Consider the following 143598-nt stretch of genomic DNA (forward strand, 5'->3'; position numbering starts at 1 on the left):
AAGCGAAAGTTCCAGATCCTAAAAAAAGGGACAGCAGTGGAAAAAGGCAAGACAAGAAGAGTTAGACATTATTATTAATAATAATAATAATAATTCATTTTTTTAATTGCGCTTTTCTAAATACCCAAAGTCGCTTTACAAGTGTGAGGACAAGCAAAACAAGACAACAGTCAAATATAAAGACAAAGGATCGAACAAAACAGACAAATAGAACATTATAGAAAAAAAAGCTAACATATAAGTCTATTAGTGGAGGAGAGGGAGCAGGGGATGTTCAGGTGAAGGCGAGGTTGAAAAGGTGAGTTTTGAGGGATTATTTAAATAGTGCTATGTTGGGAGCCAGACGGATGGGGAGAGGGAGGTCATTCCAGAGGGAGGGTGCAGCAGCAGAAAAGGCCCTGTCACCCCAGGTCCGGCGCTTAGTCCTGATGGTTTTAAGAGTGTTTGCGCCGGCGGACCTGAGGCAACGGGTAGGGGCGTGGAGGGGGAGGAGGTCAGAAAGGTAGGAAGGCGCCAGCTTATTTAGGGCTTTGAAGGTGGTCAGTAGTATTTTGAAGTTAATCCTGTGTTTGACCGGGAGCCAGTGGAGGTTTCGGAGGACCGGGGTGATGTGTTCATAGCGGCGGGTGGAGGTGAGCAGACGAGCGGCAGAGTTTTGGACGTATTGGAGTTTGTTGAGGACAGTGTTTGGAGAGCCATATAGGATGCTGTTGCAGTAGTCCAGTCTGGAGGTTATGAGGGCATGAATTAGAGTTTGGGTGGTGGCAAAGGACAGAGAGGGCCGGAGGCGTGCAATGTTCTTGAGGTGGAAGAAGGCGGTTTTGGTGATGTGACTGGCGTGGGGTAAGAAAGAGAGGGCATTCATGAGAGTGACCAAAGAATGAATGGCTGGGGAACAGAGGAAGGCAGCAGAGCAGTTGCAGAAGATTAATATGAGAAGTTGTGATGGGGGAGAAAGCAAACCTCCGCCCTATGTTTCAACAACTATGCCTGTTAACAGGCGTGAACGATTATACCCACAGCTACCAGAGTCAGGGCAGTTTCCAGGAATAGAATTTACAGGGAGTTTTAAGGGAGAGGCTCAGACGACAGAAGGAGGAAGAGAGGGGTTGGAGCTGCGGGGATCAAACAAAGGAACACACACACATTCTTTCTGGCGCGCTCCTAACAGCGCAACCCCGAGCTCGCAAGCTCGCACACACACACACTCCCTCTCTATTACACATCCCCACACTCCTTCAATTCATTAGTTAGTTACATTTAGCCAGATTACATATTGTGTGTTATTTTCTTATCATTGTGTAAATAAATACTTTGATTATATATGCTGGTCTATTTAATGTTACACAAGAATGGACGTTGCCAACCTCTTCTATTCAGAACTCCAATGACCTTCAACCATACTATTAATAAGGTAACTTTGGTTGTAGTTATTAATTTCATTATTAATCAGAGTTCCAAATTGATAGTATAATATATTTTATGAGACTGATATATTTAATGAGACTGATTTGTGGATTATCTTTATTTTTGACCACCGTGGAGGACACTACACTTTGTGCCTTTGTGTTGAATGGGTTGATGCCTGTCCAATCGGGTGAGATCACCAACATATTGTTGCTGTTGCAAGGACAGCACCAGTGTGTCTTGGTGGCCCTCGCGAAGACGGTATCACAATTTAGACACAATTGCACCCACATTCACCCGGCGCCTGCTCACAGGGTAAGATACCTACATAGTCTGGTACTTCCATGTGAGGCTGGTACCAATTTCACCTACACCCCTAACCAACCCCCACCTACCTCAGGGTGAAGATTTTGCCCACGTGGTGAGGGGAGAACAGGCCAGGGAGGCTCCCCAGGGAGAAGTTGTGATTGTACTGCTCTGCCAGTGGCACATACTCATGAAGCAGGACAGACGTGGGCTTGGAGTACTGTATGGCTACTTGCCGGTCGAAGGCCATATCATGCTTCTATGACAGCACACACGCACACACCAACACACGCAAGCAGACAAACGGATAAGCAGGTGCACACAAGGTGTGCCACAAAAAAATATATACAAGAGTGATGCTGTTATGTAAGGCAGTGCAGGCTGAATTTCTCACCTGTGATGACTGGCCTTTTGTGTGTGTGTGTGTGTGTGTGTGTGTGTGTGTGTGTGTGTGTGTGTGTGTGTGTGTGTGTGTGTGTGTGTGTGTGTGTGTGTGTGTGTGTGTGTGTGTGTGTGTGTGTGTAAAAGAGAGAGGGAGATAGATGACAATCTGGATAAGTTTGTTGATGGAGATGATCCTGTATCTCAGGCTGCTGGGTTTAGTTGATTCCAGCTCGACAGCCATGAGGACCCCATGTGATCGCACAGCTGAAAGGCGTTGGAGATCAGGGTCTCATTCAACCAGGCAAACCTCTCCAGACCTGCAGGGGGCAGCAAAGTCATGCAAATCAAACTAACTCACCTGAAGGGGATCTGTGGCCATTGATGCCAATACTTGAAAGAATACCGAGGATATGTGTGATGCTTTGAGCCAGAAATAATCATACTAATAAAACTCTAATAATGAATAAACTCATAATGATGATGATTGATAGATAGACTGGTACAGACAGATTTAAATCATTGTTTTGTGCATGAGCTGTCACTCTAGAAATACAGAAATGCTGAAATGTTACTGCAGGAATGTGGCGGCATTGCAAAAGTATATGAGCCAAAGACTGTAGTAGCAGAGGAGGACATTTGGGTCACAACTCCAGAAACATGGCGCACGATACTGAAAGGAACTGGAGGAAATAAGTGTGGACAACAGCTCTGCTGCTTGAATCACATTGTTCCTTTTGTTAAATGTGTGTCTGTGTGTGTGTGTGTGTGTGTGTGTGTGTGTGTGTGAGGGTTTTAAGAAAGATGTGGGATGAGGTGTGCGATTGCATTGAAGAACAGAACAGAGCATAGGGGAAAAGACAGGACAAATAAACACACCAGTGCACTTCACCATAACAGGAGTAGCCATGAGGGGAGAGCTAAAAGGCATACCAGGAGAGTGCCGGTTGGAAAGTGAGGAGGATGAAGATGATGAAAGTGAAAGGGAGCTAGGTAATATCCAAGGCCCAGTGATCCCCTTAGCACTTAAAACTGTGATGGGGAGGGCATTGCATGGCTCATTGGGAGAAGCCATACAAAACAAGATGAAGCAGGTTTTACCACTTTGTAATGTGGCCATTCCTTTTCACACTTAAAGATGTTTAGGGACTGGAGACACCAAGTGATGAGTAGTTTCAGGTGTAACTTTGTCCCATTCTTCCTGCAAACAAGTCTTGAGGTGTGCAGCGGTACGGGGTCTTTGTTGTCGCATTTTGCGTTTCAAAATGCGCCACACATTCTCTATTGGGGACAAGTCAGGACTGCAGGCAGGCCAGTCCAGCACCGGCACCCTCTTTTTCCTCAGCCATGCCGCGCCCTCCTCTTCCTCAGCCATGCCTTTGTAATGCGTGCAGAATGTATTGCATTGTCTTGTTGAAATATGCATGGGCATCCCTGGAAAAGAAGTAATCTTGAAGATTGGATATGTTGCTCCAAAATCTCTATGTACTTTTCAGTATTAATGGTGCCATCACAGTAGTGTAAGTTACCTTTGCCAAGGGCACTGACACAACCCCATACAGACCCTGGCTTTTGGACTTGTTGCTGGTAACAGTCTAGATGGTCCTTTTCTTCTCTGGTCCGGAGCTCACGGCTTCGATTTCTTAAAAAAAAAGACCTGAAATACTGATTCGTCTGACCACAATACACGTTTCCACTGTGTGATGGTCCATCCCAGATAACTCCGAGCCCAGAGAAGTCGACGGCGCTTCTGGACACGGTTAACATAAGGCTTCCTTTTAGCACAGTAAAGTTTTAACTGGTATGTGTGGATGTAACTACGTTTTGTAGTGCTTGACAAAGGTCTGCCAGAGTAATCCTGAGCCCATGTGGTTATATCGCTTGTAGATGAATGACGGTTCTTGATGCAGTACCGTCTGACGGGTCGGAGATCACGGTTATTCAGCTTAGGCTTGCGCTAACGCACAGAAATTCCTCCAGATTCCTTGAATCTTTTAATTATGTCATGCACCGTAGAGCAGGGCCGGAGTGGGGCCACTTTTCAGCCCGGGAATTTCAGGCCCAAGACCGGCCCATTTTTTTCATGGTAGTGGAAATTGGATAAATGAAGCAACAGTTCAGCTCTTACTATCCTGTAGTTTTTTTTATTAATACCATAGTTCAACAAATAATGTAAAGGTTAAACAATAATCCACTTAAGATGAGAAATTAACAAAAAATATTCCACTATTCCACAAGGATTGGTTGATAAATTAACAAAAGCAGAAATAAATAAATAAAGCATTTGAAACGTATCCCACTCTTCAACAAAGAGGCATATTGAACTAATGTTTACAGTTCAACTCACAGTACAGTAGCCTATACAGTTACATTGCGAATAGCACCAACAGCATCTACAGCATCAGTAACCGCCTAAGCAGTGCACTGGTTTCAGCCACTTTATCTATAACTGTGTCGTTGCTTATAGACATGAGGATTTCCTTCTCTGTGCACATTAACATGAAAACCTCCAAGTTGTCCTGACTCAATGAGCTTCGTAGCCTATTCTTCACAAATTTTAAGGTTGAGAAGCTTCTCTCACATGCAACCTGTGTGATGGACAAAGTCAACAGAAACTTATATGCTAACCCAATGACATGATACGCATCTGTGAGGAGGTTGTACTGTGAGAGTATTAAATGGACACAAATGGCACAGTTTTTGCAGGAGGAACAGGTCCTGCTTTCAAGCTCCATCTCTGGTAATATTTTGCTTGCGAATAGGTTGACAACGCTACAACGATATTAACCAACGCTACAACGTTAGCCGAATAGTTACGTTGCTAATCATTAGGCCTATGTCTCTCTTTACCAGTTGTCACTTGTGTTTGTCCTCTTGAAAATAAATCGGTAAGCTTGGCACATTTGGCAGCATCCTCCTCCACAGGGATGGATTAACGAACGGGCCTACCGGGCCCAGGCCCAGGGGCCCATGAGCTCAGGGGGCCCCTAGGCCAGAGCCTCTGCGTGAAGTCGCTGTTATGTATCTCTTATTTGTGGTTGAAAAAGGTGTATTTTATTCATTTGCTAATCGCTTTAATTGAGTGTACCTGTGCTGTGTTAGAAAAAGCTAGATTAATGCGACAGTGATCAAGCATAACTTTTTGGGACTGCTCAGGATACCTTATGTTATATATCCCCTCAAAATGGCAAACCTGTCTCTGTCATGGTTTTCATCATTTTTAGGGGGAATCGTCAGTAGCAATCTATAACAAAATTATACTGTATGCTTATCTTACATACACTATAGAAACTATTAAAAAACGATTCAATTAAATTAATAATTTCTTATTTTCTTTGTTATTTTTGTCATATACAGATATGCAATGATGATTGCTGGGTAATATGTATCTTGTTGTCCAATGTCAAGTCTCTATTTGATCATGTGATGAGACGATACGATATAGCTAGTTTAGGCGCAGAATCTGAAAGTCAAGGCCTACAAGCAGGCACAGTAGGCTACACCTGCCGGACGACGCCTTTCAAACAAAGGCAAACAAAAGTGGTGATGCATGATTTGATTTTTCAATGGACAGGATAGCCAGCCCATTCAGCCTCTCCTGCCCCATGCTGCCCCTCAGGTAGGTCTTAATCCGTTTCAAGTTGGAAAAGAATCACTCGGCTGTTGCCCTGTCACATGTAATGTCAGAAACAATAGCAGGGCAGTGCACACATCACCGAAGGTGGATGTTACAGAGTAAACTTTGACCTGTTTACTTTCCCAATACAATAGCCAAAGTATCTAATTCGACCATAAAATCCAACACATTGGTTGTGTTTGTGTGTGCGTGTGCGTGCGTGCGTGTTTTGCGGGCGCACAATTTTTTTTTTCGCGGGGGGGGGGGGCCTTCAAAATATCCAGGCCCAGGGGCCCGTGGTTTCTTATTCCGTCCATGCTCCTCCAATGCCTTTCTTTTTTTTAACCTGGCTTTTTCAGCCCCTCTTCCTCCCATCCATCCTCCCTGACGCGTTTCGTTGGGGTAGGGCCGGCCCAGCTATCGGAAGTCTATCAGAAAACTTTTTGGAAAGGACGGGCTATAGACCCAACCAACTCTATTTAGGAGGGGAGAACTCCCTCGCATGGTACAACCCATGCAGAGGCTGCGGTGTCAGAATGCGGAACGTGTGTAGCCTACTTTAAGAGACGATGGACTAACGTGAGAAATGTCAAAAAATAAAATTATCGACCGGCCCAGAAGTGAAGCGGCCCACGGGGAACTCTCCCGATTCTCCCGATTACCCACCCCGGGCCTGCCGTAGAGGGTGAAATATCCAAATCCCTTCCTCTCTTTCTTTGAGAATTAATTTTTTAAACAAATCATGTTTACACATTTAATACTTTAATGTTATACTTTTAAGGTATTAATAATCTTAATCATTAATAATCTGGCTAACTCTTTCAAATACCACTGCAGTGAAGATGATTGATGACAGTTCTATAATGAAGTGGTAATGTATTTGTCTGGTAGGTGTAGGACCAGCTGATGTAACATGATCAACATGGTACAGAAAAGCTCTTGTGACTTAAAGGGGAATTTTTAGGAGAATATAATAAACATGGGCTCTATTTTCCCATCTTTTTGGGTAAATTTTTTTACGAGGAAACAAAAACGGTATTGAGTTAGAGCTCTATAACCTGCAACCACAAAACGGCTATACAATTTAATCCTGTTGGGCAAGCGTCCGTGTCAAAGTAAAACACTTGTTTTCACCACTGCCTTTAATAGGTATGGAAGCTCTCAACATTAGACTTTGAAAATAAGGAAGATTTCCCAGTGTTCTGCCCTGAAATAAGGGAGATTTCCCAGCATCCTTTATGAACTTTACGTTGCTGTAGGCATAAAAAAAAGTATTTTACTTCATATAACTTGCTGCGTAGGGTGTGTATTAGGCTACAAGCCTGAAGGTTCCTCAGTCCTTTTCTCCCAAAAGAAACAGATCTATAGTGTTCTGTTTGAACCTGTGGTTTCAGGAAACACAGGCGGTGAGACTGCAGCTTTTTTCACGGCATGATTGTATTTATTATTATCATTATGCACAAATTAACAATATTTTTGTACGAACAAACATTACTGCATGAATAATAATCTCCAGAACATTCAAATTCATAAGCTTAGAGTAGGAACCATGGCAACAAAGGAAGCTAAGGGTACATTTTTGTTTGCAAGCTTTAAAAAATAAATAGATAATGAATAGAATTCAAATAGATTCAAATTCAGCTTTGAAATGTTTCATGCTGTACACCTACTACCTACTTCTTCTGGATGCTAAAGGACACAGTATCGGCTGTTTGTTTACCATTTAGGCTGCTACACTGGGTGAAATGTTAGCTACTGGAATGAACAAAACCTTCATGGCCATTGTCCCCATATTTACATAGTATTTTTTATAAATGGGGAAACAATCATAGTGGCTCGGACCAAGCCATAAACATTCCCTGCCAATCAACACGGTGCTTCAGGAGCACTGAAGGGAAAGGTGAAATTTGATTGGCTGTTGACCTTTTGCGAAACCAAAACCAAATTGAGGTGCCAAAAAGAAAAGAAAGAACATCCACAAACTGTACAGCTTTCCGCTCACTATTTACAAAGTACCTGGTCTGCTTGCATACTAAAAATTAGGCTAAAAGTTCCTGAGAAGTCTGAAGATGACAAAACACCTCACAGCCACTTTTCTAAAATAGGCGGTAGATGTAGGCAACATTTTCACAGAAATACTTGAAAGTTTGAGATACAATTTTGTTTACAAAAATAAATTGGTCATTACTGAAATAATAATTAAATACATTTTAAGTGATGTGCAATTTAGTTACTTCTGCTGAAATGATGACTTTCAGTATTTAATGTACGACAGGCAGGATTAAACGTACTTGTGACGTTGGAGTCACAGAGTGGAGAGATGTCATGTGAAGTGGTTTCAAAACTGAAGCAGGCTGTACTTTTTCAGCTCAAATCCTCTAGAGGCCGGTGACCAGAACTCTAAGTGATTTTACTCTTCACACTGAGCATCTGTTTTCTCAGAGACGGGATTGTCAATGTAGTCATTCATTGGAGAGGAGCCATTTTCTTTGGAGTCTTCGCTCATAAGAGGCTTGGCCTCAGGCGGTGTTACCACAGTCCCCGGGGTTTCTGGATCCTCCTCCTCACCAAAGTCCTGGTCCCCTTCACCTTCCTCCCCAAATTTGTTACGCTTGAAAAATCCACACTTTACGGGAAACAGTGAAAAGAGAGAAAGAGGGAGAGAGAGGCAGGGAGAAAGAGAGAGAAAGAGAAGGAAAGGGGAAAGAGATGAAAAGACAGAGAGGTGAAAGAAGGGTCTACCACTAACATTTGATGACCTTAAAAAATACTAATACAGCATACACGCATATATACCAAACCCCACTGTACCTTGATCAGAACTACAATAATAAAGATGAGCAGTAACAGTCCTCCAGCACCTGCTAAACCTATGATCAGAGGTTTGTTGATTGGAACAATGAACTCAGCTCTGCTTACACCCTAAGTAACAGGAAACAAAGGGTCACACAGTTGTGAAAGGTTTTTAAACAGTGAATGTTACTGTCCATCAGAAACTACTATAAAATCCCTTTAAACATGCACTCCACCAATGAAACAGCATTTTTGTAGTGAGTGTGTGGATGGGTGGGTGCACCCTCGTCTTAAAGGCATGCCCTTCTTCATCCATTCAAACAAGTTAAATTGAGAATAAAACCTGAGTGTGGATTACCTGAGTCCGATGGAAGTCTGAAACTTGTCCAGGAACCTGCCGTGAAACAAGGATCACTGAGGATGACTGCAGACACACTAGCTGTATGTATACAACTCAGAACTATTTTAAATGGGAGCCAACTTACAGTTTGGTCGTTTCGAGTCTGGATGAAACGTGTTTTATTATAGTTGATTTCCACAAAACTTTTGTAGTCCTTATTAAACCTCATTTCAGTGAATATATATTTCTGAAGAGAGCCAGAGAGTGTCAGTTGATGGGTCACACATTTCATCTGAGTTTACATCATTTTGTGATTACAGCCATGTGAAGTATGAATCAGATATGGGGACTCACATTGGGATTGAGGTTGAAGGCTGCACTCACAGTCAGTGTGAACAGAACTGACTCAGACCTGTCTAATTTGGGAATGTGACACTCAACCATCTTGCAGCTTTCCACCTTAGAACAGTTCTGTGAAACAAATGAGCTCTTCGCTTTATTGAAAATATCAGCAACAGTTAATGATTAATGACAGTTTAAGGGGGAAAGGCCACCAAAAGCTACAATTCTCCTGAAATTGAAAATGTATGCCAAACTGTTGAAAGCATCTCTCATGTATAAGCTTTGGTTAAGTCAAAACAAATTGCCTCTTAAATAATAAAGGGTAGCAAAAGTAAAAGTAGTTGCAAAGTCTTTTTACCTGAGTAATTGTCTCCTGAGGGGGACTGCACTGTATGGTGTAATTGACCTTTAAAAATAGAAGTAAAATGTTATTTATCTTGTGTGACCTTCCTAATGAGCACATAGAACACAAAATGCAGATGGATCATTTTGTTGTGATATTATTGAGATGTAAGACCACCTTAAATTGTGAAATATTGTAGCTTTGAATTTCAACGTAGTTCCCAGGTTTTGTTGGGAAGGTAAATTTAACTGTGACCGGTAGAGGTACCATGCCTATGTTAGCTACCTGTAATGTAACAAAATGACAGATAGCATCAGATCGAAAGACATGATGGTCATTCAACAATGCTGTGCAGTTGTGAATTGTGAATGCAGCTGTAATACTTATGTTAACATTGCCCTAATAAAGGTAGACTGATTACCCGGTACATATGTGTAAGTGTTTTAGGCCCTCTGTCCTCCAGTGAGTAATCAACATATGTTGTCGAGGCACCAGGGGTGTCCATGCTTAAGAGATAAACACAAACACATACATGTATGTCAGATACATAATGACAAATACATAATGACAAACACAATTTTTCAAATACAATTTAGTTTGGTCTATGACTATGAATCTTGTCGTAACTGTTATCTGGATAGGGTTTAATTCATTTGGAAGAGACAACACAGGACTTACAATGTCACAGCTAGGTCGACAGCCAAAAGAACAGGAAGGGTTTTTGATAGAGGAATATCCTTGGGATCCCCATTGTCACTGTAAAAGAAAGTGTTCACCAAACCTTTCAGTAAGTGCTGGGGTTGTCCTTCAGCATTTTCAGCATTGTGGAGACTGAGTCACAGCAATAAACATTTCATAAGAATCAATCATTCCAAGAATTTTGTATAGACATTTTTTTTCTGAAGATCTATGTGCATGAAAACTATGTGCATCAAGACCTGAGACGCAGAGAAAGTAGTCTTTGCCCTGCAGGCGGATAGAGACAGTCGTGCATCATGAGCAAGCAGATAGAGACAGTTGTGCACAGCCTGATGGCAAAAGCTGAGGCTGTAGGAATGCATAGTTTGTTTGGGTATGTTTGCCACAAAAACTCTCACTGTGCTCCTGTTGTAAAGATATGGACTAGACAGGTGGAGGATGAATTAAAAAGTCATAAACAAAGATTACCTGTGCGCAGTGATGGTCATTGTAATGAAATCATTCCACTTTAGACTAGAGGTGATGTGAAATGACCCATTGAATACGGCCTGGAAAGGAAACAAGAACAAGAAACTGCTCATCCCCCATCATGAAATGCCTATTCATGAGGAATTCAAAACGTATGTAGGAATCTTAATTCCACTGAAATGACAGGACATGTGTAAGTGTGTGTGTGTGTGATGAATTGAAACACTTACCCAGTTCTGACTGCGAAAGACAGGAAGACTCACACTGCATATGGTGAGGTCGGTTTTATCTGGGTCTCCATCACAGCGAGTCAGAGTTCTCTTGTTTTGCTTTTAGAATTAAGAGATTCAAGTCAAATGAAATAAAGCCAATTCCATGTCAATTCAACCAGTTGTATTCCCCCCCTCATGCATGTACACATGCATACAAACCTACATATATACTGTATATATACATGGAGTTCTTTGGCTGGTGGATGAGCCAATATGGTGAAAAAAATCCAAGATATTAGAGACCATTTAACTTACTTTAAGTTTAGGAGCTTAATAAAGCTCCTTAGAAATGTTGTATACCCATCATGAGCTCTGATATCTGAGATGGCATTTCTTAACCACCAGAAAAAAATATATATTTGAGATTGGAACCTGTGGTTGATTTGACATGGACTGTCCAATAAACAACATGAGGGAAAGTATGAGAGAAATATATTATGATTATTTGCAGTTTTTGTTGCTTCTACCTTGATAACATCTAACTTGGAGTGAGACAGGCCTTTGGGATAGTGGAAATGGAGGCTGGTGTTATAGGAATCATCGCCCACATTAGACAATGCCACTCTCACATATAAGTAGTCCTGATCAGTGAACACCAGCAGTGCTGGGGAGCTGTTGAAAGAGAATAGTTCATTTTACCCACAACAGCTAAGTTCAAACTGTAGCACCAAGTTTTGTTAGATCTCTGGCTGTTAGTGCTGCATAATGTTGCTTTAAAGAGTGACTCACGTGAAGTTGAAATCCAGTTGTAGCTTTGCCACACATGTGGCATTGTGTCCACAACTTCTCTCAAAGGGCACCTGCCAAATATTAGTTACATTTGACGTTTTGCTTTTGATAAAAATGTCAAATGCATTAGTGTAGACGTGTATTTAAAAAAAGGTATAGGTATACTCCTATAATATCTTGGTGGTAAATATGGTTACAGTGACAACATAACTAGCCCTGAAAATAAACTAATGTAGTTTGACCTTAGACTTAAGGTGAACAAAATAAAGATGTATCATGCATAAATGTTAATCAAAGTTTACTTTAAAAATAATCTATAATACAAATAAAATTGTATTCTCATAAAATCCAAGAATCATTAATAACATTTAGTAATAAATGCCTACCTCCACTACGGCCTCCCTCTTACTGTCAACATTTAAAATTCCACGAGGCTGCTGGCTCTCAGCTTGAGAGAAGTTCACTTTGACTTTGACAGGGGACAGCGTGTCCATTACACAGCTCTGCAGCAGAGAGACTCAGTAAGTATCCAGTCAGAAAAGTCACAAAGTCACAAAACTTTACAGCACTGATATCAGCATCATAGAGCATTTCAAACACACGTTTTCATGCAGAGGAGCCGGTAGACATTCAGATTCAGAGAGTCTGAGTCCTGTAATGGTGTGACATTCACTCTTGACTTTCACGTCCTGACAGTGGATTTACACTGAATACCAAATCCGGAGGAATCACAGAAACTACAATTATTGAACTCTGATATTGAGGAAGAAGCTGGCAGTCAAAAAGTCAGCCAGCGCCCTGTTATCTTTACATTAGCTGTAGAGATGACACATTAGAGATGTGACCTACTGGCATATAGATGGTGTGATTTTGGCACATTTCGGTCTTGTTTAGATGAAGCCTTGGCTGAATACTTCTCAGAGTGATGTTTTTCGCTGCAAGAAAACCTCTGCTGTTTTTTCTCTGGGAGTCAAGCATCAGGTCATAGTCCAGCGTCAGCCCTGTGCTCAGTACATCTGGCAACACACAGATACATAAACAAACACATGATCTCAATAACTCATCATTACTGAGGGTTAGGGTAATACTCATCACTGAGGAAACAAACTGTTGTATTTATATTATGAATCATGTTCTGTTTAGGCACACACCTGAGGTAGCCCGTTTCAGCCACTTGAAAAAAAGAAAGTCACATAGTGTGTCATAAGTTTGACTTAGCTGCAACTTGAAACCTCTGGTCATTGTTTGACTGCAAGAGACTTCACGTCACGCTGGTTTACAAGACTTACAAAACGCATGGTGTTTGCTGATGTGGCTAGCGGTTAAAAAGGGGAAGGTCTCGCACCAAATGGACTGAAATTTGGAAGCATATTTCTTCTTCTCAGGAGCCGTTTCATGTTTTTTGTGTTTGTTCACCTCTGCCCCTGGTTTGGGTTGCTAGGTAACACCTGAGAATTTGATTTGTATCACTATGAAATTGGGAGATTAATGGGAGAGATTACCAATCGGAAGCACAGAGGGAGAAAGGGTTAAAAACTACCCCAGACCCCTTGGGTTTGTTACATGTCGCTAGCTCATGTCTTAAAGTTTAGGGGAAGGTTTTCTCACTGCAGAGTTCAGTATCTGCTGGCCACTTATTGACAGAGATACATACTAGTTGTTTTTAGCAAGTTTTAACATTGGCAATCCCAATGGCCTTTCAAATTTGGTGCGTTTGTATTTGGGCTACGCTCATCATACTAGCAGAGGCAGACACGCAATCGCCCAGTGAGGTAGGATCATGTAAAATCCCATCTATGTCCGCAGCACTTTTCAAACCAAACTGACCCCCATGCAGTAGGTCTGGATTGAGCTAAAACAAAGTTAGTGAAGACATAAGGTTCATATGGTCACACAAGATTTATCTTCATATGGTCTAAACCCAATATTGGCTGGTCAAAAACTACCTTTTGTGCTTTTTGTTTCCTCGCTCATCTTAAAGCAGATGGTCAGAGTGACTGTAGGGAAAGCCTCCTTGTGCTCATTACAGTCAAACTGCTGGGTGCTGATCTCTGGCGGGTTGAAGGAGAGGTGCGCTGACACATTGAAGACAGGCCTGGACCTGTGGAAGACGCCACATTAGCAGGGTCATATCGTTATGTTAAATCCAGATTAGTGTCCAACTATACATGTCTAGTGTTACATACCAGCAAGTCTGCGAAAAAAAAGGCCGTAACTAAGATTTGTGTGTGTGTGTAAGTACATAAGAAAAGAAAAGAAAAAAAATAATTCAAACTGGTCTGGCACCTGACGGAAATCCCCCAGAGAGATGAGACTTGCCTTCTTGCCTTCTCCAGCGTCCTCCGTCAGTCCTGCCATGTACAGAGAGCCTGTGTGGTTTCATTCCTTTCGGTTTTGTTCAGTTTTCTTTTTCAATTTGTATCTTTTCCATAAAATAGCCTACTGGCTGGTGCTTCCCGGTATCCCTGTGTTGTTATGTGAATGCGATGGCGTGTGAGTCCTTGTCTTCTCCCGGTGTGGCTACAGGTGGTTAGCTGTTTCGTCTTTGAGTGATTTAGCACCAGGTTCTTCACGAACATACGGTGTAGTGTCAGTGCAACCCAGTCACGAACGGCTCTGCTCACTGGGAACCTACTCCAGACTAACCGAAGCACTTAGGCGCATGGGTATTGCTACTTCTGGGAGGAATTCTGCTTCAGAGGCGTTCAGTAATAATCCCGCAGATGGTAGCTTTGCACCAGTGGCTCCTCAGCCAAGCGCACAAACCAAATGCCTGAACCTGCGGTTCCTCTCGTACTGAGCAGGATTACCATTGCAACACATCAGTATGGTAAAACGAACCTGTCTCACGACGGTCTAATCCCAGCTCACGTTTCCTATTAGTGGGTGAACAATCCAACGCTTGGTGAATTCTGCCTCACAATGATAGGAAGAGCCGTCATCGAAGAATCAAAAAGCGACGTCACTATGAACGCTTGGCCGCCACAAGCCAGTTATCCCTGTGGTAACTATTCTGACACCTCCTCCTTAAACCCCAAAAAGCCAGAAGGATTGTGTGGACCCGCTTTCACGGTCCATATTCATACAGAAAATCAAGATCAAGCAAGCTTTTTCCCTTCTATTCCATGGGAGGTTCCTGTCCTCCCCGAGCTCGCCTTAGCACACCTGTGTGACAGTTTGACAAGTGTACCGCCCAAGTCAAACTCCCCACCTGCCAATGTCCCCGGAGCAGGTCCTGGCCCGGGCTCACACCCGCTCCGCTTGACACCAGAGGAGAGAGCCTGCAGGGGGTTCGCCTCACTGGGGAAGTTTTTGATAAGGGTTGCCATGGAGCTAAACTAACCCACCTCTCTAGGCTGATCAAGCCTGAATCCTCCTTTCCGCAGAACCCCCAACACCGTACTTATTAAGCCATTCAAAACAACTTCTGCTGCAGCAACTCTATCGATACCTCACACACAGTTGGTGCATTGCCACTACAGGGTAAAACCCCGGTGTCTGCGGAAAAGCAGCTGCCACTACGGGGTGACGTCCTCAATGTGCGCCAGCTGTAAGCCAGAACTAGCAGTGCAGTGTAGGATGTTGATCATCTGTGCCGGCTGCCGGGCCCCCCTCGAACCAGAGGATGGCCACATGGAGTGTCCCGCCTGTCTGGGCATTGATCATCTAAGACAGGGGCTAACAGAATTTGCTTGTATGAGTTGTACCTGCCTAAGCCTGACGGCCCGGGCAGCTAGGCTAGTTCAGGTGGAAGCAGGCACTGCACAGGCCCATGAACGGGCAGACGAGAGAGCGCCAGTTCTACGGCCGACCAGGCGCCGGAGTACTACACGGCACACCGCCTCTAAATCAAAGAGGAAGAAGGGTGGCCTGGCGCAGAAAGTGGACTCAGTGACCACGGAGCTGGAGAGACTTAGGGGGCTCTGGGCCAATTTTCAGCCTCCGGCACAGGGGGTGCAGGGTGGTAGCGTCCACTCTGGAACCCCACCAGCCGGTCAGGCGGAGCTGCCACCACCGGCACTCCACCGGCACTGGAGACTCCATCCAGCGGTAGTACAGACTGTATGGGATCAATACGGCAGGGCAGAGGTGGACCTATTCGCCGAGACTTCAGCTGTACGCATTTCCTCCTCTGCCACTAATCTGGCCCACCCTGCACAGGCTGGCAACAGAGGAGCACGAGCTGCTACTGATTGCTCCCCGGTGGCCGGGGAGAGTATGGTTCCCCAGGTTGCTTCAGCTGTTGCACAGTGCCTCCCAGTGAGGAGGGATCTACTCTCGCAGCTGGGCGGCCAGATCTGGCATCAAGATCCGTCTCGGCTACAGCTCTGGGTCTGGCCTCTGAGGGGCCGAAACCACTGCTAGGACTTTGTGAGCAGGCGGTGGTCTTTGTCATTAACAGCTTGCAGGCCCTCCACCAACGCCCTCTATGCTAACAGATGGAAGATCTTCACAGAATAGTGCCAGGCGCAGGGACAGGAGCCAACATGCTGCTGGGATCTCCTCCTGGTGCTGCGAGCCCCGTTTGAGCCTTTGCAGACGACAGAGCTCAGCTGGCTTTCAATGAAGACCGCTTTTCTCCTAGCCATTACATCGGCAGGGCGAGTAGGGGAATTACACGCCTTATCGGTAGGCAAGGATTGCCTGTTGTGGCATCCTGAAGGCAGTGGGGTCACCCTATGGCCGAACCCCTCCTTCCTCCCAAAGACCCTTTCCTCCACATTTACCAACCAGCCCCTCAGCCTGGCAGCTTTAGAGTCCGCCCTGGAGGAGGGACAGGGCCTGAGCGCAGAACTGTTTTGTCCAGTGCGCGCCCTCAGAACTTACATCACAAGAACGACAGTATGCCGTCAGTCAGACACATTGTTTGTCTGCCACACGGGTCCAAGAAGGGTCATGCACTCTCCAGGCAGAGACTGTCTAAGTGGATTGCAGAGTCAGGCTGCACGTTTACAAGGTTTTACAGGGTGAATGTGGTGTCCCATAACCCGGTCGCCGCAGCAATACTCCCTACTCCGTCACGGCATCTCTAGAAGCGGGTAGGCACTCCTCATGACTTTGTTGGTATTAGTCATCCAGTGCTGAAAGCACCGCCTCTGGCGGTAACCACGGTTCTATGAGTTTCGGATGACCGCCAGACCTTGGCAGTCACTCTGAGTTTGCACGAGAAGATTGCCAAGAGGTCGCTTCCTGGGTGGACTGGCCTTTTGTGCTGGCGCACATTGAGGACGTCACCCAGGTCACAGGGGACTTTGTTGGTATTAACACTCGACCTGCACGTAAGTGCAATGGATATTCAGTGCTGAAAGCCCCGTCTCTGGCGGTCCTCCAAAACTCATAGAACCGTGGTTACATACGTAACCCTCGTTTTGTTTAGTCTGAGCTGAGGTATGGCAAGTCAAAGCAGCCATTTTTTGTCACTTTACTTATGCGTTTTTGTTAAAAGAAATGACGTAAAAGGTGGCACTCAAACTGCCAGGACACCGCTGCAAAACGATTGCCAAATCTCTACGCTGTCGCCAATCTCCCTCAAATACCTCTATTAATTAAAGGGTTAGCCCCACCCCTACTGAGGGACCGTCAGCTGCCCACGGGAGGGCACAGCTAGTGCCAGTAATTAATTAACTAAACCAAATAAAAATTCATGTAAGAGTACTTAAATTACTTAAGAGTGTATATACTTGTATGTAACACTAGCCAATAAATGCTCTTTTTCGGTATGTCTGATTTCTAATCATATTTAATCATTTGGACTTGATAATGGATCAATGAAATCAATTTGGATTTGGATGATGTTTTTGAAGCAGGGAAACCTTGATCTTACCTTAGCAGAACCACCTGTCCACGAGCGCCCACTGCAATTTCTGTCAGTCCATCCATATCAGACTTCCCATCAATGGTCACCCCAAACTGCTGCAAACCTTCTGACAGCATCTTCGCTCTGATGCGCTACACAGTTGGGAAGGATATTTCATAGGAAAACATAATTTCACAAAGCATAACATTAGTTGAAAAGTCTAGAGGGCAAAATGTGATGCCAAAACGGTAATATACCTGAAAATAGCTTAGAATACACACACTTCTGTTACCAGTGCAATCAATCTGTTTTCATTGTATTTTAATGAATTTACATGAATGTCAGGTATTTGTCATTGATCACCTGGCTGTATTTTTGGCGAATTCCCATAGTTTTGTCTCCCAGGTATATATACACCGCTCCTCTGTGCTCATCCTCCAGTGGGGCTCCCACTGCCAGGTCCTGGAGCTCATCGCCGTTCAGGTCCCGGAGTGAGGCAATGGAGGACGCAAACCTGCCCTTAGAAGACTCTGAAATGTTCTGCATCTTCACCAGCTTATTCTGTTGGGGGTAATATGCAGGAGAGTATAGTGTCTTGACATTGTTCTCGTTAGTTTTGAATGTTCCGACTGTTAAAAGGTTGTATAGTAGACAGATTTGCTATATATTTGTCCTCATCACTGGTCCCACAGAGAAGGATTTTCTTTTTTTTTGTGGCTAGAACAGACATATTTAAGAAACTTAAAGCCCCATTCCGGGAGAATTGGTATTTTTTGCTACTGAGCTCCCACTAAAGTTGCGGAGTGTAGCTAACTTTTACACCACTGGCGTAAATCCAAATTGTGCTTCAAGACCCCCAAATGGACAGTGTACATGTGTATTTGTTAGGATATGGAACCGCCAAAGACAGCAGCAGAAGCCAAAGACGCACGTAGACTGACAGGGTAGAGTAATATCACAAGATTTTACCATTTTCAATTTAGCTGAAATACTGCTCACGTTTTAAGCCCATATACATTGTTTTCTAAGTGTTTAAATGTGGAGTATGTGTAATCTAATACAACGCTGTAGGCTACATGCTTGATATACATTGAAAAAGTGTAATTTATTGCAAGCTAGCTGCTAGCTAGCTAGTTATCAAAGTTGCAAATTTCCAAAGCTTATTGGTGTGAGATTGATGTAGACCAATACATTTTTTTTCACAGGAGATGAATTTATTTGGATGCTAGCCTGAGACAGGACAGGTGGATGACTTTGGGCATCTGGAAAAACTACAAATCTTCGTGAGACAGCGAGGACACCAATACGGGGACAGCCTATGTTGAATTCTTTCATACATTGGCAGGGATGAAAACTAGCGAGTCGATAACTTTCCTAACACAGCCAAGCATCAAGCAAGCACAACACAAGACATAGCAAGACAGCTAAGAAGTTATTACTACAAAAAAAGGCCAACTTGGCATCTGATTTGCTAGGTTGCTTGTTTGGTCTCTTGTTTGGTTACTCTCTCTTTTTCTCTTCCCATCCTCCAACAACGTCTTCCTTGGGTTCTTCGTCGCCTCTGCCATGATGGCTTCCTCTTATAGCTATGCTAGCTTCCTGTTATAGCTAGTGCATGGGTCTAGTTGCTGTTGCATGAGGTGGTGCCATAAAGCATTACGTAGTTCTTGTGAGAGGTCTCGCGCCCTGTACTCCAAAGTTACATAGTGTAATACCAGGCACACCAGGCGTGCTGTGGCAGTGGCACAGAAGCAATTCTCCATATTACAAGTCAGTGTACCAGCAAAATGATTTTGAAGGTGTTATTTCAAGGTAAAATTGTTGCATAATGTTACTTTAAAGGGTTCTCAATCGCACAGATAACAATTGTATTCAATCACTTTACTGGATAGAGTAGAGGCAACCCTGTTCTATAAACCTACACTTGCTATAGACCTACATAATATATGCCATGAGCTACAAACAATGTACATTTTGTATTTTTACTGAAAGAAAATGCTCATAGTTACCTCTCTTGTAAGGGCAAACACATACATCTGGCCCTCTCTCTGAGGGTGATAATGTAGGGGAGCCCCGACCATGAGGAAGTCAGTGGTGCCATCAGAATCAATGTCAACAGCACACAGCTCTGCCCCAAAATAAGATCCAATCTAAAAAGACAAGGATAATCCCACCGTAATTACCAATACTCATACAGGCAATGTATCAATTATATGTAAGTGTTGTAATCAGATCTTACAAAACAGCCAAGGATAGCCAGTTATCCTTTGGCATAAAATGAAATGCTTTCACAAAGGTGATAATTTTCAACAGGAATTGCCCATAGTATAGTCATACTATTGCCGACTCTCCACTAACCTGTTCATTGTCAAGTCTTTGTATGACAGTCCAGTTACCGGTAGTTCTGCTGAAAACAATGACCTGTCCTCTGTGCTTGTATCTTGGAGCACCCGTAAAGTACAAAGGAATGCCATTCTTCTTTCCAACAGCAACAGAGTAGCCTTATTCAAACCAAGCAGTCCATTAAATGAAAAAACACTTATTACATAATTACAAAATATGTAGTCGGCAGATATAGTTAAATAGAATATAGTGCAACACCAAAACATCAGATTGGTAGATATATTCTGTAATCACATGAACTTACCCATGTAAGAGTCATCCTGCATTTCTGGGTCTTGAATTTCCTTCTCAGGTGATCCCTTACCCTCAATCTGATAAAGGGATCCTTTTGAGTTGTGGGATCCGACTGATCCCAGAATCAGTGTATCCTATTGTGAAAAATAGAGAAAAACAAATTAAACTTGAACTGTCACTATTTCGCAATGTATACATTTTTTTGTTTAGTTTCTGATAGTGAATCTGACCTCAATATACTCAGCACTCATTCCACTCTGTGAAAGTTCTTTTTCCCAGGTCTGACCCATGGTGTGTTTAGAACCTTAAACAAATCACATCACCACAAATGAACTAAACACATGGATGCCACACTGAAGACATAACAATCTTAACAAACTGTGTAAAAAGAGTCATTTGAGAATTACTGGTTCTCATGAGCAGCTGTTGGTCTGACAGATTTGTGGGATTGCATGTGCTTACCCTCTATGTTGAAAATCTTTGTTTGCAAGTTGTCCAGAAGACCAGCTAGCCCAGAATAATCATCAATGTAGAAGCTATTATTAAATTTGGGCTCTGATGCCAACAGTCGGAGTTTGTCCATTTTGACTTCAGCTCCAACCTTTAAAAAAAGAAAACTGGCATCAATTAAAATGTCAGTGCCCATGCCCATGAAAGCATAGAGAATATTTCATAGAGATTCTGGACATTCTGTTGGTAGAAGTTGGAAGAACAAAAATGCATCTTTCAGAACTCCTTACAGTAAGAAAGTAAACCATTATGATTTTCAAATGTTTAAAATAACATGTATTTATACATAATTTAGCTGTTAATGAGCAATTGTGTCCCATGAAGGATAATATCTTTTTACCTTTAAATAAAATAGGAACAGAACTTAACATAATTAATGTGATTGCAAAAAAAGGCAAATTACTTCTCGTTCAAAATCCACAGAAACACCAGTTTATTATACTCTTTCAAGCAACCTCACTGTGTGACCCAAACAGATAGCCAGAACAAGTATTAAATACACACCGCAATGACAAAGCGCATGATGTGTCGGTCTTCATAGACTTCTACAATCAACTTTGAGATGCCATTCACTTTGACTTTAGCAGGATCTGATGGATTGCCATCAGTAATGATGACCACCACCTTTGTTGCATCTGGGTGTCGACCACTCTCTGATTCGTCGAAAAGATTGGTCCTGGATTGAACAAAATATTAAAATAAACAATATGTACAAACAAATCTAATCACATAATATTATATGGCAAAATGTTGTTGATATTCAACAGCCAATCAAAGTTACACCGCCTTGTATGCGGATTGACTGGAATAGTGTATGGCTTGGTCTGAGTCACTTTGTTTGTTCTCCATTTACAGAACCAGGACTGTTTACAAGTTTTTGAGCACACACAGAACAGACAGCTAGAGGATTGCAAGAAGCAATTTTCTTAATTTCAAAAAGTGTATCGGATTAGAATTGCGGACTACGCCTCTAAAGGTCTAAAAAGGTCTTTATCGTACTCACAGAGCGTAGTGCATGGCTCCATGTGTGTTTGTCAGAGATTTCATATGTTCTTCATCATCCAGTTTTTTAAAGGCTTTGTTGTCCTGGTAGTCTTTAAATGTGAAAACTGTTCGGGATACTTTGGAAAACTGAACCGCTGCAAACTAATAGAACAAACAAACAATAAAACAAACTAGATTTGCATCTCATGAAGGAAATATCAGTGCATGGCAAGCAAGAAATTTCAAATAGATATGAAATAAATGAAAGAGGAGAAATTTCAGTTTATTAAAGAGACTGAGACAGTATAGTGTCTTTGATGAAGACAAACACAGGGAGAGAGAAATACAAAAAAAGAGATAAAGAGATAGAGAGAGAAGCAATTTATTTGTGTCCGACAAACTCTGTCACTATGGCAGACACAGGACTAAACAACACCATTCCCTAACCCCAATATATGCACCCTTACACCCCTTTCATACCAAGGTTATACAAGGTCCACCACAGTTAGGTGAAAGGTGAAAGGTTTTGCAACACATCTTATTTAGTGGTTATATGATATCACCATAGGAACTTATTAGTTGGTTTACATTCAAGCGTTTACATGGACATCTAACAGTACTAACAGTCAGCCAAAGTCCATTAGGCATATTACTGTACTGCATAGGCTGATTCCAGCTGAACAGTGATGCAATTCTAAATGTCCCTACATAGAACTCTGAATCATGAAACAAGTTTAAAATGAGAGCTTACTTGTATTGAAGTGTTACTCATGCTGTTCATGATGGTTTTGATGAATTCTTTATTTTTCTTCCAGTCTTCCGGCTTCATGCTCAGGGATCCGTCAAAGAGGAATACTAGATCTACCTTCTGCTTTGTGCACTCTGAAAATGCATTGGTTGAAAAAGGAACAGAGATGTGAATACAGCACATCGAGACAATTTTATTGTTTTGGTGCTATATAAATAAAATTGAATTGAATTGAATTGAATAACAATAATGGTGTCACCACAATGACTGGGAAGTAGAATATTCATTGGGGCGCAATTGCAAAATCTTGTGGATTGCAAGTTATCTTCTCAACACACAAACAGGAAATTGTAGCATCCTGTCAGCCCTCTGACTAAATAAGAGTTTGAGCTGCAAACCTTTAAAAGCTGAGGTGATGTTGGAGACCAGACTGCTACGGTTCCACTGGTAACAAATGCTGTTCAGGTAGGGGGTCCCATCACACTCATGACTCCAAGCAGGACTACAGGCCTAAATGGATATTACAGTAAAATAATCAAAACACACTTTTACCCGCATGCACACATGCACACACACTCATGCGCACACAAAGATTTTACTACATATCTCAATAGTGAAACAGTGGTGAACGTACAGTAAACTGGAGAGTTGGTGTTGCTCTCACAGCGACAGACATTCCAACTGCCTTGATAGAACCTGTGTTGAGAAAAATAGTGTAGTTCTTGTGACACATGGATGATATGATTGCACAGACACCCTAATTGGGACATGGCCGACATACAGATAAATAGGCAGTCAGACAGAGATATCTACACAGGCTGACAAAGACAGATCAATGGACAGACCTTCAGAATTGAACTCTGCTGCATTTGGCAGCAGAACAGGTTTGCAGTCTGGACTTGTGTCGTCACATATGAAGACCCCTCCAGTTCCATTTCTTTGAAGTGGTGCACTGACAACAAACCTGTGAACGGAACAATATTTTTGTAAAACTTGTACCTTCCATTTTTTGGTTTTCAACATGTTCAGAAGTGCCATTTCCTTCAGCCATCACTTGCTAAAATAGTCGATTTCCATTGATGACCGTGATCAGGTATCTACTGTCTGTGTTGTGAACTCTCTCAGATGGATTGGTCAATGTTTGTTTGCACAGTTCCAACAGGAACCTATTCGTCGTAAGAGCTTAAGTTAAGTCGATCAATTGTCCTTTTAGCCAGTTTGAATTACCGAGATGATTGAGGACAGGATAAATCGGGTCGTCCACGGCTTATCTGCGGTCAAATCATGTCGTTAATTTGAACAAGACTAAACTTATCTGGGCAATTGCGCGTGCTCGTCCTACGTCAAAAGGGAGAAGCGTCGATCACCAAAACCATGATTTTCTGAAGGTACAATGGCTAATAAACTCAATGAAGGAGCCTCTTTTTTTCTCCGCTGGTGAGCAGGAGATGATCATGAACGCTTATGAAGAATACAAGACCATAATCATGGCAAAATCCAACACCGCCACCGCTGCGAGAGCAAGACAAGAAGCTGTGTATGGGGTTGTGTATAGCGGGATATATATGTATGTACATAAAATGTGACTTTGGTGCAGTGGGTAGTGCTGTCGGTTAGTAATTTTAAGGTCGCTAGTTCGATTCCCCTCACCTCCATACTAAGTGTAGTTTTACATTTCCTTGTTAGTCGCTTTGAATAAAAGCGTCTGCTAAATGACTAAATGTAAATGTATTAATAAGAAATGCAATAAATTGAAGCAGTGAAAAGAAATTGTGTGTATTTCTCTCTATTCTTATCATGAGTCCACCTTAATCATTTTCTACAATAATGATATGCTATAGTGTACTAATAACACTGTACTAATTATGAGTGCTTTGTTCTCCGCATCGCTGACACTACAAAAATGTACCACTTGCAAAAGAAGGTCTTGTAAATAAATTATTCCTTGTCGGCTGAATCTGTAGCGCTCATACAAGAACTCATCATGATGGAATAATGGATCTTGCCGATCGCGAAGAACTCTCTCACTATGAAGCACCAATCTAACTAATATCGCTCCTTGGTCAATGGGATCTCTCCTTTTTCCGGGGGTGTGGCAAGCTTATCCAGCTTCACTTAAATAAGCCTGCGCTGGAGCAGGTTGGAGCTAATTGATGTGTTGCTATGGTGATTTATCGAAAGTTGCTTCCACGAACCGAAAGGAGGGACTTATATTATCTCATCCTGAAAATGATCTCTATTTTCAGTAAGGCAGGTCCTTTTATTAATTCTTAAATTCACAAACAAAGGTAGTAAAAAAATAACAGAAGAGAAATAAAGCCCCAGGCTTGCACACAGAGTTACTGGTTCCTTCCCTCGTCAGCCCTGCTTCACATTGACTCTTCAAACCTCTGTCTTGACTAGTTGCTGCTCAGTGTCAAACTAATATAACAATTTGCAGCTGAGCTTCCAATTAGTGGATGGCCCGACCTCCAGTCCCCAGAGCACCGGCCCAGGGTCCTAGAGCCTGCCCAGTATAGCCCTGGTGCGGTATAGCCCGTCCATGACCTTTCCCAAGGGAATTTGCCAATGTTTAGACCTAGTGGGACCCCAAGAGCAGCTTGGGGTACCACAGTGTATCTGGGTGCAATGACATGGATTACAAATTAAACTACCAATCCACGCTGTACTTGGAGTACTCCTAATTTCGTACTTTTATTTAGTAGTTGCTGCTTCTTTAAAGCTGCTTTATTAAAGAAATTAGCAAATGCTCATGTAATTAAGTGAGTGTATAAGTGTGGTCGATCTAAGATGAGTGGTCAGTCAACACACAGCACAGAGACATTCAGTAGAGAAGAAGGAGACTGAAAATGCCCCATGTCACTCTCTGCATCTAACATATTAGAAGTGAATCTGCCTATTTTGCGACATTCTGATCCCTCTACCGGCGAGGACTCCAGGAGGACAACCAAATTAAGTTAGCTTGGACACCAGGAGGACAACCAAATGAAGTTAGCTTGCCACAATGAAGACCTGAATTTGGATTCCCTCATTGCCCATGCAGATTGGTAATACCCACTTGTCCACCACTGAAGCGTTCAGTTTGGCTTTACCTGGATACCGAATTTCTGTTAGTTTGTTCTTTTGTTTCACATTAGTGCCTCCGTGCTAAATTCTATTTTGTATCTAGTCAGTTTGTGGACTGTTGCACTGCTCTGCATTGGTCATGAAATCTGTGATCGGCCTTGGTGAACATTAACACTTTGTTGTCCTGCACTTGCGGCTAGTCCTCTGACTCAAATCCTGACACAGGTATTTAAGGTAAACATATCAAGTATGAAATATGATACAGCAAGTATTTACGGTAATTTTTCTGTGAATCCCTCCACTAACTTTACATTGCAATTCATGATACTGACAGAAAGATCATATGTCAGCAACTCTTTGAGGTGGTACAAAACTATCGCCTAATTTGACTACTGGGGAATATTGTGATAAGCAAAAACATGTATTTATTTATTGCCTACAAGAAGGTCCTATTTGGGGAAAAAAAAGTTGGACTCTGGATCCCTTCCTAAGGTGGTGCTAAATTGTTGCACCATTTGACCCCTGGGGGCGCTGTAATGAGCAAAAACATTATAGATTTTTTTTTGGAATCCACATGTAATATTTCAAAATGTTCCAAATGCAATTTGTGCTTGTTTGTAAAATAAAAAAATGTGATCACTAAATTGTCATAAAGACCTAATTTATCAAATGTGATACAAAAAGAAACATCATTACTATATTTTGTACGTCCAATAAACACTTCAACTAAAAAATAGAATTGAATGTGTCCGTCTAATATAAATATATATTATTCTATTTAATTCTATTCTAAATAAGAAGTCTTTTTATAAATTATAAAAATATGCGTATATTTCCTAGTTTCGCTTAATTCTTGCTCATTCTCTCACTTTATGCAGCAGCTAAACGTCTAGATTTATTTCTATAATAATTAGGCCTACACATCAAATCAGCTTTGGTTTTGCCCATTTACATTATAGACAGTGGTTTAGTCTACGTGATGTGATATGCAGGTATACACCGTATACCCACTAAGAAAGCTTCAAGATTTGTGTCCCCACTTAAAAATGTGTAAAGATACGTATCAACATAGGTTTGTGACAGAATTTCCACGACAGCTATTTGTCAGCAAACACCAGATTGGAAAATGTGACAGTCATCTGAGCAAACGTTGATGAATAACGAAACGCCCTCTCAGACAGCTCTCTTCCTCATCCCCCCACCTCACTTAGCCTGAGCACCAAAGGAACACGTTTCAAAAGCTAGAGTGCGTACGCGTGCAACCACTGCTGCTGAGTGTTTTCAAGATATTAAAATAAAATTTAGATATTAAAATAAACTAAAACTCTCAGGAATGAAACAAACAAAAAAACACAATGAACATTCTTGGAGGTTATGAAATTATATGATTAAAATCCAGAAGCTTAAGTTCCTGATCCTGGCACTAATAAGTAAAAAAGATGTCATACAGGTTAACATTAGATGATTAACCAGTATGTATTACTCTAGCAGCAGGAGATGTGAGGTGTGTGTACTGAATGGTATTTTCTGCCATGTCTAGCTAGTGAGCAATGATTCTCATAGTTTTAACCAAGAAATCTAGTATAGCTGTCTAGCTCACTAAATTGGCTAGCTAGCCAAAAAGTAGCTATGTTTCTCCCCCTTCTCTTCAACCCTTGTTCATCCAACTGGTCCAGCCTCCACATTCGGGGTACTAAACATCACCATTAAAAAAGCTGAATAGATAAATGACCAATGAGTGAGCTCTCCGTTCAGTGTGTGCTAAAAAACACTTGACAGTGCTGTACACAGTCCTTGCGCTGTAAATTGCACATAATGTTATTGTAGTCAAAGTAATCCAAGTGTACAGTAGAAAGTAGCTTACAATTCTTTTGTGAAAAGAAAACACCTTCTAATGTAAAACTACTCAAGCAAAACTATGCATTAGAGCTGTGAAAAATAACGCGTTAACGCGTTATGATTAAATTATAGGATAGGGATAGACAGTGCACGTAATATGATAGCCGCGGCTAGACTACTGTAAAAGGGCATTTAGAGGCATTAGATTGTGTCATGGTTAGTGATGTGTCGTTCGTGAACGATTCGTTCATTTTGAACGAATCCTTACAAGGACTCGAGAGTAACGAGTCCTTTCAAAAAAAGATTCGTTCATTTTCTCGTGGCCACGCATTGGGACTTGCATAGGCTCAGCCAAGGAAACAGAAATGATTCGTTGAATGCAGGTCACGTGGGAAATGATCCTTCTGCCAACCAAGTGGTACCAGTGCTGAGCCTATGCAGGTCACGTGAAAAATGAACGATGAACGATGAACGAAAGATTTACCCGAAGACTCGGTTGGCAGATGAACGAAACATTGACCCGAAGACACGGTCGGGAGGTGAACGATTCGTTCATCTGCTGGATACGGATCTTAGGATCATTTTTTCACGTGACCTGCGCTCAGAAGAGGAAACAGAAAGGATTTGTTTACCTCGTTCACTTTCGCGTGGCTAGGTTTAGTAAGACGTGAATGATATTCCTTCACAGGTAATAATTACAGGTTTCGTTATTTTAACTTTTTAGTACTTTACTTAGAGTTCAGCGTAATAGTTATGCCGTGATAATTGAATGCTAGTGTGAAAATAAATGATCACTTCAAAATCATCCAGACTGTCATGATACATTATTTTAATGCAGGAATTTATCTTACCCCCCCCCCCCCCCCCCAAAATGAACGAATGACTCGAAAAAAGATTCGTTCATTTTACTGAACGAGATTCAAAGAACCGAGTCGGTAAAATGATCCAAACTTCCCATCACTAGTCATGGTGTGGTTAATGGTTGTTTGACAAAAAAGAGAAAAATGTTCAAACATCCTATAAAAACAATGGCTAAGAAGCCCAAATAATTTCTGTTTGATTTAAAAAGAAAATAAAAATGTTTTATTCAACCATACAATGGCTAAGAAGCCCAAATTCTGTTTAGGATGAAGATTATATTAATGTTCCATATGGAATAGCAAAGAGAACTGCTAAAGAACTGCTCAGTTGCAGCACCATTGTTTTTTTTATGAATAAAAAAAAGAAAACATGTTAAATGTATACATCTGTCTTTTGTCATAAATCTTTCTCACAAAAATATACCGAGAAAATATGTGATTAATCATGATTAATCCACAGAAACCTGTGATTAATCTGATTAAAAATGTTAATCATTTCACAGCCCTACTATGCATATCTCATTATAGTACTGAAGTAGAATAAGTAGGCCTAAAATACTTAGTTACATCCTACCTCAGCAATGTCCACCCCTTGATATTGCTTATTCACCTCATAAGGATTACTAAACTATTGTGTGTCTGTTAGGATTTGCTCTTTGAATTGTAGCTGCGTGTGAATTCAGGAAATGCAATGCATTGGTGATTGTGGTGATGATGGGGTGAGGGGTGTTGCGTCGGTTATAATGTGTCGCATGGAAAAACTGTCCAAACCTAAATGTCAAGAGATTCTTGGCACCCACAGATATCACAGATGTCACTCAAACTTTACCAAAGGAACAGGTTCAGTTTGTGGGGCACGGAAGCACTGATAAAAATCCATAATGTAGTGTGACTATGAATATCTTTGGAGAGAACCTAAGGTTTAAACAATGGCCTTTCAATGTTCATTGTATGGATGTGCTTTTCTAAATACAATATTTCAAGAATATAAGTAAGAAATTATGGAAAACAACAACTACCCTCTTTTTTATAATTATTTGTTAGTGATTTAGTGGCCTAAACCCACACAACCCACCCATTCTGTGACCTCTAATTATTAGATCATGAACGTTCATAATGGATTGTACTTAAATAGTATTAACGTATTTAATGTAGGCCATTTCTCACAGTTCTGTATTGTACGGTTATATAATGGATTCACTTACCCTTTCTCTGTCCCAGACTGAAAGTGCAATGCCTTGTATCCAAAGAAGTCTGCACGGGGTCCTGATCCATTGTAAATCTTAGGTCCTGCAACGTCTATGTTAAAGGCCATACAAAAGGACACTGTTGGGAAAAGAGAATACAGTATTGATCAGTAATTGTAATCAGTAATCAGTAACAATGTAACAAATTAATTGAGGCACCTGAGTTTAGAAGTACCCCACTTTGTACACTGTGACAACCAGACAACCACTCAGTCAAAAATATAAACACAACATGTCAAGATCTCATTCATCATCTCGTGTTCAAGATCCACCTATGGGAGGGACATCCGTACCTGACCTCTGCAGAAGCATCAAATTGCACCACGTCTGGCTTGACAGTCCAGTCCCGCCCATGCGAATATACTGTAACACGCTTCTGCGCTGCTATTTCTCAGATGACATTCACTTCTCTCAATCTCAACTACACTCTGTACAGCTCGACTGCAGCTCCCTTGTTTTTTGCTAAACTGTTCATAGGATGACATATCCACCGGAGCAGCCTCTGCCGGGTGTGCTTACCGAGGATTTATGGTTAGTCCGCAGCTGTGCTTTTCCTACAGAACTGTTCATCCTATGGTGTCTTTTGTCCCTGTCATTTCCTATGAATACACAGTTCTTCCCTTCAGGCTTGGGTAGTTCACCCGTGGGTGTTCTGCCTAGGTGTGGAAGCGGGATTAGCCCCATTACGATTAACAGGACACAAGATCCTGACACACTTAGTAGATTGGCTGATTATAGCCAATTCCAGAGACAAAGTGTTACAAGACACTCAACAAGTGCTCCCCAACTCTGCGGAGAGAAGAATAGATCAGGGAAATGTGGCCCTCAGAATATAAAAACTCAGTTTAATATCTGCCCCTACCCAGCCCAGCCTTCATCATGAGGTCTTGCAGAAAGCATAGTATGTAAGAGACAGAACACAGATAGGGCACCAGCTGGTGGGTGTCATGCCATTTTTCAAAAACTTGCCACTTATAATCAATCGTACAGTGACCTATACTCAGGGATATTTATTTATCAAATTATTAATTGCTATTTATTATTATTAAGCTGTGGCAGTTAGTGTGCACAGCAACTTAAGTTTTTTAGCTGTCTGGTGCTGCCTCGTCTGTCTCGTTGGTTTTGTGACAGTGACAATGAAGGACTTTGAACTTTCACCTACAGGATGAGGCCCTTTCATTCTGGATGATCGCTATCACCTGCAAGTAATTCACAAGAGAAACGTAGCATTCTGAGAGGGAGTGGCATTAGTCTTGGTCAGGTTTAAGTGCAATAAAAAACTGACGTGAGTCAGCCTTGTTTGTTTGTTTGTTTGTTTGTTTTCCTCAAAACGAGAGATACAGAGTTGGGGAGCACTTGTTGAGGAATTTCTCCACATTGATACAGTCTGTCCATATTTCGCAAAGCCTACTTTAAGTGCACGCTTCAGATCCGAGGATGCTTGCATGTCAGTGATCTCCAGTTGCAGGGAGCCTTCGTTAAATGACATAAGGACCCTCTGAGCCTTCGTTAAATGGCATAAGGACCCTCTGAGCGTTGGAAGAAATATTGGCTAGGCTCATAGTTTGTTGTTAACCTTTTTTTGCAGGCACACATAATAATCAAAGTTATCACGCTTGGTTTGAAAGTGCCTCTGTATTATATTTTTTTGTTACTGCAGCACATTCTTTGCAAAGCAAAGCACCTTGGTGTGAGAAACGACAGTATATCCTGTGTGAAAACATGACATTCATGACAAAACGGCTGCTGTGACCACCAAAAGTTGGCAAAACAGCATAATCTCAAACTGAAGTGTGAGTGACTGCAACCAATTATAGTATGGGAATGGGGGTAGGCCACTGAGAACCATCACAGGCAGCAGGTCAGAGAAACCTGATTATCATACAGATCAACAAAAGGGTGCCAGACTTGTTTGCATTAGAAGCTTAGCTCATTTACATTAAAAGCCTAGGAGGTGTCTAAAACAGTATATATGGCTAGAATTGGAGATGCTTGTGGTTCGGATCTGCACAGCTGAAACCAGAGTTTGTTCTAGGTGCTTCGTAACTGCTCTTTACTGGAATTAAGACAGATTGCTACATCAACCACAAGAGTAACATCCCTTTTTTCACATCGGCTTCCCCTCAGCAGTTTCTATGAATTACTATTTCTAAGTCCAGTTCAGTGTGTTTTTGGCCTCATCTTTCCTTTTCTTGAATGTAGGTAGGGACATTGTGCCATGTGGTTACCAACTTAAATATTTAAAATGTTGCTCTTTACTATTTTTGTGCTAGCTGCAAGCCTAGGCTACTACAGTTCTGGCATGCAAAGGGTGCTTTCAGTATTAATAATGCATGTTTGTGATTGGCTGTTACTGACAGCACCAGAGAACTAGATTAGGTTGAAGGATTCAATCAGAGACATTATAAGGGAGGAGACAAATCAATGATGGGAAAATAGGAGGTCCCTATCAGGAGGAGAATCCATAACACTAAATATAATTAAGACCTTTGTAAGGTTTTTAATGGCACACACGACACACTGGAACACACACGTGCATATATGGAGGCGACACAGGACACACACACACACACGCAGGCAGGCCTGAGGTCGCGGTGAATTTATTTTCTGCTTTTTCCCATCCTGGACCGTCCTTCCTCAAGGACCCCCCAGGAGCAGTGGGCAGCTTGTAGCGCCCGGGGACCAAGTGAAGTGAACTGTCTATCTTTGGTCAGGGATGGACATGTGTTCTGTTATTTTGCATGTTTTTTTCTGTTGGGGTTCTTAGTGGAGGAAACCCCTTGTGAACACGGCAGATTTGTAACGGGAGGAACTGCCCTGTATTATAAAAAGCCAATCACATTGTTGGAAAGGGCATAACTGACGCCTCCCTGAACATTCTGCCTATTTCCATTGTTACCATAGCAATAGAATTGCCATGAAATTTGGTATATTCGCAGTGAGCAAGTCTACACGAAGAATAAAGTCTTTTTTAGCCTTTTTTGAGCGGTTGGGGAAAAGTGAACAGAGTACTTTGATTGTCTGTTTGACCATTCTTTGTGGAATTATGGATCTCTCCCCATCATTCGAAAGGAGCCTGATCTTGTTTGCCCGAAATAGCTCCCCAAAGGTGAGGCCAAGATGGCTTCCAAGTGGCGAAATTTGTTTATACGGATTGATTCACTCACTTCATTGCTGCAAAAAATGTCAGTTTTTAACCTGAATGTTCTTTTTGTTTTGTTTCATAACTTGTAGATAGAAATCATTTTAGGGATGCTCTGACTTGATTTGAGAGCCGCATTTCTCCCGAGGGCTGCCAGTTGAACAAGCCTGCATTAAGGTGTACTTGGCAGCCATCTCTGCATGTCATTTTGGGTTCACTGTGGGCTTCACTGTGACACTATGGGCCATCACCCCCTAGTGCCTAACGTATTGTTTTCGTCCCATATTTCATGGGTGGTGATTTCTCCATTCTTTCAAAAGTCTTATTTCTCTGTGTCCAATTTCATATCTATAGCCATGTGTGGTAGCCATAATTCACTGACTGATTTACTGTACACTTTATCAAGTGAAACTTAGTAAAATTGTTTTAAATTGTACCATGTCGCATTTATGTTTTTACACATGAGACAAAAGATAGAGGACAGAGCACCCAGTAATGTGAGTGACAATGATCGGATCAGATGTACATAATGCAAAAACGTTCACAGGAAAGACCTGTGCACGTTCACAGGAAAGCACTCTCAGTCAAACAGGACCTGAGACTGAGGGGATGATGTGTATACGTGCAGACTTGCAGACTGACATTAGTCACACGTCTAAGCACTGAAAAACCGCACTCATTAGCAGAACAGCAGCATCAGATATGTATCAGGCAGAGCCAACACTTTTAGAAAGCCATCCGTTACATTGCTCATTATAACACAGTGGTATCTTTTACAAGCAAGGGAAACTCAGAACATCAGATATTTCTTCCGTAGAGGGAAGCACTGCCTCAGGCATCTGCCACCTTACGACATTTCTCAGACTGAACACAGTGACTGCAAAACAAATGAAACCAGCTATTTAATACATTGCTGATAAATGATTGAATGGTTGATAGATTGGTCATTAACAATGAATGGGGTGTATTTGATCTAAAAACAAGAACTTGAATATTCTTTAGAGCAGCCACTGAATTGGAAGAGGTGAGGCGAAGCACTCAGTGAAGGAGAACTGCTGAAACCTCACAGGAGGGGAAAGGCTTTATGTTCGAGTTGAAAAATAACAAAAATGGGGATCGAGAACAAATGCCGGCATGAATCAAGATGCAAGAAAACAGGAGGAGCACATGGCAATAAAATAACTAGTGTATAGGAATGACACTGGGAACAGTGCTGTAAGAAGCATGACATTGGAAATAACATTAAAATCTACGATACACTGTACTGATACTGTATCACCCCTCCCTGCATGGCCAGCACTGAGAGCTGGACAAGAGTACTAAAGAAACACCATTGTAAAACCAGCCACCTACCTGCTGCCCACAAAACCACAAGATGGAGAGATCTCAACACAGCCATCCTCCTGAAAGCCCTCACCACTGGATTCACAGAGAGCGGGCGAACGCTGCCCACCAAGTTCCAATGTGCTTCCTCAAGAGTCTTGTGTCAGGCTTGTGATACTGTTGACAGGGGTGTTACTCAGTTCCTTGATCTATTCGCCTTTTCGTGTCATTTCCTCTTCTTCCCTTTCTTCACCATCACCACAGAAACAACCTGAACAAGTGTTTAACCGTTGCAAGCCTTAAGCAGGCTAGCCACATATGGTATTGAGTTTCCTTAAAAAGGATCAAATACTCTCTTTTCTGTGTCCTTGCCATAACAAAAGTAATGATTACATTTGAATTTAGTTAAGCTCTTTCCCAAATTCTCACAATTCTAAGAGATAAGGCAAATATGAAGGGGAAAGGACCTCTTAAGAAGGTTTTCTCAACTGCTGCAAAGACTAGCTGCTTTTATTTTTTTAAATGAGCCATTTGAACAATCACAATTATCATGTGCACATTTTCTCATGTAAAATGGTCACAGTTTTTAGCATCAGTCTTCTATTTGACATCATGACATTGTGGTGATTCTTGATGGCTAGCAACCGGAAGGATGTGCTATCATTACCCCTCCCTTCTCAGCTACATGTATAACCATATGTAATACACTGTTCTCTACAAAGGCCACACCCTTCCTGGCAGGCAGCCTCCGCACATCTCATTTGGTTTGGTTGGCCCCTGAGTAGAGTTTACCAGAGTACAGTAATTGTAACACAGCATGTTTCCACCAGGTTCGGTGTTGCAAAAGGGGTGAATCATGAGAAGAGCTTTGAAGGCATGAAGCAATTGTGGGCAGATGCTCAGTAGTTTTGAAACTCATTATCTTAGTTATCTCTCTGACCTGTGCTCAGTAGTTTTGAAACTCATTATCTTAGGTACCTCTCTGACCTCGTCAGTAGTTCTTACCTGTGGTCAATAGTCGATAGTGGTAGAGTCCCTGCAACTATGTGGGATATCTTTGTGTAGCACTACATCACAAAAGTTGCTTACTCACTACAGCAAATACGCTTACAAGGCTTGCTTTATAACCAGAGCCTTCTGGCACTCTACAATGACATTATACAGAATACATGCATGTAAGAAGTTAAGGTTTTTTTTTAAAAAAGGATTGAGGACATATGATTGGTCAGCACGTGGCAGTTGACTCTGAAGTAAGGATAGGAAAATAGGAAAATCCAGACGGAGCAGGAAATTGAGGTGTATGATCTCACAGCGCATGTTCATTATTGCATATAACCAATGAGAACAACTCAATAGAATCTCTTGTGCTTTTATTTATTTATCACTATATCAAACACACCCTTACATTAGTGCACTTTAAAACAGGTGTAACAAGTAAGAGCTGTAACAGCTACAATCTGTTGGAAAGGAAACATACATAAAAAATGTGTTGAAAAGTGAAAATGGTGTATTTCTTTTATATTGGAATGTATACTTTTAAGGTATTAATAATCTTAATAATTAATAATCTTAATAAAGTCTTTAAAATACCACTGCAGTGAAGATGATTGGAAAAATGTAAACTCTTGATGACGGGAGTTTTATAATGAAGTGGTAATGTGTTAGTCTAGTAAGTCTGTGACCGATGTCACATGATCACCATGGTATAGGAAAGCTCTTGTGACTTAAAGGAGATCTTATAGGAGAATATTTAACCTGGGCCCTATTTTCCCATCTTTTTGGGTCCAAATTTACTAGGATCAAAACGGCTATACAATTTAATCCTGTGGGGCAAGCATCCACGTCAAAGTAAAACACTTGTGTTCACCACTGACAGGCTCATAGTGTCATTCAACACGGTGTTAAGTGTTAATGAAAAGGATCCCTACAAAGATGTGTGTGTTTCTACAGTCATAAGTAACTAATGGTAATCTAATGACGAATGACTCAATGTTGGTCTGACTGGACCCAAAAAGATGGAAAAATAGGGCCCTGGTGAAAATATACCGGAGTTCCTCTTTAACATCAGGAATCCAAACACATATGGGCATTAGTTAAGCTCTCCTAAAACATTCAGTGACAGGAAGCTAACAGGAATGAATCCAGCCGACATCCCCCCCCCCTGCTGTCCACTCCTAGGATGGTTCTACAACCAATACATCAGCGCCCCGTCTGGGTCTCGGGGCGCTGCACCTTGAGGGAGAAGTCTGAGATGGGGCACCCTTGGGTCAGGCAGCCCAGCGAGACCACGTCCACGTGTGGAGAGAAGTACTGAGGCAGGGTCTCGGGCGTCACCCCTCCGCTGGCCTCGATGATCACGCCAGGGAAGTCCTGCTTCAGAGCCCGGGCCGTGGCAAGCAAGTCCTGTGGGACACACACGGCAGAAACAGAACCTGAACACCGGGTCGTTTCAACTTCCTGATGCTACTGAAGAGGACAGATTGAAGGATGGGACATGGAGTAAAAAATAAAAAGGTGGAAAGAACTCCAGAGGCGTAAAGACTACACAAAAAGAACGGGCCAAAGAGGCGCTCAGGAAACAAACTTTAATGGACTTAAAATTTTTCAAACAACGGATCTTAAGAACTCATGGAATTAATGCAGTGCACTTTGGTTGTGATGCCTTTGGGGATGGATGTACGATACAGATGAAGACAACCTAGACAAGTAGTAATACCAAGAGTACACAGTGATGTGTAACATCCTCATCTTCCCAGTGGGGCGTGGGAGTTGTTTTTTACTCATCACTTCTCCCTCCTGGTTCATGAGAAACCAAATAAGTTCTCACAGAAATGGGAGGACTGGTGGCTGACTTAACATTTATAATAATTATAAAAAGTAAGAGAGCAGGGGGGGGGGGGATGGATCAAGGGGAGAAAAAAAACGTGAGCTCTATTACATCATTGTTGAATTTCTCCTTTTTTCTTTCTCACAGATGGTGAAACTTGATTTAGAAACGTGTTGCGGGTGTGTTGTGTGACCAGCAAAAAAAGGAACTATAACCTATGTGCCAGAGGACATGTAAACACACCCTTCCTCGCACTTAGTCACGCCACATTTCCTTTGACCCTCACACGGTTCAGCCCTACTCCTATACTTGGTCTGTCTGACCCTGAGGAGATGATGAATATATAAATGTGTTTGAAGATCTCAGGGAGGGGCACTTACAGTATCAGGCACTTCCTTACTAAATTAGAAAAAATGAGAAACCATAGCTTTATCTTTTTAAAGCCACAGGACTTTTAAGTGTAATACTGACTTCTCACATTTTGAAAGTTCCTGGTGGCCCACAAATGATTATTGGCCTTCACAGACTAGTCAAGAAGTTTTATTTTAAAAGTTGTCATGTTATCTCCACTAAAAGTGGATCCTACACTAACATCTGGCCACCATTGGTTTGAGTTGGAGGCTGACGGTTTCACAGGAAGTGGGATTTATGGTCGCTGTTGTTGTCCTTGTGCAAGGCAGCGCACTCCAAAAGTGACAGTATTTCCTTTGGCGTGCCTGCGGCTTGCTGCCCTTCTGGCTGGCCGCACACCTCCCAATTTTTGTAAGTTGGCGTGTGGCGCCGGTCACTACAGGCATCTGTATGATCTATCGCTGCAGGAGCAAAGAGAATTCCCAGATGGCACAGAACCAGCGGAGTGGAATTGCTGCATCAATTGGAAAAGACAAAATATTTGCTTGGTTTACTGTATTGCCTGATGAAGACAGGTCAAAGTTTGCATTTAGACTGTCCCCCCGAGAGAGAGAGAGAGAGAGAGAGAGAGAGAGAGATAGAGAGAGAGATGAGATGAGAAGACTGCACACAAGTAACGTCCTTTCTTGATGGGAAAGAGACTTCAGCTAGTCAAGCGTATAGGAAACTAGCTTTCCATTTTCAAATATTTTTTTTATTTTATCAATGTTTGTATTCAATCTCAATATCCATTTGTTTTTAGTTAGTTTCACCAGTGGTTCAATTAGTTTATGTTTCCTGGACGCAATTCTACTTCATTTTAGTTTATCATATTTTTGGTTTTAGTTAATTAAGTGACAGCATGTCAATCAGTTGTTACCCCATTCGTATAGTCCCAATTTTATCTCTTCCAACACCAATTTGTCCTCTTTTAAGGCATTAATTCATCAGTTTTGTGTCTTTCTTTTGTGTAGTTTCTTGTAGAAACCGTCATTTGTACTAGATTTTGCAAAACACTTTATAGTTTGGTTTATAGTTTTATTTTGTTACATTGAACAAGATTACATAGTCATCTCTCTCTCTCTCTCCCCCTCCCTCCCTCTGTCTGTCTCTCTCTCCCCCCTCCCTCCTTCCCTCTGTCTCTGTCTGTCTGTCTTTCTGTTTCTCTTTCTTTCTCTCTCTCTCTCTCCCCCTCCCACCCTCCGTCTGACTGTCTGTCCCTGTCTGTCTCTGTCTCTCTCTCCCCCCTCCCTCCCTCTGTCTCTGTCTGTCTGTCTGTCTCTCTCTCTCTCTCTTTCTTTCTGTTTCTCTTTCTTTCTTTCTCTCTCTCCCTTTCCCCCTCCCTCCCTCCGTCTGTCTCTGTCTCTCTCTCCCCCTCCCTCCCTCTCTCTCTCCCTCCGTCTGTCTGTTTCTGTCTGTCTGTCTCTCTCCCCCCTCCCTCCCTCCCTCCCACCCTCCCACCCTCCCTCTCTCCCTCCCTCCCTCCCTCTGTCTCTCTCTTTCTTTCTTTCCCTCTCTCTCTCTCTCTCTCTCTCTCTCTCTCTCTTCCTCTTCCACAGCTGTTCACATTGTTTTGGGGTTTTGCCTGCTCTACTTTCAGCATCTCAGGTATGGAAACAACATGAATTTGGCAACACTTTGGTTTGTCTTCTAACCAAATGCAGTAAATATATGTATCCCATGTGAGTAAAATTTATCTTTTCTACTCCTGCAGCAGACACCCACACAGTTTCGGCTTTGTCATCTGTTGCCTCTCACCAGTCTATCAGTGGAACTGCATCGGGTAGGCGGTGACAAACAGTGGAACTGCATCGGGGAGGCGGTGACAAACAGTGGAACTGCATCGGGGAGGCGGTGACAAACAGTGGAACTGCATCGGGGAGGCGGTGACAAACAGTGGAGCTGCATCGGGGAGGCGGTGACAAACAGTGGAACTGCATCGGGGAGGCGGTGACAAACAGTGGAGCCACTAGCAGAGCTTTAATGGGTGTCACACACCCACGGCCAGGCAAAAATGAATTCTGGAGTCTGTAGTGTTATAGGTTAATCATTCTGAAAGATGTGTTCAACAAACGTGTTAATCACAGTTTCTGGTGTTTTTTTTTATGAAAGATTTTAATTGATAATCTGCTCTAAAACACAGACACACACACACACACACACACACACACTCACAACTCTCGCAACTCGTGCTACTTTTAATTGAAAGAGATAAAGGGGATAAAGTGGTCAAAAAGTTTGCGGGAACGAAACGTCAACATGCTGATGTTAAGAGAATGTGAAATCAGATACAGGCTGTTAGCCTTTTTAAGAATCCGTCAATCAGTGATCATGATGTCAACATTAATGTAATTTACTGTCAATTTGTATTGCCATTTTAATGCTGTTTGTTAATACAATGTATTTCTACAATTAATACCTTGAAAATTAAATCTGTTTTGTGTCTAAAATGTTGATTTAATATACTTCACTAACTTTGAATCAGTACATACAGTGCCCTCCACAACTATTGGCACCCCTAGTGAATATGACCAAAACAGGCTATAAAAAAATATGTCTTTGCTGTTCATCCTCTTGGTCTTTCACTCAAAATATTCACAAAAATCTTACCTTTTCATTAAAGTAAAACTATTGAAAGAAAAAAAAAACTGTTGACATTAAATACATATTTTTCCCCAAAACATGTGTGCCACAATTATTGGCACCCCTTAATTTAATGTTTTGTGCAGCCTCCCTTTGCCAAGATAACAGCTCTGAGTCTTCTCCTATAATGCGTGAGGAGGTTGGTGAACACATGGCACGGGATCTGAGACCATTCCTACATGCAGTATCTCTCCAGATCCTTCAGATTCTGAGGTCAACGTTTGTAGACTCGGCTTCAGCTCATCCCACAGATTTTCTATGGGGTTTAGGTCGGGGGACTGTGATGGCCATGGCAAAACCTTTATTCTGCGGTCGGTGAACCATTTTTGTGTTGATTTTGAGGTGTGCTTCGGATCATTGACCTGCTGGAAGGTCCAACCACAGCCCATTTTAAGCTTACTGGAGGGGGCTGTTAGGTTTTCATTAATTATCTGTTGGTATTTGATGGAGTCCATGATACCATGTATCCTAACAAGATGTCCAGGGCCTTTGGAAGAAAAACAGCCCCACAACATCAAAGATCCGCCACCATTCTTCACATTGGGTATGGGGGTCTTTTCTGTATGGCTATCTTTCTGTCTACGCCAAACCCACCTTTGATGTTTGTTGCCAAAAAGCTTTATTTTGGTCTCATCTGACCATATAACTCGGCCCCATTGAAAGTCTGACTTACATTTGGCAAACTGTAGGCGCTTTAGTTTGTAGTTGATTGACAGCAGAGGCTTTTTCTGGCAACCCTCCAAAACAACTTGTTGTGATGTAGGTGGCGTCTGATGGTAGTTTTGGAGACTTTCTGACCCCAAGACTCAACTCACCTCTACAATTCTCCAGCTGTGATCCTTGGAGATTCTTTTGCCAGTCGAACCATCCTCCTCACGGTGCGTGGGGTCAATGTACACACACGTCCTCTTCCAGGCTGATTCTTAACATCTCCTGTTGCTTTAAACTTCTTAATTATTTCCATGATAGTGGAAATGGGTATTTTCAACTCTTTAGAGATTTTCTTGTGTCCATTTCTTAATTTGTGCAGCTCCACAACTTTCCGTCGCACATCGTCACTGTGTTCTTGGGTCTTTCCCATAGTGATGAATGACTAATGGAATTTGGCCTGTGTCACCTCATATTTGTACGCCAGTGGAACAGGAAGTCGTGGTTGACCTTTTAAAAGTTGCTTATCAAACAGGTGAACTTAAAAATGTAAAACATGACTGGAAATATACTTCAGTTAGATTTTAATTATAAGATTTTTCTAGGGGTGCCAATAATTGTGGCACACATGTTTTGGGGAAAAATATTGATTTAATGTCAACAGTTTTTTTTTCTTTCAATAGTTTTACTTCAATGAAAAGGTAAGATTTTTGTGAATATTTTGAGTGAAAGACCAAGATGATAAATAGCAAAGACATATTTCTTTATAGCCTGTTTTGCTCATATTCACTAGGGGTGCCAATAATTGTGGAGGGCACTGTAGAACACCCACTGTTCGACTGACCGCAAGGCAAACACATGATCTTCCTACATGTTCAACCTAGGTCTCTAAAGATGTAAAAACAAATATAAAAATAGTAATTCATTAATTAAGTAAGTAGGTCTATATTTGTTTAATGCCATACCAGCACCTGTGGCCATTTCATGGCAAAAAAAAGGTATTGTGAAATCTATATAATAAATAAACACAGTTACACAGATCAATACAAAAACTAAACAAGATGCTTCAAATACACATGTGATAAAAAACCCACAACTTTTTTTGTGGTGGCACCTTATTAAAAACATCACCCAAAGTCCTTGAGAATCAAACCATTGTGGTGTTTAGAGCAGGACAATAGAGTAAACTATGCATAATTGCCGGAGACGTTGTGCAGAAATGGCATGATGGTGGTTCTTCACCCTTTAATAAAGAAACATGGGTGAGCCTTGAATGACCAATACAGCACCTGGTATACACCTCTTTCACCCCATTTCACCCCACTTTGTTGAAATAGAAGAGGCCAGTACGGGTCTGAGTCTGGGGTTTGCCATCCAGTGCCGTCTTCAGTGAGAGCTCTCCTGGCAGCGCTGGGGTTTGCCAACCAGTGCCGTCTTCAGTGAGAGCTCTCCTGGCAGCACTGGGGTTTGCCATCCAGTGCCGTCTGCAGTGGGAGCTCTCCTGGCAGCACCGGGGTTTGCCATCCAGTGCCGTCTGCAGTGAGAGCTCTCCTGGCAGCACCGGGGTTTGCCATCCAGTGCCGTCTGCAGTGAGAGCTCTCCTGGCAGCACCGGGGTTTGCCATCCAGTGCCGACTGCAGTGGGAGCTCTCCTGGCAGCACCGGGGTTTGCCATCCAGTGCCGTCTGCAGCGAGAGCTCTCCTGGCAGCACTGGGGTTTGCCATCCAGTGCCGTCTGCAGTGGGAGCTCTCCTGGCAGCACCGGGGTTTGCCATCCAGTGCCGTCTGCAGTGAGAGCTCTCCTGGCAGCACCGGGGTTTGCCATCCAGTGCCGACTGCAGTGGGAGCTCTCCTGGCAGCACCGGGGTTTGCCATCCAGTGCCGTCTGCAGTGGGAGCTCTCCTGGCAGCACTGGGGTTTGCCATCCAGTGCCGTCTTCAGTGGGAGCTCTCCTGGCAGCACTGTCTGCCTGCTCGTCACTGGAGAGGCCAACATGGCCCTGGGGACCCAACAGAAAACCACCCCAATAATGCTCTCTATGCTGTAGTGCACCTTGAGCCGCTTCTCGTGGGTTTCTAAGTCTAAGGGCCCTGCAGTCAAGAACAAAGCCATCTCCAGGCTGGTCTTAGCACATTTGAACACCTCCACCAAGCTGGTCATCGGTAACTCCAAAATTCCCTTTCCTTTCAGTGCTACAGAAGATGGCACCACAAGCCATTTGCTAACTGCCTTATTCATGATTCTCTCAACTTTCTCCTCCTCTGAAATGGCACCTTCATACACAGTCAAAGGCCACCTTATGAGTGGCAAAAGCCCAAACTGCAGGCATCACAATTTCAATTTACAAGGCAAGAAGGATTTATCAATGGTATTGATAGCCTTAACAATCTCTTCAACCTGTCCTCAGTCACTGAACATGGAACTGTACCACTCTTCACCGGGTGAGTCCTGCAGCCTCTCACCCCCACCAACCCCTTCAGATTCCCTTAAAATTCCCCCCATTGCCATGATGAAAGTCGACGGAGAAATGGTGCAACCAGCCATGATACCAATCTCCAAATGCTGCCAGGATATGTGTGAAGAATTGAAAAGACTGATATGTCGAAACTGGCCTATGGTCAGTGTTCTTCTCCTTCGGAATGAAAGTACAACCTGCCCGACTCCACTTCCTCAGAATTGTTCCTTTTTCCCATAAAAAAACAATATAATATAATTGTCAGACTTGAATCGCACAAGCGACAGACTGCAACACACACGTGAATACATGGAGGCGAAACAGGACACACACACACACACACACACACACACACACACACACACACACACCAACACACACACACGCACACTGAGGTTACTCAGGAAGAACAAATTAAAAAAGAAACTGTTAGTGTCTTAGTGTCTTAGTTACTTTTACCGCTGCTCTGTGGAGTCAGTGTTAAGCTATGGCATCTCGCTGTGGTTTGCCAGCTGCACGGCAGCAACAAGAAAGGTACTCCAGAGGGTCATTAACACAGCGCAAAATGTAATTGGCTGCTCTCTTCCACCTCTTGAGGACATTTATAAAACACGCTGCTTCAGAAAAGCCCACAGCATCCTCAGAGACTCAACACGCCCTGGTTACCACCTATAACTGTTGCCCTCAGGGAGACGCTTTAGGACCATCATAGCAAAAACAGACAGGCTGAGAAACAGCTTCTATCCCAGAGCCATCATAGCACTTAACAATGCACAAAACTGACCTGTATTTGTCTCTCTGTTGTGTTATATGTCTTGTGTTTTTATAGTGTAAATATGTATATACTGTATATATATATGTTCAATCTATTTTTTAACTGTTTTTGTGTCCGAGAGCTGCTACCTTAATTTCGTTGTACTTGTGCAATGACAAATAAATATATTCTATTCTATTCTATTCTACACGCAGGCCTGAGGTTGTTGTGAATTTAGTCTCTGCTTTTTCCCATCTCGGACTGTCCTTCCTCCAGGACCCCAGGAGCAGTGGGCAGCTTTTAAGCGCCCGGGGACCAGGTGAGGTGAACCGTCTGTCTTGGTCAGGGACGGACGAAGAGTGTTCTGTTCTTTCGCATGTTTTTTCTGTTGGGGTTCTAAGTGGAGGAAACCCCTTGTGAACACAGGGAGAACATGCAAACTCCACACAGAAAGGCCCGGGAGATAGCCCACCTGAGCACTGAAGGTCTGGGGAGGACCTGCCCCCCAGAGCCAACAGCGCCCCATGCGGGAATCGAACCCATAAGCTTCCACAGACACTTCAACACATCAGGCGCTCCTTTATAGACACACTAAGGTGCCCCATTAAGGCGAGGAGCCGATGCAAACCTTGCAGAAAGCAAAACCGTTCGGGCCTCTTTCCACCTGGGCAGGCCACGTGCCTCTGATTGTCAGTATGTACCCGTTGAAGATTCTCCTCCAGGTCCCTTTTTTACAACTCTTAAACACAAAAATGAAGTCTTCACAGACTTAAACGGCTCCTTGTAGGATGCAACCCCAGAATGAATTTCTAAAATGAATATGCTGTGAGGGTGATTATTTTGATGAACAATTTACAAGCTACGAGTAACAGTGGTGCCAGAAAGCAAAGAGAAAAGATGAAAAAAGTGGAAGTGAAAGACATGAGGTTGCACATGTCTTAGTTCTAGGTTAATCTCACGTAGAAGGGAAACATATCAGTATAAAATAAGCAGCTCTAACCAGTGGGGGTGTAAAAGTAACCTAAAAATAAGCTGACAGTGCAACCAAATGGCTTAATGGGGAAGGCTGGTTAAAACTTGTGCAACCAAATGGCTTAAATGGAGAAGGCTGGTTAAAACTTGTGCATTGCCATATTTAGAGTGTCTTCTGATACGTTGCAGCAAACACTGTAACCTACATAGTTACTTAGTTACGGCTCATACACCAAAAAAAACACCAGCAGAACACAGGAAGTGGCACTAATTTTAGAAGATTTCACACCTGTGTGATCCCGTTGCATGCAGCTTGTAAGGCAACACGTTTAGTGTTAGAAACGCTTCAAAAGTCACAAATAAATGTCACCCGATTCACAAATGCACTTGTGTGTATTGAATCGCAAAATACATTTCTAAATTGTGTGACATTTATTTGTAAACTTCAAAACTATTCTAACACTCCACTAAAAAATGTCTTCTGTGCGTTGCTTTGTATAACAAACAGTTGAACCCCAGACTGACAGACATGTTCCGTATTTCTCCATGTGAACCCAAACGAGAAGTGAGAACTAGGCCAGGCTTCACTGCGGGGTGACTGAGGTTGAACATTTGTAAAATAAATGTGTCAGCTTTGATAGTCATTGCCAGATATGCATGTACCACATCTTTCACCTACAGGGGAATTAGATTCCATTTCTTGAGAACCACAGTACCACATAGACCATACAATAAATATAAAAGTAAGTGAAAGATCTGTAAACAAGATGCTTCAAATACACATGTGATAAAAAAAAACACAACTTTTCTGCAAAGGTCTGCAAATATATTAGTTAGTCCTTTCTGCTGCTTTTCCATCTGTTGCCATTCATAAGGACATGGTTAATGACTGCTATGCAAGGTCTCGCCAGGTAGTGTTTCCTTAATGAAATAGCAAGTTCAGGCAAAAGGTTTGTTGATATTTGAGCTCAACAGCCAGCAAAAATACACTCCTTCCATCTGTGCTCCTGAAGCAACATGTTGATTGGCTAGACTATTGTATGGGGCCTTCATTTCCTTATATACAGAATCAGGGTTTAGTATAACAATGTCTGAATGTATGCGTGTTCTCATGTGTAACTTCATAAGATTCTTATGATATGTGTGTGATATCCTGTCCTTGTGTTCTGAGGTAAGAATGGAACATTTCTGGGACTCTGTGTGTGTGTGTGTGTGTGTGTGTGTGTGTGTGTGTGTGTGTGTGTGTGTGTGTGTGTGTGTGTGTGTGTGTGTGTGTGTGTGTGTGTGTGTGTGTGTGTGTGTGAGTTCAGTTTGTTACTGTTACTTCTTGCATTCTCTGCATCATAAGATATCTACCGTACTCTAAATTGCCAGGATAACAGACAGTTCAGTCTCCTCAGTGTGACCTACGTAGGCTAGACCCCGGTGATTAACGCCCTCTCCTGTCAGACCCAGGATACTAAAACTGAGACTTTCTGTGTTCTAATCAGAGAAGCTGGTGAATCTGTAAGTGAAGCCATGCTCTCTCTCCTTTGATGTGCATCATTGTAAATAAAATGGACAACTGATTTTTCTATCATTGCCTGACCAAAACTGAGTCTCCATTTATGTGGTACAAAATGACCATCAGATTCGAATTGCAGACCGCACCTTTAAGTTGAAAGAGGAAATTGTACAATGAGAGACAAGTAGGAGACCACACGAGTCTGATGCACTGTGCTGAAGGCCAACGTCTAAACAGAGTAATGAAAGCTCCTAGATGGGCCTCACCTCTGGCTTGAAGTTGTCCAGCATGATGATCTCCGCTCCGGCCACAGCGGCCTCCCTCCCCTCCTCCTGGCTCCGGCACTCCACCTCAATTTTGGTGCTGAAGCCACACACTGACCGCGCATCCGCAACTGCCTGCAAGTTGACATAGTGAGATATCTCAGCAACAGTAGTGCACCGTCAGCAGACACTTTCCAACACAGGAAACAACACGTTTAACTTTAAAGAACTAAGCAGAGTGACCTCATTTTCAACAATGTAATGCAGGCCTAACATTTTAGCTCAAGAGAAGGGGATAATGCAGAGAAAACCCTTCAGCGTGTGAGAAAGGTGTCCTCCTTTCACATTTCCATCTTTAAATACAATACTTATAAAATATGGGCCAGCTTTTTCTATAGGTTTTGGAACCTAGACATGGGCTGAGATTTGAGCCCTTTCCCAGAAAAAAAGGCCGAACTCCTGGTTCTCCCCTCGTTCTGTGTTCCCCTGTGTTTCTTCAGCTTGTGTGTGCCAGCCTACCTGTGTGATGCTTCCGACGGCCCACACGTGGTTGTCCTTCAGCATCACCATGCTGCTCAGGTCGTGCCGGTGTGTGGACACGCCTCCCACCAGCATGCTGTACTTCTCCACCAGCCGGAAGCCTGGCGTGGTCTTACGAGTGCCCGCCACCTGCCCGTGCCACCCGGCGGTCTGGGCCAGGCCCTGTAGCTGAGCGCAGCGGGTGGCAATGCCGGAGGCCCGTGCCATGCAGTTCAGCGCCGGTCTCTCCCCCAGCAGGACACACCTGGCTGGGCCGGTCACCACTGCTGTGAGGGTCACTGGGTCTGGGCCTAGCACAGGAGAATCCCCATCATAAATCAGACAGACAGATTGAAGTATGTGACAGGATGGCTAGGTTCCTTTTTGGGCAAAATCAGCATAAAGGCACACTTGAATCAATCCAGTGTCTGTATTCAGAAAACCAGTGATTCCAAAGCATTGCACAAGTCCCTAGGTAGGTCTCTCACCCAGTATCTGGCCCTCTGCGTAGGTCCACTCTACAGTGCATCCCAGCTCTGTGAAGACTGCACTGAAGAATGGGCAGCCCGCCAGTACAGTGCCTGGGGATTTGCACAACAAGTGGGCCTTCACTTCCTGTGACCCCACGCACAATCCTGCCAGGTCAAAGTTCGGTGTATCTTCCATCAGCCATTCCTTAGCCAGTCGATTCAGCGCGTGAGGGGGGAGCGTTTGTGATAGGTCACGTGATGGTAAAGACATTCCGTACAGAGTTGGGAGAGCAGACTACTGGAGAGAAGTGCCCTGTGAAGAAAACTAAAATGATCATCATGATTATAAATGAAAGTGACGTGTGTGGCCAAGACTTGAATCACAATGCTCAGCTAGAAATACAGGAACAGGGTATTCCGATGCCATGACGCCTTAAATGCGTGAATTAAAAACAACGATACAAGAGAGCACTGTCAGATATTACAGTCTAAGTAATTTGGTTGTGTATGACCGGTTTAATCTGCTCCCCCTCGCATTGTTTACCGTGGGGAACGGTATATGAAATATAAATATGAAAACGTGAAAAACAGTCTCTTAGCAGCTTAAAAATAACATCACTCTGAGAGGCAGAGTTCACGTATATTAGGCTGGATCATTGCCCTACATGTAGGCCTAACCTGCCCCATGCCATTACACTCACCGTTGTCTCAAATTAACTCAGGTAGTCCCGAAGAGTTCCTTGCAGAAAACTTCTACCTTATGACAAGCAATGTGGTCTTTTGTGCCTCGGGGTCAATAATCTCGGGAGGACACTATGGGACAGTGTAGGGTTCACTGTTAGTGCCTTCTTTCAAAATAAAAGTGCGCATAAAGCATGTCGGATAAGAAATAGGGTCTACAAAAAATAATAATTTGGATAAAACCCCACTCAATGACTAAGGTGACTAAAGAGTCTTCAGCTGTAAGATCATGCAGCCTACCTAGTTTAGACATTTCATACTGTAGAAAACACTGTCATTGAAATGGGCCTATAGGCCTGCAATTATATATAAAGGCTAAATTACCAGACACAATCAAATGTAAAATCGTTTTGATCGCTATAGCTTAAATATGTTTTATCCAGACCAGAGTCTAGTCCAATACAACCCAAGAGAGAACAGACATGAAAAGTCTTTTTCCAATAAAGCAACACGATGTGGATCTGAAATCATTCGCTAGAGGGCTCCACTTGATACGTTTTCCGGCGAAAGTAGTATAGTAATGCGTCACTTCCGTGGCGTACATAAGCACGGCGTTAGCAGCTAGCAAGTTGGATTATCTTTTGTTGTGACTAGTTGTGTTCAGGTGTTCGGAAAAGTTTAAGTTGAGTTATCTAACGTTATTTGTCTAAGAACAGTGTTGATAGTTTAGAAATATGTCGGACAAACTTGATATGTCATTGGATGAGATCATCAAACAAGATAAAACACAGAAAGGCGGTGGAAGACCTCGCAGAGGAAGCGGCAGCCGTGGTGGCTCTCGAAGCGGATCGGGTCCAACTAGACAAAGTCGACAAAATTTCAACCGGGACAGACCGAGACAGACTCCATATTCCAGGGTAGGGAGAAATCGATACATCCAGACTGGGAGAGTTACTGAAAGCAGGACACATCAGTTGTCTTTGCTGAACACTTGGCGCTTAAACTCTCGGTAATCCACATAGCTAGCCAGATAACCATGCTAACGTTCGTTGGTTAGCTAACTAGCTACACACGACCATCATGCGGTTAGATCCTGCAATTTGAATTGTAGGAATCACGTCTATGAATTCATCAAGGAGGAGTGAAGTTTAATAGTTGCATCGATGTAACCTGTCTGTGCTTTTTAACGGGAAGATTCAACTGTGACCCATCACATCTGAGAAACACCTGAGCTGGTTACGTTATCTAAAGACGCACTAAGTAACAAGCTGAAGTCGTTTCATGTTGTGGCGAACCACTCGAGTCCAGGACGTCGAGTTTTCCATGTACATTTCTAGTAACGGATGAGTAACCCTTCAGGACTTTCCTTGCTCACGGTGAAGTCTCCCCGACTTAATATTGGGCGCTAAAACCCACCCCATCAACAACCCCTTGCATTTAGTTAGAGTGGACATCAAAATTTGATTTAAAGAAACCTGAAATGGACACATGGACATGCCTTGTTGCACTTAACAAGCATTGTCCCTGGCAGAAATGCACGCCTGTGAGGACACAGCTTATTGAATTCCAAATTTAGCCTTCAGGATTGTGAAATACACCAACTGAGGAATGAGCTTCGGAACGATATATATCTTCGGCGAGGGGAATGTGCTACTGTGGGAAGACGAATTGGGGCAGAATTCACCATCACAGTTGGAGGAGAACGCAGTGAAGACTTAATCTTTCTGTCCAAATCAGAGCATTCCGTATTTCAAAAAGTATTTTTAATTTGATGTGTTCCTTAAATGGAAAACGTTGTATCTATATATTGTAGTCACGTTTTTAAAAAGCAGGCAATGTTTAAGTTATCCTTGAGTTGATAAGATATTAGTACCTGCAACATAATGGTTTGTGTAGTATGAGTGGATATATATATTACACAGTTAACGGTTGGGTTAATATAAATGTGTGCTTTATCTTATGATGCTATATTTTATTTTCCCCCCCAATTTACAGCCCAGAGAACTACCAGACAAATGGCAGCATGACATGTTTGATGATGGATTTGGAAGCAGCAAAGCTGAAAGGAGAGACACCAGTCCAGTTATTGGTTTGGAGACTAGTGGGAAACTGATGGTGTCCAACCTGGACTTTGGGGTGTCCGATGCAGACATAAAGGTATGTTGCTATGGCATTACTTTCAAGAATTGTGCAGAATATTTCAAGTACCAATATTAAGGCATCAGGGAGTATAGTTTACACTCTGCACAGCTCTCTGCCAGTAAACACTGCCACCAGTGGATTCATTTCTGGTGTGGTGATATATAATCTGTTTTAAAGTATCCCATCAGTTAAGTTAACTAAAAAGTTATGTTTGGTTATGGCAAGCAGGACACGACTTGCAGTTCTTCACATTTGGCTTTGTGCAGGCAGCATCTGTTGGTTACCTTGAGTCTACCCAGACACTAAAGATTGGCTTGTAAGAAGAGTGGTTGAGTGTCAATGATCCAAAACCTGAAGGAGAATTGAATGTCCCTAACACATTTTTCCCTCATCCTCAGGAGTTATTTAAGGAATTTGGCACTTTGACAAAAGCAGCGGTGCACTACGACCGATCAGGCCGCAGCCTGGGAACAGCCGACGTCCACTTCGAGAAGAAAGCAGAGGCGCTCAAGGCTATGAAGCATTACAATGGTGTCCCCCTTGATGGTCAGTCCTGTTGCTTGCATCCTGTTTTCTTCTTTCTTTTCCACTGACGTGAAATGAACAGTTTGATGTTCAGGGAGTTAAATCTATTATGGTGCTTTCAGGTCGCACCATGGACATCGAGCTGGTGACGGGGCAGATGTCTTCAAGCCGGAGGTCACCATCAAGGCAAAGGTTTGACATCTCATTTCTTTTGTCTTTAAGAGCAGACAACTTCTCTTTAACATGCTGGACATAAAAACTTAACACGTACATACCTAATACACCATTTCTGCTGTGGACTTTTGGGCACGGGAAGATCTCAATTTGGCCTTTGTGAAGCGTACCAGAATGTTTTCCATAATCATGATCAATCCTAACTGCATAAGATCACACTTGCTAGCACATGGGCTGGGCCTTGGGTTGCTAACTGTAGATTTAAAACATGATTTACAAAATAATTCCAAACATTTCCTCATCAAATGGTTCTAATCCTTTAAGTGTGTCCCGAGCATGTATGAGCAAGGAGTGTATTTCAGTTTGCACACACCTCTCCCCTATTCCTCTGAAGCATATCAGCATTCAAATGGAAAACAAGATAACGAGTTAAATTAGAGTGGAATTAAATTTCAAGACCTAATAAGTGATGGGCAGCCTTAGACTTTGATTTCAATGTCAGGCTATATCTGGAATGTGTTTGGATCGAAACTGCATGTAGCACTTATTTACATTAATCTTATTCTTTTACTACACTGGTCAGAGTAGTGAATACGTCTTCACATAACTAAACCTTGATTGTGTGCCACAGCTTCAACGAAGGAGGACGAGGAGGGGACCGGCATTCTGATGAGAGTGGAGTGAAGAGACGGGTTCGACTTGGAGCTCGTGACTCTGATTCTACTGGGTCTGTCAAACGGGATCGACTCGGTGTGAGGGACCCTGATTTCGGGAGATCGATGAGGCGTGGTGGCGGCGGAGGAGGAGGAGGAGGAGGAGGAGGTGGTGGCGGTGGTGGTGGCGGCGGCTACCGAGGGAGAGGAGGGCGAGGTGGACGACGAAACGACACCAAACAGCTCACTGCAGAGGAGCTGGATGCACAGCTAGATGCCTACAACGCCAAGGTATGTAAACATTAAGCTACTAAAGAGCTCAAAATATTAACATAATGCCTAGATAAAGGTAAGAGTTCTGCAGCCGGTGAAGAGACGAGGTAGAGGCCATGTCTAAGTAAAGCATATCTTTGGGGTTGTCCCTCCTCTCAACACACTATCCGTACTCCTTCAGCCGGCATGAAATGTATCAGGTGCGAACACCAGGAGTAGGGGGAAGATTGAAACTATTTCTCAAAACTGCGGTTTCATTTGACCTCTTTTGAAAATGGCTTTGACGATAGATGATCCTGTTTTGTCTTTTCTGAATGTACTCTTCTACTCTGAATGTAATGTGCAGATTTGGTACCTCCTTGTTAAATCTCAGCAGCTCCATTGAGTTGAGAGGCAGAGAAACTCATTAGTGGTCATGCGTTCTGCTACTTGTTTACTAGTCTGATGGCTTTGTGTTGTTGTTTCCTATTTTTCAGATGGATACCAGTTAAGCAGCATCTGCTGCCAGCGCTTGAAACTAGCCATTCCCTTCTCCTACAGAGAAATGCCAGTCTCAGACCTCAGGATGGACAGTCTTTGTTTTTTGAAAGAATTGGACCTTACATGGGGTTGTGTACACAGTTGATCAGTCTACGGAGAGCTTTTAAGTTTTTATGATTTTAATTTTTCCAGCCCTGTATAATTTTATGCTCTCAAGGACTACACATTTTAAAATACATAGTGGGTTTCTGTAATCAATGTTGGTTTTTGTAATCCTGTATTAAACCTACTGTGCCTTTGTATGTCTTGACTCCTGACTTTTGATTATTATTATTATTATTTTCATTCAGAAAAATGCATAATATTTGATTGAATCAGAGTCTACACACGATTTGATGTTACGATGTTACATCACAAGAATGTAATCCTGCTGGTAGTTGATTTGGCTTGAGTCACAAACCCAGTAATGATCTTATACAATGATCTGATTTATCAGTCAAAGCTATACGTCTAATCCCCGGCAGATTTGTTGTAGCCTTATTCTGATACGGTGCCCCTGATTAAGCCAATCAAACCCTTTAAGAGGTCTATTACAGCGCATGTTGGTTAAGACTTGAACAACTTTCACTGTATGTCATAGTTAAATAATTATTTTGTAAAATAATTGTGCAGTAACAAAGACTAAATACAGATCAACAAGTGCGAGCCACTCCTTCAAGTCGCAGATATCTGACATGCCTCCGGGAACTTACGCTGCGTCTTTCCCGGAAGCGTGTAGTGCAGTGCGGGCGTCTCCGCTTTCAGTTCGCCATACTTGCACAAAGCGGCAGAGCGCAGACTATTGGTGAAAGAAGCTGGAAAAAAGCATCGGTGGAAGCTAACGGTAAGAACATGTACTACAAATCAAGTATTTTCCATGCGACGAAGTACATATCTGCACTGTGACAAAATATTCTGTTAACCTCCTTTACCGGCAAACAAATACTGGGCGTTTTGTCAAAGCCCCCATAGAATCTCGGCTTTTCGACGTCGCAAATGGGAGAAGATGGTACATTTCCGCAGATTGTCCAATGAGCTCGATCGAAGATTGTATGACAAAATCTCGCTATTGAACTCAATTACCTATATTTGCTAAACGTGGTTAGTTATGGTTAAGAATTAAACCCAGTGCATCTCACGGATAAACTCGCCATAGCTTTCACTCTTGATACAATGTAGCCAACTGTCAGAAACAGGGATGGGTGTCATGTTTCTAATGTAAGCTCCTTAGCTGAAGTAGCCCAATTTATAGGACCGTATGGTGCCAATATGTACATATTTAGGAGTGAGACGGCATCGCCAACTTGCTGAGAGATTGCCTATCCTTATAGCAAATAGCAGTTAGCACCTCTATTGTAAGATGCAGCCTGGAAATACGTCCCTTAAGGGTATGCAGTCATAACAATGACGGATTAACGTGCTACAGTTAGCCTTCTTTAGGCAAGAATTGGTTAAATAAATGTCGTATTTATTCTCCCTATATCTTAACTACTGAGCTAATTAAGCTGATTACTGGCAAAAGCTTGACGAGGTTTCTGAGTTCTTATGCAAGTATTAGCCTACAACACAAATGTTTGGTCTATTGTTCTCTTACAGTATCTGACAGCCTTTGTGACAAAAAGGTCCTACACCAAACCTTCCTAAGTTGATTCATGTCCTTGTGTGGTTTTCTAACATGCGTTCTCTGAGACTAAACAGTGGCCTGTCAAGCACTGGAAAACTGACTGGACTTGGAGGTTGCTGGCAAAACATGATGCTTTGTCCACAACCTTTCCCAGGGACATCTGTCCCTGTAGAGAGTCATGAGTGAGTCACAAGAGTCACTCAGTCATCGGTCATCTCTCTTTGTCCCCCTATTTTAAGTCTTACAACCAATTGCTTTGGGGGCGGATATTATCTTCAGCGATCAAACCTCAAAAATAATGTTTTCTTGGCCACAATAGATGCAATATTCTTTGCAGGATACATCCCCAAGAAGATGCTTGGTAGATCAATGTAAGGTATCATCATGTCTTTTTTTTCCCCTTTGAGGAATCCTTAGTGGCATGGGCATGAGTTCTTTTAATGACCTTTCAAGATATTTTATATTAGATATTTAGATTTTATTTAGATTTTCACGACAATAACATGAGCAGTACACTGAAAACCATAACATGAAGAAAAGTAGATCTTTAGCTTAGAGGATTCATGCTGTGGTAGTCTAATTATCTGTTGCTGTCGCAGTCAGTTTTAGGAATTCAGCTACTTGTTTCTACAAGCCTAGGGGGAAAAAAACAGGTATGTTAGTATCTGAACCATGCATACTGTATAGGTCAAAATATTTTTGTGGTATCCCCCTAGTCCCTACATAACAACCATTTTAAAAAGAGTCTCGTAACACAACATTTATGAATTTATTAGAAACACTTTTCTTTCCTGCTTTTAGGTAAAAAATAGAAAATGTTGCGATGCCCTCTACAGTTCCTCCAGTAGTCATGTCATTGCACCAGACAGAAAGCCGAGTTATTGTTTTAAGGAGGCTGCTGCTAAAATGTTGTTAGTTTTGTGATTCCACAAAATGTCTGAATGATTTCCATCTTACTGGGCCGTGAATCTGTGAGTGCTTAACTCTGACTCCTGACCACTACACACGGCCACTTGAGCAGGATTAGGGCTGTTCGTGTGGTTTGGAAAGCTGTCAAGGCAAACAATGCACTTCCTGTCTTTGTAAGCGTCTCTAATAATTGTCCACCACAATAAAAAATGTCCAAGCGTGAAACAGTGTTACCTTATCCGTTGTCGATTCCTTTACCAGACACTTTACAGAGTGTCTTTCTTTCCTCAAAGGAAGCAAAATAAGCATATATTTGAAACATTTATAATCTTAGTAGTTATGTATAATCTGTTAACATTTTGGTGAACTGCTAGCGCTGTGGTAGATGCAGCAGCCCCTGTATCTCCTATGTAGCTGTGTCTTAGTGTCCTTCTGCTGTGGAGAGAGTGCTTCTCATTTTAAGATGTGCGCAGGCACTCTGGATGATTCTGCAGATGTGGAAAATGTTTTAATCACATTCATTTATCTCTCTCTCTCTATTTCTCTCTGCTTCCTGTCTTTTTCTTTGGCTGTCCATCTTTCTTGTGTGATTTGTCATGGTATTAACCATGTCTGTCTGTCTGTCTGTCTGTCTGTCTGTCTGTCTGTCTACGTGTCCATTTATCTTTGTCTTCATTTCTGTCCTTCCTTCCCTCATTCCCTCATTCTCTCTCTCTCTCTCTGTCTCTCTCTCTCTCTCTCTCTCTCTTGCACTCACCTCTCTCTCTCTCTCTCTCTTGCACTCACCTCTCTCTCTCTCTCTCTCTCTCTCTCTCTCTCTCTCTCTCTCTCTTGCACTCACCTCTCTCTCTCTCTATCTCTATCTCTCTCTCTCTCTCTCTCACCTCTCATTTTCTCACTGCTACCTGCTCTCTGTTCCTCTAACCGTACACCCATAGTCATGGCTGAGCAGGAGCCCACTGAGGAACAGCTGGCGGCCATTGCGGCAGAGAACGCTGAGACTGAGGCAGAGTTGGTGAACTACAAGCCCCCTGCCCTGAAGACCCTGCAGGAGATCCACGAACTGGACAAGGATGACGAGAGCTTGCAGAAGTACAAGAAGGCCTTGCTCGGAGACGGCCATGAATCTGGTGCGTCTGTGTGTGTGCGTGTGTGTGTGTCTGTGTCTGTGTCTGTGTCTGTGTCTGTGCGTGTGTGCCTGTGTGTGTGTGTGTGTGTGTGTGTGTGTGTGTGTGTGTGCGTGCGTGCGTGCGTGCGTGCGTGTGTGCCTGTGCCTGTGTGCGTTTGTGTGTGTGTGTGAGTGTGTCTGTGTCTGTGTCTGTGTCTGTGTCTGTGCATTTGGTGTTATCACGTGTCAAATTATCTTGTCCTAAATGTAGATAGATAGGTGAGTACTGTAGGTGTTTGGTGTGCTGTTAAGAGAATGGCAGTGAAGGACACTTGCTTATCTGCACAACCTATAAGGTCTGATAGCAGCAGTACAGGTTGGCTCTTGGCACAGGAGAACAGTGTTGGCTCGAGCAGCCCTGTCTGGGATGTACCATTGTGAGCCCAGGGTCCCAAAAACAGCCAGAAGCACTTGTTTCATAAGCATGTTTTGATGACAATATTACTTTCACAAATTGTGCAAGGAATTGCAATTTGCAGCTGCTTATTCCTTGTGGCTATCTATTAAGTCATAGGTCAAACCGTATGTCGTTTTTTAATATCCGTTCATTAGTTCACCTGTACCCACTCAAAGTAATACCTTTCTGACTTCACAGAGCTTAATGTAAAACCCTTACCTACAGTATGCGTATGTCTCTCCCATCCTACTGTTGACAATAAGGTTTTTTCCAGGGTTAGGGTTATCAGGGTGAATTTGTCACTTTGCTTAACTGGTGCTCGCCGCTCACTGGTGTTGTGTGTGTCATGAGCTTGTGAAATGACTCACCTACATGTGCATGACGACTGTCTGTCTCCAGGCAGCAGAGCGGAGTCGTTCACAATATTTTGCTTCCAATAGAATGACCTTTCATAGACGTTTCATATGTGTGGGGGCTATCTCCTGTTCACACTCATCTCTGTAATGATCAAACGGGTAATTTACTTGCATTCATTCAGAAATGTATTCAGTTTAGAATTTAACACTCTTCTCAGCCAATGCCTCACAATCAGTTAGCACACGCAGGGGTTACCATGCATGGTAGTCTGCCTAACCCATTAAATGAGAGGGTGCCAATGTGTTGGGGTTAAACACAAGGGATCAGTGACCCACATTACTTTGTGAAAAGGTTTTCAGATTGTAAGAGAGAGAGACGAGGACATGACAACCACATACGGAGGTATTCATGCTACTATGTGTTTGTGTGTGGGTGTTTCAGTTGCAGACGGCGCAGTTCCAAATGTCCAGGTGACACGGTTGACCCTGGTGTGTGATGCAGCCCCGCATCCCCTCACTTTAGACCTGCAAGGTGAGGAGGGAAATGGCCGCCTTATGACTACATTAAACACATACTTTCCACAGCTATGGCCTGAGATTATATATGTTTCCACGTTTCATTTTCAAAAATACCAAAGCTATCATTTGCAATATTTCCTTTCTGTTATTTCCTTTTCTAACAGGAGATCTGGAGGAATATAAGAAGCAAAGCTTTGTGCTAAAAGAGGGTGTTGAGTATAGAATTAAGATCAGCTTCAAGGTAAGATATCTCCAAAGACTCCAAGTTCTTTGTCACTTTTGTCTGTGCTCAGAACACAATGGGAGTGCATTGTGATGAATAACATTACAGGTTTAATTGCTTTCACACATGAGCTGCATACAATTTCTGTATGTCATAAATGTTGTTATTCCTGATAAAACACACCTATGACTATTCAATTCCTTTTACATAGTTTTGTAGTACAAATATATGTAGACACTGACAATTTCTTACTCATCATTCTAGCTTCTAGCTTCATCATTCTCGCTACTAGCTTCATCATTAGTGCTCTGTTCTACAACATCAGAAACAGTGTGACCAAAGACACTGTAAGATGTAGATAGTCAGAGGAATGACACAAACACAGCTTCATAGGTGACACACTGCTTTTCAACTGATCAGTTATTGTCAGTGGAGCTCTTAAATTTGATATTCCAACGAGGAGTGAAACTGTCTTCCTGAATGGTGTAGAGTATGTCTGGTCTAATTGCTGTTGCTGTGAATACATGCCTTCACAATGGCTACAGCTCACCTCAGCCTTCTCCTCACAGGTGAACCAGGAGATTGTGTCTGGCCTAAAGTTCACCCAGCAGACCTTCAGAAAGGGAGTGCGAAGTAAGTACTTTGGTTTTTGGACATTTTCCATGGCAGAGTGTATTTCATGGCCTAGATGGCTTTGCCTACCAAACAGCATGCTGCACTCAATAGGGAATGTGGTGTTTTTCTCCCTTCTTCGGTATAGCTATTTCGGGCAAACAAGACTAGGCTCCTATCTAAATGAATTGGGAGAGACTCCACATAGAATGGTCAAACAGACCTTAAAAGTACATAGCTGGAATCACTGACCTAAACGGCATAAACAATGTTTCAATAGATTGCTAAAATGAGGCTAAAAAAGACAATTGTTCGGGTTGATTTGCTTATTGCGCATGCATCAAATTTCACTGCGTGGCTGTTGCTATGGTAATGGTCGAAATAAACAGAACAATCAGGTGAGGCGAAACGTCAGTTATGCCATTTCCAACAATCTGATTGGATCTTTTTTTATACAGGGCAGGACTTCTACTTACAACTCCGCCACCTTTTGCATGACAGACCCCCCCTGTTCATTTTTCCCTCAGTGACTTATCTCTACCCTTATAATGGCTCCGGCAATATATAAATATGCCGTTAAATTTTTTCATATAGGCCTACATGCTTGGATCAAATAGTGACACTGGCTTGTTTCACTCTTGCAGTAACTCTACTAACATCTTTCCCCTATGTGCCTCGTTCTCTCTCCTTCCTCTCCTTCCTCTTCACCCACTCTTCCCCTCCAGTTGATAAGTCCGACTACATGGTGGGGAGCTACGGCCCGCGGCCCGCCGCCGAGTATGACTTCCTGACCCCGCTGGAGGAGGCGCCCAAGGGCATGCTGGCCCGGGGCACCTACAACATCAAGTCCAGGTTCACCGACGACGACATGCACGATCACCTCGTCTGGGAGTGGAACCTCAACATCAAGAAAGAGTGGACAGACTGAGCCCGCCTTCTAGCCCCTTTCTCTCCTCCTTTGTTCTTCCCTTCGTTCCTTTCATCCTTCATTTCTTCATTCTTTTCTTTACTTCCGCATCCCAGACACCCCTCCCCTTTTATCTCCCTTAAACCTCCTGTGCCCCCCCCCCCCCCTCCCCCCTTCTCTCCGTCCAGAGGTCCACATCCATGTTTCCTCCATCACTACAACCCACCTGGTTCACCCACATTCTCCCCCCAAGCCCTTGTGTTTTCCAATTAACAGACTTCTACATTAACCCCCCCCCCCCCCCCCCCCCATCCAGTTTGGTTAGCTAACCATACCACTACATGTATTCCGCCTCGTTCCGTGACCAACTAACCCGACCACTAGATCTACCACAGATATCTGTGTGGCCCACTAACCAGACCACTACACGCTAAATCAGCTTTTTTTGTATGGCCAGCTGACCACGTCACTACTTGTCTTAAGCCATTGTCAATTAACCAGACCACTACCACCCTCACCGAATCACACTAACAACTCTGTCTTCCACTGTTTTAGTAAGAAGTTTGTGCTCCACCCCTCCCTCCCCCCTCACCCACGCACACAGATACACTTTTTTACTGAGTAAGTCGAGCACTGTAAAATCGCTAAAAACACGAGAGCTCTAACATCAGTCAGTCAGTCTGATAGCTTGTGGCCCACTTCATGCTTCCCCCCCGCCCCCACACACACACACACCTACACACACACACACACACACACACACACACACACCTCTCTTCCTTGCTCTCATTTTAGCACTCTACTTGTCCTACTTTCGACTTGTTTCCCTTTCTTTCTTTTTTTTTCTTATGATTTCTTTCTTTCACCAAGTTCTGCCTTGTGAAATGCCTCCTGGAAGAAAAAAAAGATAGAAAAGTGCTGTTCTGTTTTTAGCTGTTTCTTGCAGCTCAAATACAATCAACCATGAACCTCTTCCCATGGAGAGGCGCAGTTAGAGTGATTAATGTAAGAAGGACACGCTGAGAGTTCCAGGCCCGACTGCAGTGGTGAGGGCAGTAGCAAAATAACTAGGAAACAGCATAGACGCGTCTGCCACATGGTGACGGGGGTCAAACACACAATGAATGTTGTTGACGATGTGACTCTTTGTGACGTAAACTGATCCAGCTTTAACGGGGACAGCCGGACGTCAGTGCAGTCCTTGTTGTGTCACGGCGGCATCACACCAAATGTCTGAATGTCAGCAGCTGAGCTAGATCGCACCTTCGCCCCTCTTTGTCCTCCTGCGAACAATGACTGAAAAACTACGACTGAAAACCAGTATTAACATTCGGAGAGTCACACACTGGATGTTTCTAGCATAAGGTAGCAAAGGAGAAAAACAAAGATGGCAAATCCGTTCCTGCCTTACTGGAAACAATAGTAATCGAGACTGAGGTAGATAACGTTGGAAGTCACTTGTAAATATTTGTACACGCTCTAGGCTCTACATCAAAGACTTGTGTGTGTCATGAAAGCACATCTTTCTCTGCTCGCTACTAGCAGTGAGAAGGACCAATCGGTAAGCTTATTCCTGGGCCAACTAGATTGGGGCCCTTCAAAAATTATATCACTCTTTCCAAGACATAAAAAGTGACATAATCCCAAGTGGCTGATATTGAATGTCATGAGTTGTTTTTTTCCCCTTTGTTTTTATTTCTTCTTTGTTCTTTTTTTCCCCTTTTGTTTTGTTTTGGCGCTATAAACCATTAAATGACAGCCTGAATAATACATCTAAATTCAAAAAGTATATATCATCAGGTCATAAGTCATAGCATGGGAAGGTCAGGCATCCAGGCTTTGCCTCAGAACCTCTAGTCATGCCTTAGAGCACCTCAAAACATTTGCGCTTATACAAACGATACATTGTGTGAATGTACAGTAGACAATGTGACGAGCTGTTTTTAATGATTGTTTTGCAAGTGGCTTATGCAAGTGGACCGGCGGAGAAGATTATACCACAAAAACCCCAGGACTCCCAGTCCGCTAGCTTTCTTTAACCCAAAAGTATTCTTTTCAGCACAAGATGGTGCCCTAGTGAACAAATACCTAAATAGCTCGATTGAAATGATAGAAGCTGGCAGTACTCAGCCCCACGTTGAGCCTCCGCTCCCCTTCACTGTAGCCAACCAACAACCTGAAGAAAGGGAGGCCTTAAAAGGACCACTATGGTCTCTTTAAAATCAAAACACTAATGTTTAATTAACCTTAAACTTGTTATTGTTCTCTTGTTTCGTTTGCCTTAATTTTATGACGTTTATGTATGAACACAGAGCTCCCAGAGTTGTGAAAAAGCGCTGCGTTCATTCCTTCCCAGAATTCCCTGCAACCTTAAACCCTTCCAAAGACCAGAGGTCATGGCTGCCCCATTGCATCACAACAGATGACAGGGTTTACCCTATCCAAACAGCAAAGACCTACCTCTGTCTATAGCTGGTTTACATTGAAGAGTATCGGTTTAGAATTGGTGTGTTGAGGCAATATGGCTAACAGTTATTCCACCAAGCGAGCATATCCACCATATCTAAGCCTTCTGGTCTCCATCTCCACGTCATCTTTATTTGAGGAAAATCAATGTAACTCATTGGAAGGTTAGCATTATGAGAAAGCCAAGTCAGAATAAGAATCGAAACTTGGGTCTGCTGCTCCTAACCCTTTTGGGGTTTCTGTCTGAGACCACCACCCCCCACCCCCCTCTTATAACTTCGGAATACTTTATAGGTTTGGCCGGCCCAGGTGCAGCAATGCGATATAGAATTGTGTTGGTAGTACGTGTCCCTGAACAAGATGACATACATGGAGATCGAGGTTTGATTTCTGTGTGGATGGGGTCTGTGAAGGGGCCTTGCGGAAATGAAAGTTGACCTGACGAGTGAAAGTTTGTGACTGTTTCAAGTGTTTCATGTTCGTTGTATGCTCCTCTGCTGATTCATACATTCCTTGACATTGTGCTGTTTTTTTAGTAAGAATGAACAACAGGTTGGCATGCCAGTCACGGCCCTATGAGTGTTCTTCCATCATTTGTGATTGCTCTTCCTGGTCAATAAATATTTTTGTTTGACTGCTGATCTTCCTGTCGTATTTGATGTCATAGACACAAGCCAAGAACATTAAAATGAACTTACAATATCTGTAGGATAGCTTGGCTGAATCTATAGCCTGTCTAGGAGTATGTGCTGAACAGGCTTGGGTGGTAACGGAATACATGGAACGGCGTTATGTAATTAGGATACAAAAAAAGTGTAATTGTACAGAACTTTACAACACGTCACGAGAAGACAACAGATAAAACTACAAGTCCATATGATGACCTGGTAGGCGTAAACTTACTTGGCAATAAAAACAATTCTGATTCTGACCTCGAATTAAAAAAATGCTTTCCCTGGCTGGAAATATCGACACTATTTTGTCCTCGAAGCTGAAAGTGGGAGGAACATAACAGTGCAGTGCACCTTATGGCTCCCTGCGGTGAAAATACTGTCGTTGCCCAAGGACTCTACGTCAAATGTCATGAAGCATTTACAGGCAAGACCAACACTGCTAACGTCTACACAGACATCCAGTTAGCTAAAGTTAAAGTTGGTTAGCTAACCTGTTAGTATTACTTGCCTACAAACGTAATGAAAAAAGGGGACTGTGATAACTTGAATGATCGTGTTTAAATGAAACACAAACCCCTGACCGAAATATGTTCGTGGCAGTTTCAGCGTGATCTTTGACAGTTCAGAAAGTGGACTGGTTCATTACAAATACTGTGGACGTTCTAAATCTGTGCTGATTTAATTTTTTATTAGCCTATGCTTTGTGAACTGTGGTGTTGGCTGAATTTGCATAATGACAAGCAGATTTCTTTAAAAAAAACACTGAGCAGAGGGCAGGTTTAATTCTTAAAACTTGGTTTCCTCATTTTCTTTTCTAAGGTTACATTTTGCTGTTGACTTACAGAATACGCAGAAGTGAAAGCCATCTTATTATGATGCAAGGTCAGACACGGAGTAGAGAGGTGACAGATAGTTCATCAGCGCTGGCGTGACATACAGCAGGTAAAATAAGTACACGTCACCATTTTTCTCAGTAAATATATTTCCAAAGGTGCTATTGACATGAAAACCAAAACAAATACATTCAGAAATTAAGTTATGTGTATTAATGTGAAATAACACAGAGAAAAAGTATTGAACACACGAAGAAAGGGAGGTGCAAAAAGGCATGGAAAGCCAAGAAAACAGCTGAAATCTATCAGTAATTAGAAAGCAATCCGGCCCCTTGTCAGTGAAAATTAATATCCCAACTGATGGCCTGTAAATAGGGTGTCTCATTACCAAGGTGTCACACAAGAAAAATCTCATGATGTGTAAAAGCAAAGAGCTCTCTCAAGACCTTTGCAACCTTATTGTTGCAAAACATACTGATGGTATTGGTTACAGACACATTTATAAACTTCTGAATGTTCCAGTGAGCACTGTTGGGGCCATAATCCGGAAGTGGAAAGAACATCATTTCACCATAAACTGGCCACGGCCAGGTGCTCCTCGCAAGATTTCTGACAGAGGAGTGAAAAGAATTATCAGAAGAGTTGTCCAGGAGCCAAGGACCACTTGTGGAGAGCTTCAGAAAGAGCTGGAATTTGCAGGTACAGTTGTTTCAAAGAAAACAATAAGTAATGCACTCAACCGCCGTGGCCTGTATGCTGCATGCTCACCACATAAGACTCCATTGCTGAAGAAAAAAGCATGTTGTAGCTCGTTTAAAGTTTGCAGCACGACATTTGGACAAGCCTGTGAAATACTGGGAGAATATAGTCTGGTCAGATGAGAGCAAAATTGAACTCTTTGGAATCCATAATGACACCATGTTTGGAGGACAAATGGCACTGCTCATCATCCCATCAGTGAAGTTTCGAGGTGGTAACATCATGGTGTGGGGCTGCTCTTCAGCATACGGCACTGGCAAACGTCACACAATTGAAGGAAGGATGAATGGGAAAATGTACCAAGACGTTCATGATAAAAATCTGCTGCCATCTACCAGGATGATGAAGATGAAACGACGGTGGACATTTCAGCAAGACAATGAACAGCCAAGGAAACTCTCAATTGGGTTCAGAGAAAGAAAATAAAGCTGCTAGAATTGCCCAGCCAATCACCTGACTTGAATCCAATTGAAAATCTATGGAAAGAACTGAAGATCAGAGTTCATAGATAAGGCCCAGGGAACATTCAAGATCTGAAGACTGTTTGTGTGGAAGAATGGGCCAAAATCACACCTGAGCAATGAATACGATTAGTTTCTCCATACAGTAAGCGTCTTGAAGCTGTCATTACCTACAAAGGCTGTAGTACAAAGTATTTAATTAATATCAGTAAGCGTGTTCAATACTTTTTACCCTGTGTTATTTCACATTATTACACATAACTTAATTTCTGAACTTATTTGTTTTGGTTTCTTTGTATGTATGGATTACCTGTTACCAACATCTGGTGGAAATTCCATGTCAATAGCACCTTTGGAAATATATTTACTGAGAAAAATGGTGAGGTGTTCAATACTTATTTTACCCGCTGTATATGCACACATCAAACCACAACCACACGGCCCTCATGCCCATTTTCCTTCAGAGCAACAAAATGATCTCACATTTCCGCCCAGCAGGCCCACGCTATATTGCAAAGGGGATTGGGCAAAAAGTGTAAAATTATGCAAGGTATTTGTTTGTAAAAACTGTTGACAGTGAGAGAGTGTTGAACTACGGGTAAGAAAAGTAGGGGATGACCGGTTTATTTTTATTTTCAATGGTTCACTTTCTTCGGTGTTGTCGCAAATGATGTGTGATTCACTAGTAAAATATCTCGGTGAAATGCTGCATTTGGGCCCAAAAAGGATATCCTGACATTCCAATCAATACAGTGGCACATAATAAGAGCTTTACATATTTAGTATTGAGTTCAGTTTGTTGTCTAACACATAGCTATGATAATATGGGACATTTTGATATTTGTAGCATACTAAGTTCATTTTCTCAGTAATAAGTAGGACGCCCACACCAGATGTTATTTATATAGCACTACTACTGCACAAATGCAGAAAGTATGTCATCTGAAAAAGCTGGTGTGTGCCCTTTTAGGAGGCAGACATCAAAATGGAGAAAACCACCAATATACAGTGGATAAGGCTATTGATGTCTCTTTTCTGTTGTCTTCATTTGCACTTTTGGCATTGAGGAAATCCAAAAGTAACGGGAAGTAAAAAAGTTACATTACTTAATATTGTGATACTTGGATTAGGTTACTGAATACAATTTTTAACAGGTAATTAGTAATTGTTTTGGAACACATTTTTAAAGGAATCCTCCCAACCCTGATGCTGACTGTGGATGTCTGAGAAGTCTGTCTTTCTTCCATCAGATATCAAAATATTTGAGAATTCTTTGGGTAATTGGTTATTAAAAAATGATATTAATGAAAATGATGACATCTGTATATCACAACAATAACTTACACTTTAGATGTGTCACATCAGAAGGGAACTGTCTCCAACTTCAAATTAAATTGCTCTACAGCGACCCCCACAGGAATTCAGCTCTGTTTCACAGATTGGTACATTGATGCAAAATGGACCATTATGAGTCCACTGAAGTCCACCGCACGCAGACCTCGAACTGCCTCCCTCCTCTGAGAACACGTTGATATTGGGGCTGCATGAAAGAAGTTAAAAGTAGCCTAACAAGTCAAAATCTACCAGCACTTAACCATCAAAAATGCTGAAGTGAAACACATTGAGAGTGATATTTAGAAAACTGAAGTTGTTTTCACAGATGCAAGTCAACGAAAGGTGAGTCTAACTGAAATGTATGATTTTGCAGTCATAAAGTTAAACAGCAAAGAGCCAAATGCTCTTAATAGACAAAAAAGGAAACATAATCATACTTTATAATCTTAATACTATCATTTATATCAGTTCTACAAAATAATCCTAATGCTATCGTTTATACCAAGTTTAATCTGCTCAAATCATAAAATAAGAAATTCAGAATCAGGTTGCCGTGAGACAGATGTCCTGTTATTCATGTTAGCTAGATACTATTATCCTATACTGTGTTACAAATCTGAACATATATTTAAGAAATCCTGACGAAATGAGAAAACAATGACAAGGTTGTACTTTAATGCAATTAAGCTTTCTAATCAAGACAATAACGTGGGACTATTGGATTAAAATATTTAAATGAACCGATTCCATGAATTGATAGACCTAATGATGTTTTTAGAGATTCGTTGACTGTTAAGTTATCAAATAAAATGCGCGCCACAGTTAAGTATAAGTCTATTTCAAACGCGATGCAGGGATTCCATTTTGTAAAATTTGATCATAGGAGAGCGTTCCTAAATTGGGTCGAGAATGCACTCTTCAATATTTTGTAAAAAAAAATTCATACAAAAGGAGTTTCATCATAGTCATATTTTATTACGTTATGTAATATTGTTCTGATGATGGAATTTGAATGTTATTTTGAATACTGCTGCCTTGTTTTATAAAAAGATTACGAGAGTATGACGAGATTATGCCGACACTTCCTATATTTCCGTCAAACAGCCAAACTAAAATAGAAAAGGGAACATGCCAGTAGTCCTAGCCAGACCAGAAAGTGGTTTTAGGTGTCATATTTCGAAATTAAGAGCATAGCCTCTTTAGAGAAACCACAGCAGAGTTCTACACTAACACATTCTATGTGAAGTTTCTTTAAAAAAACAATCCTGACTGATCCCTCTGGTCAAGTTTCATTGATTACTTTGGTATAGTGACGACAATGCTTCCTGTGAGAAATCTGCCCCCAACACAAACTGGGAGATTACAGTTCTTCCCTGCAGTGATCATGCCATCCATGGATTCTACTCTCTTCTTTGGCACCAAACAGGTGGAAGTAAATCTCCTGCGAGTCTTGTAAAGCACAGATTAACTCAAAGCTCTGCAGCATGCCTGCTGTTCAATCCCACACAATGCGCTTAAGCAGTTGATATTCTCATTCTGTTTCTCACACAGTGATTTCCAAACAGTACCACCTCTGTATCATGCTGACATCAGGCTATATGTCTGTCTATCCATGTGCAGATGTAAATTCACCACTGACGGATTTAAAGAAGGATAGCAGACAGGGTTAATCAGTTGCTCTATTACAACTAGACCTGTAAGGGATCAGCAAAAAAAGTGGTTTGGTTCCCAGATTCAGTGAGTACACATTTGTAGCTGAACGAATTAACAAAGAATGCAATTTGGAATAATGCAATGTAATGTAAATATGCAATGCAAATTGAACATAGACTACATTTATAACAGACAAGCAGGTGACACCAACTATCATGTATCATGTGGTGCAAAGTTCTTTTTTGTGCCCTCAGTGAAATGGCATTGACTGTTTTATAGGACTGTTTTATAGGACTGTTTATATTACGTTTTATATGACATTTCTCAAGTACAGACAAGGTGACAGCTTGGGATGAGTGGACCCAGATGTTACCATTAGGGCTTTTTCCCAAAATGTTGTCGTCATCAGACTTAGGGTTGAGGGATTTATTTTGGTATTGTGATCTTGTTTTACAACATCTGTCCCCAGTGCGACCCTGCGTTTCATACGCTGTCACGCACAGGACAGCTGTGACAGTGCGAGCTTACGGTACGTCACGGAGCAGGTTTTTGTATTTCGGTTTGTTTCTCTCAGGAGGAGTCTCATGTGCTGATCTTCAGAGTCTAGCCTCCACCATCCCTCCATACCTACATCAGAGCGACTTTCATGGTGGTGTCAATCAGCTGAGGGTCCAATGGGAGCTGTGAGAATCAACAGGTGAGGTGGGGTGCATGTCAATGTCCTCATCTCCAGTCCTCAAAGTCCCACCCCCTACTTCAAATATGTCATTTGTCACTATAGTCAGTAGTCTTTAACACACTATTAATGATTCAGATTAAGTGGATGGTGTCCTCTTTTATTTATCCTAGTTTACCACTAAAATTGTGCCAAAATATGAAACATTACCCGTCTGGTGCACTCAAGTTCCAAAGTTTTGGAGTTGATATGGGTCATTCGCCTACACTGCCCGACTTTCAGAAAGGTCCCAGACCCAGTGTTCTGGTCCCAGAGCTCTCAAGTAGGGAGGCATATAGGGCCCCCGTGATTAATGTGGTACTTCATACTGGAAACACAGGCGCTTGGCCTGCAGGTAACACAACTGCCATAGTGTAGAAATGTTTATGATTATAATTTTACAGAAATGGTTTTATCTAAAAGCATGTGTCTTTTGTGATTAATACAAAAGGTGTTTCACAATCATGTTATATTACGTTATGTAATATTGTCCTGATGATGGAATTTGTTGGTACTTGGATGAATTTGATGATGGTACCTCATATTGGATAAATGTTTGTCTCTTTGTGGGGCCTCTACCCCAACTGATAATGTAAATATCTTTTGGTCTCACTGATAGATACAGCATTGTCGCGTCAGATGATGACGTCGTCAGGATGTCCAGGCTCCATAACGGGGCGGTGACCAGCAAACGAGGTGAAAGTGACCCTGGCGGCCCGGCGTCCCCTCACCACAGACCTAAACCCAGCAACGGCCTGACCACCTCTGGCGTGGGCCGCTTTGGCCCGAGGAACCGCTTCGTGAATAAAAATGGCCAGTGCAACGTGGTCTTCACCAACATGGAGGACAAGCCCCAACGCTACCTGGCCGACATCTTCACCACTTGCGTGGACATCCGCTGGCGGTGGCTGCTCTTCGTCTTCACGGCCCTGTCGCTGCTCTCCTGGCTGCTCTTCGGCCTGGTCTTCTGGTGCGTGGCGCTCGCCCACGGCGACACCGACCCCCCGCGGGAGCTCCTGCGGCTGAAGCGCTGGCAGCCGTGCATCCTGCACGTGCACAGCTTCGTCGGCGCCTTCCTCTTCTCCGTGGAGACGCAGACCACCATCGGCTACGGCTACCGCTGCGTGACGGAGGAGTGCCCGGTCGCCGTGGCGGCGGTGGTGGCGCAGTGCATCTTCGGCTGCGTGGTGGACACGGTCATGGTGGGCACCATCATGGTCAAGATGGTGCGGCCCAAGAAGCGGGCGCAGACGCTGCTCTTCTCGCACCACGCCGTGGTGGCGCTGCGCGACGGCAAGCTCTGCCTCATGTGGCGCCTGGGCAACATGCGCAAGAGCCACATCGTGGAGGCGCACGTGCGCGCCCAGCTCATCCGACCCTTCGTCACCGCCGAGGGCGAGTACCTGCCCCTGGAGCAGGTGGACCTGGACGTGGGCTACGACGAGGGCCTGGACCGCCTCTTCCTGGTGGCGCCTCAGGTGGTGGTGCACGAGATCACCGAGGGGAGTCCGCTGTACGACATGACCGAGGACGACGTGGCGCAGGGCGACTTTGAGATCGTGGTCATCCTGGAGGGCATGGTGGAGGCCACCGCCATGACCGCCCAGGCGCGCAGCTCCTATCTGCCGCACGAGATCCTGTGGGGCCACCGCTTCGCCCCTATGCTCTACGAGCGCAACGGCCGCTACCTGGTCGACTACGCCCGCTTCAACGAGACGTACGACGTGCCCGACATGTCAGGCTGCAGTGCGAAGGAGCGGGGTTTGTCGGCCGCCGGCCGGGAAAAGTCGTGCCGCCGGTGCTCCGTGCATCACGGCAGGAGTTCACCCGCTCACTCCACTCTGGGGCTACTGCCCAGCGCTTTCTGCTACGACAACGAAGTGGCTCTGCACATACAGGAGGACGAACGAGAGACGCTGGACGATATCAAGGAGGAGACGCAAAGCTTACTGGGAAATTCTGGGAAGCAAAATGGAAGGCTGTTGTGTGTGCTAGACATGGATAACCAAGAAGAGGTCAGCAGGTTGCAGAAAGCTATTCCGCCAGTTCCGGTCATCCAGAGAAGAAATTCTGCATTGTAATGTTGCTTACACCGTTTCGCTTCATGAAAACAGAGAATGCTTTTCCTTTGAAATTCATATTGTCTGTGACTCATCCAGGCTGGTGGGAACAATGACCAACAATCAAATCCATTTGGTATGAAGAAGCAGTAAAAGAATGAAATCACAACCACAAATGTATGGAAATGCGAGTTGTTGCACCACAAAGGGTCCGACTCCCTTATGCACAGGACTTCTGACTGATTTCATGTCTATTCTAAACATCCGATGGTGTCCACTTTGCGTGGTTTAGTATTTGAAGGTGTTTTTGTGAACTTGCAGTTTGTGCATCCACTGCAGAGACATAAACTGTGTACCTTGGCATTTGCATCTAAACGTTAATCCTTTCAAATCAGTTATTCTACATGTCAATCATACATGTTTTGTGTAATTTTACAGATGTAGCAATGCGGTTTATGGAGTGATGAGGCTATACAGTACATATAGGGTATTTATAAAGGTGTGCTATATTTGACAAGTAAGATGGATTAACCTCTCTTCCTTAAAAATAGTCAACCTGAGATCTCGAAAAGCATCTCTTAACTATGCACCTTTCATCATCAAGTGTTTTAAAACATATTTACCTTACATTTATTGTATAATTTCCTATTTCTATTTTCCACTTGTTACATGACTTTGTAGTGCTAATAACGACAATTAATGATAGTTAATTATTAATGTTTGCTAATGACTATGACATTTGCTATCAGGATCTGGCATTTGATGACACAACAGGAATGTAATGATAGTGTGTTTTACATATCACAGCTCTGCTTCATGTTCAAACCTGATTAACCATTAAAAGACTTGCAACAAAATAATCCACACAAAAGTGAAAAGTATCATGTGTATTATAGTATTTGTGTCTTTTGAATAATGATCAATTACAATATGTTTCCGTACATTTTACAATGCTTTCTGATCACATGCAGCTGAACAGTTCTCGGTGTTTTCTATTTTAGTGTGTAAAAGTACAACAACTCCTTAATCTACAGTCTCAATTTCTCAGGACAGGAGCAGGGATAGTTGTCTCAATATGTTGTTTTTCCATATCCACTTCTCCAAAGATGGACTGGTGGCTGGTTGGTCCCTACCATCCTGTATGTGACTATCAGCATGAGATGGGTCATGTAACAAATGATGTCACTGAAGCCTCCACGTTGTACAGGATTATAGTGGTACCTGGGATTATCACGAGAAAAGACGTCATACAAACATGCATTGAAGGCTCTAGCAGTATTTATAAATAATCAGAAACCAATCAAAGGTAGGTGTAAGACTGGATATTTGACACTAGAGGATGACCTGCTTTAGCCATTGCTCTGCCCATTGGCTATGGCAGACATGTGGTGAAGACTGCCCCCTGCTGGCTACTGAGTCCACCTGCAACACCTGCAGCCTTTCTAGGGCTGTTGACACTGCTGATGAGATGGATGGTGTAAGTCAAACTGTGATAGTGCATTACATTACTTACATTACATTATCTGCTTTCAAATACAGGTGTGGTGATTATAGATTTTATTACAAATTTAGATTACGCTACCCAGCAGAATAGAGAGAGAACACTTTTTTACCCCCTGGGTAAGCTTTCTTGTTGTGATTTAACTCTGCCAAAAGTTAGAAAATATAAAAGACATGTTAACCAACCAACCAGCATTTTGCCTTACAATTTATTTCCACGTCATTTGTTCTGCAACATTCTTTGGACATGCTGTTTTTTTTCTTTAGGCTATATGCAATGTAATGCAATGTGATGTAATGTAACACCTTATAGCTATTCAAAACCTATGTATGTCCAAATCTGTCGTTTTTGGCGAGTGGGATGCCCAGGTTATATGAGAAAGCAATGAGTCATGTAATGAGCTGAATGTCAAACACATTGCTGTGTTACAAGAGCAAACATCCCATAATCAAAACACCCAGATGCAAAGTGCGAGCTAATAAGAGTGGCTTTGCATGCCTCACTCGATCGCATAATATCAGATGCTCTGTCAAGTGTTGGGTTTTTGAAAAGCCAAGCAAACACGAGGCCATGTGCTGTTTGCAGAGGCTGCAACTCCGCGAGGATCGATTACAACGGAGAAGTGAGAAGATGTCGCTAGGGCTGGGATGAGTTAACACTGGAGGTGTCTCATTTTGTGTGAATGACACACTGGTCTGAGTGACTTACATTTTCTTTCTTTCATCCATTCCTGCATATTTCTTTCATAAAGAGTGTAGAGGTTTTTTTTTCCACAGATATCAGTGACTCACAGACTCACTGCCAAAGTAGAAACTGAACTGAACTGAAAACCTGCACTGATAAAGATTGAATTACTAGTGCTGAGAAACTCCACTGAAATCCCCTCAGATACGATATGTCCGTCAAGCACTGGCTATAAGAGCTGACGGTTGATGAACCATGCATCCGTCGAGCTTCCTGTTTCATGTTTGTTTATTTGTTTGTTTGTTTTTTCCGATAATGCTAAAACTAAAGAAAGTTCCCCCGGTCAAGGAGAAATCAAACCATCCATGAAAATATTATGGAAATCAGTTTTCCCGGTAAGCACCGGTCAGGGAGCATCAGACTTTTCATGAAAATACTCCTTGCTTTGCTCCCTGATGTTCCTGAATGCCAAGACGGAAGCAGATTATTTTCTTCAGAGATGTGAAGGGGCCTCCCTGCCAGGGGGGGGGCAGACTTGTTTGTGGAGGCAGAAAGCCTTGATGCTGTGATAGAAATGTTTTTATTTCATTTTTAGCAGGGAGAGCAATCGGAGAGGAATGACCTCTGAGTAACAGTGTGTGTGTGTGTGTGTGTGTGTGTGTGTGTGTGTGTGTGTGTGTGTGTGTCTGAGTGTGTGTGTGTCTGTGTCTGTGTGTGTGTCTGTGTGTGTGTGTGTGTGTGTGTGATGCGTGTGTGGATATGCTTACATACACACATGCTCTGTTTGGTACACAAGACACATACTGGTGGCCTCTGGGCAGAAAACATAGCTAGGGAAAATATTTAACAGGGTGAAGCAGCACTATGGTTCCGACTGAGCTAGAAGGGTTTTATTACTTTCATTACTTTTATTCCTTTTATCATGATTTTAGTAATCCAAGAAGCCTATCGGAACATCAGGTTTTGATACGATGTTGATCTTTTTTTTTTTTTACTCCATGTATTCCTCTTGCTGCTTGCTTTTATTGATTTTATGTAAAGCACTTTGAACTGCAACTCTTGTACGAAGTGTGCTATATAAATAAAGTCTTACTTACTTACTTACATACTGACATTCTCATTTATACACTCTCTATGTGTTAAACAGACCCCCCCCCCCACACACACACACACACACACGCTCTATCTCTCTTTCACACCTCTCTCTCACACACACATATTCTTACATACATATGCCCACTCCCTTCCTCTCTCATTATGCACAAACACAGACGCCCTCTTATACACACATTCTCTCTCTCTCTCTCTCTCTCTCTCTCTCTCTCTCTCTCTCTCACACACACACACTCATACCCCCTCTGTTACTCACTCTATCACACAGGGAGCACAGGCAGTGATGGTCAGATTCTTGGACAAAACAAGGAGGGGAAAATAAATACAACACACACACACAACCTGGGGATACACCTGTAGATCCCACAGCACACACAAACACACACACACACACACACACACACACACACACACACACACACACACACACACACACACACACACACACACACACACACACACACACACACACACATACATGCATACACAAGTTACTCTGGACTCAACTCTGCCTGCTTTTCACAAGTTTGTGTCTTGCCCAACAAGGAAGAACAGGACAATTGACCTAATTGTGAGGGACGCATACAAAGCCACACCACTTCCTCCCTTAGGGAAATCCGATCTGGTTTTCTTACAACCCAAATATACACCAAAAGTGCGGAGACAACCAACCACCAAGCGCTATTTCAGGAACTGGTCTCCTGAGGCAGAGGATGCCCTCAGGGACTGCTTTGAGTCAACTGACTGGAGTGTGCTGCAGGACTCTTTTGGAGAGGACATTGAAGGGGTCACACACTGCACTACTGACTACCTGAACTTCTGCATGGACATTGTCGCTCCCACTAAAACGGTGCGCTGCTTCCCTAACAATAAGCCCTGGATTACCTGCAATGTCAAACATCTCCTCAACATGAAAAAGAGGGCATTCAAAGAGGGGGACCAGGCGGAGCGGAAGCACGTACAGGGAGAGCTGAAGACCATGCTGAAAGAGCCAAAGGAGTCATACAGAAGGAAGGTGGAGCAGAAGCTGCAGGAGAACAACATGAGAGAGGTGTGGGATGGAATGAAAACCATCACAGGCTGCAAGAAGAGCTGCAGCACTGTTGAGGGGGATGTGGTGAGGGCAAACCAGTTTGACCCTTCTGCAACAGGTTTGACCTGCACCTCCCCCACCAGCTGCTGTTACCTGCTTACTGCATACCACAAACCCACTCACCCTCACAACCCTCGTATCCACCCCTCCCCCTGCTCTGACCACAGCCAGTGTGGCCGTACTCATAGACATATATACATATGTATATATGTCTATGGCCGTACTCCAACCAGCTTCCAGCCCTCCCCCAGGCGACCACACAGCTGAGGAGACTGCGCCCCAGGAACGTATCCATCTATCTATCTATCTAGTCAGAGCAGATATTCAATAGGTCTCAACAGTCAAATATATCAATCTATTGAATGACAAAATGGGAAGTGAGTCGAACCTAATGCTGTGGTTAATTTATTACAAGTCTATTGCAGTGAATGTGAGCGCCAGTTACTTTAAAATACATCATGAGTTCAGACTTATTCAGCCAGAGCAGACAGTACTCATGTATATAAGGCAAAACTCATATTAAGCACACTCACAATGCAACATATATATCAAGTATCTCCTTATCGGTTTCTGAAATTGATGTCTACTAACAAAAATGTTCTCTCTCCCTTATAGCATGTTCCAATTGCTGATGGAAGTGGAAACATTGCTCCTCACCCCCACTACTCCTCATCTACGCATATGGTCAGCCAAACTCTACTGTTCTTTTTCTTTCTCTCCTAATCTAGACTATCTTCGCTATGGGACGCTGCTGTAGTCTCTCCACCCGGTCTACCTGTAGAAACCCTCGGCCAATTGCACCCACCGCCACCCCACTGCCGTACACTTACTCTACCTCATCCCCTATGCTAGCATTTATATACAATATATATTATTGCCACCATCGACATGTTTCTCTGTTCCTACTCCCCTTACCCCTGTAACAGTATAACCCTATGAGCACAGTGTATACCCACTAAACTGGTCTTGTCTGTATTATGTATTTACCACCGGATGTCTGTATATTATGTACATCTACCAAATGCAGGCTATGTACAACACCTATTGTTTCCCTTCCCCTTCTGCCACACAACCCTCCCCTCATCCCCCCTTCCTATCTCCACCCGGCCGACCTCAAGCAGTTGGGTTCCCCCTTATGTGCCGTGGTTCTGCTTAAGGTTCCTTCCTGACTTACAGGGAGTTTTTTCTTGCCCGTGTTGCCATTGTGCTTGCACTAAGGGGGTTCAGGCTCTGGGCTCTGTAAAGCGCCTAGAGACAATTGTATTGTTATGGCGCTATATAAATCAAATTGAATTGAATTGAATTTAATATAATCTCAGTACATTTGCTTTTAAGGTTCTTGGCAATGCCTGGTCATCACATCAGTAATGGAAGATATCGTGTCAATTAACGTTCTCAATATACACTCAACTTTTCTATAAAATTCTCATCTCAGGCAAAGTCACTTAAATGTCCAGTATAACCTCTCAATCAGTCTTCCCGGACAGCTGTTACAATAAGGGTCAGAACTATAGATCTGAGTTCAACCAATCAAATGGGAGCTCATTCATCTTCAGCCGTCAACAGTGTTTCATTGACTATAGCATTTGTTCCCATGGTAACCCGTTCGTTGTGGCGTCAACAGAGTGTATAACTGCCATTCACTATATCTGTATTTAAGCAATGACTCAGTTTCATTTGTTCTCTCCTTCCTCAAGCAGCACATCATGCAAACGGCGTGACATGCCGGGTGTCAATAAACAGCACAGAGGTCACACTATTGATTTGTGAACCCACTGCAGAGGGGCTTCAACACAGGCATTCCCATCAGGGCAAGCTATAGGGTAATGCAAATCTGGTCCTAAAGTGTCCTTGTGAGACTGGCTTCCCAGTATGTCATTTACCGATTGTAACTATGGATACGATTCATCTACGCACATGGACAGCCAAACTCTACCCACTCACTCTGTTCTTTTTCTTTCTCTCCTAATCTAGACTATCTTCGTTATGGGACGCTGCTGTAGTCTCTTCACCCGATCTACCTGTAGAAACCCTCGGCCAATTGCACCCACCGCCACCGCACTGCCGCACTTACTCTACCCCATACCATATGCTAGCATTTATATACAATATATATTATTGCCACCACCGACATGTTTCTCTGTTCCTACTCCCCTTACCCCTGTAACAGTAACCCTATGAGCACAGTGTATACCCACTAAACTGGTCTTGTTTGTACCATGTATTTACCACTGGATGTGTGTATATATTTTATGTACATCTACCAAATGCAGGCTGTGTACAACACCTGTTGTTTCCCTTTCCCTTCTGCCACACAACCCTCCCCCATCCCACCCTTCCTATCTCCACCCGGCCGACCTCAAGCAGATGGGTCCCCCCTTATGTGCCGTGGTTCTGCTTAAGGTTCCTTCCTGACTAACAGGGAGTTTTTTCTTGCCCCTGTGCTTTGTGCATTGTGCATTGTGCTTGCACTAAGGGGGTTCAGGCTCTGGGCTCTGTAAAGCGCCTTGAGACAATTGTATTGTTATGGCGCTATATAAATAAATAAAATTGAATTGAATACACACTAATGCTTGATATCAGAGCCTTTTGTTTTGCCTACAACATAATTGAAAACGTTATTTAATGAATGTAATGCTTGGCCAACAAATTCTTTATTTCAAAGATACCACCATTGAGGACTTTTACCAGTCTACTAATCTTGACCGGATGGAAAAAAAACACATACTCCTAAGGAAGAGAGGATTTCAAAGAAGGACAAATCCCCATCTAATCTCTTGAAACAAACCTTTCATTCTAGACTAAATTACATGAAAGCACAATGTTTTGCTATGTATTATCAATGCAACAATGTTGATCCAATTAAAATAAAGAACATTTTTTTCTTACTGTCATTTATTATCTCATAATTTGACAATTGTTGCTTTCAAAAATAAGAGATAGTGGAGGTAGTGAAAACATTTCAATCAAGATGTAATGGAGGTTGAAAACACCGTCAGATATATGCATTTGGCTGCAACTCTCTTACTGGTGACAATGTCAAGCGAGGGCAAGGACGCTGTGAAAAAGCAGTTCGTGCCTTTTTTGAAGACTATTATATTATTATTATTATTAGCTGCCATCACTGTAACATAAATATTATTTTTGTGATATTGTGGAGTGTCATGGGCAATAGTTAGTTCATTCCCTGAACGTCCCTGGAAGTCCGTATGGATGGCTCGTACGGTCAACCGAGCTTGCTGTTGCTCATGCATAACGCATGTGATCTGGAGCGCCTAATGGGAAACACTAAGGGACAGACGGAAACATTAACTATTGAACTACCTTACTGTTTTGTTTTGGGTGTTTACTTGGGGCGGGTTAAAAGCTATACACGTTTAGGTCTACTTAAAAGCGCTCTACTTAAAGAGCTCCTGGTATATACATAAGAGAAAACAGGCCTATAATACGTACATGACTTTCTATTAATTATTTGCATGTCTTCATCATACGCGCTGACCTCCGCTATGCTCCTCTATGAGGTAGCTGGTATTTTTCCTTGCAGAGCGACTCATGCACCAATGAATAATACGACAGGTAGCCCACTAGATCACCCAGCATTAATTCCATATTAACTCCTACTGCTCTGCTCTCACCACCAACATCACAAGAATTTCCACGACCCCCAATGTCAGACGAGAAACGCGACGTTACACCCGGGTATGACGTCACGTTATCAACCCCTCCAAACATTCCCTGGGGCAACTGCCGCGACGTGACAGACGTAACGTGCGCCCCGCCACTGCTTGCCTGGGTATCCACGACTTTTTCCGGGCTCCCCCTCCTTCTCCTTCTGCGTGCGCTCTCTGCCCCAACTCTTCTCCAATCGTGCGTAGACACCGTTTCAACCAATAAGAGTCCAGTCTGGGGGCTGCGTAGTAACGAGCAGACCACCATTCTAGCAGCGGCTACAGAGACTCTGCGCATCAGCCAAGGACAACTTGCAGGCCGGGCCGTTACAGGCACCGGGATAGGTTCTTCAACGACGTCGTTGTGTCTTGTTTTTTTTATCCTTCTCATCTCCAGCGCTAGAAGTGTGATTGGATAGCAAAAGTATAGCAAGGGTAAACCCTTATTTGCTCTATAAAATTGTCGACGCAGCGAGTCGGATAGCCTATCTGTCTCTCTTGCGCCCCCGACTCCACGGCTGACAGCCTTCAGAAGTGTAGCAAAGATGATAGCTGCTCAGCTTTTAGCATACTACTTTACTGAGCTCAAAGATGACCGGGCTAAAAAGGTAAGTGATTGGCGAATGCGGCTTGTATCACCATGGCAGTCTCTGCCGAAATACAGCCATAGATACCGGTAGATGTTCCTAGCATACTAATGCTCTTCCTCTGGGCGTTGCATGTCATATTATCTGATAGAATTCTCTCAGTGGTCAAAATGGCCATGTTTGAGTGTAATTTAACAGAGTAGGCCTATGCTTGGTATATTGGCCGAAAGAGTGATGCTCTTGTATCCTGGGTGTGGACATAAGCTTGTCATGGAGACGCGGAAGCCGACAGGTGTCTGTGAGTCGTGAGTTCATCTCCACATCCATTTCAGCACTGATCAAAAATTGCTCAAAGGGGGATGGGAGTGACTGCACCTGGTCTCTTCCTATTTCTCTAGAGCAGATTATACAGACAAGTTAAGGGTTTTTTACCCCTTATAACTACAGGGCCGTGTGTTTTATATAATTTGAATGAAATAAACTGAATAGTTTAGCATTGTGTCAAGTTGAATGAATGCATTGGCTGATAACCGAATCGCTACCAAATAGCCCTCAGAATTTCCAAGAAAAATGCCTTAGGGTGATTTCTCTAAAAGGCCGAATAAAGTGAAAACCGGGCGTGTTGTGAATTAAATATGTCCGACTGGTCTACGTGCAGATGGGCCATACCTTAGGTTCAGATGTTGCGGTGCAGATGTGCTAGAACCCCTTTTGCGTCGCCTCACTCATTGCCCAGGGACAGAAAACGATGTAATGATAGAAGGATTCACAGGATTCACTTTATTATTATATTATATATATCGATAAAGCCATTTTTAAATGTATATCAGAATGAATTATGAATATTTCCATTCTGCAATAGGTCCAGTCTATGGCAACAATTAAAATTCAGTGTTTTAGTAATTTCTTTATTCAGCACTCTCTTATTATGTGTTAAAATTAGGTATGTCAAGGTCTTTTGAAAAATAATGACATGCTTTGTGATTAATTAATCTAAATGAATCACAATTTTCCCTAAGAAGCATTTACAAATCCATCAGATTTGCCATTGACGTTAAGTGACAAAGTAAAAAGCCTTGGCAGTGTGATGTTCACCACACAATATTAGCACTTGATGATGAACAACGATACTTAAGATACTTAAGTATACATTTACTACTTTATTTAATGAAGAACACATTTTATTTATTCCTGATTAACCCATCTTATAGTTTGTCTAAAAGTAGTGAACGAACTAACTTAGGTAACATCAGACTATACCCATGGACGGATTATGAAACTATGGGCCCCTGGCCCCTGGAAAAGGAGGACACTTTGTCGCGGGGGGAGGGGACGCGGCAGTGTATAGAATGCCGACCACGCCCCCTCCCCCACGACGAAGTTTTGCCATATTTTTCATATTTTTCACATGCAAATGACCCCGCCCCTCCCCCGCAACAAAGTTTTTTCCGGGTAAAAGAGGACGTCTGGTCACCCTGCATAACAGCGACTTCACGCAGAGGCTCTGGCTTAGGGGCCCCCTGAGCTCATGGGCCCCTGGGCCTAGGCCCGGTAGGCCCGTTCGGTAATCCATCCCTGACCAACACCCAAAGAACTGATCAAATCTTGCTAGCCTGCGAACTTATGTCACAAAAAAAACACACACCTTATAACTTTGCTTTGCCTTGGTCAAGTGCAATGTTTTTTATATACAGTATAGATGAATAACAGTTTTTGTTACAGTTATGGTTAAAAATAGCCTACCTTCTGGGATTTCTAGAGGTTTTTGTGCAGATCTTTCTGAAGTTCTGGAATTCTTCATATTGAACTCCAAAATGAGGGGATGTTTTCAAATAATTCCAATATGAGGCTGTAGACCTAACATCCAACTACCAATACAGCCCAAAACATTGACGCTAGCTCCACATGCAAAGCGCACAGTGAAAAATATGAATCATAGTGTGAGATTATGAATTAATCGAAATGAACGCGTTATTTTGATAAGCCTAGTTAATATTATTATGTGTTTCTGGTCAGTATCAGCCCACCATGATTAACCTGTGTGTGCTTCTACTTGTTTGCTGTGTAGATTGATAAGTACCTGTACTCCATGCGCTTCTCGGACGAGACGCTGCGAGACATCATGTGTCGCTTCAGGAGGGAGATGGAGAACGGTCTGACCCGTGACACCAACCCCACCGCCAATGTCAAGATGCTGCCCACCTTCGTGAGGTCCATCCCTGACGGCTCAGGTAGGTGCTGGGCTAGTTCAAAACACCACAAGGAGCATCGGTCTCACAAGAACAAGAGCATCTCACACTGATGCCGACTCACTGAATTAATGTGAAATAGGAATGCAGAGAGACCTGCCTCAGTATATGGAATAGCAAACAGCTTTCACAAATTGATATCTAGTTATGTAAATGCAACGGTGGCAAGTTGATACAGGGCTGCCCAACGTCTTTAGAGAGGCGTGCTAGCGACAGACACTAGCAGACATTGGTTTTAGCCTCCTTGCTAGCATGCCTTCCTCCCATGTCCGAGGTTTTGAGTTTGAGTCCGGTGCAGGGCTGTGCTAGTCTACACAACACAGGTTACATAAACACACCAACCAACACAAAATCTGGTAAGTGTTTGTGTATCAGAAGCAGTAGCTGTGATATTATTATTATTATTATTATTATTATTATTATTATTATTATTATCCTTTTTTGTAGGTGGCCCCTGTGTTTGAGGGGTGCTGGTCATAAGGCATCTTGTCTCCATTGTTCTGACTAAAAAGCAAACATGGTCTCAACGTGCATGTAAAGTAGAGAGAAACACATGAAAATGGGTCAAAAAAAAGTATCACTGACGGACGCCAAGCAAAGGCGGACCAAGGGGAAAACATTCTCAGTTTGTCCAAGATGAAATCTAATGCAGCAGTGTCCAACTGCCCTGCATCCATTGCAGTTCCCTCCCTCCCCTCCCCTCCCCCCCTCTCTCTCTCTCTCTCTCTCTCTCTCTCCCTCTCTCCCTCTCTCTCTCTCTCCCTCCCTCTCTCCCTCCCTCTCTCTCTCTCTCCCTCCCTCTCTCCCTCCCTCTCTCTCTCTCTCTCTCTCTCTCTCTCTCCCTCTCTCCCTCTCTCTCTCTCTCCCTCCCTCTCTCCCTCCCTCTCTCTCTCTCCCTCCCTCTCTCCCTCCCTCTCTCTCTCTCTCTCTCTCTCTCCCTCTCTCCCTCCCTCTCTCTCTCTCTCTCTCTCTCTCTCCCTCTCTCCCTCCCTCTCTATCTCTCTATATCTATTTCTCTATCTGTATCTCCCTTGGACTTCTCTCATCCCTGAGATCAGGTATAGAGCCTGGATGCGTGCTGCAAAGCTTGATCATTACCCGGTTGGATATTTAAATGTCAAATGGCTTTGCTAGGTCTCCTAGACACAGGGACTAATATGGAGGACATTGATATCAGTCGTTGCACACCGGCTGGCTAGAGATAACGCAGTTAGGCCTGAGCAAGTCATTTTTGGTGGACAGATGGCCACTCCTGTTCTGCTCCAATGCTTTGAACCTGTGTGCCATCCACACAGTTTACTCTCTAACACTTCAATGTTATCAACCTTTCTAGCGGCCCAGTGAATTATAACTGGAGTGATTTGATTGATGTAATGATTGCTGTGTAAGTGCAGCCAACGCCGCATGTTCTGGATTCAGAATTAGTTCCCACAATGTCCACAAAACATGAAGGCAGCATAAAAAAAGCACAATCTCTATGCAAACATTTATATCATGTAATTATAAATAATATAATGTAAATGTAATTGTGGATTACATTTAAAGAGTGTTTGTTATACAGACAAATTCTGCTTTGCAATGGCAGTGATTACGCAACATGTGAATACTTACTAAGAGCCAAATGAAATGGCACCTGCATGTGAGATTTAGCAGTGTCCAGAGTACTTTAGCAGCCTTGTCACTATGACACTCGTTATTATCTAACTTTATAGTGCCTGAAAACCATCTAAACAGCTGTGCTCCTGAAAATAGGCCGCCTATAATCGTCATCATCTTAGCATTATTTAGCTCAACACAGCGCTGTACAGTGTACGCTGTACTTCCAAACAGCTTGTGCTATCTTGCCCCTTAAATGCTAGCATACCATTAGCCAGCATTTACGGTGATTAGGAACGGTTGTGTAAGTTCAGCATTCCTTGTCCTTTTCTCTCTCGCTCGTTCCCCCTCTCTGTCTCCTTCTGTCCAAGACTGAAAGTGCGAGCGGAGTGCCAACTGTATTCATTCTAGAGCGACTCCCTCTTGGCTCTCTGCCAACACTGCTCAAATTACCCCCCCTCTTGTTTGTAAGCCACGCTGCCAGGGAGAAATATCATCCGGCGATTGTCCCCAAATGCCAAGGGCCAGTCTAGCGTGACCGGTCAGGGGACCTTGCTTAGGGGAGGGGTATGTGGGGGCTGACTAAAATCATGTCTCACCTTATAAATAGACTGAATCACTCAAGGGACAGAGAGACCACTTGAAACTCTCAGAGATAATTTAATCTATAGGTCAGTTTTAAACCGATGGCAATGTCTGAGTCGAATAACTATTTTTAACCGCTCTGTGACCATGGAGGGGGCAATGAATTTCTACAGTGCTTAGAAATTCTCTTTGTTTTCACAGTAAATACACTGATCAGCATAGATCAATATGAAGTGCACTCAGTCACGTAATGGAGCTTGTAAATTATGAGTTATATGTTTGTAAATCTTGTTATGAATTTCCTGTTTGTCTGTCTTGTTTGCTCGATAGAGAAGGGAGACTTCATTGCTCTGGACCTGGGGGGGTCAAACTTCCGTATCCTCCGCGTGAAGGTGTCCCACGAGAAGAAGCAGACGGTTCTGATGGAATCGGAGGTGTACGACACCCCGGAGCACATCATCCACGGGAGCGGAACACAGGTAAATCTTTGGGCTGGCGCTCACTGGTTGCGTGCTCTCTTGAAGGTCACATATGTGATCTTTCAGGAAGTATGTGGAGAGACCATGTAGGGCCCACGTGACACTGGCATCATGGTGTTTCCACCCCCGCATCACACTGATACCAGATACCCCTCCCCCGCCTCCTTTGGTGCATCTCCTGCTGCTACATGATGGTGGAAGGAATTAGCAGAATTGGTATTAGTGATCTTCGGCATGTATTGAGTTTCTGTGTCAAAATAGATACAACAGTGAGAAACTGTTAACAGTAGTGTTCTAGTATATATGTGCATGACATACAGTAAGTATGACATTTGTCTTTCTTTGGTTAAGAGGGAAGTGGTTAGTGAATTAAATGTGCCCTGTAGAGGTCCATTTATAGGAGTCCATTTGTGTTTTTATCTGTGCAGTTATTTGACCACGTAGCTGAGTGCCTTGGGGACTTCATGGAGAAACAGAAGATTAAGGACAAGAAGCTCCCCGTGGGATTCACGTTCTCCTTCCCCTGCGCACAGACCAAGCTGGATGAGGTGAGCAGATCAATGAGAACCATCTGGCCAACATGATCAGATCTGTAAAAATGCACCACACCACTGTGATCGATGTGATTGATATTTGTTCTGAGTTTGATCACCTGGGGCGTCCGGTTGTTGCAGGCAGTGTTGTTGACCTGGACTAAACGCTTCAAAGTCAGCGGAGTGGAGGGCATGGACGTGGTCAACCTTCTGAACAAAGCCATCAAGAAACGCGGGGTAAGTGTCAGAGGGCCATGCTGGTGGCCATGCATGTCAATAGCCACTGAAGCTCAAAGCATCATTTCATTTTTATTTTGATTTGATTTGATTTAATGTATTACTTCATAGCTTGGACTTCATTTACCATCGGTATCATTTTATGTAATCGTGCTTTAGGGGTGACTATGTCAGAGACACAACAGTTAGTCAGCTAAATGAATGTCTCCGCAGGACTACGATGCAGACATCATGGCCGTGGTCAACGACACAGTAGGAACCATGATGACCTGTGGCTTTGATGATCAGCGCTGTGAGGTTGGCATCATCATAGGTAAGGCAATTGTTGCTGGTGTAGACTACAATACCAATACACATCCAATGCAGAATCCTAATGAGCATCTTAATGAGAATGCTACTGTAGACTACAATACCCATACACACATCCAATGCACAACCCTAATGAGCATCTTAATGAGAATGCTACTGTAGACTACAATACCCATACACACATCCAATGCAGAATCCTAATGAGCATCTTAATAAGAATCCTACATCCTGCATCTGTTCCCACTTATGGAACCCTTGGGATGCATTTACTTGAGTAACAGAACACGAGAGGATGTTTAGTATCACTAACATTACCCAAGATTGTGTTGCAGGTCTTAAGGATGTCATCATAGCTATTACATCTCTTAAACAATAACATCACAAAAACACACTCACAAAACTGACATTTTTTTTATATCTATATCTTATATGTAAGATTTCCATTATATTTCTCAAACCAAAACTATCAATTCATAAATTATATGAATATAATGATACATTCACAGTTGTTTTTTGTAAATCAAATATCCCAGTTTCCTATTTGCAGCAGTGGATTAAGCTACAGCAGAGGTTACTATCTATCAAAATCTGACAGCATGATACAGGATCAGACAGCAGCTCATATCAGGGCACTGTAGATTATATTGTCTGGTACACATCACACTGCATCAAAAGTGTTGCCCCCTAGATACAGGCACCCATTTGGGGTTGTGTGGAGAGGCCATTTTGAAGTGAACTCCTGAGTCATCGTGTCTGACTGTCACATGACTCACAGGGGTGCTGTCTGTCCTCAGGTACTGGAACCAATGCGTGTTACATGGAGGAGCTGAGGCACCTGGACCTGGTGGAGGGGGACGAGGGCCGCATGTGCATCAACACCGAGTGGGGCGCCTTCGGAGACGACGGCACGCTGGAGGACATTCGCACCGAGTTTGACCGTGAGATCGACCGCGGCTCCCTCAACCCTGGCAAGCAGCTGTAAGCAACTGGGCTCTCATAGGGCAACTGTCAGCTGGATTATAAGCGGCCTTTGTGTTGGCTGTTGGCTAACCATGAATTACCATTTCACACAGAACAGAGCTCACTTTAGTATTCTGAGTTTGATTTTAATGGATGTCTAGACCTCTGGGTCCTAATGGAGGCCATTTAAATGAAATTTGTCACCCAAGCAAACAGTCTTAGTATCTGCCTTACCTGTCTTAGTAACTTTAAAATAAGAAAACAACATGAACACTTTGTCACCTCTTGAGTGTGAGTTTGTCAGGTATTTGTGGCGATCAGAGAAAGAGTTGGTTTGCAGTACTGATGGTAAATGTGTGTCTGTGGAGCAGCTTTGAGAAGATGGTGAGCGGGATGTACATGGGGGAGCTGGTGAGGCTGATCCTGGTGAAGATGGCCAAGGAGAGCCAGCTGTTTGAGGGCCGCATCACCCCAGAGCTCCTGACTAAAGGCACCATCGAAACCAAGCATGTGTCTGCCATGGAGAAGTAAGTCAGTTATATTCATTCTACACTCTATATTTTAAATATATGAACGTCCATGCCCATGAAAATAAATAAATATAAGTAGTATTTATTCTTAATACTAGAACGCCATTATAATTTATGGTAATGTTTACAAGTGTGTAATTTATATAAAATAATACTGGATGAAAATAGAGAAATTGACAAATGTTACTGACTGTGTGGACCGCCACCAGAAGTAAATAGCAGTCAGCTTATTCCTGTGGTACTGTGATTGTTAGGAGCAAAGAGGGCCTCTCCAAAACCAAAGAGATCCTGACCCGTCTGGGCGTGGAGCCGTCTGACGAGGACTGCATTGCCGTGCAGCACATCTGCACCATCGTGTCCTTCCGCTCAGCCAACCTCATCGCCGCCACCCTGGGCGCCATCCTCAACCGCCTCAAGGACAACAAGGGGGTGCCACGCCTGCGCACCACCGTGGGCATCGACGGGTCGCTCTACAAGATGCACCCGCAGTAAGTGCATTTAAGGGAGCGGGTCACTCTACAAGATGCACCCGCAGTAGGTGCATTTAAGGGAGTAGTGATGACATTCGCCTTCCTGTACAGGCGGGGGTTAGCAAGGCTAGATGCTAATTTAGTGGTATCAATGAGTAAGTTGATTCGGATGTAAAATAATAAAATTGACATTGTTCATTCTGCAAAGTTTTATTTTCATTGTAACATTGTCATTTTCGCACAGAAATTCAGAACTTGAAGTCAGAAATGACACAACCATAGTGATAAACAAGTACCTGAAAGCAGTTGGCACTCGTCCTAGTGATGTACTGGCTGTTAAGGTGTTCAGACAGAAGCTTAAGAGTTAAACCCCCTTGTAGACCACACTGAAACGGTGCAGTGGGGTCAGAATACACACGGCACAGTTCACACCCTTGTGTACATCCGCCTGTACATCCAGTGCCTGACGACATGGTGGCTAACAGTTCTATTTTAAATTCTTGTTTTGCTTGTTTGTTTACCCTCTCAATCCAGGCCATTGTAATATGTACTAATTGCAAGCAACATATGGATGTATGTGTGCAAGGTACTGTACTGTCCTTATTAAGGACAGAAACTGAAACTTAATATACAATATATAACATGGTATGCTTTGTAGCAGGATGAAGTTATAGTCCATAGCAGGCTACCCTGAGTGCTACCACTGGCACACTTACACGTCCTGTGCCCATGCAGGTATTCCCGACGCCTCCACAAGACCGTCCGCCGCCTGGTGCCCGACTCAGACGTGCGTTTCCTGCTGTCCGAGAGTGGCAGCGGTAAGGGCGCCGCCATGGTGACTGCCGTGGCGTACCGTCTGGCAGACCAGTCCCGGCAGATCGCTCAGACGCTGGCTGAGTTCCGTCTCAGCAAGGCCCAGCTGCTGGAGGTGAAGAAGAGGATGAAGATTGAGATTGAGAGGGGCCTGAAGAAGGACACCCACGGCACCGCCACCGTCAAGATGCTGCCCACGTTCGTGCGCAGTTGCCCAGATGGGTCTGGTGAGTAGAAAGTGCCCATGTTGTTGTTCACAGTTGTAAATGACAAAGATTCTAAGTGTATCAAAATAGATACAAGGGGAGAACATAACTAAAGATGAAATGGGGGATGATGATACATAGTTTCAAAATCCCCTGCCTCGTCAGCTGCTTATTGTGCCAAAGGTATAAAAGTCTTTGTCCCACCTGTGTCGTGTCTTTACCTGATACTTCCACCCAGAATGGTTTTAACTGTAAGGCAATTACCAGATTAAGATGACCGGGAGTAAAATACTGGAGAGGGCTTTGACAGTCTGATCCAGGAAGCTCCCCCGTTCATGACAGTATGTGTGATTACATTTAGTTATTTGAGGAGTTGTTGCCTGTTGCCTGGATTTTCTGGGAATTGAAACTTAGTGCTGAGACCACTGTATTGTACCAGTCTGGCAGACAGAACAGAGCGTGGGATTGTGGGTGTCTGACACACACAGTCTGAATAATGCAGTTAACCAAGTGATTCAATCCCCTACCAGAGAGGCTATACAAGGTTGTATTATACTGGAGTTGAGTTGGCCTCTAACTGAACAAAATGTGGACATTAGATTTTGGCTCACATAGCTACTGATATCACCTTTGGTCTAGTTTAAAAAAGGCCAGTAAACCGTGGAAGTTCCAACAACATCGTCTGTCTCCTTTTTTTCTCCTGTCCTCGCTCGCCTCTACCTTACCAACCCTCTCAGAGAACGGTGACTTTCTGGCTCTGGATCTTGGAGGGACAAACTTCAGGGTTCTGCTGGTGAAGATCCGCAGTGGCAAGAAGCGAACCGTGGAGATGCACAACAAAATCTATGCCATCCCCATCGAGATCATGCAGGGCACTGGAGAAGAGGTACCGTGCAGAGTCATCTCACTTCACACCCAGTTCTTAGATCGCAGTCGGCTGCACCAAACAACAACAACAACAACAGACTGCATTAATAATGCTTATGTGTTATTCTCAGAAATGTTCGGTTACTCTAGAGACATTACTCAGACTACGCTACTGCCAAATGCCTTTGAGCCGTAATGGAGTCTGGCCATTGGCTAATTAGATGGCAAGATAAATTGGCTCTTAGCACCGAATAGATCTCAGCCATCTCCTTTCATGAGCCCATCAGTGAAATACTAAGAAAGAAAAAAGATACTTTGATATTTTGTTCAAATGGTAACAGCTCATTAGGTCTTTGTTGGTTTTCAAATTGACCTTGTACGCACTGCAAGTGAAACCTGACTCTTATACTGTGATCTTTATATCAAGATCTGAGATGAACATTTGCCTGTAGAAGGCTTTAACAGTTTGCTTGGTGATCCACACACATCCATAGTACATCCATGGCGTCTCCTTGTTCCCCCCCAGCTGTTTGATCACATCGTGTACTGCATCTCTGACTTCCTGGACTACATGGGCATGAAGAACGCTCGCCTACCCCTGGGCTTCACCTTCTCCTTCCCCTGCCAGCAGACCAGCCTGGATGCAGTGAGTCCTCCTCACACCTGCAGTACACACCTGCATTAGCAAGCACTCAGTGACCAACCGAAATAATACTAATGCTATATTATCATTACATGTCCTATTCCCCCTCTACCACTACTATATTACTCAATTGTATTGCATCCATCTTGCATTTAGTACACTTCATAATGGTCACAGTGTCACAGGATTTCCATAAGGACATGAAGATTGAGCTCTGATACTGTAAACTGTCCCTTGCAGGGTAGACTTGTCACCTGGACTAAAGGCTTCAAGGCGACTGACTGTGAGGGGGAGGACGTGGTGGAGCTCCTCAGAGAAGGCATTAAGAGGAAAGAGGTGAGGGTGACCACCAGGAGGGGATATAATTTGTACAGCTACACATGAACACACCACATATGAACACACCGCACATGAACACACTGCATATGAACACACCGCACATGAACACACACATATGAACACACCGCATATGAACACACCGCTTATGAACACACCACACATGAACACACCACACATGAACACACCGCACATGAACACCGGCACATGAACACACCGCACATGAACACACCACACATGAACACACCGCATATGAACACACCGCATATGAACACACCGCATATGAACACACCACACCGTCCACTCTTGTGAGATCACATCAAACGTGTTTAGCGTTCTGAACACTCGTTCTGACAAACATACTGCACTATCCATGTTGAGACCTTTTACTGTAACCACCCAGATGATTTGGGTGTGGACACTAAAGATTGCTTTATGTGTTATTGTTCTGTGGCTTGTAATATTTCAATTGGATTTAAATTCCCTCGCCCCTCAATTTTAGATGGAAGAACCAGTAAGTATTGTAAAAGCTGAAAATGACTTAAATGAGGGAGACAGGTAAAAGTCCAGAAAGCAGTTTGTGTCTTGAGTCTTGTTTCAAAAGCATGGCTGTATTAACATTTGCAGGTTGCCCACGGCAGAGGTGTGTTATTACATATTAAAAGCAAGAGAAAAAGTGTTGTATGCTGAAATCTGTTTTTCTGTCTGCCGTGGTGTATGCTACTGCCTGATCTGTTATGGATGGGGGCTGAGAGAAATGCCCTGTTAGCTTTTTGACTTGAAATGAGGAAAATTAAACTGGACTATGCTGCCTGGATCAGCATCAGCCTACAAGCATTCATGTCACTCAGTGATATTTGGTGTGGCAACCATTTTGAATTACAGAACGACACACGAGGTCCCTGTATTTTTGCACCTGACTAGTCCTGAATTAGATGACTTGCAGTTAGATTTCACTCCAGATACATCAATGTGGTTTGACACCAGATACATCATTATGGTTTAATTTAGTCAGATACATACATATTGCTGTGTGGGAGTGGCCTGTGCACTCATATGTCAGTTTGGCTAAGGTGATGAAATTTGGTTTGATCTTGTGCTTGACCTGAAGTGTGGTGTGTTGAATGCCATCTCCGACATGTTAAGTTGAGTGCAAAAGCATGTAGGTTTTGTGTTTGTGAGTCAGACTCTTTTTTTTTTTTTTTCAAGGAATTTGACCTAGATGTAGTAGCCATTGTTAACGACACCGTGGGAACCATGATGACCTGCGCCTATGAAGAGCCATCTTGTGAAATTGGTCTGATTGCAGGTAACCCTCTTAGACCCATTAACTGGTGGCACTAACTTTCCACAAAACATCAATTTGTAGTATAAGGCATTGGATGAACAATGTATTACATGAACACATTTATTTCTTTATTTATTACTTTGCAATATGTAGTATGGACAATGTTTCTGAAACTTAGACGTTGTTCTTGGCAGTTTAGATTGCTGCCACCTTTAGCCTCCAGGGCTATTCAAACGTTAAAAAGATGATGACATAGAAACTTAACAGTCAAGTTTAGACATTCAAGAACTTCAGTTTGTACATCAAACTCAGGTGATTGATGGCTGAGGGTGTTTTGTCTCTGAAATTAAACAAACACCTCCTGTTTGTTGTGGCATCACTAGGTACTGGAAGTAATGCCTGCTACATGGAGGAGGTACGTAACATTGAAACTGTGGAAGGTGACGAAGGCCGCATGTGTGTTAACATGGAGTGGGGAGCCTTTGGTGACAACGGATGCTTAGACGACATCCGCACCCAGTACGACCGAGCAGTGGATGAGAACTCACTCAACGAAGGGAAACAGAGGTAAGTCTGAATCAGTTCCCGTTGGTGTCTCCACATTCATCTGGTGATTCCTCAGTAGTTCTAGCTGCCCTTGTGGTTTTCCTCACAATCCCTCAATACATTGCAGATATGAGAAGATGTGCAGTGGTATGTACCTGGGAGAGATTGTGCGAAACATCCTCATCGACCTGACGAAGCGTGGGTTCCTATTCAGAGGCCGGGTCTCTGAGACTCTGAAAACCAGGGGGATTTTTGAAACTAAGTTCCTCTCCCAGATTGAAAGGTAAGTCTTTCTTCAGCAAAAAACCAAGACTCTAGAACACATGTATCAGTCAGAACCTCTAGAGAGCGCAGTATCGGGCAACTCTGGCACAAAATGTACGTTTCCCAGTTGTTCTGGACAGAATTGTGGACAGTTACTGTAGATTTCTATCTCTGGACAGTTACTGTCATTTTCTATCTCTGACTTAGCGATGCTTTGCATACTTTAATACCGTAATTCCCCGACTATTAAACTCAGGTGTGTCCTATACATGGGAAACACGTTAATGGTTGTGATTCCCACTGCAAGCATGTCAGAAGATTATAGTTCATGGTACTAGGGTGCCAGGGGATCAACTGACAACTTACACATAAACATTTAGTGTCCATTCCCACATGACACTGTAACACTAAATAAATGCTCATGAAATGGTTTTCACTGTGAGTGGGAATGAGGTATTCCTGTGTGTGTGTGTGTGTGTGTGTGTGTGTGTGTGTGTGTGTGTGTGTGTGTGTGTGTGTGTGTGTGTGTGTGTGTGTGTGTGTGTGTGTGTGTGTGTGTGTGTGTGTGTGTGTGTGTGTGTGTGTGTGTGTGTGCATGCGGGGAGGGGGTGTAGGTATAGTGTTTTTGCTTGAAATGCCCATCCCTACTTCATAGAACTTTTAAATGGCAAATCATTCAAAATACTTCTCAGATATATTTCAGAAATACACACTTGCTAGACCTTTTTAAATCTAGACTTAAAACCCAACTGTTCTCAGATGCTATTTGTTAATTTACCGAATGCATGCTACCTTTTTAGTCTTTTACTTTTCTTTTAACTGTTGTTATGTTTAAATACCTTTTAGAATCTCCTATTCTTCTATGTTCTTTTATCTGCTCATTTGTACACACTTTGAATTTAATTATGCTATATAAATAAACGTACCTTGCCTTGCCTATGATTTCATTGATACATTAGTGATGGTCATTTGATCTCTCTCTGAATGTGTCCCCAGTGACCGGCTGGCCCTGCTCCAGGTAAGAGCCATTCTTCAGCAGCTGGGGCTGAACAGCACATGCGATGACTCCATCATCGTGAAGGAGGTGTGCGGCACGGTGTCCCGCCGGGCTGCCCAGATCTGCGGCGCGGGGATGGCTGCGGTGGTGGACAAGATTCGGGAGAACCGTGGACTGGACCACTTGGACGTCACTGTAGGGGTGGATGGGACACTCTACAAACTGCATCCACAGTAAGTGATTTGGAAGAGGCTAAAGCACATGCAAATTGACTGTGAGGCATTTAAGACATTCCAATTTTTTGGTCTTAATGTCAATATCAATATATATTCTTCCGTGATTTATTTAGCTTCTGAGAGCTTGACATAACCTACAGAAGCAGCTGAAGTACATCTGAGTTTAGAATTTACTTTGTAAATGAGCAGTTCCTGAATAAAAAAAAGATAATTTCTAAATGACCCAATGTAATTTCTAAATCCTTTAGATTTAGGTATAATATACTGTTCACATATCAGTAGAACTGCCCAATTACAAAACCTGTTAAACACTGGGTGGCTGATGAATGCACTGAATTCAGACTTCCAGTGCTGGCCAGGATGTGTCTGGAATCAGAGTGGGTCCGAAAGAAGCTGTGGACCCACTAGTGTCTGGACAGCCAGTTAGGAGACCATGGGTTAAATGTAATTTAACTAAACATCCTCATTAAGTTTTAATGTCCCCATAGGTCTTCTTGTCCCCACAAGTGTCAATTATGTGAGTTTTGTAACATCTTGGCCCTGCTCTGTACCTCATAGCTTCTCCAGAATCATGCAGCAGTCTGTGAAGGAGCTCGCCCCTAAATGTGATGTCACCTTCCTGCTCTCGGAGGATGGCAGTGGCAAGGGTGCTGCCCTCATCACTGCCGTTGGCTGCCGCCAGAGGGAGCTAGAGCGCCAGCAGCAACACTGAGGCTCCGTCCGCCGACCAGCGGGGTCCACCCGCCCACCCCTGTCCTCCGTGTTCATGGAGCAGTTTCCACGGTAGCCTGGCTCCATCACTGCCCCGCTCCCACTAACAGCCCGATCAGAGAAAAGGGAGATGAGAGATCTCGGAATATTGTATTTATTTTGCATTGCACTAAATATGCCGTTTTAACAGCATTTGTTAAGTTTTCCCTCTGTAAGCTCATTGTCAAGTATCTGAGTGGTGGGAACACCTCGGCTCTGAAATATTCATGTATTGCCAACTTTTGTTTTGTACATAGAGGGATAGGTATTGCACTGGTACTGTATGTATATGTAGAGAACAGCCACCCTCTTCCTTATGAAGCACTGGATTATTTTTGTTAGTTAGTGACTATGTTCCAGCTATCTCAATGATTTTGTATTTCTACACACCTTTCCTACAGATGCACTCTTTAATATATATCCCTCTTTAACACTCCTCTGGATTCCTCTGATTGTATTCTTTGAAATAACAGCATGTTGCCTCTTGCGCATTTAGCAGTAGTCCCCGGCTTTTAATACAAATGTATTCAGGAATCTTTTAACCATGGTCGGCAGAACACTACCTAGAGAGATAGATGATTTTGTTTCTTTTAAGGCAAGAACAAATGATGATACTGGCAATAGCCTAAAAAAAAAGGGATACGAAATAGAGATACCCCTGTGTTTACTTGTTAATTGTGAATTGCTAAACTATACTGTAGGTGTTGTGTTAATCCCACCAGTTTCACATTGTGTGCACAAAGAATATGTATTTGTCAGGCCCTTGAAACACTTCCACTGAGAGCTTTATGTGTTGGCTACCCTGGCTGAATGTGTTGTGGGTTGTACGATGTAAGAAGGTGTAGCTTTACATGCCCTGAAGCTGTGTGCATGCCTTATTTTGAGAGGAGGAATTGGTAAGGTTATTTATTTTATACATAAAAAACTTGTGCTGAAGACACTCATCAGTGAATACATTAAATTTCTATTTTGTTGTGCAATTGTGTCTGTAGACTGTCCTTATTTTAGGAAGAGCATCACAAGAGAAACATTGTACCCAATAAAGGAGGTACAAAAAAAAAATCTTGGGAAAGAATCCATGATTGACAACCATATTTATAGATTTAGGGCAGATGAAAAGAACTTGTCTGCTGCTGGTCTAAAATAATAGCTGATCTCTGCATGTAATCAGCTCTGTGAACTGAGCACATCAACCAGCGTCCAGCGACTGTAAACAGAAAAGCAGGATCGCCCACAAGCTAAACAGCCTGCAAATGTGCCGACGTGATAGCTTCACAGAAGGTTGTCCTACCACATCTCTTACAAATTGCAATGGAGGCAGACAAGCTAAGTAACGTTAGCAAAAAATAGACACGACTTTCACTGCAGTTGGAATATTCATACGTTGGTGAATAATTCGAATGCATATATTCTGTCTCCGAGTAGCTGTTATGCACGACAAATAGCTTGCAGTGCGCTTTTGCAAAAAAAAACATCTAGTTGACATGGTAGCTAGTCAACTAACCTAGCCTATATGTAGCTAGCTAGTTAGCTATGCCAGTTAACGTTTGGATCAGCTAATTCGTCGAGGACTGCACTTGGTTTGGCTGTCAACCATCTCGACGATTTGCAGAACCATAAAGGTAATACATATCTAATGTGAAATTGTTTACAATGTGTAGATAAGCATTCCGTTGTGTTTTGTGTTGCCAATGCTAGTGTCCAGATGGCAAGCGAAAGCTAAGGGCTTGGTGGCCCACCAAGCTTGTTTGCCAGCTAGCCTACTGTCAGGCAAGACTGCTAGCTAGCTAACCAACAACTTCACAAAGCAAGACAATCGAATGCGTTGATACATGTTTGAGCTGACTGAGGACAGCACTACGCCTTTCCACCATAGGTTCACTACACCAAGATGCGAGGGCTTTGTCCTGTTATTTTAAAATGATGTCACTTGTATCTTTGACAGCTTGGTTGCGAGCCGCTCATTCGACTATGCATTCCTTGACGGTTCACAAGTTTATTCATACTTAATAAATGTGTCGTGGTTTACATCTGTGTCCAAGTTTATTCCGATAACGCTGACATTTTATGGAGAATATGATTTGCCTTCAGAAATGGATGTGAATACGGTTATGCACCCAAATGACTCACAGCTTTTCCCATGAAATACTGCCATTCATGTTGGAGGAGGAAAGGAAGAATCACAAATGAGAGTGACCAGTGTTTGTGTCTCTTCCAGGCTTTGATCTTGTAGAGCACTATCTGACCTCACCACCGTCCCCTCAGCTCCCCCCACCCCTAGCCCTGGCCATGACCTCAGGTGAGACCGTGCACTACATCCACCTCCACAACTCGAGCCAGTCAGTGCTGGAGGCACTGCGCTCTCAGCGGCGCGAGGGCCTCTTCTGTGACGTGACCGTGCGGATCCACGACGCCTCGCTGCGGGCCCACGCCTGCGTTCTGGCCGCCGGCAGCCCCTTCTTCCAGGACAAGTTGCTGTTGGGCCACTCGGAGATCTCGGTGCCGCCGCTGGTGCCGGCCGAGACGGTGAAGCAGCTGGTGGACTTCCTCTACAGTGGCTCGCTGGTGGTGCTCCAGTCGCAGGCCCTCTGCATCCTCACGGCGGCCAGCATCCTGCAGATCAAGACCGTCATCGACGAGTGCACCCAGATCATCTCCCAGAAGCGCGGTGTGGTGGGCGGAGGCCCCGGAGGGGGCAGTGGAGGTGGCAGCGGTGGCGGCGGCGGCGGGGGTGGTGGTGCCGCGGGCGGCGGAGGAGGCCATTCCTCAGGTGGAGTCCTGCCCAAGCAAGAAGAGAGGGGAGGAAGCAAAGGGAGGGACAGTGTAGGCACCAGCAGCAGCGGCAGTGGTTGCTTCCCAGGTTTCGCCAACTTTGGCATGGGCGACTGCAGTGCTGCAGGCGGCCTCGGAGCCAACATGGGTGGCGGCAACGCGGTGGCCACCAGCCAGAGTGGGGCCAACCCGCTCGACCCGCCCACCTCCATGGGCCTCATTTCCCTCGGGGACATGGGGCCCGTGTCCATGTGCCGCGCTGACGCCATGGGCTCCGTGGCTGGCGCTGGTTCTGGCATCATGAAGTCGGGCTCAAGCTGTGCCCAGGACATGCGGTACAAGCTGAGAGACCTGCTGGCCCAGTCCGGCGATGCCGGTGGTGGTGGCGGCGGCGGGAGTGCCAGCAGCGACGCGGGGAGCGCTCACTCCACCTGCGGCTCAGCGGTGGGTGGCGCAGATGGCAGCGGCAACATGGGCAGAGACGGCATGCGCAGCAACATGTCCGACCTGGGCTCCGTGGGCGAGGACCTGGTGGTGGGGATGGAGCACTACAGCGGAGAGGAAGACATGGAGGGGCAGGACCGCGGACGAGACGTAGACAGGGAGAGGGGAGTAAGCCATAGCCGCAAGCAGAGGCAGCCACTCAGGTTACAGGTGAGTGCACATGCCAGAAAAGCTGCTTAGAAAGATCCATTTTTTTTTTTGTGGTTTGAGAGATAAGTGTTTGAGAGGCCCTGATATCCAACATGGCCGGCGCTACACTTAATCAGATTCTGGTTGTCGGTACCTGTGTTTTTATTTATTATTACAATTATCATTACTGTTGATTTCGTTTTTTTGTGGTTTGAGACGTAAGTGTTTGAGAGGCCCTGATATCCAACATGGCCGGCACTACACTAATCAGGTTCTGGTTGGCGGTACCTGTGTTTTTAATTGTTGTGTTTATATCATTACTGCTGTTGCGTGAAGTGACGCTTTAAGAAGAGTAAATTAAATGACGCGTCGCCTGTTGACAGGTCCTTGGAGGAGAGGAGGTGGTGGTGAAGGACGAGAGCATCCAGGAGGCAGATGCGGCCCTGTTCGGGCTGGACCAGGGCAGGCAGGGGGGAGACCACGACGGATCCCAGCAGCAGATGGCCACCTTCGGCCAGGTGAGACCTCGAGCCCATCCATCTGCCTGCCTGTGTCTCCAGTTCTACACACTTGTCGAAAGATGAACTTAGATTCAGTTTGAGAGGTCAGCTTGAAGTGTATGCAGGCCCATGTGCGTAAACGTCACATGCTGCATTGAATTATGTATTTAGCGTTCATGCTGTTGTGCAGGGAGATGTTTGAAGATGTTTGTGTGTAACTAAGCTGCATCTTTTGCGGAGGCATGACATCTGATTAAGACAATAAGTCTTAGGGAAGTAAGCCGGGTCTAGCGAGGATTATTTCTGTTGCAATTCTGAATAAAATGTATGGTTTTTCAATTAAATTTAAGTGTACATTTCTTAAAAATGATGGACTGCTTTGCTTTCCTGGGTGGTCGGTCATAACTTCATAACTGTGGTGGTCATAACTTCAACACATAATTCTTCATGGTTCTCCTCGGAACCCGTAAATCAATCCTGGCCCCAAACGACTCATCTGTCCTCTACCCTTCTCCCTGGATGACAGGAGGGGGTTTTCTATGATGACCAAGGCGTGTTTTCGGAAAGTTTCTGGCCACAGACGGAAACGCCTCAGTCCATGACCTTTAACCCCAGAGGGCGAGTCAACAAGCCGCTCTCCCCCCCAACCTCTTCGCAGTCCATCAACAATCAGGTTTGTATGCACCCTTATGGTGTTTGTAATGGTACTAAAATAGTGGTTTTAGGTCGGTCCTTTTTTGTTTTGGTGCCTTACCCACACACAAATGGGGCATTTATTTTTGCCCCTGCCAGCTGCTTTTCCAGTACCCAGTCAGCCAATCGCAGCCCTCGTCCTTCTACGTGGGCACCCCGATGGGGATTGACAGCATGGCCGGGGCGGAGAACAATCCGCCGGCCCAACCGCCGGCACCGCTTACCCCCGCGCCCCAGGCCACGACCGGGCCCTGCTCCACAGGCCCCACCCCTGCTGCCCAGGGATCCGAGACGTCTTTCGACTGCACCCACTGCGGGAAGTCCTTGCGCTCCAGGAAGAACTATAGCAAGCACATGTTCATTCACTCTGGTGAGTTGGCCTGACTTCAGCCTGATGTGCTGATTGTCGGCAACCCAAGCTCCCAATGATGTATTGAAGAATTCGAGTTAAGTGATGTTTCAAAGATGTTATTGAGAAAGTGATACACACAATAGAGTTGAAATAATATCGCACTGTTGTCAAACATGCAGGGCTTTTTCTTCCTTGCTCTTCATTGGACAGAAACCCTGTCGGCACAGCTTTGGCCGTATCAGTAATTATAAGTGTCTGTATGCGTTTGTATACGTGTTAATGTATGTTCTCTGTCTGTGTGTCTGTGTGTTGCATATGTGTGCTTTCTTCACGTGTGTGTGCGTGACCGCGCCTCTCAAAAACAGGCCAAAAGCCTCACCAGTGCAGCATCTGCTGGCGCTCGTTCTCGCTGCGCGACTACCTCCTCAAGCACATGGTGGTGCACACGGGCGTACGCGCCTTCCAGTGCTCCGTGTGCGCCAAGCGCTTCACGCAGAAGAGCTCGCTCAACGTGCACATGCGCACGCACCGCGTGGAGCGCACCTTCTCCTGCCCCGTGTGCCACCGCGCCTTCACCCACCGCACGCTGCTGGAGCGCCACGCCCTGCAGCACGGCCACGGCGGACCCGCCCAGCCCAAGCCGCCAGGCGGCAGCAGCCCTGGCATGGGAGGCGGTAGTGTACCGGGCCACGGCTCCTCTACCTAGCTAATGTTTGCTAATCAGCCACTTGGGAGCTGACTGTTTAAGGGGGTTTGTAAGCTAAGTCGGAGAGAGCTAAAATGGGGTGGGGGGGGAAGTGAGAGCATGGTCCAAAGCCTGTTATTTTTTTCCCTTGTTGTTGCTGTTATTGTTGTTGTTGTTGTTATTATTGTTTGTTTCAGGAGAAAGGGAGGGTAGTGGATTCCAGTGCATGGTAAGTGATTTTTTCAAGAGGGTTAAAAAAAAAAAAGAAGAAAAAAATAACATTCGCACATATGACAGCATGGGAATATTTACCATGGGGAAATTAAGTTTGGAATGACACATCATTACATACCTCAGTTCATGAAGAAAACCGGAAAAACAAAGAACACCTCTTTCAATGTGAAAATTGCCTCTCAGTTTCAAATGTGATGTCTATATATTGTGTACGTGTTTTTGTTTGTTTATGTTTTTATAATGTACTCTTAATCTTAAGCTACAGCTATCTTTTGGCCATTAGGAAAGGTCAGCTCAGCCACTCATTAACAGATGGCTTTAAACTAAGAAAGAAAACTTCTAAAGATTGATTTTTATTTGCCAGTGAGTTGTCAGTGAATTACTGTATTTTTAAAAAATGCTCTTAACTTTTTTGTAATCATCAGGAAATAATTCAAAGTAGAAACTTAAGAGAGAAAAAAAAACAAAATCATGGAATTGATATTTTCTGTTTTATTAATACAATATGTGCCTGGTGCTCTTACCTCTCGGTAATGTCTGTACGGGGCACATGCACATAGGGGTTTAGATGTTTTGACTGAAGCACCTCATAACTCAAGAATTGCACAAATTAGAGTAGAGTTTCATCAAAGCTTGAGTAACGCATGCTCTGTCTCGGTCAGGGTATATATATATATATATATATGTTTGACAGTGATTTTTCCCAATTTTGCTCTCACATTTTTTTTTATTAACAAAATTTAGTGGACAGAATTTTTTCTCAAAGCCAGTACAGTACAGAGAGTGCAGTACAATTTTAAAACACAAATATATATATAAGCTACAAACTTTTGTATAAAAGATTACCAAGCCTTATCTTGCAGCGTTCTGTACCTCGGACTTACATTATGATGATGTTATTTTGTAGAGCTTAAGCTGATTTAGATGTGGTGTATAAGATTTTCTCTTGCGCTGTCTACAATCAGAAACGAATACCTTGTACAAAACTCAAAGGAGGTTGAGAAAGTCCAACGTAGGGCATGTTCAGTGGGATCACTATACGATCATGAGTTTGTCCTTTTGAAATGCAAAGACCTGAGACCCCGTCAATGGATTAATCAGTTGACTGAAAGTGTTTTGGTTAGTGATTGGGAAAGGCACAGTCCAGTGCTGGTAGAAGACAGGGAACCCCTCTGTGGCAAAGGGAGAGAGTCGCCCCTCCCTACCTCAAACCCAGGTCTCCAGGGGCAATAGCCATTCGGTCTGCCCACCACAGCTAAGAGCAAGGCTCCAGTGTATGGTGGTCATACCACATACTGAGTGACAGCCTACCCACTTTCATACAGGGGAAATCATTGAGGTTTCCACTGAAGTACCCATCAGTTTACTTACTGTCATGAAAACCATTGTAGTTAAGATGTGGTGGCAATAAGGATTATAGGTCCTCGGCTCAATCGGTTAGATAAACACCTTAACACTAACAGAGGCATGGCTCCAGATCTGATCTGTGAACTGAACTATGCCTTATGCGTTTCGTGGCTTTGGATTAAGGTCAGTCACACAGCAGTTACAGTTACATGTAACGATTTGTTTAGTGGTTGAATTAATTAAACGATTGGTCCCGTTGAACCTTAAAACCAGAAAGTCTGTCTAATGAAGACGAGTAGGAGACAACAGATATCCCCCTCTGCCACAGATGTACTGTGACAACGCTGACAGTAGGGGTGTGCCGAAATATTATTTTGTCGATTCATCGCTTTTTCAAATTTCATCCGATTCGATATCGATCTGTAACATTTATGGATCAAACTTTTAGGCTGCTATGCATTTTTCCTGGTTTCCTAGGTTCTTTTCCGCAATGGTTAAGCGTAGCCTAATCCGATTATTACCAGTTCTCCCCATTAGATGTCGCTCTCTCGACATCTCTTTCAACTTGTGCAAACGCATAGAGGAAAACCTGTTGTTACATCCATATTTTTTTCACTGTTAAAGCAACTATACCCATGTGTGCCTCAAATAAAAAATAAAAACAATTTGGTATACATGCCTTTGGCCTTTTCTTTAGTGATTTTCACGATTCATTTCCAGTGATTGCGTTCGTAAATTGCGATCTGGTCACCCTACTTTACATCTTTTTAAACATCTCTCTAAATAAGGAAAGCTGCCATATGGTATTTCATATCTCAGTCTTATCGATATCGAATCGGAATCGCATTGAATCAAATCATTAGCTTGCGAATCAGAATCGAATCAAAGTATGACATCTGTGCCAATGCCCAGCCCTAGCGGTTACGGTTGCTATGTCTTGCAGAAATGAGCATGCTGTGGCATGATGTGATATGCTCTTCCAATCATGGTCTTTATGCTTTGCAGTCATGGTTACAGCTCTTGGTTGTACTTGATTTCCTCTGAACATGCCAAATGTGTAGGCTTGAGCGTGTAGGCTTAGAAGTGTGATAACGATTTAATAACACCATGCCCAGACTATTGTTTATTGTTTTCATCAAAACCAATGCACTACGAGATGAAAGCCAACCCAAAATTAAAACCCCCTGGTGAAATCAGGATGTTTTTTATTTGAAATTTGAAATGTTCATTTTGGTAACATTGAAATGTCCTTTACAAAGCACACTGCAGTCAAACTGGAGATTATTTCAGGAGGTTCTTCTTAATCAGCAGTAGGTGTTATTTAGTAATGTCTGTTTAAAAAAGGCTGCAAACATGTATATGTATATTTCATTAACCAACAAAAGTATTGTACTGGTGTCACACCCATATTCAGGGATCGAGACAAGGTTAATTGACATAACAGTCACCGCTCTGAAATTCCTTATTGAAAAAGTAAAGAAAGCTTTGTCCACATCTAGCGCCTAATAGTAAATTGAGTGAACCCCTGTTCAAATCTTGCATCCATGCGTTTTGTTTGTCGTAGTTTAAGTAGTGTATGTTGCAGTCCTAGCAGATCATTTTGACTGGTGGAAACAATACTACCTCATTCATCATATCATGTAATTCAATGGCAGTACTCTCTGAGGGGGGGGGGGGGGGGAACGGCAGTTCCCAAGGTTGGAGGAAAGCATGATACTCGTTCGACTCGTAAGCCAAGTAACCTTTTGATTAAGCAGGTCAAGAGTGTAGGAGATTTAGATTTAGTAGCGAGAGAACATACTCGAAACCTGTGTTTTCAAAGATAGCTCAGTTGGAAGGAATAAAACAATGAACTCGAACTGTGGAGCTTTACTAAACAAGAGGTTATCAATTCAAGCTGTTCAGGTTTCCCAAACTCCATGATTTAAACCGGTTTTACCTCATTGTATAGCTCTGTATAATTCACTTGAAATCACGCACACACACACACACACATCTATTCTGTCATTTCTATTGGAGGAAAGATTGACTCTCGTTAAGTTCATCTCGTGTTCGTTTGAGATTTTGGATGAATCGATCAGAAACAGCAAAGAAACGATAGAAGCCAGAATAAAAGCTTTCCTCGCCATGTTAGAGCAGCACTACCCCATCTTGGGCAGCAGCCTGTGGCTTACAATAGGACAGGAACTTTTGTATTCATTCACAACCAGAAGAGTAGGGGTCTCCGCCGTGGTCGGAAACAGGCCAGAAAAGCAAATCTACCTAAAGAACACGTTGGCACGGGGGCGTCATTCAAGTTCTTGAGTACCCTTTCAGTCTTAGCCTGACGTTTTATGTGGCAGTTATTGTATTAAGATCAGTCTTTAAGAGATTTGAGGAAGAAGTGTAAGACATGTTTAAAGTATTCCCTCGATACATCTCATTAGCCTGTAAAGCAAAGGAAGGCCCCTTTTAGAACCTCTGTGTCTTTAGAACCTCCGTGGTGGGTGTCGGGCACCATGAGACGCGTTCCTTCAGCAAGAGGCTTGTTGTTGGAATGTCGCCTGCTGTCACCAGTCCACCCAAACGGGGTGGTAAAGGATGTGCCCCCCTCAGTGTGGGGGCCATACTTTGGAAGGGTGACCGAAGGTCAAGTCACTTTTGATTACAAGGGGAAATTGTGTGCAAGACAAGGTTAGTGATTCCTGGTACGTTTGAAACGGCTCCTTCAGTTTCCCGAGCAACCAGCCTGCCTGCTGAGTCCTTTTTAAGGACAGAGGGACAAACGAAGCCTTACGCTTAGAAGCCTTACGCTTACAGCTGCATTGCCTTTTGATTGGCCAGGCTGGCTGCCATTCTAGTTGGGTTCACCCACCACGTGTGCTATTCAGTATGGACCCTTTCTTGGAGGTTTGTTCTCTTCTACCTCTGCAGTCGGTACCTAGACAAGTACCCTTTACCCGACAGCCCTTGCGTGGGCAGTATGATTGTAGCTACTGTTCCTGTTGGGTCTCCTGGATGTGCTTCCTAGCTGAGGCAGTGCAGCATAAGGACTATGTGTTACGAGATGCAACTATGCAGACATACCTGGGAACGTCGAGGTCCCACACGTCTAGTAGTCCCATATGTGGTGTGGGATCTCCTCACGAGTCCCCTCTCGTCTCATGAACTGGCATATGGACTGTTCAAGGTCAAAGGATGGACTGTTCAAGGTCAAAGGATGGACTGTTCAAGGTCAAAGGGCCTTTGGGCAGTTGCATGGTTATTTTGACCAGGAGACTTGCCTGGACACCATTCCTTAGCACTCCAAAGGAACCGTATGGGCAGTGGGTTTAGAGGGTTCTGTAAATGTTACTTGTGTTTAGACCATTGACATACCTCATAAACTGCACACCACAACCTCACTGAACAGTATGTGCTTTTGACCAAAGTTCTAGCGCTTAGGGGGCATGTTCATTTAAACAAATCTGCTTTTTTATTTTGCCCCTGAATATACATCTGCATTGACAGAAATATCAGGAACAATGGAACAAGACTTTCCTTTAGTTTCCACCAATCAGAATTATCCAACTGCATACTATATCCAAATGCAGCCTGGTGTATTTGCCCATTATTGTTTTTCTTGAAGTGATTTAGTGATCACTATTTCCTTGGTTTTGTTCTTGAAGTGATTAGTGATCACTCTTTCCTTAATTTTTGAGAATTTTGTAACTGTTTGACTTTCGGTTTGAAGATTGGTAAAAGAGTGTGATAAAGGGAACTCATAGATGACCTTCTGGTTTTGCAGTAACCTGTTATATTCCATTTAGGAGCAAAAATTCTTCGACTGTTTAGCAAGACTGGCTAACACCCACAAGTCTATAACCCCCCCAACACAATTTCCATGTGAACTCCATACCATTATTGTATTGAAATTCATTACAGTGCATGACATAACGGGTGCCTTTCTGTAGGTATCTTGGGTATTTTGTGTGTGCGTGTTAGGTTGGGGGGGTCTTGGGGTGGTGTGGAACACGGCGGCGTAACTGGAAGGCATGGTGTTCTTGATCCGGTAGCCAGAGTGCTAATACTGATGGACCAATATGATTTTGACATTACTAACAGCTTTTGCAAGAGCTTGTAAGAAACAGTATAGCACTTAACTACATTACGTTAGCATGTACAGTACTGATGCTCCAGTCAACACCCTAAACTACTTGGTAATGCTGATTAGTCAGTCCCGCTAGGATTTTGCGATCTTGGGTTTTCCCAAATTTACACAAATTTCAAGGATTTCCCGCCATTTTTTGGCCACAATAATTACAACAATTCCGCATAAGATCCTGGAAGGACTGATACGTTTTAGCACATGATTTTCTGTGTAGTCCTTATGGAAGAATGAGAAAGTTTTGCGCTATTTAAATACCCTTCAAAGGAGTTGTTTAAAGCTAAATCATTATTTAACCCACTAAGCCAACATGTTTCTTAGACTTGGGTTTTCATTTCGTGTAAACCAAGAGGTAGAAACTTTATGAATTATACAACCATAGGCATACTGTGTCATGAAGATTTACTTGACAAGGCTGGTCAACCAGGCAGCTAGCACAGTGCAGCCTAACACAATATTAGCCCTTAGTCTGTGATTGGAATTTAAAGATGAATTTTCTTGGTCATTGAGAAAAAAAACTTTTGCGGGAGCCTTTTTCATTTTTTGTAAGACTTTCATCTCGAAAATACTGGATTAATAAAACACCAAAAGATACAGTCAACCTTGATATAGTTGACTTTGTCTGTTGGGATGCCAGAATGATCAGTCATGCCATTTTTTTATGTATTCATCGTTCGTGTCTTTAAAGATCCCCAAACTTTTGGAAGTGATGATTTTCTGTGTTCTTGAAAAGATCAATTTCACAATGTCTACTCAGACAATAACTAAAGGTAATAAAGTAACATAATGATAAAAATATGAAAGCAATATTTACCTGTAGTACTACACTATTAATGCTTAAAATAACTTTTATTAATTGTTACAATTTGCTACAATGAATTCCATTTTAAATGAGCGCAGTTCAAGACTCACAGAAATTTGAGAAACACAGAGTTGTTTGCTATGATTAGTTTGCTCTTGAAATGTATGTAGATGTTTTTTTATGTATGTGTATTCTCAGATATTCTACCAACTGCCTTTGTTTTCAGTCATGGATATAATTGTCTGCTTTATAATATTTCTGCACACTAACTGAGTTTTTAATCTTTATTAACTTTTTCATACTTCACTGTGTTTGAAATAATTTGCTTGGATGCCCTTCATTAAATAGTGTGCTATCTCTTGGAAATGTGCTACGCTGTCTGTTTATTTTTAACTTAAAGCCAAAGACACACCAAACCGATATCAGAGAACTTTTAGTGATGAATGTGAACTATTGCCTCGCCTCATAACACCATTTCCCGAACTTGTGCCAGCAATGCTCAATCGTCTGAAAAGGCCGCAAAAACTATGGCCACAGACGCTCACTGACGGCCCAACATTGGCCAACGGCTGACCGTCAGCGTGTGTCATGGGCTTTAAACAGTCTTCACATCTGTCTTCATGGACAGAGCTATAGTTTTATAGTAAAAAGAAAAGTTGGCAGCCAAAATAGTGGTATTACCTGTGAAAGCTCACTTTCACTATTGCCGGTTATTGTGACTTCATTGTTTGCAAGGTGCCACTCTAACAATCGTCCATCTAATCTTCCTCTATGAAATGTCCCGCCTCCATTCAGTAGCAATGTGCTGCTCTGCTTCAAAGAGATTGCTGAAAATATACATATAAGCTTGGTTGAAATGATTGAAAGAAGATTCTACCACAGCTCTTAGATTTAAGTGTAAAATCATCACACGGTTCGTAGATTCAAGTGTGAAATCATCCCAATGCATGTATAATTACAGCCATTGTGCAGTGTGAGGACATGGGAAAGTGGTCAAATGAGCAGTAAAGGCCCTGGAATGGAGACCTGCAGCACACCTCAAGCCAATGGGATATCTGACCCACAGGAACATACAATTCTGTAAGCTGTTTCTGTTGATAGAGTAAACTATACTGGACCACTGATTTAAAACAAGGCTGATAAGGCTATACTGGCACAAGCACGCAAGCTGTGTGTGTGTGTGTGTGTGTGTGTGTGTGTGTGTGTGTGTGTGTGTGTGTGTGTGTGTGTGTGTGTGTCCATGACAGAGAAGACCTGGGTGCAGAGCGAGGTGGCAGGTTGATTGGATGAATTAAACTGACTGTGTCGGCCCTTTGTGTGAGACACTACACTGTTGATTCCACACAGTCCCTCTCCAGATACATTTCATTTGATTTACTTTCACCCAATCCATGTGCATGATGTATCAACATGCAACCATCAAGACAGAATGAAAGCCTTGGCTATTTATTTCAAACAATGTTTCTAGTAATAGTAATATCATTAATAGCTGAAAAAAATAAAAGATCTTCCAGATTTACATGACATCAAGTGCACTTTGTCAGTCAGTTGGGCAGCCTGCCACCTGAGATGTTTATTTGCACAGTAATTTAGTTTAATAGGCATCCTTTAAGTCTACTGTATTATGATGTCATTTAGTTTAATAGGCATCCTTTAAGTTGACTGTATTATGATGTCATTTAGTTGAATAGGCATCCTTTAAGTCTACTGTATTATGATGTAATTTAGTTTAATAGGCATAATTTAAGTCTACTGTATTATGATGTCATTTAGTTGAATAGGCATCCTTTAAGTTTACTGTATTATGATTTCATTTAGTTTAATAGGCATCCTTTAAGTGTACTGTAGTATGACGGCGCCTCTGGCCCTTTAACACTGAAGGGAATTAGGTCTCCTAAGAATCCCCCATTATTTAGATAACTTTCGCCTGGTTAGTCGAATTGAAAGGGTAAATAAGCAGTCCCCTGTCACAGTATGAAACATCCACATAGGTTAGTGTGATAGTTACAGTGAACACACATTGTACATGCGCCATTTGTACAATTTGTACTCTTCTATAAGCTTAGACAATAAGTCATGATTACCTAAATAATGTGTAAATGTTATCTGTGGTGAAACAACCCTCTTCAGATAACCCACTGCATAAAATCTAATATTCTGCATAAAACTAAGGTAAGGATTAGATAGAACTACTTTTAGATCCTCTCTGCTTGGATGTTCTTGAAAGAAGAATGGAAGAAAGCTGAAGAGTAAACATGAGTTCAGGTCTGTGATTTGCACTACATGGGATATGAAACGCACATATTGTAAGTATAGTTTTTGATGACAGAATGAGTCTACATGTGACCTGATGAGAATTTTATTTTCAATATTACCATAGATACCATTGTTTAGCTATGAGAGTGAATCTTGAGAGTGAGTAAGGGCATCAAACTGTTCCAAAGTATTCTGTTCTCCGACCATAACAGATAAGGAAACACAAGGGCCTGTTGCAGGGCAACAGAGTAGGCACATACTATACTATAACATACTAGACATTCGGAAAGTTTTTGGAAAGTGTAATCCTGCTGACAGACACATGACAATGAAAACATGACCTCCTTGGCAGAGTTATTGCATTATGCAAAATGATACCAAAGATATAAAGAAAAGAAAATCTTTTGAAAGAACGACATCAAATATTTCTAAATCCCAAGACCCTTAATGTGTCAGTGGTCCTAACCTCTGCAGAAAAGGCTGTTCAAAAGTTTAGAAACCAGCGTTGCCCCTTGTTTTGGGTGAAAGTTTGGAACCATAGAGATTTTAAATAGAATATCTTAGTGGTGTAGATTGTGATTAGATACTAAGCAAATCCTGTGTGAGCAGAACATGAGTGGAGGTTGATCTGGAAGTTAGACCATGCAACCCTTTCAAAGTGGATTTTTTTTTTTTTTTACTAAAAATATTAATAGAAACGATAGAATAAGTGAGATATCTAGCCTTGTAATTTGGAAAGATCATTAGGTTTTATAGCTTTTCTCAGCACATTTCCAGAATATTTCAAAAAAGTATGTGCATTTCTCGAAACAATTACAGACAGCAACACACTATGGATTGCCTGCAAGAGCCCATAACTCACTCAAAGTTCTTCATATATGTCTCAAAGTAAATAATTATGTCCATGAATAAATCTGTACCACCTAATGAAAGGTCCTTGTGTCATTGTGTACAACCAAAATCCTTAGATATGCTGTCAATATAACACTACACTGCAGGTGGATTTCTTGTTTCCAAATTAGCATTTACTGTCTGACTCACATTAACTGATAACCATGCCAGATTATTGTCAACTAACTGAATACTATTTAGTAGCAAGTTGAATACTTTTCATGTCACAGACACCAATTAGTGGTTGAAGAAGAATATAGTGGAAGGATGTAGATAACATTTGAAAGAGATTGGATAGTACCCACATTTACAACACGTTGAGAATCGAAGAGAAAGATCTTCTTGAATATGGGGTGCCAAGCATAACAGACTTGTAAACCATGTAACACCATAATTTCTTTTGTCAAAGAAAATCACAAAAATTTTAGTATTGTGTCTACAAAACATTGAAGAGAGCACATTCTTTCATGCACAGAAAACAAGACATGATTCATGTTGTGCACTGAGTTGGCTGTTGCACTTTTCATGTGGCTGAATGCACTTCTCATTTTATAGACAAAAGTAAATCTCTTCATGTAATAGATATCGTAGGCCACTAAATGTTAATTTTGTTGACATAACAGATCTGCTATATTACTGAAAGTATGATGTGCACGAAGGGACTTTGATCTATACGTTCCCTGAGTCGGTAGGTTACAGAATGCATTATGTCCAGGAAAGCGAAGGCTTAAACTTTCGTATGCTTCAGTGTCAGTTCTAAAGTCTACGAAAGTTCAAGCTGGCTTTGTTTTCGTGAACAGAACACGTTCTGTTACCTGTTGAGTCATGGAATGTATCGGACCAAAGACATATCATGCACACAAGACATTTGTGGCCAATACAATTCGTAGCCATTACGAGATGGTCAAGAAGGCTGTGTTCGGAGCATATGAGTTGGTGACAGAGGCTTACAGGCAGCAGTTCAGAAATAAAAAAAAGATTTTGACCATAATTTTAAATACTAGTCAGTTTAAAGTTTTCTCCGTTTACAAGCCTACACCTAAAGGTCAGCCATTTCGACCCTACAGTCACTCTGCTGAGATATGCCACTATTGTAAGAAACCAGGGTATACTGTATGAAGTCCCATTGCTGTTTGTGAGCTAAGAGAGGCCCGGTTGATTTACAACAGCCTATGGCCCTGGTGTTGACTTAGAATAATCAGCTCCCTGCTTCTGAGCATGATTGAGTCCAACATTTGTCAGAGTGACCTCTGAGGTTTATGAGAGCTTTGTATCTCAGGGGTCAGTTGCTCCCGCAGAAGGGGAGAGTGAAGGGCCTGTATCTATACTGAGAGAGACCAGTGCAGCTCAGTCCCTCATGGTAGATGGGTTAATACCATTCCCAGATCATTCCCTTTTTGAAATACTATTGGAGTTGATTAATGGCACTGTCATAGAGTCTTTCTAAAGTCTAGCCTGGTCACTGGGTGTGTCACTGTGGGTTTAGTACCCTCTTTGCCTGTAGAGGGTGCAAGCTTACCCAAGGAAAATTACCTAGCAGTAGTCAGGTCTGAGGAAACCCCTGTTGTAAGCCTAGTGCCATGTGAGTTGCTCGACAAACTGGCTCTAGAGAAAGAATGCCATGAAATCCTCCAAGCCTGTGTAGTCACCCGCTCTCAGTCTTCACAAAAGGCTCTCTGGAATCATATGAGCAGCCTGTAGATTTACCAGATATGTTCTTTGCTGGATTGGATGGGCTGCCTGATGCCCAACAGCATAGCCGTTAGCCTATTATCACTATTCAGAGGGAATAACCCTCCCTTGGAAATGGTGCTGCTAGTTTTGAGGAAAGCAGAGACATGGCTCAAGGGTTGGATATGCTTGATGAGGTGCTTATGAGGTAGTGGAGGCCTTCTGATTGGCCTACCACTGAGGTTAGGCTTGTTGTGGATCAGGTGGTGTCACCCAAGAGTTTCTGGGCTGAAGGGCTGCACCTGGCCCATGAGAATCCAATGGCTGGCCACCTAGGCATCAGGAAGACCCAAGCCAAGATTCTTCGTTCACTTCTATTGGCCTCACCTACATAGGGACGTGGTGGCCTGTAGGTCATGCCTGTCAGGTGGTGGGAAACTCCAACCAGACAATGCCGGTAACTCCATTGAATCTTCTCCTTGTTGTGGAGGAACCATTATCTCACGTAGTGAAGGGCCCTTCCCCAAAATAAAAAAGGCAACCAGTTTTCTTTGAGAATTCATGATGTTGCCACATGGTTTCCTGAGGCTGTGCTGTCTATGTTGGAGGTTCTCATTTAGCTTCTATTCTTGGTTTGGTCTACCGAGACAATCTGATCGTGGCTCATATTTTGTCTTGGGTGTATTCCCAAGATTCCAAGATGTTCTTAGTGAACTGGGGACAGAGTAGGTCTCTTGGTCAGCATACCATCCACAGTCTCAGGGAGCAATTGCACCTTTTTGGTTTGGGTTTACACCCTTTGTGCTTGTGTAGGGATACCTGTAATTTAAGATTAACCTAGATAATCGATAATGTGCTACGTTAGCATACAAATTGAGTTGGTAGGAGAGTGACTCAACATAACTCAGTGAACATGTTTAGTTTGTACTAACAAAGTATTGTGTTTTATTTTATTACTAGTTACTTGGTGAAATAAACAAATCTGTCTCGATTCAGTTAACCCAGCATTGGGTTCGTCCAATCTACCCAACAGCTGGGTTAAAAAAGCTAACGATTTTTCTAGGTAGCGGTGTAGAGTGCCTCTGCAACTGTTCTACTTCAGAAAAGCAACCAGCTTGAGATGGTAGGTCGAATGATTGGCTGATCGAATATTCAAAAAGTATGATTTTTATTTCTGTCTATAAAAACCTTGGTGTCTTTGGGTAACCATGGCGATCCATGTCGGTGTTATTGTGATCTAGCATAATTATAATTGTTCAGACTTTAATCACACAAGCGACACACTGCAGCACACACGTGAATACATGGAGGTGACACAGGACACACACACACACACGCAGGCCTGAGGTCGTAGTGAATTTAGTCTCTGCTTTTTCCCATCCCGGACTGTCCTTCCTCCAGGACCCCGGGAGCAGTGGGCAGCTTTTAAGTGCCCGGGGACCAGGTGAGGTGAACCGTCTGTCGTGGTCAAGGACGGACGAAGAGTGTTCTGTTCAAGAGTCATCATGAGGACAAGCAGTGTGGTGTACTGTAATTTCCTGACAATTAATCGTAGTTTATTCAATGATTTTGTAAAATTTCTGCAGACCTGCGATTAATACTCGGGTAAGGCCTGTACATGGGAATGCATTTTTTTCTCATTGGGCTATTGGTAGTTCGTAACATTCAACTACCGCCAGAAGGTGGCAGAAAAACACCTAAAAGCTGTTTGCCACCCTCCATCAAACAACATACTGGGAACGGCCCATGCGTTGGAGGCTTCAATGCCTTTCTCATTCACATTGAATGGGATGACATCAGAAAAACAAATGTAATTCGGAGGACGGTGTTGACATATGCCTAACTATTCCTTGTATTTCAGTGTTGCTCTTATGATAAGCTCCTGCAGACACGTGCACAGCACAGATAGACCCCACGTAGCCCACAGGTACCTGCCCTTATGCCTTTTGATTTGAGTGTTTATTATTACAGTGCATGAAAGGCCCTGTATTGTTATTCCTAGGCTTCTTATACTTCTTCTTCTTCTTCTTTTTACAGTGCATAAAATGCTCTGTAGTGTTATTCGGTGGCTTCTTATTCTTCATCTTATTACAGTGCATAAAATGCCCTGTATTGTTATTCCTAAGCTTCTTATTACAGTGCATGAAATGCATGTACCTGTGCTTAACTGACACCTGTGCCAAGGTTCCAAGGCTCCTCTTCTCTCTGTCCCTCTCCATTCAACTGTATAACTAGGAATATTAAGAGACACCTTTCATACTCTACTTTTTTTTCTCTCTATCCCTCTCAGTCTACTTTTTCTTACACTCTATCTCTCTGCTTCACTCCATTTTCTCTCCTTCTTTCAATATTTTCCCTATTCACCCTCCCTTTATCTCATTATCCATAGCCACTCCTGTTCACTCTTCTTTCCTTTCTTCTTTCAATTACTCTGTCCATCAATTCCTACTCTTTTTTCAACTTTTTGACTTTACTTTGACTTTACAGTCCTCTATCCTCCGTCACACTCCATCTCTCTGCTTCAGTCCATTTTCTCTCCTTCTTTCAATATTTTCCTTCTTCACTCTCTCTTTATCGCATTATCGAAATATGGGTTTGTTTAGCTTTTTCAATAATCTTGTATTATGTCTTGTCCTGTCTTACTAACACCCCATGGCCTTCAAATCAAAGTCTTCTTAAACAAAATGCTTTTCAGTTTGTTTTGTCTTTTTCCACAGGTCTACAGACATTAAGACATTTAACACAATGCCACAATGCACACAGAAATATCAAGAAATTACAGACCTGCTAACGTTGGGGTGCCCCATTCAAATCAACTGAACTTTTTGGAACATTCTGAAGAGCCGTATAATAAGTAAGAAATAAAGGCTTGCCCCTAATACAAGCCTGCCCCAAATACAGGCCGGTGCGCTGTGCAGCCTAAGTAAAAAAAAGCCCCGGCCACTATTTGAGGATTTACGGTAGCTTGATTTTGGTTTCATCTGACCACATCCTGTCTCCCAATCCTCCTTAGAATCATTCAAGTGTTGGCAAACTTCAGACGGCCCTATACATGTGCTTCCTTGAGCAGGGGGACCTCGCGTGTGCTGCAGTACTTCAAACCATTACGGCATAGTGTGTTGCCAATGGTTTTCTTGGTGACTGTGGTCCCAGCTGCCTTGAGATCATTCACAAGCTCCCCCTGTGTAGTTCTGGGGTTATTCTGCACCTTTTGGATGATCACCGATACCGTACGAGGTTGAAGGTGTGAAGTATTATTCTTTGGACAGGTTTCTTTTATACACGTCACCTGTTGAGATCAGGTGTACCTTGTTAGGCCTAATGAGGACTAATCTGTGTGCTTCTTGGGCACATAACTGGTCTGTGGGAGCCAGAATTCTTGCTGTTTGGTAGGGATTCAAATACTTATTTTCCGTGACAAATGCAAATCAATTCATAACTGTTATAAAAAGCAGTTTTCTGGATGTTTTTGTTGATATTCTGTCTCTCACTGTTAAAATAGACCTACCATTACAATTATAGTTCACACATTTCTTTGCAAGTGGCCAAACTTGCGAAATCGGCAGGGGGTCAAATACTTATTTTCCCCACTGTATCTTCCTGCCATCACATAATATACACACAGTAAAAATATAACACTAAACATGTTTCAACAATTTGGTGTTTCCACGGTAATGTTAGCTAAATTACATATAAGCACAGGTGTGAACATAATTCAGAGAAAGGTAGATAAAAGAAAAAGAATCTGCAGAAGGACCAGAATCATACAGAGTGGCAAACAGTCTGTGAGAGTCAGATGAATTCTCTCATAGGCCATGTCTGTTTATACAGAGTTACTGAGATATAGAGAACATGAAGTATCAGAACATCTACGGGTGGGGTGGTATAACGTGACTGAGAATTTGATCAAGAATTGGATTACGCCCTTTCTTTGTTCCAACACACAGACACATATACAACGCTGTTGAATCATCAACAAACCAACCAACCAACATGCCCGACTGTGGAACCAGGTCCCATGGAAAAAGCCATTGGCCCATGGAAAAAGCCAACATGTGCAGATGGAAACTAATAGCGTTGAGTCCAGATGACTCCTCTGGTTCCTGGCCTTAGTGAACAAACACAGGGCGAGAGTTAATCACCACATCTGGAGTGGTCTGTGCAGTTCCTCTGCACATGTTGTGAGGCAAACACATTTTTGAAATGGAGCCAGGAACATTGTGTGGACTTGACAGAGGTTTAAGTGCTCCTGTGCTTATCAATGACTGGCATCTTTCTTCCTGTCATAACACAATACTTCATGTGTCACATATACATCTTTTTTTTTTTTTTTAAACCAACACACAGTACAAATATAACAATAAGCAACTAATTTTGATGTTTCCACAGTAATGTTAGCTAAATTACATATTAGCACAGGTGTGAATATGCATCAGAGAAAGCTAGATTACAAAAAGATTTTCTGCAGAAGGATCAGTCTCACACAGAGCAGGCAGTCTGTGAGAGTCCGATTAATTCTCTCATAGGCAGATTAATTCTCACGCCCGTTCACTCTTCTTTCATTTGTTTCTTTCAATTACTCTGTTCATCAATTCTTTGTTCTACTTTTTTGTCAGCCTTCTTTGACTTTACAGTCCTCCATCCTCCCTCACACTCCATCTCTCTGCTTCACTCCATTTTATGTCCTTCTTTCAGTATTTTGCCTCTTCACTCTCTCTTAACTTTCTTTATCCATAGTCACTCTTGTTCACTCTTCTTTCGTTTCTTCTTTCACTCTTGTTCACTCTTCTTTCCTTTCTTCTTTCACTCTTGTTCACTCTTCTTTCCTCTCTTCTTCCTTTCTTAACTTTTGCATTTCATGCACTGGTATTTCCTCCAGGAAATGCATATTATTATTCTTTGTACCAAACTTCTGCACTTGGTTCAGCTCGAACCGCTTAATGTAGAAACTTTGTTCGAACTTTGTCGCGTAGGTCTTGTAAAGGAAACTTATGCTATATATTTTCTGAACTTTATACTTTTTAAGATATTAAGAAAAAACTAATACAAATCTTCCCATTGACTTACATTGGGCCATTGTGACATCAGAATAGGGTCATTAAACTGGCTTGCACCTGTGCTTCACTGACACCTGCGCCAAGGTTCCAAGGCTCCTCTTCTCTCTGTCCCTCTCAATTCAACTGTATAACTAGGAATATTAGGAATAATAATAATACTAGTAGGTTGCCCTTCTTTTTCTTGAGCACCTGCCCCTAAAATATCTGCACGGCCTTGATGCGTAAGCAGGGGGCTCATTTACTAAACGTTCTTACGCACAGATTTGATATTAGTGTTTGTACGATGAAATCCACGTAAGTATAGATTTATAAAAAAAAACATCTTTGACGTGGAAAAGTATTTATCTCCACGTCAGGTTGCAACTTGGCGTACGCATATTTCGTTGTGGCAATACTGGAGTACTGCAGGAATCCGGAACTCTCAGAGCGTCGACACATAGTTTCATCCTCGTCACCACCACCATCACCATTAGGGTTAATGGTGAAAGGCCAAATGTATGTTTGCTCAATAAAATCAATTAAACAATTTGAATCATTGAAATTGCATCAGTCCACTCCACAGCACGGTTCTTAGCACAGGATGATGTATGGTTGATAAGCAGTACCGCTTGCCAAGAACGGCTCTCATAGAGCTTTGTGCCCAAATGGGCCCTCATCTACAGAGACGCACCAGATGCAACCAGGCCATACCCATTCCGGTTTTGTCTGTTCTTGGGTTCCTGCCTACAGGAACGTTCCAACGAGAAATTGGAGACCGGTCGGGTATATCCCAGTCATTATTAAGCAGAATTTTGGCCGATGTTATTCGCGGTATTATCCGTCTATGTCCCCAATTCATTAGATTTCCATACAGTGCTCAGGAACAGCTAAATGTGAAAGAGGAATTCCTGCGTAAAGGGGCGATAGACTGTACTCATGTTGCCATACGGGCTCCACATGTGAATGAATACATCTATGTAAACAGGTAAAAAAAATGTGCAGCTCATTTGCGATACTCATATGGCAATCCTGAACGCTGTTTCGCGCTGGCCAGGGTCGACGCACGACTCCTTCATCGTGCGTAATTGCAATGTTGGGAACCGACTAGAGGCTGGAGCAAGCGGAGACGGCTGGCTTCTAGGGTATATATAAGCCTAATTTGGTTCTTGCTTTTTAGAACATGCATAAGGTAGACTAACCTAATCATTTCGACGCCAACAGGTGACCGAGGTTATCCTCCGGAGCAGGGGCGTAACTATAGGGGGTGCAGCAGGTGCGGCTGCACCTGGGCCCGTGGGGTGTTGGGGCGCCCAAAGATATACATGCGTTGCTTCTGCCCTCAGTGTTGTGTCAGCAACCATGCAACAGGTAACCTACGGCTTTTGTGATAGATATACCTTTCAAGACAAGTTATAGCCTACATACATTATGGTAGGGCAGGATTACTAGGCTACAAGTTGGGTAAATAGTGGTCGCTATTATTATTGCTTTTTAAAAATGTTTACGGTATACAAACACCTTTTGATTAACGTTTTTTTAGACGCGGTTGCGGAAGTAGGGAAGGCTACGATTTTTTTTTTTTTCCGTTCACTACGGGCCCGTAATAATATCTTGCACCTGGGCCCGTCGTTACTACGTTACGCCACTTCTCTGGAGCCAGGGCTTCTCACCCCGATTGCGCACACTCAAACAGCCGAATACAGCACATGCCCGTGCGCGGTCGGTAGTGGAGCGCAGCATAGGCATGCTGAAGGGAAGGTGGCGATGTTTGGATGCATCGGTAAGTAGACTGCTATATGACACCAAAATATTTGCCAGATCATCCTAGCCTGTCGTGTGCTACACAACACCTGTCTAAGTCATGGCATAGAGCTAGGAGAAGACGAAATGCGCATGGACCAAAATGGCCACCCTCCCATCCCCGCTGGCTGGAACACGCACATCACTGCGCTTAGAAGAAGGGAGCTGATTCACCAACTATACCAACAGGTAAATCATGTTGATAAAAATAAATGCACACGTTCACATTTACTTCAGAATGTTTTATTTAGGCACGTTCAAAGATCAGAATAAATGCACACATGTTCACATTTACTTCAGAATGTTTTACTTCAATTGTTTGCATCCAAAGACAGATTTTGGATTTTTTGATCCAGATCATCCCGCACTTCAACAGCAACAGCTACTGGTGCCGCAGGTGCGGCTTCTGGTGCCGCAGGTGCTGCTTCTGGTGCCGCAGGTGCGGCTTCTGGTTCCGCAGGTGCTGCTTCTGGTGCCGCAGGTGCTGCTTCTGCTGCTGCTCCTATATCGTTTGGACCAATAAACGTGTTGAATTACAACAGTGTTTCAAGTTTCATTATTCAATGAGAAAAACGTACTGTCTCCCTCGACTGAGACTTACTCTGTCGTCTCATCTCTCGCTTCCATTTCTCTTTCACATCTGTCAACGTCCTTCCATACCCCCCGATCCTGTTTACCTCATCGACGATACCTACCCAGGCATTTTCTCTAATCTCTTCCGCTAGGATTCCGAACAATGGGTTGGCCTGTTCTGTCAGAACTTCGATTTCGGCCGGAGTAAAATTCGGCATACGTGGTCTCTGCGGGGTTGCCATTGTCACAGAGAGTTTGTGCCTTGAGAATGCGCTCAATTTATATGCTACTTAAATTCATTAGGGGGCGTTTTGAGGGCGGAGATGTGAGAACATTCAGGTGCGCACAGTTCCACGATCATTTGTGATTTATATCTGAAGGATTGGCGTACACATGTTTTTTGCGCGTACGTTTGTTTTCTCTGAATCACACTTACACTCTTTTCAGAAAAGGTATTAGATCAAATGAAGGATGGCTTCAACGCAACATTTTATAAATGAGCCCCCAGGCCTCCATTCACTGGAGACCTAAGAGCGCAGAAGGATGAGATCTGTACAGTCAATCCAATAACATGCAGTTTAGAATCTGGTCGGTAGGTCACAAAGTACTTTTAAAAGGCTTTATATTATTCCGTTTTTAGTTGACTTAAGTCATCCTGAGGCCTATTTCATTTTTAGATTTCACATTTTGTTGGCAACAAGTGCCGCTCTTTTTGCAGGGTCTGTGGTTATCGGGATACTTGCCACCAACTCTCTCCTTAACCAAAACCGATTCATCTTCATGTTAAACACTAGCATTTCTGACACTTTTACGGGACTCTCTGTGTATTACCTAGTAAATCAATTGTAACGTTGGTTTGTATACATTGCTGGTTTCATGTACTCAGATACTGGTCCAGAATATTGTTCCAGTATCGAAAGCAGCACAAATATACGCATTTAGTGTAATTTGTTTACAGATTTTTGTGATGACCAAGGTGGCAATATCTATCAAATTATATATTGTTGCACGTTTTCAACTTGAACGTGATCCACTTTGAACGAAAGGTTGTTCATTTTTATTACGAATAATTATTTTTGTTGTAATCTGTTTTTTAATACCATGGGCCCCTTCTTTCATTAGCATTATTGTAAAACAGATGACACCATACGGTGTTCGATCAAGGAACGAGGCCACGAACCTCTCCGTTTTAACGCCCTGACCATGCCGGCGCTTTATTTTTGGGGTAGTCCGTACTGCGTACAGCTGTAAAATGGGTTGTGTGGGGTAATGTTTTTGCAAAGAGGACAGTCATGTACGGAATAATTTGTAATTTATGTATTGTGTCACGTAGTTGCTTGCTTTCCAGCACATATATGAACGGCATTGTCATGTGTTTTCTCCATGCAGAGTCGACTTCAGTCAACGCACGCCACACTCAACCAAGCCCTGAATAATGTGCCATAATGTTGGCCTGGCCTATTTAACATTGAGGGATTTTACGTAGCTTTATTCTGGATTCCAATGCAAGTAATTTGGTAATTAAATGCTGAAAGGTTATACAAGTATAATATAATATACTTATATAATATAAAAGTATTTTTAAAATCAAAATAACATGTGCGTTTCTGCTCCAAATGTATGATGGGTTAGTGTAAAGAAGACTGTACCATTTCTGTAGGTATTGTATAGTGATAGCATCCTTAAGATCTGTATAGGAGCCCAGGGCAAGCCACATAGAGGAGACAACATCATCATTTTTGTATTTAATTTCACATTTTTGAGAGGCTGTCAATTTATGATCTTGTGTGTGTCCATAGTTTTCCTTTGTATATTGTTTGACAGAAGTATAAGGAAAACCCGTTAACAGAACTACAATTTAAGAAATATGATTTGTTTCTAACTTTAGTTTCTGTCCCCATCTCATACACTTTGCATGTTGATGAGGGTTGGGACCTGTTGAACGTCATCCTCAACAATCTTGACTGAGCAGGATCAATATGTCTTGAAACCAAACGAAATTAGCTGGACGACAACACACCCAGAAGGTTACTTGAAAGGCTCACATAATACAAACAGAGGTATCACAAGAGATAAGGTTGAAGCTCTACACATACAGGCTCATTCAGAAGTCTCAATAACTATATAGTTACAAAACAAAATGTCTTATCATCTGTTAATAATTACAGTTATAAAGAGAATAGGTTATTATCAAGTGTTTATATAGTTCTGTTAAGGTAGTTGAAAATGAGCATCCATTTCTTTAAAAAGATTTTCTATATAGCAACAATGGTAGACTCCATTTGTAGACAAATTAACTCACAATTAAATGCATCAGAGGTTTAAAACTAAAAACATCCCAAATCTGACATAGAATGCGAACATAAACATCTATTATGAAAAAAATGTCATAGTGGGCAACTTTCTTGTTGGTGGCAAAATGGCTCAAAACGTCACACTCCTTCTCTCTGCTTCAGTCTATTTCCTCTCCTTCTTTCAATATTTTCCCTCTTCACTCTCTCTTTATCGCATTAGTATCGCATTTAGTTAAGTCTGTTCAGTCTTTAGGTGTGTTTCCCATTCGTCTGTTAGTCCGTACTGTTTTGTGTCCTTTCCCTTGTTCCCTGGCTATGTTCACAAATAAACTCTGCTTCATTGAGAATCTCTGTTTGAGCCGTTACGTTCCATGACATTTATACAGAGTTACTGAGATAAAGAGAACATGACAACGTCTACGGGTGGGGTGGTATAACGTGTCTGAGAGCACTTCTGCAAGAATTTGATTACGCTCTTTCTTTGTTCCAGCACACTATGTTCTCACAACCCCACCTTCTTAATATTTCACATGTCATGTTTTGCACGAGAACATTTGCCATTCGCATTATTTCTAATACACTAGATTACAAAAAACATATAATACTGCGAGAAGTAAACCAAGTATTTTGACATTCCAAACTAATTACTGGCCATTCGCATTATTTCTAATACACTAGATTACAAAAATATACTGTATATAATACTGCGAGAAGTAAACCAAGTATTTTGACATTCAAAACAAATTACTGGCCAAGCATCATATTCAGATTTACGGTACGTAAAAACATATTAGTTACATTACATAAATTGACATATGAGGTAGATAAATGCAATGAGTGATTCATGACAACGATAAATCAAGTAAGGATGAGTGGAAGTGACACAAATAGCCTGAAAGGTAGAGGGGACAGAGTATCTGTGCATACACACACAGACACACATACAACGCTGTTGAATCATCAACAAACCAACCAACCAACATGCCTGACTGTGGAACCAGGTCCCATGGAAAAAGCCATTGGCAAAACCTTTTAGTCGGACTGGTCAGACAAGTTCAAACGTTACAAAAACCCTACTGGCTTCCAGCAAACGTCCCATCCTTTTAACTAGCTCTGTGGGAAAAAAATGTTCCTGGCTCCAGTTCAAAAATGTGCAGATGAACTGGAAGGACAGGAGCACTTAAACCTCTGTCAAGTCCATCTCTGGTTTGTTTGGGAGAGAACACTGGGTAGTAAACACAGGTCTCCAATCTCCCTGGCACAGACCACTGCAGATGTGGTGATTAACTCTTGCCCTATGTTTTTTAACTGAGGCCAGGAACCAGAGGAGTTAGCAATCATCTGGACTCAACGCTATTGGTTTCCAATCATTGACTGGCATCTTTCTTCCTGTCATCACACAATACTTCATATTTCACATACATCTTTTTTTTATTAAACCAAAACACAGTACAAATATAACAATAAGCAACTCATTTTGATGTTTCCACAGTAATGTTAGCTGAATTACTACATATTAGCATAGGTGTGAATATGCATCAGAGAAAGCTAGATTACAAAAAAGATCCCAGCAAGAGCAAGCAGTCTGTGAGAGTCCGACTAATTCTCTTTTAGGCAGAATCATTCTTTCACTCCTGTTCACTCTTCTTTCATTTTTTTTTTCAATTACTCTGTCCATCAATCAACCTATACTTTTTTTCTACTTTTTTGTCAGCCTTCATTGACTTTTTGAACCCTGTGTTGTGAGGCAGCCTGTCACCACCCAGACATTCAGGAAGTGGACACCAGAGGCCAAAGAGGCTCTGCGGGCCTGCTATGAATGCACAGACTGGAATGTACTACAAGACACAGAGGGAAATAGGGGAGTCACGGAAGTCGACAGGAGGGTTGAATGCTACACTGGCTACATGACATTCTGCAGGGACAAGATTGTACTAGCGAGGACTGTGCGCTGTTTTCCGAATAATAAACCCTGGATCACCGGTGACATCAAGAGGCTCCTGAATAAGAAAAAGGCAGCATACAGAGAGGGTGACAGGGAGGCTGGGAGGACAGGGAAGCGCAGGCTCGTACAACGGGAGCTGAAGAGGAGCCTGAAGCAGACCAAGGAGGATTATAAAAAGAAGGTGGAAAGGAAGCTGCAGCACAACACTACCAGAGAGGTGTGGAGGGGAATGAAGACCATCACTGGCTACAAGCAGAAGGGAAGTCTGGGGATAGCCTCTGATGTGACCAAGGCCAATGAGTTCAACTACTTTTACAACAGGTTTGACTCAGCGGCCTCATCATCATCAGCCCTCCCCTTCCCCCCCCCCACCTCTCCTCAAGCAACAGCCTGCCCCCCTTCACCAGCTCCTCCTCACAGCTATAGCCCTAACATCACGTCTGAGCCCCCTCCCCCACCAAGTCTCCCCCTGTGCCTCACAGCTGACGAGGTAAAGGTGGAGCTGGAAAAATTGAACGCGGGAAAGGCGGCCGGCCCGGATGAAGTGTGCCCGATGCTGCTGAGGGTCTGTGCTGACCAACTTGCCGAGCCCCTTCAGGAGCTCTTCAACCTGAGCCTACAGTCAGGGAGGGTCCCGGTTCTGTGGAAAACATCATGTCTCGTGCCGGTACCCAAGACTGGGCGCCCGGCCGTGCTCAACGACTACAGACCGGTGGCCCTCACTTCACACATCATGAAGACACTGGAGCGGCTGGTTCTACGTCACCTGAGACCTCTGACTGAACATGCACTTGACCCCCTGCAGTTCGGGTACCGGGAGAGTGTAGGGGTGGATGACGCTGTTCTTTACCTGCTCCACCGGGCCTACTCCTACCTGGATGAGCCGGGAAGTCATGTGAGGATCATGTTCTTCGACTTTTCGAGCGCTTTTAACACCATCCAGCCTCTCTTACTTGGAGAGAAGCTCGAAAGGATGGGGGTGGATCCCTTCTTTACATCCTGGATTAAAAACTACCTGACAGGACAGCCGCAGTTTGTCAGACTGGGGAGCTGTGCCTCTGATATAGTTGTGAGCAGCACTGGGGCTGTGCTGGCTCCGTTCCTGTTCACCCTCTACACGTCAGACTTCATCTACAATTCTGAGTCCTGTCACGTCCAGAAATATTCTGACGACACGGCTATAGTGGCGTGTGTGAGGGAGGAGCTGGAGGGGGAGTACAGGGACCTGATAAGAGCCTTCGGCGACTGGAGCGAGAGGAACGGCCTTCTTCTGAACACCAGCCAGACCAAGGAGTTGGTCATTGACTACCGTAGGTCTAAGCCACATCTGCAGCCTATTAACATCCAGGGCAAGGACATCGCGGTGGTGCAGACCTACAAGTTCCTGGGGGTGCATCTGGACGACAAGCTGAACTGGTCGGCTAACGCAGGTGCACTATACAAAAAGGGACAGAGCAGGTTGTTCATCCTGAGGAAACGCAGGTCCTTTGATGTATGCAAGGAGATGCTGCTCATATTCTATCAATCAGTTATGGCGAGCGTGCTCTTCTATGCTGCAGTCTGCTGGGGAGGCAACATGTCTAAGAGGGACACTGGGCAGCTGGACAGGCTGGTCAGAAAGGCGGGCTCAGTGGTGGGGCTGAATCTGGACTCACTGGGGACTGTGGTGGGGACTGTGGCTGGAGACGGATGCAGAGCAAGCTCTTGGCCATCATGGGCAATGTTAACCACCCCCTCCACCATATTCTGGCAGGACAGTCCAGCAGCCTCCGTAGCGGCGGCTCAACACGCTACGTTCACAGACTGAGCGACACAGGAGGTCTTTTGTCCCAGCTGCCATAAAACTATAACACTACACTGTTTTGCACTATACACTCTACATCCTACACTGTACATAAATGTATTGTATTGTTTGTTTGTATTGTATTGTCTGTATATATTGTTTGTAATTATTGTAAATATGAGAGAGCTGTAAGACACCAGAATTTCCCCACAGGATTAATAAAGTATTTATCTATCTATCTATCTATCTATCTTTACAGTCCTCCATCCTCCCTCACACTCCATCTCTCTGCTTCACTCCATTTTCTGTCCTTCTTTCAGTATTTTCCCTCTTCACTCTCTCTTTACTTTCTTTATCCAGTCACTACTGTTCACTCTTCTTTCGTTTCTTCTTTCACTCTTGTTCACTCTTCTTTCACTCTTGTTCATTCTTCTTTCCTTTCTTTTCCTTTCTTAACTTTTGCATTTCATGCACTTGTATTTCCTCCAGGAAATGCATATTCTAGTTATTACAGTGCATGAAATGCCCTGTATTGTTATTCCTTAGTTTCATATACTTCTTCTTCTTATTATTATTATTATTATTACAGTGCATGAAATGCCCTGTATTGTTATTCCTATGTGGCTTCTTATTACAGTGCATGAAATGCCCTGCATTGTTATTCCTTGTTTCTTATACTTCTTATTCTTTTTACCAAACTTCCACGCTTAATTCAGCTCGAACCACTTAACGTAGAAACTTCGTTCAAACTTTGTCACGTAGGTCTTGTAAAGGACGGTTATGCTAAGTATTTTTTAATTTTCTGATATTAAATTAAGATTAAGATATTAAAGAAAAACTAATACTAATTTTCCCATAGACTTACATTGGGCCATTGTGACATCATAAAGGGTCATTCAACTTTCTTGCACCTGTGCTTCACTGACACCTGCGCCAAGGTTCCAAGGCTCCTCTTCTCTCTGTCCCTCTCTATTCAACTGTTATATATTAAGAGACACCTTCCATACTCTACTTTTTTGTCTCTACTTTCTCTCTATCCCTCTCATTCTACTTTCTCTCACACTCCATCTTTCTGCTTCACTCCATTTTTCTCCCCTCCTTTCAATATTTTCCCTCTTCACTCCCTCTTTATCTCATTATCCATAGCAACTCCTGTTCACTCTTCAATCCTTTCTTCTTTCAACTCTGTCCATCAATTCCTACACTTTTTTCAACTTTTTTGTCAGCCTCTTTGACTTTACAGTCTTCTATCCTCCCTCACACTCCATGTGTCTGCTTCAGTCCATTTTCTCTCCTTCTTTCAACATTTTCCCTATTCACTCTCTCTTTATCGCATTATCCATAGCCACTCTGTTCATCAATTCCTACTCTTTTTTCAACTTTTTTGTCAGCCTTCTTTGACTTGACAGTTCCTTATCCTCCCTTCCATTTCCGCTACTTCCTCCATACCATGTCTATATCTTCCACTTTATCCATTGATCATTCTACCATCTCCTTTCTCCAGTCCATTCTCTTTCCTATTTTCACTCATTCCCTCTGTCTGTAGAACCTCCATCCACTTGTTTTTTTCTCTCCCTCTCCAACTCCTCTTTCTCACACTCCATCTCTCTGCTTTCCTCCATTTTCTGTCCTTCTTTCAGTATTTTCCCTCTTCACTCTCTCTTTACTGTCTTTATCCATGGCCTTGTTCACTCTTCTTTCCTTTCTTCTTTCACTGTTATTCCTTTCTTAACTTTTGCATTTCATGCAGTTATAAGATGAAGTCTCTTTCAGAAGATTCTGAGTTTGGGTATTCGTTGAGTAATACTGATTTTATTTAAGATCAACACAGGAAGGCTGTCTATGGAGAGTCTGATGTTACAAGGAAGTATCCAAGTTATAATAGTCTCAGCCCTTCTAATAGTTTACCTCCCATTTCTGATGTCTCAATGATTGAGCATGGCCATCATTGAGGAACAGCGTCCTCTTGGCAACTTGCCACTCTTATTTTGGGTTCTCATTTCTTCTTCCTTCTGCAAATTATGACAGGTGCTGCAGGTGTATGTGCAGGTTGTGTAATGCTTCCTCAAAGTTTTCTTGGTAATGCTAAAACTCGCAAAATGGCAGATATTAAATGCATGTAGGAATGACATGAAAATAACTACGTGCTTCGAGCCTGCCCTTAGGGGGGGATCAGCGATTTATTGCTAAAGCTTGAGTGGTGATGGTGTCTTGTATGCAGGGATTCCCAAAGTGTGGTACGCACACCCCTGGGGGTGCGCGAGAGGAAAAATGTAATGGTGGTCTAATGGTGTAATGATTAATATTAAATATAATTTTAAAAAATGTAAGTGGGATTTTTCACAAAATAAAAACATGAATTACAAAAATTCCCTTTGTCAGATTTCAATTTAAAATTAAAAACTTACAATTTAGTAAATAAATGCACTTCAGCTCCTGCCGCCAGACTGTCTTTTACGTTCACACTAGCTAGCCTAGCTTGTGCTGCTAATGTCAGCTAACAGCTAACTTAATTCATTCAGCAACATTCATGCAAATATGCTCAACTGGCTGAAATCGGGGAAACTGTCAGGTGGGACATCGGAAGCTATCAGTCATAAAAGAGGAGAGGGACAGAGAGAGAGTGAGGAATCGGAGGCAAGAGAAACGGATCAGTCGTGATGTGTAACTTTATTGTAATTTGATTCAGATAAATGTAATCGCTATGTATGGTTAATTGTAAATTAAATGTGATGCAATCTGTCTCTGAGCCTGTGCGTGTGTCCTCGGCATCCTTATTGCCCTTAAAAAGTGACGCCTTGTGTAACTGAAATGTATTGAAACTTTGTTGCAGTGTTTTAGGGTGTTTTCACACCTGTAGTTCTTTGCTTTGTTCCAATTCAGGGATTAATATGATACAATGTTGCAGTTGCCCCTTTGTTCGGTTTGTGTTCACACTGCAACATTTAACAGCGTACTTAATCTTGTAAACAAACGCCATGCACAGGCAAACTGTTCTCTCATAGGTCCGATTTTAATGCGGCTATAGATAGGCTGTGTTGCTTTTTTTTCAAGATGTGGGGGATTGGGGGTGCGTAAACCCGGTAGGGATGTAGAAGGGGGTGCATGGCCTAAAAAGTTTGGTAACCGCTGTTGTATAGGATCCAAAGTGATCAATGTCACCAGTTCACCCAAACACTAGACTGCCCTATTTGCCTCTGTTTATGTTTATGACGTTTGTATGCCTTTGTCAGTGATTTGTCTAATACAAGTACGCAAACTTTGCAAAAATTAAATAAATATGGCTTTGTTTTGCTTTTTCAATAACCTTGTATTATGTCTTGTCCTGTTTTACTAACAACCCATGGCCTTCACATCAAAGTCTTCTAAAAACAAAATGCTTTTCAGTTTGTTTTGTATTTTTCCACAGGTCTACAGACATTAAGACATTTAACACAATGCCACAATGAATAACTTCAGCATACAGAGATGTACTGAGGTACATCATATTCAGATTTACGTAAAAACATATTAGTTACATTACATAAATTGACATATGAGGTAGATAAATGCAATAAGTGATTCATGACAACGATAAATCAAGTAAGGATGAGTGGAAGTGACACAAAGTGACACAGATGTACTGATGTATAGAGAACATGAAGTATCACCACGTCTATGGGTGGGGTGGTATAATGAGAGCACTTCTGCAAGAATTTGATTACGCCCTTTCTTTTGTTCCAGCACACTATGCTCTCACAACCCTACCTTAATATTTCACATGACATGTTTTGCACGAGAACATTTGCCATTCACATTATTTCTAATACACTAGATTACAAAAAATATATAATACTGCGAGAAGTAAACCAAGTATTTTGACATTCAAAACTAATTACTGGCCAAGCATCATATTCAGATTTACGTAAAAACATATTAGTTACATTACATAAATTGACATATGAGGTAGATAAATGCAATGAGTGATTCATGTCAACGATAAATCAAGTAAGGATGAGTGGAAGTGACACAAAGTGACACAGATGTACTGATGTATAGAGAACATGAAGTATCACCACGTCTACGGGTGGGGTGGTATAATGAGAGCACTTCTGCAAGAATTTAATTACGCCCTTTCTTTGTTCCAGCACACTATGTTCTCACAACCCCACCTTCTTAATATTTCACATGACATGTTTTGCAGGAGAACATTTGCCATTCACATTATTTCTAATACACTAGATTACAAAAAACATATAACACTGCAAGAAGTAAACCAAGTATTTTGACATTCAAAACAAATTACTGGCCAAGCATCATATTCAGATTTACGTAAAAACATATTAGTTACATTACATGAATTGACATATGAGGTAGATAAATGCAATAAGGGATTCATGACAACGATAAATCAAGTAAGGATGAGTCACAGTGGAAGTGACACAAATAGCCTGAAAGGTAGAGGGGAGAGAGTATCTGTGCATACACACACAGACACACACAATGCTGTTGAATCATCAACAAACCAACCAACCAACATGCCCGACTGTGGAACCAGGTCCCATGAAAAAATCCATTGGCAAAACCTTCTAGTCGGACTGGTCAGACAAGTTCCAACGTTACAAAACCCTACTGGCTTCCAGCAAACGTCCCATCCTTCTAACTAGCTCTGTGGAAGACAATGGACCTGGCTCCAGTTCAAACATGTGTTTGCCTCACAACATGAGCAGAGGAACTGGCAGCACAGGAGCACTTAAACCTCTGTCAAGTCCATCTCTGGTTTGTTTGGGGGAGAACACTGGGTAGTAAACACAGGTTTCCAACCTCCCTGGCACAGACCACTCCAGATGTGGTGATTAACTCTCACCCTATGTTTGTTCACTTAGGCCAGGAACCAGAGGAGTTAGCAATCATCTGGACTCAACGCTATTAGTTTCCAATCAATGACTGGCATCTTTCTTCCTGTCATAACACAAAACTTCATATCTCACATATACATCATTTAAAAAAATTAAAAAAAACACAGTACAAATATAACAATAAGCAACTAATTTTGATGTTTCCACAGTAATGTTTTTATATTACATATTAGCACAGGTGTGAATATGCATCAGAGAAAGCTTTTCTGCAGAAGGTTCAGTCTCACACAGAGCAAGCAGTCTGTGAGAGTCCGATTAATTCTCTCACAGGCAGATTAATTCTCACGCCCGTTCACTCTTTCATTTGTTTCTTTCAATTACTCTGTCCATCAATTCCTACTCTTTTTTCTACTTTTTTGTCAGCCTTCTTTGACTTTACAGTCCTCCATCCTCCCTGACACTCCATCTCTCTGCTTCGCTCCATCTTCTGTCCATTTCAGTATTTTCCCTCTTCACTCTCTCTTTACTGTCTTTATCCATAGCTACTCTTCTTCACTCTTCTTTCCTTTCTTCTTTCACTCTTGTTCACTCTCCTTTCCTTTCTTCTTCCTTTCTTAACTTTTGCATTTCATGCACTGGTATTTCCTCCAGGAAATGCATATTCTAGTTATTATTCTTTGTACCAAACGTCTGCGCTTAATTTAGCTTAGTTCGAACTTTGGTCTTGTAAAGGACACTTATGCTATGTATTTTTCATTTTTCTGGACTTTATACTTTTTAAGATATTAAAGAAAAACGAATACAAAATTTCCCATAGACTTACATTGGGCTATCATAAATGGGTAATTAAACTGGCTTGCACCTGTGCTTCACTGACACCTGCGCCAATTCCAAGGCTCCTCTTCTCTCTGTCCCTCTCAATTCAACTGTATACAGTGCCCTCCACAATTATTGGCACCCCTAGTGAATATGAGCAAAACAGGCTATAAAAAAATATGTCTTTGCTGTTTATCCTCTTGGTCTTTCACTCATAATATTCACAAAAATCTTACCTTTTCATTGAAGTAAAACTATTGAAAGAAAAAAAAACTGTTGACATTAAATAAATATTTTTCCCCAAAACATGTGTGCCACAATTATTACACCAAATGGCTGGCCCTCCAGGCTATGGGGAAGCAAGAAAGCTCCCTGGAGTGACACAGGGAACGACCTCAGGGATGGAATCCTTATCTGGTTTAAAGCTAAATATCATTGATTCTTGAGAAAAGGGACAAAACTACTTTTGAAACCTAAAAAATTAAAATGGTCAGCACATTCATTTTGAATTGATTTTCTTATAAACACAGGTCTGACCTAACAAACCATGTAAAGGAACAAGTTTTTTATGAAATCACTTTTGATAAAAAATGTAATTTATCCAATTTGTGTGTTGACATTTGTCAACTCTGTCGGACACATACAAAATAATTTTATTTGAATTTAAATGATTCAGCGACATTTTTAAGAAAGAAATATCTAGTAATAGTGTGCCTTCTCATAGTTAAGTGATAAAAAAAACATTTTATTCCCTTTTTTCATTATTTTACACAGTTGAGGAAAAACGCCATTCGAAAAAAACATAATTTTGTTATTTATTTTTTATATTTAACATATTTAATCTGTGGTTATATGCAATTAAGACACCACTGCATGTACTTCATGCAATGTTTTAGTGAATAAACTTTTCTTTTTTTAAAAACCCACATCTTAAGGTGGGACAAAACTGACGGTGTTGACGGACTGATGTAGAATTAGAGCAAACAAGGTCTGTTAACAAGGCCTATAAAGCACACATTTCTCATGTGTTTTCAGTCCTCTATGCTTGGATTATAACCACATTTAACTGTTTGAGGACAAAATTCAAATGTATTAGCATCCATGTGACATTGAGTCCAGCTAGCTCTGGAGCCAGAACTGTCTGTTTGGTTCTGCAGCGTAAGCAGGTGCGAAGAAGGCAGGCCTCACTTGCTAGAGAGCAACAAACTAATTGAAAACTATCCTCCAGTTTGGTTGACTGTACAACATCAACACCTGATGACTTATGTGCTTGAAGCATTAAGTTTGCATTTGCATGATAATGACACAGACATGTACTTCTGTCAGATGCCTTTGGTGCTGTAACATAGAAAGGCCGAAGAGTACAGAAGGAAGAATAGCTAAGCTTCAGATTTAGGTTTTTGTGGAGGAACTCAATGTGGAGGTTCAGCATGAAATCAGTCTGACCATTCTTTGGTGCTTTATCTTCTTTCTGGTGATGGTGTCAGTTTTATCGGTTGTCATGTAAGATGAGCTCACAAAGAATTCTTGAACAGTCTGGCTGATGCACTGAAGATATGTTTTCTTTTTCTCTATTGTCTGTCTTTCACTCATTTTTGTTTGTCACTTGATTTGGAAGTCATTTGAGCCTTGTTTTGTCGCCATTTCTGCTTTCTTAGCCTGTTTCGCTCTTTTCGTAATTTCTCAATTCTTTCCTTCATAGCTTTTATTTACATTTACATTTACATTTAGTCATTTAGCAGACGCTTTTGTCCAAAGCGACGTACAAGGGAGAGAATATTCAAGCTACGAGCAATAGAACCTGGTGTAACAATAAATAAATACTACTTTACATTAGAAATATAACAAAATGAAATAAAAAGAAAGAAAGAGTGCAGAAGTGTAACTGCTGTAATTGCAAGTTACGCACTAGTCGAAGTGCCAGTTAGGACGGGAAGTGCTCTCTGAAGAGTTGGGTCTTCAAAAGCTTCTTAAAGGTAGAGAGGGACGCCCCTGCTCTGGTAGTGCTGGGCAGCTCATTCCACCAACGTGGAACTACAAATGAGAATAGTCTGGACTGCCGTGCTTGCACAGACGGCAGTGCCAAACGACGCTCACTAGAAGAGCGCAGCATCCTTGAATGTTTCTTCCTAGCTCTTCTTCTCTGTCTCTTATTTGCTAGAGCACGTCTACTGGTAGTTGGCTCCTCCATACTCTGCTCTAGTGGACTATCTGGAGGGGTGTCTACTTCCTGCCTTGCATTCTGCACTGCTCTGGACCTTCTTGACCTTTTCTGAGCCTTCCTCCAATACTTCCTGTGATGCCTCTGTTCCCTTGGTCCTAATTCTCCTATTTTTCTGACTTTTTTTGTTTTGGACCCTGTTCTTCCACCTTTGTTTCTCCTTCTCTAGATTGTCCCTTCTGCTGTCTGGATCACTGTCTATTCTCTGTCTTCTTTATATTTGATACAACCTATTTCTTTTTCTTTCGCTCCTCCACTGACAGATTGCGTCTAGCCTACAGTACAGATAAAAGCAATAAATATAAATTAACATTTGTGTTGATCATTTATTTTATGCCAGTCAGTCAGTTTGTATAAGTATTATGCCAATATTAGATTATAAACACATTCTGTGTTTATTATGCATCAAATAATGAGGTTTTTGGAGCATTTATCAACTCCATCAGCTTAAACGTCAACACCGTCAGACGCCCATTCTGATGGAGTTGACACCTGACGGAGTTGACGAAATTAAACATTTTTATTGTCTGGATCGTATCCCATACACTGGAGCCATTTTGATTTTTCCCAGTTGCTAGCTGCCTACATAAACTCACCTAAAACACCTACATTTATTTCACAATTCTTATTTAAAATAATCATTCTTGGATGACAAAGTTGACAAACAAAACCTGTGACGACAGTTATATCAACTTTGTTTGCTAAAAATAAATAAAAATGTTAAACTTACGAGACCATGTGCTGTATTGCTGCATCCATCAAGAGAAGAAGGATGAAAAGGGGTCCTCAGGGTTATAGCTCAGACTGCAATATGCCTGATTTTTTTTATTTTGAAAAATTCTGACGGAGTTGACATGAACTGAGGACACTACTATGAGCGGCAATTTTTAATGGATAATTTGATGGGTATTTTGCTTTATGTATTCTGTTACATTTTATAGAGCCATGCAATTCATTTAATAATCATATTTATGTATTTTTTACATTTATATTAGAGGATATGTTAATTTGCATGTACTTTCTAGGGCAATGCTTGCACTTGGTCAAATTGCTATGAAAATATATAAATATAGACAAAACTAAGTACATTAGTGTAGTTAAGTCTTTCATATTGAACTTTTAAAGTCTCTTTCAATTAATTAATATCTGGATTTTTAAGCCAAGCTTTGCATTTCAGTGGAGGACATGTTTTGTCCCTTATCTCAAGAATCAGTGATATACAAATTATATTGAACTTGTTAGAGAAGGTGAAAATTATATATGGCTTAAGTTAAAAAAAAAAAAAAAGACCTGAGCTCCAATACCCAAAACATATTCCTATGGACAATCTACATCCCTCCAATTGAATCCCCCTACTTTAAGGATCAAACCATTACTGATCTAGAGGGAGCCATCACCCACTTCCAAACCCAGGGAAATATCCTAATTGTAGGTGATCTGTATGCACACACAGCTGAAGAAGCACACACTACTAGCACAAACGGAGACAAATACATGAAAAACAAAACTAACACCAGTCTTACTCTTCCATTAAGGAATAACTATGATAAAAATAACAAATAGAAAGGGGAAAGAACTACTGCAGCTCTGTTGGTCCCACTGTCTGTACATAGTCAATAGTTGCCTAAGACGGGACTCCTTTGGCCGCTACACCTACAGCTCCTCTCTGGGCAGTAGCACAGCAGATTACGCCATAACATATTTGGACCCTTTCTCTCTCAGAGCAGTCACAGTCAGGCAACAAACCCCTTTTTCAGACCATAACCAGATCAGAATATACCTAAAAAGACTCCACTCTAACCAACCATGCCCTAACTCCAGTAATTTATATAACATAACAACTCAATAAAGATGGGCGCAAAGTAGAATACCTGAATATCAGGAAGCAATGAGCAGCCATGAAATTCAAGAACATTTAAATTTGTTCATGCCCCCTTTCATATCTCAGCAGTAAAGGAGGAGTAAACATAGCCACAAAGCACATCTTGTGGCCCTAACAAGCAAACTTACCTTTCCAAAAACCAAACCTACCCCCTAAAAAAAAAAAAAAAAAGGAATGCAAGAAAAATGGTTTGACTCAGAATGTAAAAAACATTAGGATAAAACTAAGACAATTATCCACCCAAAAACACAGGCCTACAGACAATCAGGACCTACGTAGGCAGTATGGAGAGACACTCAAACAACATAAACAGACACTGAGAACTAAGAAAGAGCACCACCTAAAAAAAAACAAGTCACACTAATTGAAGCTTCAATAATTTCAAACAGCTTCTGGGACCACTGGAAGACCTTAAACAAAATAATAATAATAATCTAGTGATTCAAGATGGAGATATATACTGTATATTAAACACTTCAAAGATCCATATCAAGAAACCGGCAACACACCAAAACAAGACCAAATACAGGACAAATTGAACCCATTAGAAACAGTCATTAAGGACTATCAAAACCCATTAGATTACGAAATTGCAGAAAAGAATTAGGCTAAAAGGTGAAAATGTAGAAAAGTTTGTGCCCCTGACGGCATTCTAAATGAGATGCTTAAACATGCAGACTATGAATTCAAATAAAATCAATTAAAGCAAACTTTTCAATTTAGTGCTTAGAAACGGCTTCTTTCCTGAAGTATGGAATGAAGGACTGATAACCCCCATATCTTGGAGACAAGACAGATCCACAAAATGACAGGGGGATCTGTATAAATTCATGTGTAGGAAAAGTCTTATGTAGCATCCTAAATTCACGAATCATAGACTTCATCACAGAACATCACACAACACTAAATTTAGAACTACACATCATAGCTTCACATTAAACACACTAATTGACAATTAAGGGCACAAAAATAATGCAAAGATTTAGGCCTGTTTTGTGAATTGTCAAAAAGCCTTTGATTCAGGCTGGCACAACGGCCTTTTTTTAAAATTACTTGAAAGTGGTATCAGAGGGAAAACATCTGATAAATTCAATTTACACTAATGGGAAGTGCTCAATTAAAGTTGGAACAAAGAAAACAGAATCTTCCTTTCAGAGACGTGGAGTAAGACAGAGCTGTAAACTTGCACCTCACTAAATTAAATGTCTTCTCTTTGCAGACGACTTGGTTTTGCTGTCCCCATTAGCAGAGGGACTACAACAGAACCTGAAGCTCATACACATGTTTTGGCAGACTTGGGTCCTGACCATTAAACCCCCAAAAAAGAAAAAATACTAACTTTTCAGAAAAATCCAGAGGTCCGGGAAAGAAATTCACCATTGGTACACACACACACACAATTGAACACACCAAAAATATTAAAATGGAAGGGGCAGAGTCTGCAGATGGCCTGGCAGGTGTTGGAATAATCATTGAAGGTGTGGAAGTGGTCCATGAGCTTGATAACATTGCAAATGTACTCGCCATTTGTTTGGCCTCATGTACTCACCGGACTTGAGCTATCCAACAAACCTGAAGTACACATCTGAGGTTCTTCAAAAACTTGTGATAGAACTAGAGGGCAACAAACTCTCAACAAAGGCCCAAGTGCTAAAGCACAAACTATATGCAGGAACATTTTAGACAAGTGTTGTGCTCCTGAGCAGCACTCAGGGAACTTGGAGGCCCGATTCCAGCCCAAATCATCTGGCAGAAAACTGCTTTTTGTATCTGCAAGTTGAACTGTTAGTGAAGACTAGATCAGATGTACTAAATGTTTAACAGAGTTTAAAATGTTAACAACAGGAAGAAAGAACAACATAAACTCGAAAAACACAAATGAGAAGTTTGAATGTATGTCAGTGGCAGAATAGGAGGTTAACAGTGTGAAATGGAGAGTCGAATATTGAGACTTGTAGTAAGGAGGATGAGAGACATTTTGGTCACAGCACCATAAATACGATTTCTAAGACTAATTTTAGTTTGTGTATTCATTTTAGAAAATTCAATGCACTGATTTTTGTCCCCCCTATAATGCTGCAGGGGCCGGGAGCAAAATATTATTTTGTAGTATTTCAACTTGGCATTTGTTCACCCTATTCATGTACAGTAGATGGGGTCATCTAAAAGGAACAGCTGTATGGTTTGTACCGTGTTCAGTAATTGTAAGGCTCAAAATATTCCAACAAGTCATATAACCAATCGCAAGATATGGCAGCAAACCTTTAGGTCCTCTGATGTACAAAGGATTCGAAAATGGGGACAACAACAGTGGGATGAGCACGAATGACAGAACCAGACTGAGCCCCAGAGCACCGGACAGAAGACCCTCTGGTTCAAGCTGGGGAGAAGAGAAGAGAAGAGAAGAGAAGAGAAGAGAAGAGAAATAGAAAGAGAGGAAGTGTGAGTGAGAGAGATAGAGAGAGAAATTAGCCTCTGATCCTCATGCTATGTGATGTATTGAAAGAACGTGAATGTGAACAAAAACAAACATTTACAGCTTCTAAAGATATACGACATGCTTGATTTTAAGATTGTTAGAGATCCCTAAATTATACATGACGCGTTCAGTTCTATTTCAGTTCTATTTCACATTAGTGTCTCTTTGAAGAAACACCAGAAAGAGAGCGATAACACAAAACACAGATCAGAACTGGGACATGAGCTCTGAAGATATTTAAAGACATCAGTGCTCCATCAAGGCTAAGGCCTCTGAACAGGGGAGGCAGGGGACCTACCGTCACTATGTGATTACCACCGAACATCTGCAGCAAGCAGCCCAGACCTACACCAAACAACATGTCTGAAAGAGGCCGAGTTAATGGCAAATACACAAACAGTATTAGAAATAGAATAGAATAGCAATAGAAAAGCCTTTATTGTCATTGTATTCGCAAAAAACGAAATTCGGAGAAGAACCTCCATAGAGGCAAATAATGTCATGGTGAAGATCAATTCAAATCTTTGAACAAAATCTCAAGCCACCTGAAGGTAACAGTGCCCTCTGTCTGATCAGTTTCATTGCAGTCAGGTTTATACTCTCAGTTATAATACTCAATACATTATCAGTCTATAGATATACTAGCCTGTTGCTTAAACAGTGTAAATGTAACAAAGCATATAAATGCTTGTATAACTACTCATCCCCATGCACCATGCCAGCCAACATAACTAAACATAACTCATCACAACAAAACACATATCAAATTACCAATATCAATCAAACTGGGCTGCAAACAGCGCATGTTGTACTGTGAAGAAGGGCCTTTTACGAATCCAGGGTACAGCATGTGGCGCGTGTTGCGGCTGTCGCTTACTTACTGTTAATTGTTTACTGTTACGGCAAACGTATTTCTTCAAATCTTGAAACTGCTGCTTCGAACTGCACGTAGGCCCTCTCTGCCTGACCTTATTTGCTTGTTTCTGCAGAGTTGCTCCATGTTCACCACAATCACTGTATTACAATTATTATATTTTTCTACATTACCAAAATGTATCTCTATATCTGATTATCAAACTGATGATACTAACCAAATTTGTATCTCTCTCAAAGCGTGACCTTTGTTTGCAAATGCTGATGGCTGTGTAAACATTGTTCCTCATCACCATACCCATGAAGTACATATACGCTTATTGGCAGCCAAGCTCTACCCACTCACTCTGTCTCTTTCTTCTTTCCCTCCTAGTACCCCTTTACTGTGGGATGCTGCTGTAGTCTCTCCACCTAAACCACTTGCAGAAACCCTCGGCCTACCCACACCCCTACCCCTACCACACTGTCACGTATTTATTCTACCCCATACTCTGTGCTAGCATTTACCCGGATGTAAATAATTGCCAACATGGACATAGGTTTCTGTTCCATTACTGTACGTACCCTTGTATACTAACTATGGTATGTATGTATGTAATGTGTACATTTTCCATATTTATGCTAGCATGCTCATCCTGATACGTGTATGATTTCTGCCTTGTTTGTGATTGTTTCCCCTCCCCTTCTGTATTTGTGTGTTTGTTAATGTGTGTGTGTGTGTGTACGTGTGTGTGTGTGTGTGTGTCTGGTGCTGCCAAAGTACCTTGTCCACTTTGAGTACATTTCACAGGTAGGGCCACTGCATTTGGACACAACTAATACCCAAGCTCATACTTCAGCTTCATATATATATATATATGTTCCTTTTATTTTCTTCATGTAAAAATATTTACAAATGTTTCAAAATGTTTTCAATCTACTATGCCAAAATATGTATTTTATTTTTCAATGGTCTGTTTTTTATTTTCATTTCAATACTTCGTTTCTGTAACGTTATTGGTTGTTTGGATTATGTGACCTTTGAACCACAAACTGGTAACGGGAGCTAGAGGGTTGATGAGAAGAGAAGAAGATTGAAGATGGACAAGAGCGAACCGCTAGTCTGAGCTCCTTATCTTTAACTTTACAGTGGTATTATCTATGTCTAGCCTATAGGACGAGACTTAAACGAATATCAGTTGTCGGGCAGATAATTAGGACATCAGTGACTGAGTTCTTGTACAGTTTAATGAGTTTAAAGAATGTGAGTAGCCTACCTCGTGACGCCTAGCCTGGGCACCATTTTAGCTCGTAGTGCTCGAGCCAGATGCAGTCACCATGGTCCTCGGTGCACGGGACGTATCCGACTTTGCTGAGTTGCTGAGACAGAGGAGGATCTCTTTGCCGCTCGTTAAGACAAAGACAGATGGAGAGAACGCAGTGACGCTAGCTCAAACAGGTCGACACGAGAAACGGGGATCCACGCACGCTTCCACACACCTGACTCCCCACTCTCTTCCCTTCCAACGCCTCAAGGTAAACGGTTCACATTTTTGTTTGCTTTCGAGCGAAACTGCCGTTTCGTTTATGGTCACACTGCACTCAAGCAACGAACAATCCTGCAACGTTGGACGTATTGTTCGGTTATGCCGGCATAGCATAGGACATATTTGTGTTCTATTGCACTATTTGACTGTGTTCAATTTGCATTTATATACATATATGTGTTCTATATGCATTTGAATGTTTTAATGTACGTATATTTGCCATTTTGGGAGTAGTTTTGATTCGGTTTATGTACCAGGGCGCTAGGCTCATTTTAGAAGTGTAGTAGCCTGAGTTGCTAGCTGGAAGGCTACCTAGCTTTTGGCTAACTGTGAAGGTGACCTACCCTAGGTTTGTGCATTTGGGTTTAAAGGTGAAATGGGTGCCTTGTTTATTTTAAATTATTTGTTTCTGAGTGAACAAAGGTAATTTAATTTAAGGGCTAAGAAACATTTTTATACTTTTTAATTTCATCTAATATTTTAAACCGGAAACATTTTCTGGATGCTTTAATTAATTGCAAATTATTGTACTAGTAAATTAGTCTCATTTAGGATTGCTTAAGTTAGTTTGAAAAGAGTTAATTCACGTAACACTACAAAACCTAAAACAAAACCAAATGGGTTAACCCACGAATAGTGAAGAAAATTGTTTAAAAGAACTTGGGGATTGCCCCAAATAAAAGGTACGTGAATTTAAAGTGTCATGCCCATCGTGAGGTGCATGAGGGTGTTACGTGTGTATGTGTGTCTGTATACATAAAATGCAGATTCAATAGCACATATTGTCGACTACTAATAACCTGAATTGTCCAGCATGATGTAGATTCACTATAAAATACATATAGACTTATAATCTCCTAATAGACCTTTTAAATAGCTCCTCTGCATGTTGTTGTTGGACCACACAGGTCACAGATCCTGCTGGTTTGCTCATATTGTCAATCCCACCTATACTGTTCACTCTTCAGGAAAAGGCCTCTTCCCATTCTTGCATTTGTGACCTGAACAATATGTAGTTACGCAATTGTGATTTTGTCCATTATTTCTTCATTATTGCAGAATGGCGCTTAGAGCTCATCGGCACGTGATGGTGACCTTGTCCCTGCCGACGACCCTACAATGACCTCTAGCGACCTGGCTCGGGATGATGAGGTGCTGGCTATGGAGCCCCTGCTAAAGCCACGGCCAAAGCTCCTGAGCCAACGTTTTCAGACAGATCACTGTAAGAGACAGTTCACTACACACTGTACAGTAATGGCTCTCTTTCTGAAAGACAAAGGTTTAAAAAACGTGTTGATTGCAGCAAAAGAAACACCTCACAGAGCACCAGAGCTTCAGACTCTCCGATACCTGACCGTCATGTTCATCGAGCTCACACAGCTGGACAACATCTCACACCTGGTGAGGAGGAGGAGGAGGAGGAGGATGAGGGCTGGACACTGGAATGCCTTGAATGTACCTGTGTGTGAGTGAGGGAATGTCTGTTATTTGTGCAATGTATGTACATGTGAAATGAGGTGAGACCATATGGAACAACAGCAACATTGGCATTAGCACTGCAGCACACAATAATAACAACATAGGGCAAAACATCCTGCTAAGTAGAACAGGCAGAACACAAAATCCAGACACTTAACTCCAGTTACACTCACAGTTATCATTACATTTTATTAATCTGGCTCTGAGTTTAAATCCATTGGTTTTGACTGACAACTGAAGTTAGGCTAACCCTGGTAACGCTGCTAAAGCTCAGAGCCATCACTAAAAAAGTAGGTGATGACGTCTGGTTGGGGTCTCTTAACCAAAATGTGTCATCACCATCCTGTGATTCCCACCAAGACAGTAATGTGTATTTTCCAGGGATGGTGCTGAAGTGGACGCCGTGTGAACTTCACCAGCAATGGCTCCAATCTGACATTAACGCAGTCCTATCTAAAATGGCAGTTGGAGATATACCTGAGAGAAAGATGGAGGTGGAAGACATGAAGGAAGAGACACTCTGGAAAGATGGAGGGGGAGGACAGGGCTTCTATTAAGGAGAAGGAGACCGCTGGAAATATGGGGCAGGAGGACAGCGCCTCTGTCCAGGAGGCCTGTAGAAAGATGGACAACGAGGACAGGGCCTCTGAGCTCAAAGACTATTTCACTGCTCTTGAGGAGAACCGCAGAAACATGCAGAATCTCCTGCAAGAGCAGAAAGAAGAGTATGAGATGGAGTTGAGGGCTCTGGAGAGGGAGAGTGTGCAGGAGAGAGAGATGCGGAATAGAAATGAGGCCCTGAAGAGGGAGAGAGAGATGCGGAATAGAAAGGAGGCTCTGGAGAGGGAGAGAGATGCGGGAAAGAGAGGAAGCCCTGCTGTCCACTTTTATTTCCGTTGTTGTCTGCAAGGACAAGCTCATGAAAGACCTGAGGATCCAGATGGACAGACCGGTATGACTGGCTTTTTGTGTTTCTGGGCACCAGATATAGCCTTGAGGAGGCATTTCTAACTGTATAAAATATACAAATAACTTGATATGTGGACATGTGTTATATTTTTTCAGAGTCCATCTAAGGTGTGCGAGGCACAATGGGGCCATTTTCAAACACATGGGGCCACTGGCACTGCAGTGGTCACACTCCAGGTACTTTTCTCTCTGTTTCCCAGGGCTGCACTCTTTTCTGTGGCCTTCCTTGAATGATGTTGAATTTTGTGACATTGAAAATGTACATGAATCATTTCTTGTGACATGGCATGACTTTTTAGGTTTTTGTACATACTTATTTCATACTTTTAAAGACTGGTTTCTTATTTTTCCTCAGGATAATTCTATACCTCAACAAGTTGCGGAGAGTGACCTGCAGGGGAACAATACTGAACTGAAGAAAAAGGAGAAAAGGGCATACCGTTTGCAGCGTCATTTTCTTGCATTCTACTTCGGAAAGCGGCACGATTATTTTTATTTCTGGCTTGATTTTTTTTTTTTACACGTTTTCACTCTTACATTTGATCTTACAACTAGCTTCTCATCCAAATGTAAGTACCGATACTTCGACACACCGTTTGCAGCATCTTAATTTTTCAAAAGCGGAAAAAAGCGGCTAGCCATAACTAGAGCCATAACTAGAACTAACCAATCCACCAGGCCTATACAATGTGGATAGAACCAGATGTGGAACATATCATTTAAAAGTGAACATATTGAAAAACAGCATTTTCCTTGCTAACAGGGCCTCTGTTAGAGTGGAGGAGATCTGTCGAAAGATGGAAAAGGAGGACGGGCCCACTGAGCTGAAGGAGCTTTTAGATTATTTCACTGCTCTTGAGGAGGACCGCAGGAACCTGCAGAATCTCCTGCAAGAGAAAAATGAAGAAAATGAAATGAAGTTGAGGGCTAAGGAGAGGGAGATGGTGCATGAGAGGGTAGAGTTGGAGAGTGAGATGCGGGACAGAGGAGGCCCTGCTGTGCACTTTTATTTCCGTTGTTGTCTGAAAGGACAAGGTCATGAAAGACCTGAGGATCCAGATGGACAGACCGGTAAGACAGGCTTTTTGTGTTTCTGGGCACCAGATATTGCCTGTTGCCTTGAGGAGGCATTTCTAACTGTATAAAATATACAAATAACTTGATATGTGGACATGTGTTATATTTTTTCAGAGTCCATCTAGGGTGTACGAGGCACAATGGGGCCACTGGCACTGCAGTGGTCACACTCCAGGTACTTTTCTCTCTGTTTCCCAGGGCTGCACTCTTTTCTGTGGCCTTCCTTGAATGATGTTTAACTTTTGAGACGTTGAAAATGTACATGAATCATTTCTTGTGACACTGCATGGCTTTTTAGGTTTTTGTACATACTTATTTCATACATTCAAAGACTGGTTTCTTATTTTTCCTCAGGATGCTTATTAAAGCGCTATACCTCAACAAATTACGGAGAGTGACCTGCAGGGGAACAAAAGGCTGGAGGACCGGGGCAAAGCTGAACTGAAGAAAAAGGAGAAAGCCCTTCAACAGGCAGAGAAGAAAAGAATGCGAATATTCTTCTGTAAAAGAAGCAATTGAATAATGATTTATTTATTTTATAACTTTATTAATAAAGCTGTTTCATTTATTTGACAGCAATATTACATGTGTTCTTTTTCCACATTTTGCACACTTGTTACAAGTTATGACATAGACCGACACCATCCCATCTTCACCCTGGAGATCAAGAGTACAGTAGCCCACACACAGACTTAACCAGCATACAAATTCTTCATTGAATAAAAACTTTATTATTCACAATGGTTTTACAGGAAGGACAAACACACATACACTTCTACTATTTTACACTCTGGGTCATCTAGACTCTCCAAGTACCAAATATTCTCTTTAGATCATCTTTTCAGATCCTCATGAAGGTCATTTTATATTCGAGGTGAGACAATCAATGCATAAGAAAAGGAAGATGACATTCTCTGTGATCATAGGTAATAACTAATGTATACATTTTGTGCCTTTGGTCTCTAAAGGCATTAGGTCTCCTGCAGGCATGTCATCCTTACCTGGTTACATACAGAACTTTGGAATATGGTCCATTATCTTTCCTCCACATTGTTCACTGTCCTTACATAGATCTATGAGGTGTTTGCTTCAACAGACAGGCTACAGTGTGGTCAATTATCATTGACCGAAAATTAGGCTAGAATCAGATAGAGAAACAACAGTATGAACCTCAAACACCTGACATCATATTACAAGTCGATCAGACCGATCGAGCAAAACATGTAGACATGCCTGTTGTTTCGCGCCATCTAGTGGAAGTATCACTGAGCCGAAATTTGACTCACAAATTCCAATATGGCTCCCCAGCAACGGTCCCGGTTACCTGTTGATGACAAACATTGCGGGAGATATGCCTCGTGGGGTACACCTGTTACATGAAGACGTTTAAGAAGAGAAACAGTATTATGCTTTGCCACAGACAGATCCCACCCAACAACTGTGTTTAGTCATATTTGACAACAGTAAGTTTTGACTCGATTGTTGTTTGATAGGGCCGCTGCATTTTGACACAACTAATACACAAGCTCATACTGAAATTGATATAGTCATATTGGCATTATCGTTGGAGAACC

At 42.5% G+C, this 143598-nt stretch overlaps 7 protein-coding genes and 1 long non-coding RNA gene across 11 annotated transcripts; 6 read left to right on the forward strand and 2 right to left on the reverse strand.

The window, feature by feature from the left end:
• Window positions 1-7966: 7966 nt before the first annotated feature.
• LOC105897349 (integrin alpha-M-like) lies at window positions 7967-34036 on the reverse strand. The gene is made up of 31 exons (XM_031564083.2): window positions 33880-34036; window positions 29343-29463; window positions 23218-23336; window positions 23007-23068; window positions 22771-22882; window positions 22376-22506; window positions 21644-21786; window positions 21145-21316; window positions 20593-20731; window positions 20361-20434; window positions 20141-20264; window positions 19852-19994; window positions 19503-19643; window positions 17857-18054; window positions 17521-17645; window positions 13643-13797; window positions 12546-12712; window positions 12083-12199; window positions 11697-11767; window positions 11435-11579; window positions 10926-11024; window positions 10696-10775; window positions 10207-10284; window positions 9950-10034; window positions 9706-9813; window positions 9544-9591; window positions 9198-9314; window positions 8989-9090; window positions 8862-8897; window positions 8522-8632; window positions 7967-8336 (listed from the first exon to the last, which is right to left on the reverse strand). Exons 1-31 carry the CDS (start codon window positions 33923-33925, stop codon window positions 8121-8123), a joined length of 3585 nt encoding a protein of 1194 aa, XP_031419943.1. The 5' UTR covers window positions 33926-34036; the 3' UTR covers window positions 7967-8120.
• A 1166-nt stretch (window positions 34037-35202) lies between these two features.
• Window positions 35203-48142, reverse strand: LOC105897385 (nicotinate-nucleotide pyrophosphorylase [carboxylating]). 2 transcript variants are annotated; one of them, XM_012824317.3, is made up of 5 exons: window positions 47995-48142; window positions 47312-47606; window positions 46824-47134; window positions 46308-46439; window positions 35203-36252 (listed from the first exon to the last, which is right to left on the reverse strand). In XM_012824317.3, the coding sequence occupies exons 2-5, from the start codon at window positions 47562-47564 to the stop codon at window positions 36049-36051; spliced, it is 900 nt and encodes a 299-aa protein (XP_012679771.2). In that variant the 5' UTR covers window positions 47565-47606; window positions 47995-48142; the 3' UTR covers window positions 35203-36048. The 2 variants fall into 2 exon arrangements, with proteins under 2 accessions (XP_012679771.2, XP_031419956.1); XM_031564096.2 differs by having other exon boundaries at window positions 47312-47618; window positions 47995-48120.
• A 418-nt stretch (window positions 48143-48560) lies between these two features.
• On the forward strand, window positions 48561-52523 carry LOC105897413 (THO complex subunit 4-like). The gene is made up of 6 exons (XM_012824347.3): window positions 48561-48891; window positions 49970-50131; window positions 50515-50662; window positions 50764-50833; window positions 51447-51759; window positions 52218-52523. Exons 1-6 carry the CDS (start codon window positions 48709-48711, stop codon window positions 52230-52232), a joined length of 891 nt encoding a protein of 296 aa, XP_012679801.2. The 5' UTR covers window positions 48561-48708; the 3' UTR covers window positions 52233-52523.
• Window positions 52524-52605: 82 nt separating this feature from the next.
• Window positions 52606-59249, forward strand: LOC105897423 (rho GDP-dissociation inhibitor 1). Its single transcript, XM_012824357.3, has 6 exons — window positions 52606-53104; window positions 55732-55923; window positions 57157-57246; window positions 57398-57474; window positions 58026-58089; window positions 58794-59249. Exons 2-6 carry the CDS (start codon window positions 55734-55736, stop codon window positions 58994-58996), a joined length of 624 nt encoding a protein of 207 aa, XP_012679811.1. The 5' UTR covers window positions 52606-53104; window positions 55732-55733; the 3' UTR covers window positions 58997-59249.
• Window positions 59250-64580: 5331 nt separating this feature from the next.
• LOC105897356 (ATP-sensitive inward rectifier potassium channel 12-like) lies at window positions 64581-70810 on the forward strand. Its single transcript, XM_031564043.1, has 3 exons — window positions 64581-65845; window positions 67731-67853; window positions 68491-70810. Exons 2-3 carry the CDS (start codon window positions 67831-67833, stop codon window positions 69950-69952), a joined length of 1485 nt encoding a protein of 494 aa, XP_031419903.1. The 5' UTR covers window positions 64581-65845; window positions 67731-67830; the 3' UTR covers window positions 69953-70810.
• Window positions 70811-78144: 7334 nt separating this feature from the next.
• On the forward strand, window positions 78145-94451 carry LOC105897396 (hexokinase-1). 2 transcript variants are annotated; one of them, XM_012824335.3, is made up of 18 exons: window positions 78145-78598; window positions 80646-80808; window positions 83338-83486; window positions 83915-84034; window positions 84161-84256; window positions 84470-84569; window positions 85360-85543; window positions 85897-86052; window positions 86310-86543; window positions 87261-87565; window positions 88282-88430; window positions 88938-89057; window positions 89295-89390; window positions 90600-90699; window positions 91062-91245; window positions 91352-91507; window positions 92485-92718; window positions 93280-94451. In XM_012824335.3, the coding sequence occupies exons 1-18, from the start codon at window positions 78536-78538 to the stop codon at window positions 93431-93433; spliced, it is 2763 nt and encodes a 920-aa protein (XP_012679789.2). In that variant the 5' UTR covers window positions 78145-78535; the 3' UTR covers window positions 93434-94451. The 2 variants fall into 2 exon arrangements, with proteins under 2 accessions (XP_012679789.2, XP_031419974.1); XM_031564114.1 differs by lacking the exons at window positions 78145-78598; window positions 80646-80808; window positions 83338-83486; ... (3 more) ...; window positions 85360-85543; window positions 85897-86052 and having other exon boundaries at window positions 86510-86589.
• Window positions 94452-94554: 103 nt separating this feature from the next.
• Window positions 94555-99684, forward strand: zbtb45 (zinc finger and BTB domain containing 45). The gene is made up of 6 exons (XM_012824297.3): window positions 94555-95093; window positions 95690-96897; window positions 97260-97394; window positions 97903-98049; window positions 98169-98439; window positions 98787-99684. Exons 2-6 carry the CDS (start codon window positions 95761-95763, stop codon window positions 99125-99127), a joined length of 2031 nt encoding a protein of 676 aa, XP_012679751.2. The 5' UTR covers window positions 94555-95093; window positions 95690-95760; the 3' UTR covers window positions 99128-99684.
• Window positions 99685-138059: 38375 nt separating this feature from the next.
• On the forward strand, window positions 138060-142532 carry LOC116219871. Of its 2 annotated transcripts, XR_006151687.1 has the most exons (8): window positions 138060-138488; window positions 139559-139721; window positions 139803-139900; window positions 140360-140930; window positions 141044-141124; window positions 141303-142018; window positions 142139-142199; window positions 142379-142532. It is a non-coding gene; the product is annotated as an uncharacterized LOC116219871 (long non-coding RNA). The 2 variants fall into 2 exon arrangements; XR_004163336.2 differs by having other exon boundaries at window positions 139559-139900.
• The last annotated feature ends 1066 nt before the right edge of the window (window positions 142533-143598 follow it).

This window comes from Clupea harengus, chromosome 26 (assembly GCF_900700415.2).
Source record: "Clupea harengus chromosome 26, Ch_v2.0.2, whole genome shotgun sequence".
Lineage (NCBI taxonomy): Eukaryota > Metazoa > Chordata > Actinopteri > Clupeiformes > Clupeidae > Clupea > Clupea harengus.

Coding starts and splice junctions, on each gene's coding strand:
- LOC105897349 (XM_031564083.2), bottom strand. CDS start 33,925: ATGGCTGTGTTGAGATCTCTCCATCTTGTGGTTTTGTGGGCAGCAG. Junction 29,464..33,879: donor TGTGGTTTTGTGGGCAGCAG/GTAGGTGGCTGG, acceptor TTTTCCCAACAG/TGTCCTTTTGTATGGCCTTT. Junction 8,633..8,861: donor CAGACTTCCATCGGACTCAG/GTAATCCACACT, acceptor CCTGTTACTTAG/GGTGTAAGCAGAGCTGAGTT.
- LOC105897385 (XM_012824317.3), bottom strand. CDS start 47,564: ATGTCTTTACCATCACGTGACCTATCACAAACGCTCCCCCCTCACGCG. Junction 46,440..46,823: donor CCGTCGGAAGCATCACACAG/GTAGGCTGGCAC, acceptor GTCAACTTGCAG/GCAGTTGCGGATGCGCGGTC. Junction 36,253..46,307: donor TGGACAACTTCAAGCCAGAG/GTGAGGCCCATC, acceptor TGTGTCCCACAG/GACTTGCTTGCCACGGCCCG.
- LOC105897413 (XM_012824347.3), top strand. CDS start 48,709: ATGTCGGACAAACTTGATATGTCATTGGATGAGATCATCAAACAAGAT. Junction 50,132..50,514: donor TGTCCGATGCAGACATAAAG/GTATGTTGCTAT, acceptor CCTCATCCTCAG/GAGTTATTTAAGGAATTTGG. Junction 50,834..51,446: donor AGGTCACCATCAAGGCAAAG/GTTTGACATCTC, acceptor TGTGTGCCACAG/CTTCAACGAAGGAGGACGAG.
- LOC105897423 (XM_012824357.3), top strand. CDS start 55,734: ATGGCTGAGCAGGAGCCCACTGAGGAACAGCTGGCGGCCATTGCGGCA. Junction 57,475..58,025: donor GAATTAAGATCAGCTTCAAG/GTAAGATATCTC, acceptor TTCTCCTCACAG/GTGAACCAGGAGATTGTGTC. Junction 58,090..58,793: donor CTTCAGAAAGGGAGTGCGAA/GTAAGTACTTTG, acceptor CTTCCCCTCCAG/TTGATAAGTCCGACTACATG.
- LOC105897356 (XM_031564043.1), top strand. CDS start 67,831: ATGGGAGCTGTGAGAATCAACAG. Junction 67,854..68,490: donor GGAGCTGTGAGAATCAACAG/GTGAGGTGGGGT, acceptor TCTCACTGATAG/ATACAGCATTGTCGCGTCAG.
- LOC105897396 (XM_012824335.3), top strand. CDS start 78,536: ATGATAGCTGCTCAGCTTTTAGCATACTACTTTACTGAGCTCAAAGAT. Junction 86,053..86,309: donor CATGTGTCTGCCATGGAGAA/GTAAGTCAGTTA, acceptor TGTGATTGTTAG/GAGCAAAGAGGGCCTCTCCA. Junction 89,058..89,294: donor AGCAGACCAGCCTGGATGCA/GTGAGTCCTCCT, acceptor TGTCCCTTGCAG/GGTAGACTTGTCACCTGGAC.
- zbtb45 (XM_012824297.3), top strand. CDS start 95,761: ATGACCTCAGGTGAGACCGTGCACTACATCCACCTCCACAACTCGAGC. Junction 98,050..98,168: donor CGCAGTCCATCAACAATCAG/GTTTGTATGCAC, acceptor TGCCCCTGCCAG/CTGCTTTTCCAGTACCCAGT. Junction 98,440..98,786: donor GCACATGTTCATTCACTCTG/GTGAGTTGGCCT, acceptor TCTCAAAAACAG/GCCAAAAGCCTCACCAGTGC.